We start from the raw sequence: 139383 nt of genomic DNA on the forward strand, positions 1-139383 counted from the left end.
CGTTAATGTGGACGTTGACTGCTGGAGCGGCGACGGTTTAAAACGGTTTAAATTAAACGAGTCATTGTAGAAAACATTTTCTAGTAGTATTTTTATGGAATAACCCATATAGCAGCTTCGGTGAAACGTTGAGATTTAATCCCTCCCGGGGGACTTGCAGCGGAGATGTGGAATCCGTGATAAAAATATTTCCCTCTCGCTGTAATGCTTCGGAAATGGTAATTGAACTTATAATGGAAAATAAACAGACAACAAGTGTTGCTACAGTTTAATTTTTATACGTTTCTAAACAAAATGGAATTAAATTAATAAGATATAAAAGATGCGAGAACCTTGAAGTGGCGTGTGGGCGCCGATAAATTACCATTTAATGCCCAATTTATTCATTATTAGTCTTGGAACTGCTTACTAAGCAAAAGTTTAATTAAACGATGAGACAAAAACGACAACTTTTATAATTGGAAAACACGCAAGAAACGTGCAACTTACCGATCAGACACAAATGCAATGCAACGTTTTATCCACACTCACAACCTAAAGAGCAAAACAACGAAATTTTCAAGTTTGTGAAGTTTTCAAATGTCAAAAAAAAAATAAAAAGTAGGAACTAGTGTGTCATGGATCGTTGCCATGGTGCGCTGTTTTCAAGTTTTCCCCATTGTTTCTTAAAAACGTGAATTTAGTGAAAACGTTTAAAAAATGGAAGAAATGCAGAAAGAAACTCAAGAAGTTACTTTAACTTTGCTATCGGTAAAACCTACAAAGAAGAACTAGCCGAATTGGACCAGTGAGAGGCAAAAAGGTGTCACCGAAGAGGAAACTGCAACATTGTGAAGATAATTCTATTTTTTGTTCTAATTCTTCTTCAGGCGCGAAGAAAGTATTCGAACTGAAAATTAGCATTTATAGTTTTAATTGGGTCCCACGTATATGCAACCAATTATACACCCAAGCATGGAAATCGAGCGATGCAACAAAGGGAGCAACTTCCGTATGTTCAATTCAAATTTATTTCTAGATTTTTAGTTTATTTTATACCTACATCTACTTCCTAATTAACTATAATAATATTCGACCCAATATAAATGCGATAGTCACCACAACAGGGCTTGAAATTCTCAACGCCGAAGACCCCGGCGCTCTCTCCTCTTCCACCACCTTAATCCGCCCCTGTTCTTCAGGATACACAGGCGACTGCTTCCCTAAATACCACACAACAGTATCAACATCCCCCAAATCGTGCACCTTCTTATTAGGAGCATTCTTCAAAACGTAGTGGTCGTCACCACCACCCGAAAGAAAACTAACAGTAACTAGCTTGTACATTTTCTTATCGTCCAGAGGCTCATACTTCGGGACGCTACAGTTTCCACAGCGTACTTTTACAGACACCACACGTGAAAAAGTCGGTTTCTGGAAGTCATAGACCACGTGTAAACCCGAGGATTGCAAGAACTCTCCTCGAGATGTCTCACCGTTGCTTCTGGCTCCGATCTCCAGTGTTTTGCGGAGATCCGAACCGTTTAAACTTAAAGAAATGATTTGGTTTTCGAATGGTAAAGTTCCCATGAGTTCGCCTCTGGTGATGTTGCCACCTCTTTGGCGTGGGTCGATGGTGGTACGGACACTACCACCGTTGATAAGGCCGATTGGGGTGTCCGTCCATCCAGGGCCGGCGTGTTGAGCCGCCACGTAATACACTAAGGAGTCTGCAATCATGTTTCCCAAGTTGCACTCTTTATGTCTGCACTTGTTGTTGGTTGTATCCAAGAGGACTGGGGACTTGCCGACAACTTGTTGGTCGAGGGCGTCAATTTCGGGTCTGTAGATCTCCAATTTATCCAAAATATCAACGTCTTGAGGAACATCGGTATCGAGGAAAATCGGTTGACCTGCAAAGTCCAACAAGTTTCCATTGGTATCAAAAGTGACGTTCAAACTCCCTAGATACTTTGTATAAGCGTAAGCCTGTACAACTGGTACTTTTTTCCCACTAGGTTGCACCACGACTTTAGGATACAAATCTTCCGGTTCTTCATCATCAGGATGTGGACCATTCCATAAGAAAGTGTTAGTATGACCACCGATAACAACGTCAGCCAGAGGCACTTGTTTAGCCAACCTCAAATCCATTTCGTAACCAGAGTGCCCCAAAACAATGATAATCTTCACTCCGCGTCTGTCCAGAGCTTCAGTTTCACTTCGCACCGCCTCGACGACATCCAAGAAGATGACTCCTCCAGGAGACGACATGAGTTGAGTGTCTGGAGTTAGGTGTCCAACGATGCCGATTTTCTGACCTTTCACTTCTATGACTATTGATTTATTTACGCGGTTGAGAGACGGCTCGTTGGAGAAGTTGAGATTGGCAGCCACCAGAGGGAAGTGGACGGCATTGACCAAGGGGGCCAAATTCGAGACGCCGAAGTCGAACTCGTGGTTACCCAGACACTGCAAAGATCCCAGCGTGAGAATGAATAAGTATAAAAACGCGATTGATCTTTGTTTACATTCAAAAATGTTACCAATGTAAAAAATACCTGGACGTTGATAACACTATCAATTTCACGTGTAGATAACTGTTGTGTTTGTACCTATCATTTGTTATGCAAGCAATTTTGATATCAACATTGTTTTGCGATGTCTAGTAAGCCTTGGAATTTTAAAAATTTACACTTTCTGTGTATTACCAAACCTGACATTTTATGTTGTTTTTGCTCATTAAAGTTATTCAAAACAGGAAATGCCATTGTTAATATTTTAATAGCATTTATAAAACAATTTGTAAGTGCTTAAAAAATAATATAGAGCTATTACAGCTTTTTATTACCCAAAGGCAATAATTAACCTACTTGAAAAAGTGCACGATCAATTACAATTATTTGTCTTTTCAACGAATTGTATAATTAATTCGCATTTTTATTGATGATGCCGCTTGTAAATTATTATGTTTTCAAAGTGTGAATTGCTCATAAGTATAGTAAATCTTTTAGCATTTAAAATTCTCTCTTATTATGTATATTGCCATCAACATTTTATTACTTTAGATATTTTTTATCTCCTTTCCAGACAATAAAGATGAATTTAACATAAATGTAACATAAAAACGCAAGAAAAAGAAACAAATAATAAAACTCTAAAAATAGGGCCGCAATTCGTGTTTTATGCGAAAATTTATGTACTCTGTAGTTAATTCGTGGGTTGATATAGAACAAGTCAATAAATTGAAACAGTTTTAACAATATTATGCTAATTATTTATAACTATTAAATGTATTAGATGCAAAATTTCGTGATAAAATTCGAGACACTTATTTTCGTGTGCAATAAAAAAAAATTCCAGTTTCAACGTTTAGCAAGTCATGTCGTAAGCAGGTCTTAATATTAATCTCAGCAATAAAAAAAAAACATAAAATAGAATTGATGCTATCTCGGAGACAAATTTTTGCGACTTCTAGTGCAAAATGTCCCCAACTGAATAAATTTCCCACGAATTAATTTGCAATTTAAAATAATTCCAACACGCAAAATACCGCTCCGAAGGCTGAGTCTATTATTTCCACGGTCCGCTAGCACTCACCGCGGCTTCAGGTGCCAAAGCGTTAAGAAAATCCGCCACAATCCTCCACTTGTGCACCGAAAACCAAGACGTCCCCACATAAGTGTCTCCAGCATTCAAGAACAGCACCGATCTCCCTCCAGCTTCCGCCAGTTGCCTGTACTTCCTAATCACGTGCGCTGTCCTTGCAAAACCACCGACACATCCATTCTTCGGCACATTTCCGGAGCGCGGGGTCTTTTCCTTGCACGTTCCAGAATTCCTCGAAGTCTCTTCGAAACGACCGTGGATGTCATTGTTGTGCAAAATGACGAGGTCTAAATTCTCTTGGGACAACACCTCCACTGCCAACACAATCAAAAAGAAGCAGAGTGGTCGCATTCTGTAGGCCGCATGTGTTGTACTGGCGGTTTCGACCGGAGTGCAGTAGCAACTGGCGGGACGCCACTGGAGTCGGAGACAATTATTAGTTTTAAAATTATTTTGCTACGTGGTGTCGCAAGTTCATTGAGAAGGTGCTGAGCTATATTTAAGAGCGAGAAGTGGGAGAAAATGACACTGCGAATAAGTCGCGATAAGAGCTTCTTGGGTTATCTGACGGAACTTTTCAGAGGAATTACCGAAGACCTTGGCTTATCTCGACGTGACCTTGCAACACTTTTAAGTAATAAAAAAAAAGTGAAACTCTTCCTCCAGTTAAGCCGATTTTATCCTGGCTCCCCAATCCTCGAACGAAAAGTATATTGGGTTGCCTACTTTACAGGCGCTGCATTTCATTCAATTATCAAATTCAACGAATCCAGGTCATTTATTTTGTTTAACAATCAAAAAACTCTCCTTTTGTTGCCAAAAATAGCAAAGCACTGCTTTACAACTTCTTGCATTTGACAAAAACTTTGACACGGCTGCATCTCCTGTAATTCCCCTAGTTTGGTGAGACTTTGTTCCAAAATCTCGCCAGCAGTCTTGACATCGCCTGATGATAACTGCGCCATGACATCTTCCTCAATATCAACAGTACCAATAGAAGGAAGATGATCGTACAAAGGCCACTCGTCCCTGCAAGCCACACAGTCACAATCAAAATAGTACTGACTCTTCAACTGCTTTCGGCGCGTTTTTCTTTCCATGACTGCATGGTGGTACCTGCAAAAACCCATCACTACCATAAAACAAACCGCATCATTTTTACCCGTAGTTATCAAAGATCTGCTCCCCTTTTTTAACATCCTGAATAGCTCGTAGGACTATTGTTTGCCCGTAACAAAACCTCGTGACATTAGGCGAACAAGAGTGATTCAAAAGACTAAGAAAGGCAAACGCACCACTGGCGATCTCTTCAGGTACGTAAACATCATTCGCAGGTGAGAGTTCGGTAATTTCGTGAAAGTTAGACGGCCCTGTTTGCATGTGCTGCAATAAAACCTCCTTGAAAAGTTCTTCGTTTCGTTCCTCGAAAAAACTAGTGTTGAGTTTAACTAACATGACAATAACGGCAGCAGCGGTGGCGCGTTCAAACAAATCCGAAATTGATCGTTTCGAAGTGTTTGTAACTAAATTGTGGATTTCGTGATACCGATCTGAACGGTACGTCTCTGATTGTACCTCTTCCAGCTTCTCAACGAGAAAAGAAATTCGCAGTGGCAACACTTTCAGTTTATCAAGTTCCAGAAGTTTAATCGTGGTGAGAATGGGGCACTCGTATCGATGGTAGCTCTCAAAGGCGCGAGTTCTGCAGTTTTCACTGCAGTATAGAGCATGGGGGCACCTTTCACACGGAATTAGATTGTAACACAAATTAAGACACTCGTGACAGTGGCTAAAATGTTGGTTGACTAAAAGACAAGCAAACGGTTGCTCGACTGCTAAGACTTCCCCAGATTTTATGTCTCGAGCTGCTGTAACAAATCGGCCGAAATTCTGGTCTTCTTGTATTGCCACGCATCTACTGGCGCATGCTATCGTGTCGTGCTTCTCTTCGACGATTGGGATGATCTCGTGCGGTCGTGTTGAATTCCCAGAAGATGAACTCTTCGCCTTCTTCTCTCTGATTACCAGCTTTGGTTTTAAATGATCTGGATAATTATGTTTAAACGCTCTCTCAATGTCCTGTAAAATGTAAATGAGAGCCATTGCGCCACTAAAAAGGACTTACCATTAAACACTCCTTGTGAAAATTCGCTTCGAACAAAACTGCAGATCTATTGGCGTAGGAGAGAGCTAAATTAACACCATTTTCTTCAGAATAGCTTAAACTTTTGGTGTAGAGCTCCCATGCTTCTTTCAATTTTCTTCTTTTAAACATTTCGTTACCTTTTTCTCTCAACTCTGCCGCTTTGGAGTCACTTTTGGTGTCGTTTTGATAAGGGATATCAATTTTACAAGAATTTAACAACTCTATTACAAAATTAACGCGCTCACTGTTTGAATTCAACGCGCCAAAATCTTTAGTAATGTTGGTCACGTTGACCGGTAGATGGCGCAGAAATCGTTTACGAAGTGTGGCAAAATTTTGCGGATTTTCGCACTCCTCGCTCATTTTTGGACTGTTAATAAAGAATTTACCTCCAACTACTTGTTTTCTTTATTCTACATCAGCGATTAATTGGAAGATGAACGAGAACGGAGGAAGAAAACGCACGAGGAGGCCACGATTTTTGACACTTCGTAGCGCCAAGTTTGAAAGCTATTAGAGGAAAAGAATTCTATTTATACAATGATAAAATTGTCGAGTTTTTATTTAAATAGATTGATTTTTACGGGTCGCGTCTTTAAATAAAATCCGCTCTTTGTTTTTCTCGGCGTCTTCAACTTGAAGAATGGTAACTTTCCCCTTGGGGTCGTCTATTTCGGGGGTAACTGACAGCAGCTGAATTTTTGGGCCCTTGAGTCTTCTTTTGTAACAATGATTATCGTCTCGCATAAATGTGAATCCAGGAGGTACACTTTGCTGGGGGGGCCTAAATTCGTGCTTCATTTTTGGTGCTTTCCATGGCATCCCGTTGTTGGAAAATTGATTATTTCTTATCTCTTGTCGTTGCTACAAAAATAAGTATAATAAATTGGCTTTTTGATGAGTCGAGAACACTTACTACCATCACTAAAATTTTGTTGTCAAAGCTCAATGACATTAACACCAGTGATTTTGTCACCCACAACACATTAAAATAATGAAATTAATATTCATCATCCAAAGGAGGCCATTGCTCAGGAACGGGGTAATCTTTTTCCATCCATTTGAACCCTCTCAAATCTTCGCTGATGGGACTTTCTCCACCCCATGTATAATCGTCCGGTCCAAAGCTTCCAGCTCTTGTTGCTTGCTCAACCGCCTCTTCTTCTGCTGGATCCAAACCGCCAAACGCACCGACAGCACCAAGAACGCTTGTTTGTCCAGCTTCTAGTTTTGCTCTTATCGAAAGCTTCTTAGTGGTGATTCCAGTTGTTGGGTCGTAATGTTCTTGTGCTTGTATTTCGCTCCTTGGTTGAGATTCATCAAAGTCGGCAAAATCATCGAATTCGGGTGGTTCCTCATCATCTATTGGTTGATCAGATTCTTTATAGTATTCGTCGACGCGTCTTGCCGGAACTTTTGCCACTTTTTCTGCTTCCAGACGCCATGCAACCTCATCATCTATATCGAGCTCTCCGATGTCTTGAAGTGACAAACCCAAATCTTGCAACGCAGCCAAGTCGTATTCGATGTTCAACTCCTCGGGTAATGGCGATGGAAGTGGTATTTGTTTTCTTGGTGGTGGAGGCGGCGCTGCTGGAGCTACTGGCGCTACTGGCGCCTTTTTCCCTCTGCCTGTGTTAATTTTAGACGGCACATCCCACTTCTTCTTTCTCTTTGGTTTTTCCGGCTGCGGAGGTGGCGGCGGTTTCTTTTGCCCCTTTTTACCTCTAGGTAAGATTCCTTTGTCTGACGTCTTTGCCGCCACGGTCAGCGATCTAACTTTAACCGGTGCTCTACCACCCCTCACTAATCTATTGAGTTTCTCGGCTTTGGCCGCTTTCAACTTTTCTTTTTTCTCGATTTCTGCCTTGACTTTAGCTTCAGCAGCCGCTATGGCAGCTTCTGCAGCAGCTATGGCGGCCGCTTCAGCCTTCGCTCTTTCGGCAGCTTCATACTCCGCTTGCTGGCGCAAGAACTCCGGCGATGGAGGAATAAGTTTGTTCGCTTCGTGAAGTTCGGCGACCGTTTGAAACGGAGGTGCTCGGTGACTACGTTTTCTGGGATCACGTGGAGGCATTGGTAGTTTTGGTGGTGAATATAACAGATCATATTGCGTTCTAGCAGCGTCGTACACTTTGGCCGCTTGGTTATAATCAGGAGGTGCTTCAGCTTCCAAGACGTTTGGACTACCGCCGTAGATTTCTCGTTCCATCTGTTCGAATTCAGCGAGTTCTTGTGTTTCGCGAGCGGTTGTTTGACGGCGAGTTTTTCGTTCATTCTGAAACAGCTGATCGGCCATTTTTGATACGCTATAATCGGGTTGTTGGAAGGGTTTCTTCCACTGAAGTTCAGGCGGAGTCTCGTATTCTAATCCAGGTAATGGTGCTGGTGCTGGTGCTGAGCGTTTGGGTGAAGTTCGTGCCGCCAACTCAGCCTCCACTTCTCGTTCAACTCCTTCATGGATACGAGTCACAGCTTCTTGCAATGGCTGTTCAGGAACAGCTTCTAGTTGCTTCCAAGGGTAGCGTTTGTAGAAATCCTTAGACTTCCGAGTTGGATCTAGTTTTGGATGTTGTTTATACATGGCTCTTGCTTTACGCGGTGGTTTCTTCGGTCCTTCATACTTGAACTTCTTTAGTTCATCGATAGTGTGCTCCAAGACCCCATATTCACTCATTGGACTAATAGGTGACGACGGTGGAAGATTCGCCTCGGGCATGTCCTCATCATCCAGGTACACTGCCTCTGGAGCCATTTCATTCAAATTAGGCGAACGGAATAACGGTTCAACTTTAGAAGTAATATCGACTGGAGGCTTTTCTGGCCCTCTCTGAACACGCGTGACGAGTTGCTCAACTTCCACCTGAAATTCAACTCAAACTACACATTTCTACATAAATTCAACTTACATGAGTCGAGGGTTCCTCAGGCTCATCAAACTCCAACTTCTTCTTACTCAATTGCTTCGTGATGAGCCTCTCTTTGGGCCGCCGCAACGGACTTTCAAATGGAACAACCCTCCGACGACGTCGTCCTGGAGTGTAAAAGAGCTCTTTCGGTTTCTCGAACGATGCACTTGGGGGAGTCTCAGGCAGATCATCTGCAAGATCCATATACCGCTCCAGCAACATTTGTTCTCTTCTAGGACGTGTCGTAACAGGAGTGAACTCATCCTGAACCGGAGTAGTATAATCAGGAGAAGGAAACGCGGGCGTAGCGATAAGTTGCACCGGTTCATCAGGTTCAACCTGTTCGACAGATTCATCCGGTTGATCAAAGTCCAATCTTCGTTTCCTAACAGGCTTCCTCGACGTCCTTCTTCTCGCAACCCCTGCTCGTTGTTCACCAGGAGATGTACCTATATCTAGTCGCGCTCGCGGCGTCCTCTCCGGATACTCCACCGGAGAATCACCGATCGGCGACAATGGAGGTTTATATTTGGTCTTGAATCTCTCAGGAGTCAATGGAATGTTTGGTGCTGTCGCCACGTCGGCCACAAATGTTTGAAACTCTTCGTCTTCCGCCATTTCATCACCTTCTAGGTACGTTGCTAGGTCGGGTGACATTCCGTACGTTCTGATTTCTGCCGGTTCACCTCTTGTTGCCTTCCACATTTCGCCTTCGTTTCGCACGTACGCACCAGGTTGAAAAGCCCTTTTCAAATCGACAGGCATTTTTCTTCGTTTCCAGTGTTCGTCAGGATGGACCGATTTCTTCTGGATGTCTTCATAAAACTGCCTTTCATCGATTGGTGGACTTGCAGGAGGACGCGGTTTTGGAGGAGGAAATGTATAATAATCTGCGTCTTCTTCGTCGGACGTGTCGATCAACTTTTCGATTGGTCGTACCACCGGTGGAGTCGGAAAATACATATAATCCCACAGACCCTCCCAAAAGCTTGGTCCTTCAGGGGAGGGCCATTCTTCTACCTCTTCCATAATTGGCCTCCTCGCCATCTCCGATGGATGAGAAAACCTGTTTACTACTGTTTTACCAACTGATTGTTCATACAAAAAATTTTTTGGAGGTGCTTCGTATTTTTCCATTATATCAGATTTGAGCTTCTTCAAATCAATTGGTGATGGACTTGGAGGTGAACCCATTCGTCGAGGCGGCGATTCCTTATATATCATTTTTTCTGGAGTAGCCTCTGTGGTCGGGAATGGTTTCTCATTAGGAAACAACTTGTCATGCAGTTCCATCATTTCAAAAGGCCAGTTTTTGTTTTCAGGCGAGATCCATGATGGGTCAGGAGGCGGTTGTGGTAGCTCTTTCAATACCGGTGCGTTCATTTCCGGTGATTGCCAGTCGAGACTAAAAGCGGGCAGATATCTAGGCTCGATTATTTGCGACGGCGACGTTGGTACAACTAGAAATTCCTCTTCGGCCATCGCTGGCGAAGGAGGTAACTGCAAGGGTTTTAAACGTGACCCTGGAGGAGGATGAGCGTATTTCATCTTCCACATTTGATTATCAGGTACGAATCTTTTTGGAGATGCACTTAATCTGGGAGTGGTAACAGGAGTTCCATGTGTAGCTGGACAACTCTTCATGAAGTCAGCATACAAGAAGACCATATTATCCCAAAGTTCGCGACCGGTTGGCGAAGCTTCCTCACTTATATTGTCTGGGAGCAAATCCTCAACTGTTACCGATTCGGATTCATCTTCAAACTCCATATCAGGGAAAGCAAACTTGAGTCGCTCAGGGGTCGTCATTTTTTTCACCAATTCTTGTAATTAAATGATAGAAATGTTACAATGTCGAAAAATATTTAAAATACCTTTGTCTTCTTCTTCGAAGAACTCGGGCGCATCGACCCATCCTTCTAAATCTTCCATTTGTTCGTCCGCCCTTTGGTGGACACCCAAAAACCGTTGACGACTCTTTCGGAGTTGTTTTCTGGTCATGGGTTTCTTTTCTGGCTTAGCAAAAGGATCTTCACCTTGAGCTCGCATCTCTGCCTCCACTGCTCGTTCCATGGCTTCGAAGTCGTCGTAATCGTACTTTGGAGAGGCCTTCTTTTCTGGCTTAGCAAAAGGATCTTCACCTTGAGCTCGCATCTCTGCCTCCACCGCTCGTTCCATGGCTTCGAAGTCGTCGTAATCGTATTTTGGAGAGGCCGGTGCCTAACCATCAAAACGTTCAAAGATGTCATTATCACCGCCATTTCTTACCTCAGCTTGCAACTCTTCCATGACAGCATCCAAATTCCCACCGGAAATATTTGCAACATCCACTTCTAAATCTCCCAAGTCTATTCCCCCCAAATCGGCTGCTTTCTCTTCTCCGATGCTTGTGGACGGGTCGAATAAACTGTCATCGTACATACTGTTATAAAGCGAAATCATTGAACGATCTTTGCTCGGAGACCCAGGAGGCGACTTCGGAGACGCATATCCAACAACTTCAGGCTCTTTGCTCGGAGGACTAGGAGCTGGTTTTGTAGTTGCATATCCACCCGGAGAAGTCTTGTCTGGGTGAATTTCACTCGGTGAAAGCCCAAGTCCCTCCAAAAATGCCGACAAGTTTCCTGACGAGTCTTCTGCTACCGCCTCCTCTTCATCTTCCTCTTCTACGGCAAACAGTCTCGGTGAAACGCGTCCAGAAGCAAACTCTGGACCTGCAACAACAGTTGCTTCGTCCGAGATTCCGGCTAAAATCGCCAACGATTCCGGCGAAAAGTGGATGGATTCATCGAGATCCACAGCTTCATCGTGCTCTTTCTGAATTTTTCCTGGCGACTTTTTAGCTAGTGGTGAAAGATGACGCTTGGGAGTACTGGGTTGGACCGCAGTGCTTGTAGGAGGTGTTCGATACTGCGCCAGGTCCTCTTGGTACTGTACTTCCAGTTCATTCAACGTCTTGCTGTACTCATTAATGTATTTATCAACATCTATAACAGACTGTGGTAAAAACTAAGAATTACTCTTAAGAAGTGCACCGTCAACGGGGGCTGCTTCAGAGATGGGAGATTTTTCTTTTTTTTTCGCAAGTTCCCGGTAGCGAGCCAACTTTGTTTGATACCCTAAGTCAAAATCCTCCACTGTACTATGGAAATCTGGAACGTACATCTCGAAATCTACGAGAAGATGATAAAACCCAACACTAATTCACAAGTGCAAGTACCGTCAGCAGAAAACCCTTTGAATCCCGTCGCCACCTTTTCCGCTTCCTTCTTCGCTTTAAGTTTCGCTTTATCTCTGGCCTTCTTCCATGGAGAAGGAGGTTTCGGCGCCAAATCCTTCGCTTTTTTCTCATGCAACAATTGCGCTGCACGAGTCATCTTCTGTGGGAGCCTCGTCTTGGATTTTGGCTTAGGTAAGAATGACGATCTTTTCACTACTTTTGGAGGAGGAGGAGGAGGACGAGTAGGTGAACCTGCAAGTTCTGTCAAGGAACTTTCCAACATACTGGGCATCGAAGTATCCAAATCTACTTCGTCGCCATCATCAAACAAAAACGGAGAACCTCCACCATCACCGGGTGGTGAAGACCACAAAACTTGCATCGGAGCTGCAACGGCTGGTTTAACTTCAGGAGCAAACTCCTCCAAAGTCGTGGATGTCTTCATGATATCTAAAAGTCCACAACGTAGAGAAATAAAAAAAGAATGTGACGGCCACCTTTCGCGTCCTCATCCAAGAATTTCGCTTCGAGGAGGTTGGAACCCCAACTGGGCGGTTCCCGGTCTTCAGGAGGTGGCGAAACGCTACCGATGGGCCGAGATGGGGGCGTAGCACCCAAAGACGATTTCCGTGGTGACCTGTGGACAAATTTAATGAAAAGACCAAGAAAATCTGAAAGATGGACTTTTTCGCTATTGGTGATGGTGTCGCTATTGGTGACGGTGTCGCTTCTGCGTCCGACGGAGGTTCTTCCACTGGTGACGGTGGCTCTTCTGGTGGCTGCTCCAATGGTGGTTCCGCTGGTGGCATTTCCACCGGTGGCTCCGACGACTTCTCTGGGGATTTGGGTTTTTCGCTAACATCAGGAGTTGATCGCGAATCAACCAAATTTGGTGGAGGAATACTAACTTCAAGCATGCTTTTCGCAGCTGCAAACACAATTATAAGAGTTTAACATTTTACAGGAGCATTACACCTTTCGGAAGAAGTTGTTTGTCTACTCGGTACCAAGTACTCAACGGTTCTTTAGACACGGCGTAATAGCCATGAACTCCAAAATCCTCGATCTGTTGCACAGCCACGTACTCCAAGAGATCAGCAGAAAAATCGGAGACATAGGGGCTAACAGCACTTCTCTCCCCCAGCAAACGTCTGATCTCCTTGTCCCGTCTTTCATTCATTTCTGATTCAATTATTTTCTTCGCCACATCGACTAACTGAAAAAAAAATGATAAAAACGAAATTTTCAATAAAACTCACTGTTTGGTCGTTTGGAATCGGCTCCAAGGTCTCCAACGAACTGGGATGCTGCGTAAAAGGCTTCGTCAGCCTCTTCCTCTGAAGCATAAATAGGAGAAGCTTCAGGTAATCAAGTTTGGTCTTTTCGTCAGTCTCGGAACCAGAGAGGCGCTTAACCCATGCTGCCGCCAGTACCCGATCTGCTTCAAGAGTTAGTTGTGGCAGAGGAAGAATTATTGCTCACCATTGATTTGGGACAAGTTCAAAATTAGCGGCTTGGTAAACTTTAAATAAAAATCGAAATCTGTTACATTTTCCATTGCGAATTTGAACGAAACGAAATAGTTCACACCATTGCGCGTTGAGCAAAGTGTTTATTCCACAAAAATTTTGACAGTTTTTGATGACTGACGAACTCTTGATTTTTCTGCTTGGTTTCTTCACTTGAGATGGAATAAAAGACATTAAAAATTCAATCAATTATATTGTTTGCATCGACATTTTTTTCCAAAAAAATACATGAATTAATATAAAATTCAGTTCTACACTTACAACGTATAATTTAAGTAAACAAATCCACAAATAGTCAGAATTAATTCTACAACAGAAACAGAGAAATGAGGTATATGAAGAACTATTCCTAACTAATTTATAATCGTTAAAACTTAATATTAAAGTAAAAATAGCAATCAGTTGCCTATTGTTTCCGATCTGATTGTCTATGATTATTACACAGGAAAAACGGAAGAATCGATCCGAAAATAAAAACAAAAACATTTGAAAAAAGGCACTTGTCTTATGCACCTACTGCATACGAAAAAGTCATTAGATATTTACAAATTAGAACGACTCTGTCAGTAATTTCTGTTAAAAAATTATAGTCCAAAGTTAGGCATCTTATTACTATGTTTAAAGCACTATACAAGTTATGTGCATTTTATTTGCTTTACTTTCCTTGTAAAACAACGAAACATACCGTGGCAGTGTAAAAAATCATAAGAAAAAACCGACAAAAGCAAAATTTATCAAAAATTAATAAAAAATATTATTTTGTAAAATTCGTCGTTTTCGTCAGTTTTTTTAAGATCGAACCAAATTAAAACAATATAACAACAAAAATAAATTACAATTCAGTCGATCGCTTTCATTTGGGCGATTATTTTTCCCTCCCACATCGGAAGAATTTCATTGTCGTTGCTTACTTCTTCGTGAGTGACTTGATTGTAAAGATCTTCGCATACCGTTTTGAAGAAAAATCTAAAAAAAAACAACAAACTCATTGAAACTCACACCAACCGAACCACAGTACCTGTAGTTTCCTTTTTTCGGCAAGTATTCTTTAAACTGTCTCAACGTGATTTGGGTTCCAGGAATTTTACTTCTGTAAGGAAGGTCTTCGTCGTCGAACGAAAACATGACAGTTGTTAGCTCTTCGCTTGCTGGCAAGTTCGGTCTTTGGCCTCTCATAGATCTGCTAGAAGGTCTGACAACAAAATGCGTTAATTTGAGAATTTTGTATAAAAAAAAAGTGAGTACCTCGGTTTACATCTTGTCATTAATTCACCAGCCTCGTTGAGCCTCCTCCTGGTCTCTTCCAACTGCACATCTGTGTTTGGTGACGGCAACGGCGGCATACTCGGATCCGCGATGAACGGTTGCGCCGGTCTCTCCAACGAATTCGATCGCGATCCGTATCTCTTGTGTTTCCTCCCGACTCCTTCTCGGACCGCAATCTCACTATGCGCATGTCCTCCTCCGATCTTCCCACTTCTTTCCGACTCTCTCAACCACGACCTCACGCGAACACCTTTAGCTACCGGCGCGGTAACCACCTCCGACACCATCGAAATGCCACTATCTGGCATTTCCTCTTTTATGGTAGAACGACGACAGGAAACAGCTCGCGAACGCTCCTCTCCATATTCCGAGATGCTCTTTTTCGGCAAAGACCTCCGATCCAAGTCGTCGGCAAAGTCGTGCACGTTCCCCGAATCCCCACTGAAAGTGGAAAAGACGTCGCGGTCACGACGACGCCGTGGAACTCCCCAATGACGCGGTGGCGGAGACGTCGGCTTGGGACTCGCCAAGTCTTGCGACGAGTGATCAGAAAAGACGCGAGAAACGTGCTCGTCGAGGATATCTTGGTCGCTGTCGTCTTGGAATTGCAGTTTTTCCCGCATTGCGGCTTCGAGGTCGCGAGTTGGGGCTATCGAGGGAGGTTTGTCGTCCAGCGAGCTAAGCGAGTCGCCCTAAAGAAAAAAAGCAATTTGAAGGGAGGGAAAGCCACATTTCACCAGTACCTCTTTCAGTCTCACGCGCAACATTTCTTGACTCTCTTGCTCTCGTTTTACTTCTTCGAGTTTTTCGATGATCAGAGCAGCATGGGCGGCACGTTCTTCGTCGTTTACAGGCATTCGTCCTTTTTCTTCCCAGTCTATTCGGAGCGTTCTCGGTATGAAGTACTCCAAGTCGTTTTTGCGGTTCCTGGCGGCCAATTGTCGGATCTGTTTCTCCTGAGAACGACCTGATCTACCATCGCTGAAGAAGAAACGCGCGTGATTGACGTTATGCGCGGAGAGGCAAAGAAAAGTGCGGTCATGCGACGTGTAACATGCAACTGTACCTTAGTTAAGAGATGTTATGACAGACTTCCTCTACTTTGCCGGAAGTTAATGTTAATGACAGTTATAAGTACTTTTAATTGACAATTGTCTTTTAGTTGCATTAACCTGCCGCCACTGCCACCTAACAAGTCACTTTGTGTTAGTAGCTATCAAGTAGTACCCGCCACGTCCTTAGAGACCCTTCTTAAAATACTCACAGACTACTTTCATGTAGGGACAAATTGTCCGACTCCGTCCTCGCATCAGAATGACTACTAAGCGATTGCATTTCGCTGTCCTGCCTGGACACAGGGTTGAAGGAATTGTACGCGATGTGCACTCCATTGCTTCGATATATCACACTACGCATCACACGCAAACCAAAAAAATTTCAAGTTTAAAAAAAAAAAAGAAACACGAAAGCATCAAAAGCGGAACAAATGACTGTCTCTGCTTACTCACCCAGCGTACGTCTCGGATTTCGGACGTATGTCTAGCGCTCGATGTTTCTGTGATCTTAGCAAGACGTCTTTAGTCAAACGAGGATTTGGGGTGTGATAGCCGGTGCTCACGCTGCCTGTACCAGGAGTTAAAAAAACAGGTGCTTGAGAGTTAAAGTTGAGTTCGAAGCCTTCGTGAAGTGTTGGAAGAGGATCTCGACCTGTGGCTAAAGTTCCCATGTCGTCGCTGCCTATCGCTGGACTGTTGGAAGCGCTAGAATCGCAGCTAAAGTCTTCACTACCGGTGTCAAAGTTTTCGACAGACTATAAACACATCGAGTTAGATGTAATTAAAGACACGACAGGTGTAAGTTTACCTGGATATACTGCAGGTACATGTCGCTTTTAAGGAAGTTGGGATAAGTAGTTTTGCTTATTAAGGATTCAATTTGCGCCTGAGCCTCGTCGAATAAAGTGATCGGGGGTTCAAGGCACTGGAGCGTTTTCGACTTTTTCACTATTTGCTTTCTCAGTTCGTCGTCGATCGGAAGAGCATGTTTCAGAAAATATTTCCTATAATAAATAAAACACAATCAGAGTGATTTTGAACGACTTTCTTCACCCACTCACTTATAAATACACTTGACGAATTTCTGTATGCAATCGTGATCGTGGTGGTTCTTCAGGCCCTCGCAGGCAAACCAAAACTGCAAAGGATGCGCATGTTCCGGCCCTTCACTTTCGAGATATTTTTGAAATAGCTTAACCCCATCGGGATCTTGGAGTAAATGGTGGAGTGACTTTGCCCACGTATAATAGGCTGGAGTTGTTGGCAAGGAAGGTTTAGGCCTGACATCGTCGAATTCGTAACCTGCCTCTGTAATGTAAAGAGTTATTTGAGGGTTGTTGGGGGCGGTTTGGTTGCGTACTTGGGACTGGAGAGGAAGACTGCTGGCGATGCCTTGTTCGGTCCATCACCCCCCGCTGCTCGGAAACGCTGAGCGTTCTCTCCTCTCCCAGTGCAGGGGGTCTGGGCAACGTGTAGTCGAAACCTTCATAGGTGCGTCTGTTCATTATGACAGGGGCCTCCGACACGCGCCCTCCTTCCGATTGGTGATTCTTTGTGCTGGGGATGTGGGTTTCTGCTTCATCATGGGAACTTGAAAAGTTGAAAAACTCTTAAAAACTAAATAAGTACAAAGTGCTTATGATAATTCGCTTTTAAAAAGTCAAAAAGTAGTTTTGGAAAATGAAAAAAAAAATAAAATTTTCACAGAATTTTCCACAACCATTTTCCTCTAATTTGTTTTAAAATGTCCTCCAAAAGCATCCCTGTCGAATTAAAATGGCGCTCATATTGTTGGGAGCCCCTTGGGTGTGAACCTTCTTCGATCAATACCAAACCTTTCGAACAAAGACTTGCATGCGCAGCCCCCTCTAACAACCCACTAAAAAATCCACCCTAATTTGAAATTATGAAATCATATTTAATAAAACCCAAACAAAAGGACAAAAATCGCAGGTAGAAAAAAAAATTCAGATCCAATTACACCATAACTATACCATACCATAATTTCATTACATCAACCCAAAAATCCATCAAGCGTATGAAACAACGCTCACGAAAGCACAAGCCATGCTAAAACGTACCCCATATCGATGTAGAGAACAAAAAGGAGCCACTGAAATATTATTATGGTACAACTGTTCGAAAGACCCAAGTACACAATTCTATTATAATGCCTATAATTCTATTATTATGTCTGAAATATTAATTTCAAACTATAAACATTCTTTCAGCTGCCAGTTAAATCAGCCCCGAAGCGTCTGATATGATGGACAGCGGAAAAGAGACTGTTCGAATGCTGCTTCGAACACTGCTTCGAACAACTGTACAAAGTCAAGCTGGATTCTTCGATCAATGAATCAGCAGACAAAGGGGGCTGCAGTGCCTTTTCAAGCATCGTTTCTAGGATTATTTACAATTAATAAAGCAGATATTGGAGAGAAATGGAGGGAGAGGTGATGGGCACAAGCCACCATCGATCGATATATGAATGTGGAGAATAAATTCATAAGCTTTTGTGCTCACTGGGTAACTGAATTAACTACCGCTGCTATTGTAACCCGTTCTAAATAGTTCAAAATTATAGAAAATTGTCACAGAATAAACAAAAAAAGTTAATTATTGTTTTTTTTACATTATTGCAACAGGCTCAAAAATGCCCATTTGTTGGTCCACAAAATTGGCTATAAATGTAATGCAACTACTTAAACGAAAGTGCAGGCGTAAAAAAGGCATCATTGTTGCTTCTAGGAGGCATAAAAAACAAAAGAAAAAACAACGATATTTTTTTTATCGATAATTGTTTCAATAGCGCCTGGTGTAGGCAACCCGTCATACACCGGCGCAAACATTGTTGCATAACCACCGCCGTTGCTGTGGTTACTCAAAAAAAAAAATCGACAAACGTTTCTGTAGTTACCATAATTAAGTGTTAATTAGCTTAATAAAACCCAAAAATTCTAATTTCCGTTGGGCCCGGCGGAATTTCCGTCCGTTATTCTTCGCATAATTCAGTGTGAAGCCGAGGTATTAATTAAAGCCATGACCGCCCCATTACAAGGGTGAAAAAGGGCAACTCGCTGTATAATTTTACGGTGATTTGAGTTATAACCACTTAATTTTCAGCGGCATGAAAACAAAAGACTGATATTCTTGGAATTAACCCTCAAGGGTTCGTTTGTTTTCTTCTCGATAAACGTGAAGCTCGTGACGGTGTTAACATTTAACGGAAACTTTTAAATGTTAAGCCAAGTTGGCGTCACTTCAGTACGAGAAATGTTCATAATTTATTGACGGAAATCGCTAATGAGTCAAGTTTAATATTCTTTGATGCTGATTGATGGAGACAGCGCGTAGAGAAATAAAAATTGGTAGATAACGTAACGTTCATTGCTCGATTCGTGTAATAAAAAAAAAAGAATTCAAACCATTGCACAGCCCATTTTACCTACTCTCCCTCCATAATCCGGCCCTGACCCAACTTCTTGGAAAATCCCTAACTGACCCTTTCAAACGTCCATAAATTATCATTTTAAACCCCAAAATTGCAGATGTCTATTTCACTTTCCCAACAGTTTTGTTAAATTTCTCCCCCCATTGCACAGCAGAACAATTTATTTAAATGTGAATCAAGTCCACAAGAAAAGACGAGTAAACGTACAACATATACGTTCGTAAAAACGTTATAATGGCTTCGTATAAAAGTATGTAAGTAATGCGGGTTTGCTTCGACCAACGTCTCCGAGAAGAAAATGTCCCGAAGCGACCAGGGACGGGTTAAGAACAACTTCACCGTCAGAAGGAAACTCAAACGCGAACTGAGCGAGAAAATAGAAGAATCGCGGGAAAAGTTGATGCGCATGCGAAGGACAAAGATAAGGACGAAACAAAAAAAATCCAAGATTCAAATTAAGCGCCTTTGATTTACAAGTTTGAATTATTTGTATTTCCTGTGCCATTGGCAAGGCAGTACGTAATTTCGTTAGTTAGACTGTTAAATTTTCAGTTCTTGAGTGAACTCTTTCTTTTCCTATGCTTTTCTCCGAAATGAGGTCTATTCCGGTCCTGCCTCACATCTGTCGAACGGTACAGAATGCGTCGAGCGATGAGAGGCAAGAGACGAGGTTGAATGGCGGGCGGCACAACTTCTTTGAAGCCCAGAGGCTGCCAGTGGTACCGCGGTTGCTGACCCTCACCGATGATACCCAGCAGTACTCAAACAAAAAAGGGCGCACCAAACTCATCAATCCCTTCCACGAAAAGTACCACATGACGATTTTTATCCCCTGTTTTTGCAGGTGTATTTGCTAATTTATTGACGTGCGCTGTCACCTAGATTACATTATCTGATTGATTGTGTAAATAATAGACAGCCGCGGTACGACATCAAAAGTCCGTGGCGGAAAGATCAACGAAAAATTGTTACGGTAGGTAATAAGCTAATAAGTTATCGTTCGTTTTTTAGTGCGCGGATGTTTGAGTACTTTCTAAATTAAATATTGATACTCATGAATAAGCGCGAGCCGATCAGGATTATAATAAATCGTGAGGTGACAAGACTGAATCAACGTAAAGATAAAAGGTGTGGAAAAAATCCGGGCTGGGATTCCTCGCATCTAGCGTGGGGTGAAATATGCATTCTTTCACTCATATTAAAATCAGTGGTCAAAATCTCCGCTTGGTGGACAAAATGAAATTCTTCACGCGAAATCGGACGGATTCTTGGTTTTATTAAATAGGTTTCATGTCTAGGAGGCTCTGAAATTTATCATATTGACTGCAATTTAATTTAAGCGATTGTTCTATATAACAACAAATTTACTCGCGTCTCCATATAATTACCAACTGTGGCTGAACTCTCGGTAAAAGACCAACAAACTGAATTCCCTCGAGGGTCAGAAAACGACCAGTACACCTGAATCAAGCAATTCTTCGAAGGAGAGAAAACCTCATCACTCATCAGTGTAGTTACAGGGGTAGTTTGTATTTTTATTATCAGTGAAGACACAAATCCGACAGACAGGGGCGTAAACTGTCCGTAAATAACTCTGTAGAAAATTCCATGTCGAAACAATGACATGTTTATGATCTGAAGAGCTCGATGGAAGAACGTTATCTGTAATTTGATGGTATCAATAGAAATAATTGCTTTTTTCTTTAGTGCACGTCAGCATTTTTTCGTTTTCTTTAAACCGAAAATTCCGATGGATTTAGATTGGACAAAAAACCCAGAAAAAAATCCTCCAGGATGACGCTGCACTTCCTTTTGTTCCCTTTATTACCCTCGATTTCATTGATAAGTGGAAATCGCGAATCCAGTGGCGTACCAAGGGAAAAAAACGATCAAATGTCGCAAACGCAAGCGAGTTTATAATTTTTAAGTCCACACACACACACACCGACAAAGAGAGGGATAAACCTGAAAAGATGCCGCGATTCGCTGTTGTTTGATGACGGCGGCTCCTTTGACGTCGTCGACCGCTTTGCGGAAGGTGTTTATCGAGGGCGGCTATATGCCTCTATTTATTCAATTTTTTCCCCACTAAAAAAAACAAAAAACCACGCCAAGGCCACGTAAAACGATTCTCGTGTTCGTTGAATATTTAATTTGGAAAACAATTACACACTTTGCCGACTCGATCTCGGATTTTCTCGTGCACTTGACAGACGTCGCTTGATCGATGCTCGCTTGTCTTCCTCCAGATGTCAAGACCCGTGACTGATCGTCTAGCTTTTGTTTTTTTTTTCTTCGTTAGAAACGACGGCGATTTGATTCGTTATCGATCGTAGTTTCCACTTGTTCGGTATTTGATTGTCTCGTCTCGTTTTCGGTTTGCGTGCGAAATTAGTATAATAATAATGAGTAAAAATAAAAACGTGGTCAAGGCAGGTCGGTTAATTAACTAATTAAAGGAAGAGCGGGCCGCCATGATGTAGTCGCGGTGTGCCGTGATTAACGGTCTACACATATTCCCAACATAAAAGCCGACACACGGATTATTAAAGTTATTATATGAGTTTTTATTGGCCGTCACGTGACGACAATTTTGAATTTTCTTCACTTGGAGAACTTTCGAATCGCTCGTGAACCTCATCTAAACAAACTTGATTTAGCAAATTAGCAAACAATTCTAGGACATTTGACAATCGAATACGAGTAAAGTGCAATATAATTGACAGATTTTTTTTTGGTTTTTTTTTGCAAATAGCCTTGGTCAACTTTTTTCAGTCATACCGTATAATTGAAAGTTTTCTATAAACTTGACCAAGGCTTCACTTTATTCTAACTTTTTCCCATCGTTACACTTAATTGGAAGTCATTGAACTAAAAATAATTGTAAATGAAACAATCAATTCCTTAAAAATATCTCGTATTATTGCTGATGGATGGCGGTTTCAAAATGTCAACATAAACACTATCAATTACATTGTAAATGAAATAATGTTATCAGCACCATTTGATATAAAAAAAAAGTTTTGTTTGGCGCCACCAGTTTTTTAGATATGCATGGATAATGAATTTTAGGCAAAGAACAAAGCTTCAAAAAAATTCTTTGTTTTAGAATGCGGTAATTATTTATTTATATATTAAATGTTTTGGTCTAAATTTTAATCATTTGGTCGTATCAGGGTAGGCACCATTGTTTGCACCTAGCAATAAAATCAACAAGATAAGCATTGAAATCCGCTACTGTAAACATCAAGCCTTGCCATGATATTCCGAAACCACGTGACCTGGTAGTCTTATACATGGTGTCGTAAACAAACCGGTAATCTCCAATCAATCAATACTGCAAATTAAATATCCTTTGATCATTTTATCGCAAAAAAGTCAAGTATACAATCAAGACGTCATAGCCCAAGTCCGGCCCTGAAGGGCCCAATCACAAATCGAATTATCGATTTCGCCCGCCGTCATTCTAATTGCAAGCAATTAACTCTTTGTTCACTTCTGCCATAAATAACGTACAAACAAGCCATAAAATTACTGTGTAGTGGCGGCTCAACGATCGCATGTCTAATTTCCATACCACTCCACTTTGCATAATAACGACACAATTGTCGCCTTTAGAATAGTTATTTGAGGGCAATTTCCTTAAAGGAAGCCCTCATGCAAATTTTAAAAGGGGCCGAGCCGCCCCTGGCGAGGATAACCTAACATTACTACAGAGAACTGAAGAAATGCTTTTTTTCTCGTCTAGTTGCTGCACACGGGACGACTACGCTATTTATCTAGAAAATGAAAAAATTTCACTAACCTTTTGAGAGTGAAGTGAAAATCCGAATGTTATTTTTGTACGGAAAACATAAACACAACACATTATTTTAACACTGGAACATTTTGTTGGGCTAAAAATTGGGGCAGTGGAAGAACGAAAGCACTTTAATTTGTTAACGAACGCAAAACTTAACAAGAGTTTTTAATAATAACAACTAAAGAAACTTTAAGAAGCACTTTTTATCACGTATATGCTGAGGCCGCCATGCCATGAAATGAATGGAGGATGGCGCCACCAACGTGCCAACTGTTGAACTAATCAAGGAAAAAACACCAATCAGAAGAAAGAACGCGCGCATGCGTAGTTTATCATTAAATTTAATTTTTTTTTTAAACATTTACACTTTTTTATCCAAAATATTAACGTCTACACTTTGTTTTACCAGTGAGTCGAATAGTAAAAAAGAATCAAAAACTTCCTCAGTTTACTCCTATATTACGTAATAGTGTAGTTGTAAGTTAGGCAACCAAATATACATTTTGAATCCTCCTACCTGAAATTATTCAAAAAAATAACATCTAGCACTCGTTTTTCTCAAAAGTCATTTTCAAGATGTTTGAAAAGTTGTATTGAAAACTGTTTTTTCATTTCGGCCAAACTCTTGAAAATGCTAGTGCTGCTTGTTCCCCTAGAAGTATTAATTTTAGTCACTTGGTTTAATATTTTCATCATTTCGCTTTCCCTTTGCATTTCGTAACTCAACGATTTATTAAAATTCGCCGTGATGTCGCGTCGCACCGCCAGCAAAGACATGCTTGGGAGAAAATCTTCAGCACCGGCAAAACCGAGCGTCGTTAAAAAACCATCAACGACCCTAAGACCCGGTAAAAAACCCTCAGTCCCTGAAACCACCGCAAAAAAAGAATTCCAACTACCCGCACTCAGTCGTGGTTTCAAGCCGAAAGTTACAGGTAAAGTAATAAGGTGGTAAAATGTGTTTAGTCAAATTTCTTCTAGAATCGGAGCTGGAGAAGATGAAGAAAAAGACGATTCGAAGGAATGCCCCTCCTGGTGAAGATTTAAAACAAATTAAAGAGATTTTAAAGACGTTGAAGGGCCGTCCTACCACTGTGCATGACTTTGTTTCTTTAATAGCTCCATCGACGGGTGATCGTGGTGAGGTTCTTCGCATGGTCATGCAAGAAGACCTCAACTCCTTCCGAAAACTGGCACGGAAAGTTTACGAGACAGCGACTCAAGATAGTAGTGACGTTCTTCATAACCAGCAGCTCCAACTTGCTGAGTTTTACAAAGAGAGGAAGATCATCCTAAACGATCGAATGATGAAAATGATTGAAGAGATTTACTTGATGGTGCCTAAATTCGACTTTGAGCGGTACGCCGCTGATAAAGAAAAGTACCTTCAAGAGGTTTTACCACTTCCTTCAGAAATAATAATAGAGCCTGAAGAAATGGAGATGATGAAACGCCAAGCTGCTTACCATCGTCTTCAGTGGTTGAGATCGGAAGGTGAACGTCTCAACGACGAAAATAACAGTTTGAAGAAGCGACTCAATGACCTGAAGCGCATGCATAGAGAAGAACAGTCAAAGATGATGCAAATGGAAGAAGCTGCTGAAGCTAAGAAAGAAGCTTTGGAAGCCAAGCAAGCTCAACAGGTAGAAACGCTTGAGAAGTTAAGTGAATCGTTGGAAAAGACCATCATAGACAATGAAAGAATGACCAGAGAGAGTCAAGACAAGCTTTTAACGGCGCCGGGGCCCCGGCGAGCCACTTCGAAGAAAAAAGTTGCCATTAAAAAGAAGAAGCCGTCGTGGATAACCCAATCGGCTAAAGATATCGAGTCTCGTGCTCTCACTGCTAACAAAATTGCAGAAATGACCAAAGTTAAGAAGAGAAGAGGTGGAGTAGGCGGGGGCGGTTTTTCTAATGCTGCTGTTAAAACTCCTCCACCGAGAGTTCAACCCCCTAAACCGCCTTCTCCGTTCCATTATTCACCTCCTCCAGCAATCCCTGTTGTAGAACAGGCTGAGTATGTCACTCCAGTTCGACAAAACACGCCAACATCTTTAGTGGCCACGCCACTGGAAGAAGACGAATCTGTCCCTCGACGTTACGGAAGACGCTCCACCCAAGGCCCTAAAGACACTTGGAGAGGATTTTATTAACACACTTGTTATATCAATAAAATTTATTCAAAAATGTGCGCAAGTTAATCTTCAGGTTTCCTAGCCACCACTGCAAGATAGCAAAAAGCACCGCACCTAGGAATCGGTTGCGCAGCCAAGAACGCTCCTCCATCAGGCGAATTTTCGAAAAGATACGGCTTCTTTGCCTCACCTTTCTCTATTGTTGCCACTTTGGCCTCAACATCTCCCTCCACTCCTCCTGGCTATTTGTTCGATTAGTTGGTGTCTCGTACTTTGAAGGTTACTTACCAAAAGATGCGCAATGGACGGCAAGGGGGTTGATGGAGGATTCTCGTTGAATGGGGGCTGCAGTTCGCCGTTCTGAATGTTGACGATCAGGTAGTACATAAAGTCGTTTCTTAGGCGGATTTCATTGACGCTGCGGTTGCAGATGCTCAATTTCTTCATCCATCGGGTGGCTTTGGACTTGTCTTCATGCTTGGACAAATTGTTGAGAAGAGTTTTGGCGATGAAGAGATTGTAGTTGAAGTCGTAATTTAGATCTTCCACGGTGTCGGACATTTTTTTGGAAATTAGCACAGAAATTTATGACGTCCAATGACGGGACCGAAAAAAGTCAACACATTCATGACTATTATGATTATTAAATCACATTTTCTCACAAAAAGGCATTTCGTAAAAGGTAAAAACTCTTTTATTTATTTATAATAATTGATAACATTAGCGAGTTTCACTTTTGCGCTTTACTTCTCGCTCTGAACACTTCTTTTTTCTTCTGTTTTAACTTGCGCTCTTTCAAACTCTGTTGCGCTGCCACCATCTCTCTGTGTTTTTCCAGCCTTTCCTTCGTTTCCCGTCCAAGTTTTTCTTGTTTATGCTCGTAATTAGCTTTAACCATTTTCATCATGTTTGAAACCTGCAAAAAAAGAATAAAAAAAGACGAAAATTGAGAAAACTACGACCTTTTGTTCATGAGGTTCTCGAATCACAGCGACTCTATTTATGCTCTTCTTCTTCTCCGCCGATTTAACTCCATGTTTAGGCTTATCTTTGTAGGGCAAAGCCTTTTGTAACTTGCTGGGAATAACGAGAGGTTTAAATGGTTTCGGTTTCCGTTCGATTGCCTAAAAAATCACAATAAAAACCAAAATTACAGTGGGTTTCCGTAATACCGTGTATAAACTATCTAGTTGAGGCAGTTTTTGAATTCCTCGTTCCCTCTTGAGTTCTCCGGTTGTTCTAACACCCTTCCATGAATTTTTCAGGTCTTGTGGCAACAGAAGTGTGGTCACCGGATTGTAGAATTGGGGCACATCAACCTTATACCACGTCCGACAAAAAACAATGTCACTCAACATGATTTTATCTTCAAAAGTCGCCCTAAAACATCCTTCGGGTTTATTCACAGCCTTTTTAATTTGCCCCCTTATTCCAGAGACTGTTTTAATGCGAGCCCCTTCGAAGCGCGCCACTTCCAGAGCGCTGTTGAACATTCCTTTAATAAACGCAGTTTTCTTGTAAATTTTCAGAGGATAACCAACCAGTTTAAGCTTCTTCATTATCTGAGTTGATTTGTCGAGTTCTTGGACGACGCCAGTTGCAGCAATCCGGAATCCTTGCTTCCTCAAAACCTCCGGATTCGATTCCACCGATTGCAACGCCAAGAAACCGCTACCTTGGGGAGTTATGGGCCCCCAGAAATGCGCGTTACAAGCTAAATGTTCCGGGGTGTACTTCAAATAGCGAAACTTTAAATCGTCTTCTAGTTTTGAGTACAAAGGAATTGTTTGAAACCTCCTCCATCCCAAAGAAATGACCAAAGGGTCTTTAGTTTTTAGTATTTTAGTGTACCATCGATGCTTCTTGAGCTTAACATTGACATAACCGACGTTTTCTTCGCCCATGTTCAGCACCCCAACCAAAAGAGGGTATGTAGGATCGAAATTAGTCACAAATTCCGCAGGGACACCTTGCATTTCAATTCTAACATACATCCCAGGCCGGAAACCCTCAATCTGCACCCGAACATCATCCGGCATGTTCTCAAAAACAGTTTTATTCAACTGAGCTTGTTGCTCTGCGCTTTGCTTCAAATCGTCGTAATACGTTTTCTCCGTGTTATCGTACTCTTCGTCGAACTTTTCTTTCAATTTCCGCTTCTTCTCCGCTAGTGCTTCTCTGTCGGTTTTTGCATCTTCGTCAATCTTACGTTTCGGGACAGCATGTTTTTCCCCCGTCTCCAAGTCTTCAAAATCTCCAAACACTTCAGAGCCCGAATCACTTAATTCAGCGTCATCTAATTTTAACAGTTCGTTTGCATCTTCTGAGTTTTTCCATTTTCCGGTCACGAAACAGTTACAGATCAAAATTTTGTTCTGTTCATCGAGCCAGTTTTTCGTGGAGCCGTTCCAAGGGAGGATCAACGAGCTTTCAGGGAGGTTCATGGTGTCTTTGTCCAGTTTGAGTTTCTGTTGAGCTTGGGACACTTTTTTGAAGAGACCACCGACGGTTTCTTCGTCTTCTGCTTGGTCATCGAGAGTGTCTTCTTGACTTTTTACGTCAAAGACGCCGTAAACTAGTTTCATCAAGTTTTGGGTGGCGTTCTGGCGTTCTAAGAAGGCCGTTTTTGCTTTTGCGGCTAAATTCTCTTTCCATTTAACAGCGTCGTCGTTTGAATCCTCGTCACTTTTTTCGTCGTCTCCTGATTCAGTTTGCTCATCTTCTGGCAGATTTGATTCTTCGTCCGAAGCATTTTTCTCACTGATAACATCTCTGAGCACAATTTCTTCCTCTTGATCAGAATCATCGGAGTCTGTTTCATAGTCCATTACCTCTATAACCTTTTTCGGCTCACTTTTGTCCAGTTTTTTGAGTATCTCACTGACTTTGGAGTGAGTTGTTTTGGTTCCGTTGGATTTGGTCTCTGGTAAAGTCAAAACTATAATTTCTTCATCTTCATCTTCTTTGTTCTTCGTTGGTTTTATTCGAGGAGTATCGGGTTCAAAATCTGGATCTTTTATACTGTCGTCGTCATCTTCCTCAAACGAATCATAACTCCACTCGTTCTCCTCCTCATCGTCATCATCTTCATTGTTTAAAACCTTTTCCAGTTCATCATCCCCAGTTTCAAAAACCACCTTCCGCCTCACCCTTCCAGAATCCTCAACTTTCTCCTCTTCAAACTGGACGGTTTTTCTTCGCAACTCGTTTAATTCCCCTTCTAAATCTCCCTCTTCCCTTGTTTTTTCATACAACTGCTTCTCATTTGTCTCTTCGCTTTCGCCGCCTTCTTCAAACTCCTCCGCAGTGATTTCTTTCCCTCCTGAGAAAATCTGAATTTTGGAATGAGCCATTTTTACGTCCAAAGTTTTCTTGCTGTCGATCAAATTAGTGACAATGTTATCCTCATTTTCGGCCTTTTTGTTGTGGCTGTGGGAGCCCCCTAAATCTACATACACAGCGTCTTTGTCATAAACGATGCCCCCGACTCCTGAAAAAGGGGCGTAAATAAATTTTTCCTTCTCCATCAAAGCTCTCTTTTTTATTTGCTCAGGTAAAGGGCAAGGATCCGGCAAAAATGAAATGTCGTGTATTTTTACATCACCCAAGCCAGCAACGTGGATGTAACTCTCTTTTTTTATGGGGACCCCACGTACATATCCATATAAAGAGATCTTCCGGTCACATTTCGGGTTCTTGCGGATTAATTCTTGGTTGGTCAAATCTTCATATCTATCCCCTAGTAAATAGCCGTGGGTGGTCCTCCAAGTAAGGGGGCGAAATTTCATGACTGAGATAAAACGCCCCAAGTTTTTGATCTCGTTGCGTAAATACTCGTCGTGAATGATTCCTGATAAGTAAAAAAGCTTCGCCCCTTGATACACCTCTGTCCAGAAGCGATGCTTGAGAATCTTCTTCGTGTTCTTTAAAGTCTTTGCGTTTTTAATCATATCCAAATGGGTTAAAACTCCCATGATTTTGGGCATTCCATGAACCTGACAAATGTTCAAAAACTCGAAAACTTCCATCTCAAAGCCAAAACTCGCGTCGCACAACAAAAGTACCAAATCTGCAATCTTTGCGAGATCAATCATGCTACTGATATCATTGTTGCATTCAATGAATGTGATCCGGCGCTTCTTCCCTGTGACTATTGTGACGGGGCCCTTCATTTCCACAAGAGGCGACTTGGTAAAGAGTTTGATTAAATTATTGATAAGAGTACTCTTGCCCACTTTCGGGGGACCAACAACAGCCACGAGGATAGGGGGTGGTTCAAGGGGGGCCCTGTCAACTAAAGGAATATGCTGTTTCTTAGTATCAATGTCTTGTCTTCGGCGAAATTTGCGCTCTGCTCGCACGGCGGAATTGAAAGCAAAAGCTTTGGGGTTGCGCTGTTTATCGGAGGCTTCTTCGAAAGGGTTTGTCTTGTCTTTTTTCTTCTTGGCTTTACGACCTATTCAAGAGGATTAGAATACAATTAAAATTGAATAAACTGACCTGCATGGCGCTCGCGGTGAGACTTTTTGTCATTTCCTTCGACACTATCCATAGTTAAAAAGGAAAAATCACAGCAAACATCAACACATGCGTTTTTGAGGTTATATAACCTATAACTGTCACAAAAAAATTCCTAGAAAAAACACCAGTTTCTTTTGTTGAAAGTGTTGAAGGCTCTTGATGCGTACAAGTACTTGTTAAAAACTCACCTTTTCTCTGAAAATGTTTAAAAACTCGTTGATTATTTAGTTTTTCCGTGCAAATTTAAGCTTTCTCGTGTTTTGGTGTTTTTAACCTCACATAGTGGTACCACTGTCTGTCAAACGTCAAATTTGATGTGTTGGAAAGTTGACGTGTTGAGAAGGATGTAAACACTTGAAATACTTTTTTGGCTATAAAAATACCGAAAATGTCTCTCCCGGGCAACGGAATCTTCGTCGTAAGGGGCGAAATGTGCACCTTGATGACCGCAATGCGTCGTGGGGCTCGGTGGTCGTCGCATTCCCATCAAGATGACGACGATTCCCTTATGAAAAATTTCCAAGAACTCAAAGAAATCCTCAATAAAATTGATGATTTAAGGTTAGTACAACCGAGCGTGTTCTTGTCGCCCTTTCTGGAAGTGATTCGATCGGAAGAAACCACCGGACCAGTCACAAGCTTGGCTTTATCAGCCGTCAACAAGTTCTTATCTTATGGATTGATAGGTGGGCCCCCTTGGACTCAAGAGTCGTTTTTTAGTGTCTTTTTCTAGATCCCACGCATAGTAGCGTTCCTACCACTGTCCACAGCATAGCAGATGCTGTAACCCACGCGCGGTTTGTAGGCACTGATCAGTCTTCAGATGGAGTTGTGTTGATGAGAATCCTTCAGGTGTTGAGAACACTGACTTTGGCTCCAGAAGGAGCCACTCTCACCAATGAGAGTTTGTGTGAAATCATGTTGTCGTGTTTCAGAATCTGTTTTGAAACGCGTCTAAATGGTTAGTTTTTCCTCTAGTTGTGCCAGAACTAAAAGAGATTTTTAGAGTTATTGCGACGCACTGCCGAATACTACCTGAAAGACATGGTCCAGTTGGTTTTCATGCGTCTTCCTCAATTTTCCGAAGACTCGTACGCCGTCAAACAGTTTAAAATGCGAGCGGGGGCCATCGAGCAAACCAGAACGAAAAGAAAGAAGTCGTTTCGTCTCAACAGTCGCGAAGACACCCACACTCCTCCGACCACATTAAAGCCCCAAAATACCCGCACTAACCATCTATCAACGACTCCTCTAACTCCTGCAGGAAATATAGTCGACATGCAAGGTTCCATATCGCAAAATACACCTGAAGCTGCGACCACAGAGCCATCAGAACCCGCGGAGAACATCCAAATTAACGTAGAACCGGCCACTCCAGAACAAGTCACCTCAGACCCTCAAGAAGAAGTAGAGACTGTACCTGAAGACGAGACTCAAGAGTATGTCAACCAAAGAGGAATTAGATTTACCCAACAGATGCAAGAAGAAACTATTCTGGTGCCGTATGGGTTAGCATGCGTCCGGGAACTGTTCCGGTTTTTAATCAGTCTTTGTAATCCGTTAGATAAACAAAACACGGAAGTTATGATCCATTTGGGACTCACTTTATTGACTGTCGCTTTTGAAGTCGGTGCCGACAGCATAGGGAAATACTCGCACTTGATGACTTTGGTCAAGAACGACTTGTGTCGGAATCTATTTTCGGTTCGTTGGTTTTCAAGACGGTGCACCTTTTTCTAACTGTTTCTTTTTTAGCTGTTGACTTCTGAGAGGTTGTCAGTATTTGCAGCAGATTTGCAAGTCTGTTTCTTGATGTTTGAGTCGTTGCGGGCCCACCTCAAGTTCCAGCTTGAGTTTTATTTGACCAAACTCATCGACATTATCTTGACGGACTCGGGGAAGATCTCTTACGAGCACAAAGAAATCGCTCTTGATAACATACTACAGTTGTGGCGCATCCCGGGGCTCGTTACCGAACTCTACTTGAACTACGATTGTAACATGTATTGTACAAATCTGTATGAAGATTTAACAAAGTTGTTGGCTAAAAACGCATTTTCTGCGACTTCCGGAGTTTACCACACTCACATGTTGTCGCTAGATGCTCTCTTAACAGTGATCGAAAGTATAGAAGAACACTGTCGGGATGTCAAGAGCGAAGAGGAAGAAGTGGCGAAAGTCGAAAACGGAGAAACCATTGAGACCATTAATAGTATCATAGGGAAAAGTACTAGGCAGAAGGTCTCTGAGCACGTTCCCAGTAAAGACGAACTAATGGCAAGGAAAAACATCAAAAAAGTAATTTGTTATTTAATATTTCTCTCTTTGAATTCGAGTTCTTCCAGTGGTTGCCGACAGGCACGGAGCATTTTAATCACAAGCCCAAAAAAGGAATCCAGTTTCTTCAAGAACACGGCGTTTTATCTCAAGAGTTGGACCCGTTTGAAATCGCACTTTTTCTCAAAGAGAACACAGGCTTGGATAAAAAAATGATCGGTGAATTCATCGGAAACAGAAGTAACGTCGCAATATTGGACGCTTTCTTGAAGACTTTTGATTTCGCGGGCACCAGAATAGATGAGGCTCTTAGATACTACTTGGAAACTTTCAGGTTACCGGGGGAAGCCCCCATAATTTCCCATCTCTTGGAGCACTTTGCCGAGCACTGGCATGTACGAACCCTGTTCTAAAACCTCTTAGATTCTTAAAGAAAATGTGTTTTCAGACAAGCAATGGCGAGCCCTTCGCCAACGTGGACGCCGCTTTCACTCTAGCCTACGCCATCATCATCTTGAACGTAGATCAACATAATCAAAACGCCAAGAAACAAACCGTCCCGATGACGCTGTCCGGGTTCAAGAAGAATCTTTCAACAGTTAACGGCGGAAAAGACTTTGAGGAAGACATGTTGGACGAGATCTACAACGCGATCAAGTACGTGATTATTATTATTTAACTCTCGTTGACTTTGTTCTGTTGGCAGGAGTGATGAAATTGTGATGCCAGCGGAACAGACTGGCCTCGTCCGGGAAAACTACCTTTGGAAAGTTCTTCTTCGGAAAGGCTCCTCTAAAGACGGTCTCTACTACCACGTCACAAGTGGCCAGTACGACCCTGAGCTCTTCTCTCTAATTTGGGCTCCGATTGTGGCGGCCCTGTCTTTCGTTTTTGATAAATCTGAAGAACAACAGATTTACAAAAAAGCGTTGACTGGGTTTCAAAAGTGCGCTTTTATATCGTCGCATTTCGGCATGACTAAAAATCTAGACATGCTCGTGCAGACTCTGTCAAAGTTCACCACTCTGCATAACTCACAAAGACCAAATAACGGCACTATTGCGTTCGGGGCGAACATCAAAGCGAGGTTGGCTCTAAAATGCGTCACTGATTTATGCCACCAACATGGAGACAACATCAGAGAGGGTTGGAGGAATTTGTTTGATCTAATCTTGTCTCTGTATAGTCTTGGGCTGCTGCCAAAGAGTTACATTGAAGCTGAAGACTTTATAGACAGTAGCGGCAGAATTGTTTTGGTTTATGAAGAAGTGGAAAATTTGCAGAAACAGGATACTGGCCTCTTTAGTTCTTTGTATTCCTACATGGTTTCTAGCGAGAATTTATCAAAAGTACCGACAGCGGAAGAGCAACAACACATTGACGTTGCAAAAGAAACGATCAAAGAATGTAATCTAGATTTGGTGCTGACCGACACGAAGTTTCTGCACGAAGAAGCGCTGAAAGAAATGGTGAAAGCGTTGGTTGAGTTGTGCAGAGGACCAGACGTGCAGAAAAGTTTGGGATACAATTACAGCGAGAATGTGGCTGTCTTCTATTTAGAACTGCTGATCAAGATCGTCATTCAGAATCGGTGAGGATTGTCTTGATAATTCAATAAAACAATTTCTCGTTTTTAGAGATCGTGTCATGACCATCTGGCAAACCGTCCGCGACCACATCTACACTCTCGTAATGAACGCTTCCGTCTTCGACTATCAATTTCTCCTCGAACGCTCTGTCATTGGTCTCCTTCGCATCGCCATTCGTCTCATGCGGAACGAAGACATGAGTCCCATCGTTCTCAAGTCCCTCCAAATGCTCCTCCTGCTTAAAAGCAGCACTCTTTGTAGAATATCACGGCAGATTTCCTTCGGTCTCTACGAACTCCTCAAAACGTCGGCTCAAAACATTCACACAGAGACTGATTGGACGATAATTTTCACTCTGTTGGAGTGTGTGGGGGCTGGGGCTGCTTCCCCCAAACCCGTCGCTGATGATCAAGGCACCAAGTCTGACGGTGAAGGTCCTCCAGGTTCAGACGAAGAGACGGCCACCGATCGCGGCTATACTTCAGATTCTGAGCTCAGTAAAAGTCCGAGGCATGCTGCTAATCGATCGAGTTCCCAGTTTTCTCCAGGAAGTCCCAATACTGGAGGCTGGATTTTAGTTGGGAATGAAGGGGAGATCCAACCGGTGGTTGGCAGAACTGTTCCTCCTAGTCAGTACAGTTTAGCGTTGGAGAGGAATTTAGGTCCCCATGATCCTAGCAGTCTAATTAAATGTTGTGAAAGTTTAGCGTTTTTGGTGAGGGATGTAGCTCATATTACACCGTATAATTTTGACGACTGCGTTCATTGTATTCGTACGTTCGTGGAAGCGAGCTTACATGGAAGTAAGAGAAATAAGAAACTAAAAGTGGGGAGAGAACGAGGAACGAGGAAAGGCGCTGAGAATTACAGGAAAAGTCCCACGAGTAGTTTGGAGGAGGACAGTGATGAGGAAGAATTGCCCAGTGGGTATCATCAGATTTCTATACAGTTGCTGGATTTAATGCACACATTGCATACGAGAACTGCGCAAATATTCAAATGGTGGGCGGAAGAAGGTGGTGCTTTGGCAAAGGAAACGTCCCTGTGGACGCAGGGATGGTGTCCACTATTGCAGGGGATTGCTAGGTTGTGCTGTGATGTTCGGAGAGAGGTGAGTTATCATTTAGAGAAATTAACAAAATTCGTACTCTTGTTACACAAATAACTGTCGAGAGTCAAGGTTAAAATAAAACGGACCAATGAGAATCGAGAATTCAATATTATATCTCACTAGTATATGATGCGAGTGGTTAAGTACTTATACATGGGGTGAGGAGTTGTAAAACGTGTAGTATGAAAGGAGAGACGGTTAGCACTCCCCTAGACAAGGATGGAAACACAAATACGGTTGAGAATCGCACAACTCAACCACATTTTTTTGAACGTATTTATATGGTTTATATTCTTTTTCAGATTCGGATGAGTGCCATCACATATTTGCAACGCGCCCTCTTGGTTCACGACCTCCAAACTTTGACGGGCCCCGAATGGGAGGCGTGCTTCCATCGTGTTCTCTTCCCCCTTTTAGCCCACTTGCTCACCAACATCGACCCCAAAGACCCCGTCGCAATGGAGGAGACCCGAATGCGTGCCGCCACTGTCCTCTCCAAAGTTTTCCTCCACCACCTCACCCCTTTGCTGTCTCTCCCGACTTTCTCCAATTTGTGGTTGATCATTCTGGACTTTACCGACAAATACATGCACGCCGAGAAAAGCGATCTCTTGTACGAAGCCATTCCAGAGTCTCTAAAGAACATGCTGTTGGTGATGGACTCGGCGAGAGTTTTCGATGGACCAGATGGTAAAGGTCCTCTTTGGGGAGCGACGTGGAACCGAATCAACATTTTTTTACCGCGAATGAAAGACGAACTGTTCAAAGAGATCGAGGAGAAAGAGAAAAAGGGAGCGGTGCCTCCAACGGAACCTCCAGAAGTCGTACAACACAATATAGAGAACGCAACGAGGTCGATTATCCTTCAGCCTCCGCCGAATCAGCAGCAGGTTTCATCCCCCTTGTTCTCGCATTTGGGACAGGTTGGTATCACTTAATCACTAGGGGTGCTACTGTTCTTTTTTTAAGATGGTGTCAACTCCGATTAACCCAACGCCTCAAAACGTACCACCGCCCCCACCTCCATTCTTGCAGCCAACTTTACAACCGGGAATGCCGTATTTGTACTCTAAAAACCAATCTCACACGTTTCCCGTTCTATACAACAGTCCGGTTTCTTTATATTCCGAGTACGTTGGTAATCCTTATAATAATGTGGAGGCCCCCAGTGAAAACTCAATGTTGGATATGAATAAAAATAACGATCTAGTCGAAGGGGACGTTCCTAATAACAACACGAATGTTTTTCAGTCGTCTAATTATTTTAGTAGCGATTCAGGGGGCGAATTTATTCCTCCAGGATCCGAGATTCTTTTCGGGACAGAACAGGCCAATTTCACCATTCCAACATGTACAAACAATGACATTAAATCAAGTGATGTGTAATTGTTAGACTAGCAAATGTGTACATTTTATTCTATTTATGTAAATAATTGTTTTTGTTGTTTAGCGCCCTCTCCGTATTATATCAAAATATATTTTTACTCGGTTGTTAGTTCTATTATTAATAAAACAATAATCTAGCAATGAACGTGTTTAATGACACAAAGTAATAATTGATGAAACAACAAATGAATTAAACATTTCTTTTGATGGCATCTTCTAGCTCTGGTACGACTTCCTTGAACTTTTGCCACTGCTCCATGGTCAACATGATTCCTTTTTTCCCGGGCCGCAGCTCTCCATCGGCGTTATAAAATTCTCTTATATTCACATACCATTTCCCCTTAAACTCTGTTAATTTAACAAAACGGTTTTTCCCCAAATCCCAAGAATTCTCATCGCCATCTCCATTGCCTTTAGGCGGTTGCATCTTTGACTTTTTTGCTGGGCCCCTCTGCAACAAAAAGTGAGGTTAGAGAGCGACACACTTTGAATAAAAACTTACGTCGTCGGGGCCAGAATCAGAATCGGATGATTCTGCTTTTTTTCTAGGCTTACTTTTCGGCATTTTTCAACAAAACGTAAAGAGCAGACACACTTTCAACCTCAACTTTCAACACAAAACGAATTTTAAAATCTGCTACCAACCTTATAAACTTTTCGTAACTAAATGCAACGCAACACATAGTCAAGTTATGACATGCGTCAAGAGACCTGTCCTATCATTAGACAGGGTAATTTTAAATATTAAATAAAGCAATAACCAAGATGAGGATGTCAAATCAGACTTTAGATTCTTTTTCCTGAGGACTAAATTGATAAAAAGAGTATTTTTTTGCTTTAATTTTCATCGAAAAATTCATATCAAATAAAAAATTTAAAAATTAATAAAAAATTAACGGAGCGTCGAATCAAAAAAGCGACACCAGATTCTTGTTCCTGAGGTCCAAATTGATAGAAAAAGTTGGTCTTAAAGAAATTTAATTTTTTGTCGAAATCGCCAAAAATCCATGAATTAACCCCTTTGAACTTTTTTTGGCGAAAAACACAAAAGTTTTCAAATCAACACGAAACTGCGCACAGAGCATCACTTGGTATTTCGGCATCCATTTCTAGTATCAGTTCCTCGCCACCTACAAAATTTTTCGAGAAAATTCAAATGAAAAATTGAACATTTGTATTTCCCGCGTCAAGTGTAAGATGTGAAAACTTTGTCAAGTTACGACATACGTCAAGAGACCTGTCCTATCTTTAGACCGTTTTAGACACAATAACCTCAAATTCTGCAAGAAATATGGAAGACGAAAAACAAGAAATCCAGGAAATCCGAGAAGGTCTAGCAACAATCAAAACCCAAGGAAGCGTTTTTTACAACCCCGTCCAAGAGTTCAATCGCGATTTGAGGTGAAATTTCCAGTCTTAAAATTTAAATATAAACCCCAAATTTTAGTATTACAGTCCTGAGCACTTTTGCTGAAGAGTATTTGCATGGAAATCAACTGGATGAACCTAAAACTACTCAAGCAAGTGGCATTTCAATCCTGGAAGCCCTGTCAGCCACAGGTTTGCGCAGCATTCGCTATGCTAAAGAAGTAAAAGGAGTCAGAGAAATCGTTGCTAATGACATCTCTGTTAAAGCGGTCGAAGACATCAAGCGGAACCTTCGAGATAACGGAGTGGAAAATTTAGTGGTCCCCAGTCACGATGACGCCACGTAGGTGGATAAACAGTCGTTGAAAATACGCAACTCCTTTTTTAGCATGCTCATGTACAAATGCCGGAGAGAGCGCCGGTTTGATGCCATCGATTTGGACCCATATGGTTGTCCTTCTATATTTCTAGACTCGGCAGTTCAGGCTGTTAAGGAAGGGGGGCTCCTTTTAGTTACCGCAACGGATATGGCGGTACTGGCAGGAAATTCTCCCGAGACATGTTATAGTAAATATGGAGCGATCTCATTGAAAATTAAAGCTTGTCATGAAATGGTTTGTTGAAAATTGCGTTATTTCTCATTAATTTGTGTAATTTTCAGGCGTTGCGCCTATTGTTGCAATGTATAGAAGCTCATGCGAATCGTTATAGCCGCTTTATAGTCCCTCTGTTGTCTTTATCGGCGGATTTCTATATCAGAGTGTTTGTAAGAGTTTTTACCAGCGCCAAAAAGTGTAAACACACCTTAAGGTACTCGTGCAACACAATTTTCTTTTAAATTAACTTTTCTTTTAGCAAGTTATCCATGGTTTACCACTGCACGGGATGCGGAAGTTACCTCCTTCAACCTCTGGGAACGACAAAATTCAACGAAAAAAACAATCAGATTAAATACGGGTTACCAACACAAAATGTTAGTGGCAGCTGCCCACACTGCGATCATCCATACCACGTAAAACCCAACATGTAACCCAAAAATTAGTACCAACACACGTGCATGTTTTAGATTGGTGGTCCGATTTGGAACGCCCCCATACACGACCCCGAATTCATAAAAAAATTACAAACTCGAGTTCCAGAGGGACTGACCACATTCAAGCGTATACAGGGTGTTCTTAGTATGATCAATGAAGAGTTACCAGATTCACCGCTGTATTACACGCTGGAGCAACTGTGTGGAACTCTACATGTGGAAACTCCATCGATGGTTGCTGTGAGGTAATAATATGAGTATGCCGGAAAAATTCTCTTCAAAATTCTCCCAGATCCGCTATTTTAAATTCCGGCTACAAAGTGTCCTACACCCACATGAATAAGACGTCTATAAAAACAAACGCCCCAACGAAGCTGCTGTGGGACATAATGAAGACATGGGAGATCCAACATCCCGTCAGTAAAAAGAGGATAAAAGTAAATAGCCCTGGAACTAATATCCTGGAGAAAAAAATTGAGTCGCAATGCTCGTTTGAGTACCATCCTGATGCAAACCCAGAATCCAAAAAAATGGGGTTTTTGAGGTTTCAACAGAATCCTCTGCCGAATTGGGGGCCTGGAACCAGAGCAACGGCAATGTAAAGATTCTTCAAGGGAAAAGAGATGAATTTATGCCAATTTTTTAGGGTCGGTGACGTGAAAATGGAAAAGAGGAAAAAAAATCAAGGCAAAAGGAAGAGAGAGAATTCTAATGAGAATGTAACAGAAAATAACGACCCCTAATATGATGTTATTGATAAAATTGAGACTCGTCAATCTCAATTTCCCCATTTTCATCGCCATAATTGGATATTTGATTAAAAGTCAATAAATAAACCAAATCTGGCGCTTATGCGACTCATTCAAATTTCAAAAGTGACAGTTGCAAATCACGTGACATATATTGATTTGGGGACTTTTCTGTTATAATGTTTGAACTGTGTCCAAGATAAAGAATTTTGTGCAAAAGCCACGATTTACAGATAAAATTAAGTTGTGTAATTGTGCGGTTTTAATTAAAAGTGTTCCTTTATTCTGTGATTATCAAATGAATGTGAGCAAAACGCTATTCAGGTCACACGACATGCGCATTCGGTCACCAAATCAGAAAGTGGGAAAGGGAAATTGACACTGACATTGGCCTAGTTGCGTTATTTTTTTTGAAGTTGTCTGCATTTAAGTGCAGGCTGCAACCAGGAAAACCTCAGTTGGGGTTGAGACGTCGTGCTGGTTGCATGCGTATGAAAGGTGCATTTCATTGTTATGATTTCCGAATGAAGCAACTTTTTAGTTTCAGACCTGATGACTTCCACGAAAGGATTTAAGGTAACAGACGCCGATCGAAAATCACGCTTGGGCATCGCTGCAAAGAGTCTTGACGATTTAAAGAAGAAAACTGTAGAAAAGTTTAAACTCCAGTTGGACGCTGATGAGATTTTTCTGCAGACTCAGGACGGTACTCTGGTGGAGAATGACGAATATTTCCAGACGTTGCCAGCGCAGACTCTTCTAGTTTGGGTGAAGCAGGGCGAGACGGCATTAACTGACGCGGAAATGTTGTACAAGACAATAAGAGAAGTGAACGAGGAGTATTTAACAGCTGGGGAGAAAGTTCAAGAGTTTTTCACCGAGAAAATGAAGAGCAAAGTGTTCAAGTTGGCAGAAATGTTGCGTGGAATCGATGGGGACAAGGCAAAATACAGTCTCAAGTGTGATCACCCCGAATGGTTTGAAGGTAAGTCAAACTCTCACTCATGGTCAAAAGACCCGCCCTCATTAAACCAACCAGAATCGCGTCCTGGGGCGTGATTTTGCATCACCTGACGCAAGAACGCGCTCCTGGTACGTCCCCCTCCACACACACATTACAAATGTTGCGCTCATCCAGGGCTTGACACCAATGCAAAAACCAAAGAGGACTATATGTTTAGGAGGGCGCAGGACCGGATTCGAACCTATTTCTACAAAACCCGAGAAGAATTGTTGAAGGATTCGGATATTCCTCGGGTACGTTTACACAGTCTCGTTTCGGAGCTCCAAGACAAACTGAAATTGGCCAAGTACAACGGATGTTATTTCGATCGAAGAGACCCTGAAAGTTTGTGCGATAAACAAGGGGAATTTACTTGTCAAGGGCGGTGGAATAAGGAAGAGTGCTTATATAGTCCCAAACATAAAATCAACCCTTATGCGAGCAAAGAAGGACGAATCGTTTTCCAGACGTGGAATTTGGACCATGGAGTGGAAAGGAGTCGTTCTGTGATTCCTGCAGTCAGCAAAGCTCTGAAACGAGCAGAGTTTACCATCATCGGGGATGGAAATCTAGTCCTTGACGTTAAAGCTATATACAATGATCTCTTTACTTTAAATAACTTGAAATTTGTACATATTGTATGTCACGATAAAGGTGTACATGGCGAGAAAAAAGCTGGTCCGTATTTACTCTGCTGAGAGAAAAAGCGACGTCTGTGCTTATTTTCCAACAACACTAATCCGGCGCCAAATTACAAATCACTTTATTTTTGTATTCATTATGTTATTGTAGTGACACCAACCCTGTATAAATAAGAAATTTTTAGTCAAATCGACTAATGCGAACCCAAAGGCAAAAATCGTAGAATATAAGATGTTAATTATTAAGGCTTTATTGTAGTATTTCTGTTATTACCGCATCTACAGATACATTGATTATTCAAGACTGATATTTAAAAAAATTGAAGAGCTTATACACTCACTGAACTGAACTCGGGCGTGTCAAAGTCTTTATTTTTCTAAATATATCACACGTAGAGGAAAGTAGCGACATGTAGTCGTGTGGTTATTCATAAATGCTTATCAAGTTGTAATGTGATTAACTACAATAAATAGTGTAGAGCTCCAATAAAATGTAGATTAGAATAATTAGCCTAGTTGTTGGTAGAGTGCTTCATATGCAATAATTAGATATGGGGATTGTGGGTTGGTATTGCTTTTCTGTCAAAAATGGCTGTGTCGGGATGGTAACAAATCCCCAAGTATTATATTAAACTGTTTGTAGATAAATCATATCAGATGTATCTAAAATCACGACTGAGTCATGACTGCCATTAGCTCTCTTGTCGTAATCCTGAAATAAATGTTTACGAAACACTCTGTATCTTATTCAACCTTGAGTTTCGAAAGAATTTTATTGCTATTATTATCATCAAGAGTACAGTACAGAAAGTTCTACGCATCTAACAAGTGAATCTCACACGTATTAAACCAATAATAATGAATGATATAAATTAATATGAATGATTACGAAATGAATCAAATTCACCGGACTCTTAAAATAAAATCTTTGGTTGTTACGTCAATTATTCCAAAACGCCCCAATTCGAGTCAGACCTGGAACAAAAAAAAATCATCAAGCTACCTGTTGGCGATCGATTCACCAGGAATTGGGTCAAGGATGTGCCGCCGCTTCCTTTCGCACTTTTGACCGACTTTGCAGGTAGAATTGGGTCGAATTCCCGGACAACCTCATTTCTGGAAGGGATCAGCTGTTGAGGACGCTGAGTGACCTGACCTGCTTTCAAATGAAGCGACCTCATTCCTGGGGTTTATAGGCCAAAGGGTCACGGGAAGGCCGTGGGAAATAAATGCGCATCGGTTTAACAAATTTACCTTAATTCCCTTTTCAGTTTAGCTTGGAAATAAACTGCGACAGATCATATTCATCGTCGTATTGCTTCTGGTCCCACAACTCGGGCAACGTCTCCAAAATCGTCTTAACGCTCCCACTTCCGGTCCCATCTAAGGAGTGACTATTCGTGGACGGTTTATGGGAGAACAAATCCAACAACTGATCCGTCCCCATCGTCTCCATCTTACTATTATTTCCACTGATGATGGTATTGACAGTTTGCACTTTGAACTTTTGTAACCTAAATACAATACACAATAATTTGCCTTGATCGTTTCAGAACTCACCCCATGATTTTCTCCTCCAGAGTCGCCCTAGTGATCAGCCTGTAGACATTGACCACTTTTCGTTGTCCGATTCGATGCGCCCTATCCATCGCTTGTAGATCTTTCATCGGATTCCAATCGTGTTCGACGAAAATTACAGTATCGGCACCGGTTAAATTAAGACCTAGACCGCCAACTTGAGTGGTTAGGAGTAAAACGTCGATCGATGGATCGTTATTAAAACGGGTGACTACAGAATGTCGTTGACTAGGAGGAATGGAGCCGTCTAATCGGAGGTAAGTCACCCCAGGCATGTGCTTCTTGAACAAGTCTTTTTCTATAATATCTAACATTGCTTTGAGTTGGCAGAAAACAAGGGCGCGGTGCTGGTTTATCACGAGTTCGGTTGACTGTGGCTCTGTCACGCCAATACCACAATCTTGCAACAATTGTCTGTGAAAAAAAAAACAAAACATAACAACTCGCCACACTCTCCATCCTACTTACTTCAAGGCCGGAAGTTTCGCAGAGTGACTTATGTCGTCCAACTTTGAATCTTGCTGCTGTAAATCCGCCAAGACATTCGCAAACTGTGGATGCGAAGAGTTCAGCACCAACTTTGGATGGTTACAAACGTTCTGTAAATACCGCAGAGCTTGAAATATGTGAGTGTTGCCCTGCATGGAACTGGCGGTGGCCCCGGACGAAATCGATTCTTGTAAAGTTTGATGCGCTTGTGACTTGGAGAAATCTTCGTACAACCGTTCTTGCAGCGGACTCAACTCGCAGTAGTAATCCTGCGTGATTTTGGGTGGCAAATCATCAAGCACGTCCTCTTTGACTCGCCGCAACAAAAACGGAAGGACTTGCCTGTGTAAAGCTTCCATTGCCAACGCTCCAGCTTCTTGCTCCTTCGGTAACGACTTTGGATCGCGACTAGCGAGAATCGGTCTGGAATAACGCGCCGTGAATTGTTTTTCGGTGCCCAGGAAGCCGGGCATGAGGAAGTCGAACAGACTCCACAACTCCAAGACGTTGTTTTGGATGGGTGTGCCACTCAAGATCAACCTGTAGTTGGCTACAAGATTTTTTATAGCTATGCTGGTACGAGTTTTGCCGTTCTTGATGACGTGTCCCTCGTCGAGGATGATGTAGTTCCATTTGATGTTGGAGAAGACTGCGATGTCTTTGCGGACAATATCATAGGAAGCCACAATGAGATTGTGACGCTTAAATTTATGTCTTAATTTCTCGCGTTCGGTGGGGGAGCCGTTGTACTGCAGAGGTTTCAAATATTTGTTTGATAAGAACTTCTCGACTTCGTAGACCCAATGACCGGTGAGTGTCGGAGGGCATATCACCAACGACGGCAGCGGAGAACAATCCGCTGATTTAGTCTCTTTGAATTTCTGTTCTCTATAGTAGTGATCTCCCGCCAGCATACAAATGCTTTGAATAGTTTTTCCTAATCCCATATCATCGCACAAGATCCCGTGCAACTTGTACTTGTTTAAAAACGCCAACCAGTTGACTCCCGCTTGTTGGTAACTCCTCAATTCGGCTGCTATCGGAACTGGAATATCATAGTCCGGGATTGTGTTGGGAGACAACAACTGCTGCAAAAACTCGCGTTCACGCTCTCTCCTTTCGCTCAAAATGCTCCCTTGCAAAGCTGGAGGTTCTGGGACTCCTCCATCCAACGGCATCAATTGTACCAACGTCGCAAAACTGTGAGTACCCATCAAGCGAACGCACATATTCTGATCGGACATTCTTCCCAATAATGGCACAACCAACAACACCACGTATGGTATTATATCAAATTGTAGCGTGTCGATGATACAAGCGATGGCTTCCACCGCTCCTTGTCGATCGATATCGCAATCGATGGCCCCCAATTTAGGTAAGACGAACTGAACGATGAGTTCCATGACGGTCACAGAGTCCAACTTTGCGAAAACGGCAAGACAACGTGACGCTAAATGGCGTACAGCTCTGTAAGGATGGGACAAAAGAACGCAAAGACGCTTCAACGACTTGTCCATGATAACAGGACGTAAGCTAGGATGCAAACTCAAAGAAGTAACTTCGAGAACTTGTAAAGCCCAGACGAGTTTCTCGGATTCGTCGTCTTTGTTGTACCACCAATTCGCATCGAAGTTCCCTGGGTCAATGGTCTCGACGAGCTGTCCAACCATCAATTCCCACAATTTCGGGATCTTTTCCGACAATTCCGGACCGAAAAAACTCGTGATTTCGATCAGACCTAACGTCGCCCCCCTTCGTTGCACCCTGTTGAATTTCTGTGCTTCGTCTTCTTCTTTAAAGAGCTCGTCTAAAGGTATATCAGTCGCAGGAGGTCTCCCCGGTCCTCTCCCCGTCGAATTCGATCTTCTAAACGCCGCTTTCTCCGCATTCTTCTGTTGATTGTTCAAAGTCACTATTCCGTTGTAATTTCCGGGTTTACCCCAAATCATTTCCGGTTTACTCGAACTGTTTTCTGCTTGTTGCTTATGGATAACGGGAGTAAACTCTGGATCGCACCGTAGAAACGTGCACAAGTTCACCAGGATCTTGTCGTTGGGACACGGAGTGCGTGTCCTGCACTGGTCCAACAACCGCGCCAAGTGCTTCGCCGTTGTCTTCTGCAAGTTTTCATCGTTTTCCCTCCTCACCGATTCCATGAGTGGTTTCGCTAAAGGGGTGAGTTTCTCGGGGAGAGCCCGGAACATGACGGCAGCCCCAGACAATGCCGCCAACGTGCTCACACACCAGACCAACTGATCGTTGCTCGTCTGTATCACTGAATTCTGGATGCTCCTCCTCCTCTCCTCCAAGCTCTCCTGAACTTTGGATTTGAGCTTGATTTTGACTAGAATATCCTGAGTTTGTTGTCCCGTCAGTTCCTGGATCCTTTCCAACGTGAAAACGCTGTCATTCTCTGAATTGATTGGAACTTTGTAGTGTTTCAGTGTGGCCATAAAATCCCGCGTTTCCTGAGTGAGTCTGGTGAAACTCACCGCAATCTCATCAAAATAAACGCGCTCGTTCAAACAGGCGTGGATTCTTTGTCGGATGCCTTCAGGGCAACGTTCTGTTTCGCGGTCCCTTTCAGCCCACTCTGCTATAACGAGTCCAGCCATCATTCGTTGTAACGCCGATTTCGAATTTAGATGTACTAATAGCACCTTTTCGTAACATTCAATCGGTTTTTCTACATTCCCGCTGTAATCGATTCCAGGTGCTGGTTTGATGATGTAACAAGAAAGAATTCCCAACATTCGCGCAGTCATACATCTGACTTGAACAGAGTTGCTTTCGCGGGTGGCAACTGGTGTGGTTTCCGTGCCCCCAATGTAACACTTGGGTACGACGACAATATTGTCGAAATTATTTAAACCGTCGATCACGTTTTTTTTCCTGTGGGTCTTGGCGTGGATGAGAAAATTCGAGTCGAAAGGAACGCGAGTTGGTTGCATGCTCAGAAACAGCCACACTGTTATAAAAGGACAAGCAGCATGTAGGAGCTCGACCAAACCAGAATTTTGGACTAGTTGCCCCCAGACTTTTTCAGCAACATCGCGCACTTCGAACTGGGGCTCTATTAATACCCTTTGATAGACGTGCCTCATGGCGTCTTGGAGAAGTTGAGCCTCCCATTTAATCGCAGATCCGTCACTGGACCGCTCCGTTAAAGTTCCCAAAGTCTGCAAAGTCGCTCGTCGGACTGAAGACGCGCTGTGACTTAGAAAAGGCCAAAGTCGTGGCACAACGTCATTTAACGGTTGAGGTGGCAGTAATTGTTGAGCTTCGGGAAGATTTAAAATTGCCGCCAAGAGTCCCATGAAACTATTACAGGCGGCTGCTAACTCGTCCTGTTCCGCTAGTAAATCCCAAAGTTTCGTCACAACGACCGGTATGTATTCGGGTACTAACTGAACCAAACGAGAAGTTACAGGGATGAGTGCGGAGGCAGCAACCGCAGCCACGTCATCCACGTTGTCCGATAAACCTTGTAGAATAAAAGGGAAAGCTTCTGGTAATAAAGTGTTTACCATGTCTTCTCGAACAGCGAGCAAATATTTCAATCCTAACAAGCCCCCATGTCGAGCTTCCCATTCCTGGTGGTTCAACAACTGAAGGAGGATATTCAGAGCCCCTTTACAACCATTATTTTCCATGAGTTTCAACACTGCACAAAGAGACTGCGCACATGTTTCTCTAACTGGAGCTACAACGGCGTCTGAAACAAAGTCACCGAAACGGTCTAAAGCCAAGACACAAAGGAGTCTTATCGCCATGTCTTCGAGCCAAATTTGGTGGCTCTCTTCCATTTGTTTGGCTGATAAAAAAGCAGTCTTTCCTGCTCCTCTCCCATAAACTGTTATAATCTCTCGAAGAGCTGTAGCGGCACCATGACGTGTTTCCCAACTCGAACTAAAGAGATCTTGACTTAACTGGTCGCAGAACCACTCAAGAGGCCAATCCCCAGTTTCCAAAAGATCAACATCTGGAGCATCTGAAACGAGATGTTAATTCTTTTCATACCACCTCAAAATTACTACAAACCCATGCTACTGGTGTTCTCCTCTTTCACTTCAATCTTCACTTTCTTCCTCTCTGGTTCCTCCCCGTTACTCGTCGTCTCTTCAGGTTCCCGTGACCTTTGTTTATATACTGCTTGTCTCGCTTTCCTCTTCGCCCTATTCATCTCTCGAGAGCTCAAACCTTCGCTCGCACTAGAAATCAGATCGCGAATCGGTTTCTGTAAATTGATAAAATTAGATGAAAATCTCAGTTTAGTACAATTCCGTACTCTGCTTGGTTCATTTTTTTCCGTTTCTTGCTTAGGGGCGACCATCAGATCTTCGTTGCTGAACAAATTGGAGGTGTCGATTCCTATGCGTGCCGCCACATCAAGTCCTAACCGTGCGTTGAGGATTTGACGCTGTTTAGCCATTTTTTCTCGAATGTCAGTAGTCGAGGAGTCTTCATCCAAGTCGAATTCTTTGCCTTCCGAAGCCATCAAGTGGGTGCTGTTTCGGAGGACTTTTTCCATGTCAAATTGATGGAAGCGGAGTCGGCCGACAGACGACAGAGAGGAATTTTCATCGTCTGAAAAATTGCAACATTTTTCATTAGGCTGTTACATACATTTCGTAACGCATTGATTTAACGCATACCAGTTCGCACTGGTGGTCAGAATCGCAAATGGAATTCCATTGTTTGTGGAAAAACAAGTAATTACCTAGTTTTTTAACATACTAGACGATATGGAATTTACAAATCCATGTTAGATAACAACAAAAAATGATAATACTTTTTGCGAGCTCTTGACCTTATTAAATGCGAGTGTTGTCACTTTTTTGCTCAACACTCATGGACAAAGCTAACTTCACTAACTTGAACTTGTAAATCTTTTAACAAAAACAACGGGCAGTAAATCCTGCAAACAGTCCAATTAAATTTAATATTGAAAATGCGGAACAACTTGAAGAAACCAATATCAACAATTATGTAATTTCATGCAATTTTGTGTTTATAGACAAAAGTCCAGTTACCTTGCAGGAGACAGCAATTTACTGTGATTACACACGTTTGAAAAATAAAACCTTCAAAATTTAAATAGCGGATTTATCTCCATGTGTAAATACTATTTAAAAATGGAACTCACTATCTCATATTCATTTTTACCAGTGTCTGTGATTCAATCTGAAGCAACTATTTATAATAAAAAAAATCAATTTTATGCATGCTTCAAAATAATCAATAAAATATTATGTTATGAAATTCGCGATTAACAGATAACATCCAGACATCGCTCCGGAAACAACAACAAAAACCATCATCAAATACAGTCAAGGTCCTTAAAACCTCATCCACTTACTAGGCCCAACCTCAGAAATTTGAGGCTCCCATTGGGGTACATTGCTCACAATCGCCCTAACAGCTTCAGCAGCAGCAATCCGAGTTTCCCAATTCGTCGATCTGAGATAAGTCGCTGTTCTCGTCAACAGAGTCCCCAATTCGTGGGGGTGCAATTTCTGCACTTCTCCAAGCTGTTTGGCAGCAGCCGAACGTGTCACTGCAGAACTTCCAGTTTCCAAGAGCACAAACAGCCTGTCCAATCTACTAAAACGGGATTTATTTAGTGATTGGATACGTTTGACAGTACTCTCACCTGCTCGACGTCATAATGGATTTCTAACGGGGTTAAAGCAAACATATGGACTTAAAAAATGCTCCAAAATATGCTGGAAAAACTGCAAAATTAGAGAGTTTAATGGATGAGAATTTGTGAGGGTCGTTCACCCACGATCTTAGATAATTGGAGTTAATTCGTGACTTTAAAATGGAGATCAGATAAACAAGGAGATTGGTTAAATTTCATGAATTTTTCGTGATTTGGGTACTTACTTGAGGCTCGAGATTTCCTTCACTTTGTAGGTATTCTCATTTTGCACCTTTTCATGATCCGTAAGCGACGTTTTAATAGAAAAATCGAAAAAAAATGCTTTTTATATATTGATTTAAACGAAGGGAAGTTCATGATTCAACGATCAAATTTATACTGACAGCCATGATGAGATGAGGTCCGACTTTATGCCACGATATGCCTCTGATTGGTCGAAAATTTACCCAAAGGCGTGAAAGGGATGATTAATCAAACGACTAACCATGCACATTCATTATTTTAAACTACTTCTTAAATTACGATATTGTACCACAGGTTTACCCTTGTTTCTCTAAATAACCGCGTAAATTTTGCAACGAATTAGTTAAATTTCCAATTTTTAAGTTTGCGAAATTCAGAGTCATGAACACAGATACTCCATGACTATTTGCATTAAACCGTAAAAAAATAAAAATAATAAAAGTAAAAATGGCGACTGTCAAGAAAAGTCAAAACAAAACCAAGAAAAACCGGGCGACTAAAATTCACTTGGTCTTTGATGAAACCAAAAGGAGGTTAGTACTAAGAAAAACAAACCCGTAGCCCCTTTATTGACACTCCCCACATTTCAGCTCCCTTAACCTCACTTTTCCTCATGGTCTTAACGCAATTTTGTCCAAAGGGAGTTCTTGACGGGTTTTCACAAAAGGAAGCTCCAACGCAAGAAAGAGGCTCAAGAAAAACTAGAACGGGACCTAAAAGAAGAACGGAAACGCTTAAAAAATGAAGCTAAAGAATCTTATAAGAAACTGGTGGTATCTCATAGACCTATTCCCGAATTAGAAACTCTCCTCAAAGAGGAATACGAAGAAGACAATGCTACGGTACGAATTGAGGAACTCTCAACGAATAATATCGCCTTAGAGAACAACTGGATTGGGGCAAATCATCCAAAGATTGTTGATTCATCAGAATCAGAGGAAGTTAAAAAGGAGGAAGTGCCCGGAATGGGGCTGACGGTGGCCACAAAGAAGAAAGAAGAACGAAAATTTGATACAGAACGCGATGTAAAGAGGCTGTTAAAGAAGGAGGCTACAAACAAAGTCAAGAAAAGTAAAGTGTTCCAGATAAAGAGCAAAGTAGAGAAGCAGAAGCAGAAAAAGAAGGCACTTCATGTGAAGAAGCAAAGGATGAAGATCAGGGAGAAGAAAACGAAGAAAAAGCATTGAATTTGTATTTTTTTTATTAATAAAATTTGTAAATTTCGAATTTAGGGATTTTAGTGTTTTATTCGTATGTGTGACTGTGACACCAACCTAAAGACTTGTATGTCACTAAAAAGGAATCTCGTGCTTTGATTTAAAATTATATACCAAGCAATAGCAGTGTTTTAATAAGTTCAAATTGTATATTCAATAATCCCACGACTCCACCACTGTTAATTTAATTAATAATAAAAATTTAATTTCAAATTTCATGATTCGCAGCTAATGTCGCGTCAGTGAGTGACAGTTAACTTTCCGCCAAAAGTTAAAAATGTTTTTAATTTAATATTTGCTTCTCATTATCTGTGTATTTGTTAACATTTTTCGTCGCTTACTATCAGGCCGTAGCACAAAGTAAGTGTCTTTTTAAAACTTGTTCACCTTCTGACTTGTGTTTATTTAAGGTTATATCATGCCCCTTTTGGAAGATATTCCGGCGTTTTCCATTTGGAAAACCTTCCACGAGACAATCCCTGCATTGATGAGCACCAAGTTGTCCGGACGAAGTGCTGAGCATTTAGTCAAGATTATAAAATCCGGAGATTTTTCAAACATTTTTGTTTATAACAGAGATCCATCAATCAGTTTTGATGAGTACCAAAAAGTTGCTAGTAAGTACAAGGCTTTCACTACGTGGTTCCTTGGTCAGTTTTTCTACTTGTTAAGTTGCCAGAGATTAAGTAAAAACTATAATGTGTATGTTGACATTCAGTTGTGTGTCTTGGATCAGCTTTCTCATTCTCTGTTAAATGTTTATGATGATATGGCGAAGAAATATTGTAAGGCTTTTGATGGCTTGGTTAAGTTTGCAAACACTAAAAACGACAACCTTAGGATGCAAGTGTTTGTCCCAGACAAGGATCCAGAGTTGAGTCAGAAACTTCTCCTAGAGCCCCTTTTTATAGAAGTCAATCGAAAAAACCACGAAGAGTTGCTCCTGAATTTCATGAAAATCATAAGCTACATTATTAATCAAACCTTTGACTTCAAACGCTACGATTCACCCACTATTCAAACGCTAGACTCCTTCTTGTTCCTAATTTCTGAAGGCAGCTTTCAAGTGAAACTCGAAATCTTAAGAATCTACCTAGAGATCGTGAAAAAAGTCGACTGGAGCAGAGACTGGGAAGTGGAAATTCAGCGTAAAATGGAACAGTTTGCTCAATTTTTCGAACAAATCACCTACAGTGTGTTCACAAAACAAATCTCGGTGAGCACGAAACTTTTGCAAGATTTCGAATCTGAACTTGTTCGCCTTTTAGACCTCAATTTGGATAATAAGAGGTTCCTCAAAATCACTGATTTTTTATTGACGACGTGTCTCGAAGTACCACCTTCAGCGGAGCTTCTCAAATTTTGTAAACGAAAACGACAACATGCTCCTTGTAGCGAAAATCTTGAAGCTCATTTTAAAAGTGCCTTAGCGGAGTACGACATGTCTATTCTGTGTGGTTTCGACAGACTAATTGTAAAGGACATTGAAACTGTTCGGGCGTCCAAAGAAGGAGCCGTGGAAATCAAATTGTACACATTCGGTCGTGGAAAATGGAAGATACTTTATTTCGCTTTGATAGAAAGTTTAAACACTGGGAAGTGTGATAATTCTTGCATAGTCGGACCGTTTTTGGATTTCATGGTAGAGTTGACCACCATCTTGGTAGGAATCCGATTTGAATTCAAGACTGTGACCGTTAAGTTCCTGGAAGACATCTTCCTCACTCAGTTGCTATCATTCCTCAACAGACACTTCAAGACTTGTGATAGCACCACTGATTTTGAATTGTTGTTCAAGTTGCTGCTTCAGTTGTCATTATGTACCTCGAACCAGACACCATTTATTGATATCTTCACGTACTTTTTCACTTGTTCGCTCAGCCCGAATAGCACGTCCGTGGACCGCGGTCTTTACAACAAAGAACTGCTCGATTTCTGTACGTTTCTGTCAAGACTAACAAAGGAAGATCTCGCTTTAGATTACTTGAATAAATATGTTAGCTGTCTCGCGAGTGGTTTCTTTGAATTATCACAAATTCACGAACTTGAAGTCAAGTATTTTACCATCATCAAGAAGGTGAAGAGCGTTAAACACATCACCAACCTCCCGAGTCTCCTCACGTTTTTCAGCAACACTGACCGCCTCATTTCCGAGATTTTACTCCCCGCTCTCTCCTCAAGTGATGAGTTAACACGAAAAGAAGTAGCTAAAGTCGTGCCACAAATCATCTGTGTGTCTTCGTCCAGCTTCTTGAAGATCCTCCAGAGTGATGAGGGACTCAAAGTTGGTATCTTTTGTCAAAAGTGTCACTTGAACACTCAGAAACCCTCAAATAAGGAGATTGTGGAGTTCACTAGGAAGTTTGAGCGCTCGTTTAGTGCCAGCTTTCCCAAGACCGAAATTGATCTTTCCACATTAACAGGAACGATTCTTAAGAGTGTTCTCAAGTTCTTGACATACAACGATCCCGAATTGAAAACGCTAGCACTGGAAGTCCTCCCATATTTCTCTAATCATATCCCTCAGTTCTATTCGGGAAATGTCGCGAAAATTTGGATGGAAAAATGTGGAGACCGTGACGAATCAGTTCGAAGAAAATGTGGACAAGTTGCGGCGAAGATTGTCCAACACGCTCAAGAAAGTCCAGTGTTGTCCGAAACTAGCAAGAGTGAGATCATCGCTACTTTGTTCGATTTCTTAACAAAACTCACCAAGACGTCTTTGCAAGAAACTGATATTCCACTCCAGGAAACAATCTTGGAGACGATTCAACACTTTGCCATGGTCAAGTGTGAGAAGACAGTGCTGCCCATCATCAGAATTTTCACTTATTTAATCATGGTACCAACATCTAGGTACTCTGTTGTGGCAGTTAACAGGTTCCTCAACTTTGCGAAATGTCGCAGCGTTACTCCCAATCAACTTTACAAGCAGTATAAAAAAGAGATTTGTGAGTTGGTCGCACATTTGTGCGTCATCAATCAAAGTTTGCTCAACCATTCTTTGGACACGTCTTTATGCAAGATCTCGGCAACTTTTGAATTTTACAGTGCCAAAGATTTCATCTCTAAAGAGTGTCCGAATCTCTTACCCTTTTTCGTGGCTAGAATCGTTACGAATCCAGCGATCGCAAAGTTAATGGAAGAGATGGCTCTAATGGTCAACATGGGGCTCCCCGAGTTGTTAACCGGCATCTATGGTAACATCTTCCTTCACACCTTCTTGAACGAACCAAAAGACACATTCAAGCAATGCTCAAAGTACTTGGAATCAACCACTCGACAATCGGCGTCGGTTCTACGAAAACGAAAGCTTTGGGTGATTTTAAACGAGCTCCTGTTGAACTTCCATGACAAAAGAGAGCAAGTTTTGTTAGCTTTAAAGTGGCTAGCTAGTGAAGATAGCGATGGGAATGCCACCAACGTCCAAGAGTACTTACAATCGAAGCTTCTAGGTCTGTTACAACACTTTGACTTTAAACTCATGGCAAAAAACACCAACCGAAAGAGCGCCGTCCTTTTAAGTTTGGCAGACTTCTTGAAATACATGGGGCCGAGTTATGTAGGACCTGTACGTTTCAAAATCATAGCTATGCTTCAAACGGCCGATTGCGGCGAGTTTCCTGAGCTCAACAGCGAAGTTTGGAACGCGTTTATTCGAAGTTGCGATGTGGAATCGTTGGCGCCACAACTAGCAACAATCTTCGTATCAGTGCTGCCACTTTTAAATTCGTGCCCTAAGCAAATCAACGACATTTTCAAGTATCTGATTGTGCAGAATGAAAACCACACCAAAGATTTCATCAAAGACTTGTTCTTCGTCGACGACCAGAAGGTTGATTCGGTTATTTTACAAACCATTCGGAGACACGTGCGCCCTTTCGAAGATTACAGGCTCAAAGAGAAAATCAAGACTTTTTTCAACTATCTCGATCACGAGACTGCGGAAGTTCGCGTCAGGAGCCTCAAACAACTCAAACTGTTGATGGAGAAAAACCGCGAAGAGTTGGATCAGATGATTTTAGGGTACAACGGAATAGACCCCATCATTGTAGATTTGATAGAAATTCTTACTTTGGGGTGTCGAGAAAAAGATTCAGCGCTTAAATTGGCTTGTGGTGAGGTAATCGGGGAATTGGGAGCTGTTGAGCCGTCCCATTTACCTCGAAGATACGCACAGAATAGCAGAAATTTCTCGTTTTTCATCTCGGACGATGCGTTTGTCGCCAACTCTTTAAACGAGCTAACAAAAGCTTTGCAAGGGGAGAAAAACACGGTGGTAAGTTGGAGTAAGTTGAAAGATGCGGCGTATTTTCATGATTTGTGTTCTAGAACATGGACCGCTTGGCTGTTGCAATTCAAGAAATCCTAAAAAACTACGAGATTTCTCCCGACAGCAACAGAAACGATCTGTGGAGGCAGTTTTCAGAAAGTCAGCAAGCACTCATGTTGCCTCTGTTAACCTCACGGTATATTGTGTCACAACCACAAGAAGTGAACCTCGATGTTCCCATCTATGGGAGTTTGAAAGGAGCTTCATTCCAGGACTGGCTTTACAAGTAAGTTGAACACGAGAGTTGGTTTTAATTAACGGAATATTTTAGCTGGACACGGAGTTTGATAGCAACGTTGCCCCAAGAAAACCAGTCGATTTTGCATCCCTGTTTACCAGCAATGAAACAGGACAACAGGATTTTGATGGTGTTTCTGCCCCACATCGTCTTGCATTCTGTCATCACCGATTTGGCCGATAATCGGGAGAAAATGTACGTGGAAATGAAGACTGTGACGAGTTCTTTTGACAAGAAGAAGGAGCTCCTTGACGTAAATTCTCACAACATGATGTTCAAGTTTGTGGTAACTTGTTGTTCTAGGCTGACTCCTTGTCCGTTTCTGGTGCTCCTCGCGGTGAATTAAAGCCTCCTGAGTTTATTGAGCGCACGCAATGTACAAAGGTGGCCTTTGTTATTTTGGATTTTCTGGATCGCTGGACGAGAGAATGGCAATGGACCAACGGATCAACAGGTCGTACCAACCAAAATTTTATGAAAATTAAGAATTTTTTGGAACGTTTCTGCAAACTTGAGCTGGCTAAATGTAACTTCCAGTGTGGCGAGTACCCGCGTGCTCTCATGTACTTGGAGGACTTTATCGCAGAGAACCCCCACGCGGTTGGCGACCAGTTGACGTTTCTAACAAAGGTAAGGACCACTTTTTATCAACTTATCTCAAGTTGAATTTGCAGATTTATGCTCAAATGGACGAACCTGACGGCGTCGCCGGCGTCACGGCTCTTCAGCCCACCGAACCCCCCATCGAACAACGCATTCTCTCCCTCGAAGTCTGCGGGAAACTCTCAGATGCCGCTGCCTGTTACGAACGTCTCGCTCAACCCCTAAAACTGCACCATCTCAAAGGGCTGATTCAATGTTACCTTGACTTGGACAATGTCAATACAGCGTTGAATTTCGCTCAAGGTGCTTTGGACCGCCAACCGGAGTTTAGTAACATGCTTCTTGAAATGCAGGCGGAACCTATGTGGAGGTTGGGGCGATATGAAGACCTGGACACGCTCCTCAAGCGTCCCGAGCTGGAACAAAACAACTCGTGGGGTGTCCAAATCGGAAAATCACTTTTAGCGTTCCAAAATCGTGATCGTCAACTGTTCAAGACTCTAATTCAAGGGCTGAAAAGTCACCAAGCTGATCTTCTGGGTGCCGCTAGCGTTGAAGATGGCGCTTACCAACATGGATACTCGTATATATCGCGTTTGCATGCGCTCAACGAGCTTGAACAGGTGGAAAAGGCGACTTTTGACATCTTGGCTTGTCCCACAAACGACTTTGTTACAACAACAATCAAGAATCTGTCGAAAGAATGGGAATTGAGGATTAAAGTAGTGCAAGGATCTGTGAGGATAGTCGAACCGTTGTTGTGTCTACGAAGGGTCGCTGTGGAAAAGTCGAAGAGGATCGTAGAAGGTGTACTTCCCAATGCAATTCCTCTGTTGAATTCCCTCCTGGGCGAGTCTTGGCTGTATAGCGCTCAAACCGCAAGATCAGCGGGAATTCACCAGCAAAGTTACACCTACACGGTGAAAGCTGAAGAGTATCATCCAAAGAGTTTGTTCGTGGAGAAGAGTAAACTGCACTGGTTGAGGGAAGAGCACGAACAAGCTCTGACGACCTTGAGAAAAGGACTGGAGATTTTGTTATCGGATGGCTCGAAGGAGGCGATTTCTTCATTGTCGTTGGAAAAGCGGAAGATTTGCGCTGAAGCCAAACTTTTGATAGCGACGTACAATGATTCCATGTCGAACGTAGACACCGACATCAACACTTCGAACTATCGGGAAGCTAGCGAGATGTATAAAGAGTGGGAGACTGGCTTGGTATGTGAGAGTTGAGAGAATTAATTTTATTGATGGCAATTTTCAGGTCAGCCTCGCCCAGTTCTACGACAAACGCTTTCAGAATTATTCAGACGAAGATCGCGATTCCAAAGCCAGCGATCTACAGATATACATGATAAACTACTTTTGTAAATCTTTACGGTACGGCACCGCCTTCGTTTACCAATCCATGCCACGCTTGCTCTCGATCTGGTTTGATTACGGGACTCGTTTGTTGACCGTCACTGATTCCAAGACACGCGAAGACAGAAAGAACAACTTGATCAAAATGACAAAACTAATCGACCTTGCTCTCGAAAATCTTCCAGCTTATGTCTTTTTTACTGCCTTCTCGCAGATCATCTCGAGAATTTGTCATCCGCAAAAAGAGGTCTACGTCGAGCTTAAATCAATAATTATAAAATTGCTCTTGCACTTTCCGCAACAAAGTCTCTGGATGATCATTTCTGTGTACAAGTCAGGACACGTGATGAGAGCGAAACGATGTCATGACATATTTATCGATGCCAAACTCAATACGAGCGAAATGGCCAAGTTTGTGAGGGATTTTAAGAACCTAGCGGAGAAATTGATCGAATTGTGTAATAAAGAAGTTCCAGTGGAGGTGGAAACGACGACGGTGAGCGCGTTGCTTAGGACTCTTCCAAGGTGAGAATAATATGGACTTAATTTAACAAGTCATAAGCTCGTTTTTCCACAGGATGTTGAACAAAGGAGATTTTAGCGAAATCATGATTCCCACTCACAAATTCCGAAAGTTGGTGCTTCCTAACCCTGACTTCTCCAACGGCGAGCACAACCCCTTCCCCAATCACTACGTGCATATCGTTGGCATCGACGAAGAAGTTACACTCTTGCGCAGTTTGCAAAGACCTCGCAAGATCACTTTTAGGGGCTCCGACGGGAAGGGCTACATCCAAATGTTGAAGCCGAAAGATGACCTGAGGAAAGATTTCAGGCTCATGGAATTCAACGATATCGTCAACCAGCTGCTGTCGCTTGAGCCGGAATCGAGACAGAGACGGCTCAACATCAGATTGTACTCAGTGTCGCCTTTAAACGAAGAATGCGGTCTCATTGAATGGATACCGAACCTGGTCGGCTTGCGACCGGTCGTCAACAGCATCTATAAACAAAAAGGTGAGCTCGTTTCGTCAAAGATTGCGTTTAAAACTGGCTTTCAGGAATTGTAATGTCAATGAAAGAAATCCGAGACGTGAGCTGCAATATCCGCGACAAGTTGGTGAAAAAACGGGAAGTTTTCACAAAGACGTTGCTTCCCAGGCATCCGCCGGTCTTGGGGGAGTGGTTTAGACGAACATTCCCCGATGCACAGGTACCAAATGGAGTCGTTATTTGATCTTTGTCTCATGGTGTGTTTTTGCACAGAGTTGGTTCTTCGCCCGGACTGCTTATACGAGAACCACCGCTGTGATATCCATGGTCGGTTACGTCCTGGGCTTGGGAGATCGCCATGGCGAAAACATTCTCTTTGATTCGATATGTGGTGACACTGTCCACGTCGACTTTAACTGTCTGTTTAATAAAGGCGAAACGTTCGAATGGCCTGAAAGAGTTCCTTTTAGACTAACGCAAAACATGGTGGCCGCGATGGGTCCTCTTGGTGTTGAAGGTGTGTTCCGGAAATCCTGCGCGTGTACTCTCAGAGTGTTGAGAACCAACGCCAACACTCTCATGTCGATAGTCACACCGTTTGTTTACGACCCGTTGGTGTCGTGGTCACGGAAAGGACCGCCACCGTCCATCAACGCCGCGGAACCGACAAACGAACAGGCTTTAGACCACGTAAAGAACATACAACTACGTTTACAAGGCATCACCACGAAGCCGAGAGACAAATCATTGTCAATTCCATTATCCATAGACGGACAAACAAACAAGCTCATCAATGAAGCTATGAATGTTGATAATTTGTGCCAAATGTACATAGGATGGGGGCCTTATCTCTAATAAAAGTTAAAAATTAAACTTTAATCTTGTTGGTATTTTAGAACAATTTTCAGTCTGACAAAGTTCTGGAAGGTCTCTTGCAGATCGTTTTGTAAGCTTGCGGTGATCTGACGGAGTTTCCCATCTCCTTCGCCTGCGACCAACTTTGCAATACGAGCGCTGGAGCAGTGTACCAAAACCACCGTTGAAATCACACCGTTTTCATTCACGCTGAAAAACTCCATTTCTGGACGCAACGTGTACGGAATTTCTTGCGGTAAAAAGTCAAGTAATTTAGCTTTAACACTTTTGACTATAATCTCTTCAGATGTATCATCTGACCAGATCTCAGGAGGGAATAACCATTGACCAGGTTTGGCGTTTTGAATGAGATAACTTTTGACTTGGGCTAATCCATCTCCTGTTAATGCAGAAATCATGAAAATGTCCCGGAAATGGGGCCAACCTTTGTTTTCGTTGTTGTGGATGGGTTTGCCGCCAGGGATTGGTTTTCCATTAATGGAGTTTTCTGTAAGCAAGCGCGTGAGGTCGAGAAGTTTGCGCTTAGATTTAATAATATCCACCTGAAGACAGAAGAAAATTGTACGCGCTTGATGAATAAATAACCGTTTTCTTACTTTGTTGAACACTAAAAAGCTGGGCTTGTCTTTGTTGTCTTCTAATAGCCTAATCACTTTAATGTCTAGCATGTGACGCGTCCAGACATTACTGACGTCGTGAACAACTCCAATTATATCTGCCTGTTTTAAACTGGATTTGCTATCTTTCAAAAAACTTTTCTCCAAATTAAATCTACAACAAATTGTTTATTTCATGTTTCTCAGTGTATGAAGACGCACTTTTTCCATTCTTTTAAACTGACTAGGCCCGGAGTGTCCAGAAAGACAATCTGGGAGTCTCCTTCTGTGAAAACTGCTTGTGTTTTAGCCCGTGTCGTGTGTACCTTCGATGACGTCGGACAAACCTACAAAATTGTTCCTTTGGTGCCTTTAAAGACTTGGATAATAGGAATAATTACCTTTCGATCCATTAAATTATTGATAAAAGTGCTTTTTCCGACATTAGGGACTCCAACAACGGCGACTTTTAACAACCTCGTTGTCTCACTTTCATCTGGCATGACATCTCGAATTTTATGTACGTTTGTACTAAATTTTAACTCAAACCTCCGAAAAACCAGCTGAAATTTTCGCAACATTACCTTTAAATACTCCTATTCAGTTAGGTTATGTTGAAAAAGTCATGACATTAGTAACAAAATCAGAGACATATCATGCCAATAAGTTGGCAGCTTTGACACCAGTTTCGAAAACAAGAATCTGCCATCAGCAGACAGTTGAAACTAATATCAGAGATAACTGATAACAGTTAAGATAACAATTATCTCTGCTAATATTAAGTAATATTAGTCTCAACTCTCTGGCCATCAGTGATATATATCTCTGCTGCTTTTCAGAACCGACAACAAATAACTGAGTTATGCCCGTTTGAATTTTTGGGTTGTCGCCAGATGGCCAAATTTTTGAAGGTTCCAAACAATTCATGCTCGATATCTCGAAAACTATTTCAGATATTGGAATGCGGTTTGCGGCATCTGTTTTCTCGCGATTTTTTACATAAGAAATCGTTTTTAGATTTTCCAAAAGTCGAAATTTGCAAATTTTCGCAAAAATTCATGACTAAAACTATGGCCTCACTTCTCATATCGATATCTCGCTTGTTTTTTAGAGTAAACTTGAGTTATTATACATCAGTGAACGCAGAATTTTACGCAGATTCCAAATCTGGGATTTAAATTCAGATCCGACAACAAATAACTGAGTTATGGCCGATCAAAGTTTCGGATAGTTGATTTTCATTTTTTCTCATTTTTCCCAATTTTCAAAGTTAAATATCTCGGAAACTATTAGAGATATTGAGATGCGGTTTGCGCCATCGTTTTTTTCAGCTCATTTTACGTCAGAAAAAGTGCTTAAAAGTCGAAAATTCGATAGTCGATTTTTCGCGAAAAAAAATTGCGACTCAAACGATGAAAATTTTACATTTTTTTTAATTTTTGGTCATAACTCGTAAACCGTTTGTTTGATCGATCTCAAATTGGGCCAGTGGATAGATTTTGAGCTCCTCTTTCGACTGATATATAATTCAATGCTATTAAACGTCATTTTCATTTTGAAAACATTGATTGAAAATCACCCCAAAATGACCACTTCCAAACAGTTTTTGGTCAATGCTTTCTTTATTTCGTAGGTAAACTCAATAAATTTTGACTCATTTTACGCAGAATCTCACGCTGAATCCAAATCTGGAATTTAAATTCAGATCCGACAACAAATAACTGAGTTATGGCCGTTTGAATTTTTGGGTTGTCGCCAGATGGCCAAATTTTTGAAGGTTCCAAACAATTCATGCTCGATATCTCGAAAACTATTTCAGATATTGGAATGCGGTTTGCGGCATCGTTTTTCTCGCGATTTTTTACATAAGAAATCGTTTTTAGATTTTCCAAAAGTCGAAATTTGCAAATTTTTGCAAAAATTCATGACTAAAACTATGGCCAAACTTCTCATATCGATATCTCGCTTATTTTTTAGAGTAAACTCGAGTTATTATACATCAGTGAACGCAGAATTTTACGCAGATTGCAAATTTGGGATTTAAATTTAGTGTCTTTATGATGTCATGGCTTTTGTAGTATCAGAGGAAGATTAACACCTAAAACTATTTGGTTTGTTTTAGTCGGAAAAAGAAATGAGCACTGAAATGTCCGACAAGCTGGCTGCGGTTACATCAGCATATAAAAACAACAATGATCTACAAGAATTGAAGAAGTCGTTAAATGAGATATTTTTGAGGAAGCGCCACTTGCGAAGGACTAACCTTGGCTCTTGGCTCTTGGATCAGTTGGAATTAGAGCAATAATCAATTACCATTAATTAAGAATGGATAGTTTCGTCCATTTCAGATTGTTTCCCTCGTCTTTTTTAGGTAAGCCAACAAACATGTTCCTAATGAAACTTTTTCACACTTTTTGCAAGAAGGAGGGAGAGTGTCGAGTTTGTGTTTTTTTATTTTATTAATACTCCTTTAGTTTAATTTGAGGGTATTGTTTTTTATCATTCTTCCTTATTCCTGCAAATGGTTTTGATTCAAAAATTGTAAGTTTTAAAAACAAAAGTTTAGCCCTCTGGTGAGAGGAGGCGTGAACTATCAACTTCGGCGTTATTCCGCTAGGTGGCTTTTATGGAAAAACTTCTCTCACTTTTCGGTGTAAATAAATACAATAAACTACTTAACTTGTTAATTTTAACCTCAGAAAAACGAATCTGAACTTTGATTTAAGATTTACGACTTTGTTAATATTTTATTTAATATTATTTATGGACTAAAGACTGTTGACGCATGTCCTAGCTTCTATGCTTCGTTGACAGATTGCTTGACGCGGGAAATTGAATTTTAAAATTTTTAATTTGCATTTTCTCAAAAAATCTTGCAGATAGCGAGGAACGGAGACCAAAAATGGATGTGGAAATGTCAAATTATGCCATGTGCATAGTTTCGTGTCGATCTGCGAACTTTCGCGTTTTTCGCCAAAAAAAGTTCAAAGACTAAACATCATGGATTTTTGGCGATTTCGACAAAAAATAAAATCTCTTTGAAACCGACTTTTTCCATCAATTTGGACCTCAGGAACAAGAATCCGTCAAAGATTTTTCGATCAGACGCTCCGTTAATGTTTTATTAATTTTTCAAACTTTTATTTGGTTTGCAGTTTTTCGATGAAAATTAAAGCAAGAAAATACTCTTTTTATTAATTTTGTCCTCAGGAGTAAGAATCTAAAGTCTGATTTAACATTCACGACTTGGTTACGATTCTATTAATTATTAAAAATTATTGTGTCTCTATCTTAACGTATGTCTTAACTTGACTATTTTGACAGCACACATTGAGGTTATGTTCATGATTTAACAAGAAACTACCAGAATTCTTTACTGTTTACTTTCTCGTTCTTCTGGGCATGGTAGCAAAGAAATTACACAAGTTAAGAAGTTCATTTGAAGCTATTTAGAGTTGGAGTTGATTTGCAACAAATTGATGGGTCTTTATTGAAATTTTTAAACGCAGGTAAGCTGAAAACTGTTTGAATTCCAGCCTTGAAATGTTTCGTGGTATTTCCAGGTTCCAACTTCATTACCAGAGTTTATTATTAAAGAGACTGAATCGATGGATGATACCCATAGCCTAAGATGTCGAAAAGGCGGTTGTCGTCGCTCAACGCTGAAGGACTCTGCAAGTTATTGCACAGAATTGAAGAAACCACCCATTCAGTGCTCCCAGAGTACAGTGAATTGATCCATCACAAAAAAGGTGCTGCTTTACTGCAATATGGATGAAAAAGGTTAAATTCAAAGTCAAATGTTCTTTTTCCAGTGGTTGAAGATGTCGTTCAGTGACTGGGAGATGTTTCAAGTGTTGCCTTATTGCATTGCGGGAGCACGAAGTTTGCAATGTTGAGTCTACGAGCAGAAAACGAGTATTCTCCTCTAGAGAAGAGCCAAAGGAACTCAACCAACGGAAACAGAGCATCATCGAGATGCAGTTGTCAAGAAAGAAAATATGTACTACAAAGGCTCTGAAGGTCATCTGGTGTCTTGTGAGCTATTTTGTGAAGTCAAGGAAACATCATTTATTGGTTTCTTGAAAACGCGAGATCTGTTTGTTCAGGAAGGATGGAAGGTTTGTTTGTTTTCTTTTCTCTCCATTCATGGTCTCACCTTAATCTCTTAGTTGCAGCTTAACACAACTTTGTTGTCTTTCCTGTTGGTCAAGAAGCAGGCGCAATTAAAAGCTTTGCCGTGAAGAAACAGCAATTGACTGCACAGAGTAAGAAGAGTTTTTCAGGTGAGATAAACAAACATGTTCTTGATGAAACTTTTTTACACTTCTTGCAGGAAGGAAGATGGTGGAAGGCGTGATATTACATCAACACTCAACTCAGGCATAGGAATGATGCCGAAGAGAGGATGCGAAATCTCGAGGTTTTATAGGCTAAACAACTCCGGACTGACCGGACTATCCAGATACTTTGGGTGACAGTGCGGCGCGCGCGCGCGCTGTCGACTGAAGAGTCTGTTGATTTCGCTCAAGGATGGAATCGAAAGCGATCATTTCTGTGTCGAAGCTCTTCGAAATCGGGGAAGACTCAAAACCAAACACAAGTTTAGGTTTGTGGTTTTTCTTAAACTAATTTTGTTGATTTAGGAGAAAACGTTGCCAGAATTCGCCGACGAAATAAGAAAGTTGAAGGCGATGATCGTCAAACACGAAAACAGAATTCGAGCGTTGTTGTCTTATCATTTCTAAACAAGTGCTCAAATCGTTTGCAATTTTCGCTTCTACTTAATTATTATGTCATTTTTTATCACCCCAAAGTGGCTCTTTAATATATATTATCTACGATTGTTAAATGTCTAGTTATAGAAGATTATAATATTTTTATGAAACAAATTTTCGCGAAAATTCATGATTAAAAAAACAATGCCAAACTTCTCATATCGATATCTCGCTTGTTTTTTGGTGTAAACTTGCGTTATTATACATCATTTTACCCATCGGCCACGGTGGATTATTCCCACGGACATTTACCCATTGTTAATCCCATCCTGATCTGAAGGCTTTGGATCACATCCCTTTGGTCCGTCCAGAGGTCGATTCTCCACCCACATCTAGCCCTTAAGATCTTGTACTTGAAGTTGGTATGGTTCCTAGCCTTTTTCTTTTTGGCGAAGTCAGAAACGCAGCTGCTGGTGGTGCTGATGCTAGTGACAAGTTGTCACGTTCCAAATGTTGCAGGTGAAGCGAGAGTTCCACGACTTCCGATGCACGTGACGTTGACTCCGCGGAAGCTTAGCCCTTCTTCGTTTTCACCGGCCTCATCTTCAGTCTCTCTGCCTCTTCGTGGTCCTCACCGCCCAAACACGGTACAAGAAATTCACGGCTTTCATCCAAGTCGTCTTCTCGGTTCTAATCCTCCTGAAATCAACCCAGAAAACTGAAAAACGATATTAAAATCCGCTCGGTTTCGAACAGTTTTCGCACCATCTTCGATCACGCAAGCAGTCCGCGAAGAGTGCAGCTCGTTTTACAGCGCGATCAAATCGACAAGAGGTACAACTTGTACACGTTCGAAATCACCACGAAAGTGCAAGCGGGGATTTTAAGGGGGGACACTTTTCAACAACGAGGTGGGGGGTTCAAGGTACAAGTCGGGCTAGACGAAATCGGCTGTCTCGCTTGTAGTAACAACAATTTAACGACGGTCAAAAGACCGAAAGAAGCGAGATTTAATGTAAGGAGTGTAGTCGAGGCGGTTTTCAACGTCTTTCTAAGTCCTGTTGTAGTTTTTAAGTAGAAACTTTGTACTCATTAATTTATTCATGTTAATGTTTGTGTTATTAATAAATTTCTTTAAATTTGCCGGTTCTTATTTGGGCTGTGTGTGATTGGTTGAAAACTAAACAGGTTTCTTCGCGACTGATATTTGAAATTTAATCGAAACCTTCTTAAAACATTTTTTTTTTATTAATTTAGACTTCAGGAACAAGATTCTGTACTCTAAAGTCAGATTCAAAACGTAATTATAAGTTTACTTAAAATTAAAATTTGCAATGTAGGTAGGCAACCAATTATACACACATTATGCATTCATTTTTCGGTGTAAATAAATACAATAAACTACTTAACTTGTTAATTTTAATCTCAGAAAAACGAATCTAAACTTTGATTTAAGATTTACGACTTTGTTAATATTTTATTTAATATTATTTATGGACTAAAGACTGTTGACGCATGTCCTAGCTTCTATGCTTCGTTGACAGATTGCTTGACGCGGGAAATTGAATTTTGAAATTTTTAATTTGCATTTTCTCAAAAAATCTCACAGATAGCGAGGAACGGAGACCAGAAATGAATGTAGAAATGTCGAATTATGCCATGTGCAAAGTTTCGTGTTGATCTGAAAACTTTCGTGTTTTTCGCCAAAAAAAGTTCAAAGGGGTTAACCCATGGATTTTGGCGATTTTGACAAAAAATAAAATCTCTTTGAAACCGACTTTTTCCATCAATTTGGACCTCAGGAACAAGAATACGTCAAAGATTTTTCGATCCGACGCTCCGTTAATTTTTTATTAATTTTTGAAACTTTTATTTGACTTGCATTTTTTCGATGAAAATTAAAGCAAGAAAATACTCTTTTTATTAATTTGGTCCTCAGGAGTAAGAATCTGAAGTCTGATTTAACATTCACGACTTGATTACGATTCTATTAATTATTTAAAATTATAGTGTCTAAACATAGGACAGGTATCTTAACGTATGTCCGAACTTGATTATTTTGACAGCACACAAACAGGTTATGTTCATAAATTTTAAAGTTAAATATCTCGGAAACTATTAGAGATATTGAGATGCGGTTTGCGCCATCGTTTTTCTCGGCTCATTTTACGTTAGAAAAAGTGCTTAAAAGCCCAAAATTCGATAGTCGATTTTTCGCGAAAAAAAATTGCGACTCCAAACGATGAATATTTTTATTTTTTTTTATTTTTGACCATAACTCGTAAACCGTTTGTTTGATCGATCTCAAATTGGGCCAGTGGATAGATTTTGAGCTCCTCTTTCGACTGATATATAATTCAATGCTATTAAACGTCATTTTCATTTTGAAAACATTGATTGAAAATCACCCCAAAATGACCACTTCCAAACAGTTTTTGGTCAATGCTTTCTTTATTTCTTAGGTAAACTCAATAAATTTTGACTCATTTTACGCAGAATCTCACGCTGAATCCAAATCTGGAATTTAAATTCAGATCCGACAACAAATAACTGAGTTATGGCCGTTTGAATTTTTGGGTTGTCGCCAGATGGCCAAATTTTTGAAGGTTCCAAACAATTCATGCTCGATATCTCGAAAACTATTTCAGATATTGGAATGCGGTTTGCGGCATCGTTTTTCTCGCGATTTTTTACATAAGAAATCGTTTTTAGATTTTCCAAAAGTCGAAATTTGCAAATTTTTGCAAAAATTCATGACTAAAACTATGGCCAAACTTCTCATATCGATATCTCGCTTATTTTTTAGAGTAAACTCGAGTTATTATACATCAGTGAACGCAGAATTTTACGCAGATTCCAAATCTGGGATTTAAATTCAGATCCGACAACAAATAACTGAGTTATGGCCGATCAAAGTTTCGGATAGTTGATTTTCATTTTTTCTCATTTTTCCCAATTTTCAAAGTTAAATATCTCGGAAACTATTAGAGATATTGAGATGCGGTTTGCGCCATCGTTTTTCTCGGCTCATTTTACGTTAGAAAAAGTGCTTAAAAGCCCAAAATTCGATAGTCGATTTTTCGCGAAAAAAAATTGCGACTCAAACGATGAAAATTTTTATTTTTTTTTATTTTTGGGCATAACTCCTAAACCGTTTGTTTGATCGATCTCAAATTGGGCCAGTAGATAGATTTTGAGCTCCTCTTTCGGCTGATATATAATTCAATGCTATTAAACGTCATTTTCATTTTGAAAACATTGATTGAAAATCACCCCAAAATGACCACTTCCAAACAGTTTTTGGTCAATGCTTTCTTTATTTCTTAGGTAAACTCAATAAATTTTGACTCATTTTACGCAGAATCTCACGCTGAATCCAAATCTGGAATTTAAATTCAGATCCGACAACAAATAACTGAGTTATGGCCGTTTGAATTTTTGGGTTGTCGCCAGATGGCCAAATTTTTGAAGGTTCCAAACAATTCATGCTCGATATCTCGAAAACTATTTCAGATATTGGAATGCGGTTTGCGGCATCGTTTTTCTCGCGATTTTTTACATAAGAAATCGTTTTTAGATTTTCCAAAAGTCGAAATTTGCAGATTTTTGCAAAAATTCATGACTAAAACCATGGCCAAACTTCTCATATCGATATCTCGCTTATTTTTTAGAGTAAACTCGAGTTATTATACATCAGTGAACGCAGAATTTTACGCAGATTCCAAATCTGGGATTTAAATTCAGATCCGACAACAAATAACTGAGTTATGGCCGATCAAAGTTTCGGATAGTTGATTTTCATTTTTTCTCATTTTTCCCAATTTTCAAAGTTAAATATCTCGGAAACCATTAGAGATATTGAGATGCGGTTTGCGCCATCGTTTTTCTCGGCTCATTTTACGTTAGAAAAAGTGTTTAAAAGCCCAAAATTCGATAGTCGATTTTTCGCGAAAAAAAATTGCGACTCAAACGATGAAAATTTTTATTTTTTTTTATTTTTGACCATAACTCGTAAACCGTTTGCTTGATCGATCTCAAATTGGGCCAGTGGATAGATTTTGAGCTCCTCTTTCGACTGATATATAATTCAATGCTATTAAACGTCATTTTCATTTTGAAAACATTGATTGAAAATCACCCCAAAATGACCACTTCCAAACAGTTTTTGGTCAATGCTTTCTTTATTTCTTAGGTAAACTCAATAAATTTCGACTCATTTTACGCAGAATCTCACGCTGAATCCAAATCTGGAATTTAAATTCAGATCCGACAACAAATAACTGAGTTATGGCCGTTTGAATTTTTGGGTTGTCGCCAGATGGCCAAATTTTTGAAGGTTCCAAACAATTCATGCTCGATATCTCGAAAACTATTTCAGATATTGGAATGCGGTTTGCGGCATCGTTTTTCTCGCGATTTTTTACATAAGAAATCGTTTTTAGATTTTCCAAAAGTCGAAATTTGCAAATTTTTGCAAAAATTCATGACTAAAACTATGGCCAAACTTCTCATATCGGTATCTCGCTTATTTTTTAGAGTAAACTCGAGTTATTATACATCAGTGAACGCAGAATTTTACGCAGATTCCAAATCTGGGATTTAAATTCAGATCCGACAACAAATAACTGAGTTATGGCCAATCAAAGTTTCGGATAGTTGATTTTCATTTTTTCTCATTTTTCCCAATTTTCAAAGTTAAATATCTCGGAAACTATTAGAGATATTGAGATGCGGTTTGCGCCATCGTTTTTTTCGGCTCATTTTACGTCAGAAAAAGTGCCTAAAAGTCGAAAATTCGATAGTCGATTTTTCGCGAAAAAAAATTGCGACTCAAACGATGAAAATTTTTATTTTTTTTTATTTTTGGGCATAACTCCTAAACCGTTTGTTTGATCGATCTCAAATTGGGCCAGTAGATAGATTTTGAGCTCCTCTTTCGACTGATATATAATTCAATGCTATTAAACGTCATTTTCATTTTGAAAACATTGATTGAAAATCACCCCAAAATGACCACTTCCAAACAGTTTTTGGTCAATGCTTTCTTTATTTCTTAGGTAAACTCAATAAATTTCGACTCATTTTACGCAGAATCTCACGCTGAATCCAAATCTGGAATTTAAATTCAGATCCGACAACAAATAACTGAGTTATGGCCGTTTGAATTTTTGGGTTGTCGCCAGATGGCCAAATTTTTGAAGGTTCCAAACAATTCATGCTCGATATCTCGAAAACTATTTCAGATATTGGAATGCGGTTTGCGGCATCGTTTTTCTCGCGATTTTTTACATAAGAAATCGTTTTTAGATTTTCCAAAAGTCGAAATTTGCAAATTTTTGCAAAAATTCATGACTAAAACTATGGCCAAACTTCTCATATCGATATCTCGCTTATTTTTTAGAGTAAACTCGAGTTATTATACATCAGTGAACGCAGAATTTTACGCAGATTCCAAATCTGGGATTTAAATTCAGATCCGACAACAAATAACTGAGTTATGGCCGATCAAAGTTTCGGATAGTTGATTTTCATTTTTTCTCATTTTTCCCAATTTTCAAAGTTAAATATCTCGGAAACTATTAGAGATATTGAGATGCGGTTTGCGCCATCGTTTTTCTCGGCTCATTTTACGTCAGAAAAAGTGCTTAAAAGCCCAAAATTCGATAGTCGATTTTTCGCGAAAAAAAATTGCGACTCAAACGATGAAAATTTTTATTTTTTTTTATTTTTGGGCATAACTCCTAAACCGTTTGTTTGATCGATCTCAAATTGGGCCAGTAGATAGATTTTGAGCTCCTCTTTCGACTGATATATAATTCAATGCTATTAAACGTCATTTTCATTTTGAAAACATTGATTGAAAATCACCCCAAAATGACCACTTCCAAACAGTTTTTGGTCAATGCTTTCTTTATTTCTTAGGTAAACTCAATAAATTTCGACTCATTTTACGCAGAATCTCACGCTGAATCCAAATCTGGAATTTAAATTCAGATCCGACAACAAATAACTGAGTTATGGCCGTTTGAATTTTTGGGTTGTCGCCAGATGGCCAAATTTTTGAAGGTTCCAAACAATTCATGCTCGATATCTCGAAAACTATTTCAGATATTGGAATGCGGTTTGCGGCATCGTTTTTCTCGGCTCATTTTACGTCAGAAAAAGTGCCTAAAAGTCGAAAATTCGATAGTCGATTTTTCGCGAAAAAAAATTGCGACTCAAACGATGAAAATTTTTATTTTTTTTTATTTTTGGGCATAACTCCTAAACCGTTTGTTTGATTGATCTCAAATTGGGCCAGTAGATAGATTTTGAGCTCCTCTTTCGACTGATATATAATTCAATGCTATTAAACGTCATTTTCATTTTGAAAACATTGATTGAAAATCACCCCAAAATGACCACTTCCAAACAGTTTTTGGTCAATGCTTTCTTTATTTCTTAGGTAAACTCAATAAATTTCGACTCATTTTACGCAGAATCTCACGCTGAATCCAAATCTGGAATTTAAATTCAGATCCGACAACAAATAACTGAGTTATGGCCGTTTGAATTTTTGGGTTGTCGCCAGATGGCCAAATTTTTGAAGGTTCCAAACAATTCATGCTCGATATCTCGAAAACTATTTCAGATATTGGAATGCGGTTTGCGGCATCGTTTTTCTCGCGATTTTTTACATAAGAAATCGTTTTTAGATTTTCCAAAAGTCGAAATTTGCAAATTTTTGCAAAAATTCATGACTAAAACTATGGCCAAACTTCTCATATCGATATCTCGCTTATTTTTTAGAGTAAACTCGAGTTATTATACATCAGTGAACGCAGAATTTTACGCAGATTCCAAATCTGGGATTTAAATTCAGATCCGACAACAAATAACTGAGTTATGGCCGATCAAAGTTTCGGATAGTTGATTTTCATTTTTTCTCATTTTTCCCAATTTTCAAAGTTAAATATCTCGGAAACTATTAGAGATATTGAGATGCGGTTTGCGCCATCGTTTTTCTCGGCTCATTTTACGTCAGAAAAAGTGCTTAAAAGCCCAAAATTCGATAGTCGATTTTTCGCGAAAAAAAATTGCGACTCAAACGATGAAAATTTTTATTTTTTTTTATTTTTGGGCATAACTCCTAAACCGTTTGTTTGATCGATCTCAAATTGGGCCAGTAGATAGATTTTGAGCTCCTCTTTCGACTGATATATAATTCAATGCTATTAAACGTCATTTTCATTTTGAAAACATTGATTGAAAATCACCCCAAAATGACCACTTCCAAACAGTTTTTGGTCAATGCTTTCTTTATTTCTTAGGTAAACTCAATAAGTTTTGACTCATTTTACGCAGAATCTCACGCTGAATCCAAATCTGGAATTTAAATTCAGATCCGACAACAAATAACTGAGTTACGGCCGTTTGAATTTTTGGGTTGTCGCCAGATGGCCAAATTTTTGAAGGTTCCAAACAATTCATGCTCGATATCTCGAAAACTATTTCAGATATTGGAATGCGGTTTGCGGCATCGTTTTTCTCGGCTCATTTTACGTCAGAAAAAGTGCCTAAAAGTCGAAAATTCGATAGTCGATTTTTCGCGAAAAAAAATTGCGACTCAAACGATGAAAATTTTTATTTTTTTTTATTTTTGGGCATAACTCCTAAACCGTTTGTTTGATTGATCTCAAATTGGGCCAGTAGATAGATTTTGAGCTCCTCTTTCGACTGATATATAATTCAATGCTATTAAACGTCATTTTCATTTTGAAAACATTGATTGAAAATCACCCCAAAATGACCACTTCCAAACAGTTTTTGGTCAATGCTTTCTTTATTTCTTAGGTAAACTCAATAAATTTCGACTCATTTTACGCAGAATCTCACGCTGAATCCAAATCTGGAATTTAAATTCAGATCCGACAACAAATAACTGAGTTATGGCCGTTTGAATTTTTGGGTTGTCGCCAGATGGCCAAATTTTTGAAGGTTCCAAACAATTCATGCTCGATATCTCGAAAACTATTTCAGATATTGGAATGCGGTTTGCGGCATCGTTTTTCTCGCGATTTTTTACATAAGAAATCGTTTTTAGATTTTCCAAAAGTCGAAATTTGCAAATTTTTGCAAAAATTCATGACTAAAACTATGGCCAAACTTCTCATATCGATATCTCGCTTATTTTTTAGAGTAAACTCGAGTTATTATACATCAGTGAACGCAGAATTTTACGCAGATTCCAAATCTGGGATTTAAATTCAGATCCGACAACAAATAACTGAGTTATGGCCGATCAAAGTTTCGGATAGTTGATTTTCATTTTTTCTCATTTTTCCCAATTTTCAAAGTTAAATATCTCGGAAACTATTAGAGATATTGAGATGCGGTTTGCGCCATCGTTTTTCTCGGCTCATTTTACGTCAGAAAAAGTGCTTAAAAGCCCAAAATTCGATAGTCGATTTTTCGCGAAAAAAAATTGCGACTCAAACGATGAAAATTTTTATTTTTTTTTATTTTTGGGCATAACTCCTAAACCGTTTGTTTGATCGATCTCAAATTGGGCCAGTAGATAGATTTTGAGCTCCTCTTTCGACTGATATATAATTCAATGCTATTAAACGTCATTTTCATTTTGAAAACATTGATTGAAAATCACCCCAAAATGACCACTTCCAAACAGTTTTTGGTCAATGCTTTCTTTATTTCTTAGGTAAACTCAATAAGTTTTGACTCATTTTACGCAGAATCTCACGCTGAATCCAAATCTGGAATTTAAATTCAGATCCGACAACAAATAACTGAGTTACGGCCGTTTGAATTTTTGGGTTGTCGCCAGATGGCCAAATTTTTGAAGGTTCCAAACAATTCATGCTCGATATCTCGAAAACTATTTCAGATATTGGAATGCGGTTTGCGGCATCGTTTTTCTCTCGATTTTTTACATAAGAAATCGTTTTTAGATTTTCCAAAAGTCGAAATTTGCAAATTTTCGCAAAAATTCATGACTAAAACTATGGCCAAACTTCTCATATCGATATCTCGCTTATTTTTTAGAGTAAACTCGAGTTATTATACATCAGTGAACGCAGAATTTTACGCAGATTCCAAATCTGGGATTTAAATTCAGATCCGACAACAAATAACTGAGTTATGGCCGATCAAAGTTTCGGATAGTTGATTTTCATTTTTTCTCATTTTTCCCAATTTTCAAAGTTAAATATCTCGGAAACTATTAGAGATATTGAGATGCGGTTTGCGCCATCGTTTTTCTCGGCTCATTTTACGTTAGAAAAAGTGCTTAAAAGCCCAAAATTCGATAGTCGATTTTTCGCGAAAAAAAAATGCGACTCAAACGATGAAAATTTTTATTTTTTTTTATTTTTGGCCATAACTCCTAAACCGTTTGTTTGATCGATCTCAAATTGAGCCAGTAGATAGATTTAGAGCTCCTTCTTCGAATGATATATAATACAAAGGTATTAAACGTCGTTTTTACATTAAAAATAGTGATTGAAAATCACCCCAAAATGACCACTTCCAAACAGTTTTTGGTCAATGCTTTCTTTATTTCGTAGGTAAACTCAATAAATTTCGACTCATTTTACGCAGAATCTCACGCTGAATCCAAATCTGGAATTTAAATTCAGATCCGACAACAAATAACTGAGTTATGGCCGTTTGAATTTTTGGGTTGTCGCCAGATGGCCAAATTTTTGAAGGTTCCAAACAATTCATGCTCGATATCTCGAAAACTATTTCAGATATTGGAATGCGGTTTGCGGCATCGTTTTTCTCGCGATTTTTTACATAAGAAATCGTTTTTAGATTTTCCAAAAGTCGAAATTTGCAAATTTTCGCAAAAATTTATGACTAAAACTATGGCCAAACTTCTCATATCGATATCTCGCTTATTTTTTAGAGTAAACTCGAGTTATTATACATCAGTGAACGCAGAATTTTACGCAGATTCCAAATCTGGGATTTAAATTCAGATCCGACAACAAATAACTGAGTTATGGCCGATCAAAGTTTCGGATAGTTGATTTTCATTTTTTCTCATTTTTCCCAATTTTCAAAGTTAAATATCTCGGAAACCATTAGAGATATTGAGATGCGGTTTGCGCCATCGTTTTTCTCGGCTCATTTTACGTTAGAAAAAGTGCTTAAAAGCCCAAAATTCGATAGTCGATTTTTCGCGAAAAAAAATTGCGACTCAAACGATGAAAATTTTTATTTTTTTTTATTTTTGACCATAACTCGTAAACCGTTTGTTTGATCGATCTCAAATTGGGCCAGTAGATAGATTTTGAGCTCCTCTTTCGACTGATATATAATTCAATGCTATTAAACGTCATTTTCATTTTGAAAACATTGATTAAAAATCACTCCAAAATGACCACTTCCAAACAGTTTTTGGTCAATGCTTTCTTTATTTCTTAGGTAAACTCAATAAGTTTTGACTCATTTTACGCAGAATCTCACGCTGAATCCAAATCTGGAATTTAAATTCAGATCCGACAACAAATAACTGAGTTATGGCCGTTTGAATTTTTGGGTTGTCGCCAGATGGCCAAATTTTTGAAGGTTCCAAACAATTCATGCTCGATATCTCGAAAACTATTTCAGATATTGGAATGCGGTTTGCGGCATCGTTTTTCTCTCGATTTTTTACATAAGAAATCGTTTTTAGATTTTCCAAAAGTCGAAATTTGCAAATTTTCGCAAAAATTCATGACTAAAACTATGGCCAAACTTCTCATATCGATATCTCGCTTATTTTTTAGAGTAAACTCGAGTTATTATACATCAGTGAACGCAGAATTTTACGCAGATTCCAAATCTGGGATTTAAATTCAGATCCGACAACAAATAACTGAGTTATGGCCGATCAAAGTTTCGGATAGTTGATTTTCATTTTTTCTCATTTTTCCCAATTTTCAAAGTTAAATATCTCGGAAACTATTAGAGATATTGAGATGCGGTTTGCGCCATCGTTTTTCTCGGCTCATTTTACGTTAGAAAAAGTGCTTAAAAGCCCAAAATTCGATAGTCGATTTTTCGCGAAAAAAAAATGCGACTCAAACGATGAAAATTTTTATTTTTTTTTATTTTTGGCCATAACTCCTAAACCGTTTGTTTGATCGATCTCAAATTGAGCCAGTAGATAGATTTAGAGCTCCTTCTTCGAATGATATATAATACAAAGGTATTAAAAGTCGTTTTTACATTAAAAATAGTGATTGAAAATCACCCCAAAATGACCACTTCCAAACTGTTTTTGGTCAATGCTTTCTTTATTTCTTAGGTAAACTCAATAAATTTTGACTCATTTTACGCAGAATCTCACGCTGAATCCAAATCTGGAATTTAAATTCAGATCCGACAACAAATAACTGAGTTATGGCCGTTTGAATTTTTGGGTTGTCGCCAGATGGCCAAATTTTTGAAGGTTCCAAACAATTCATGCTCGATATCTCGAAAACTATTTCAGATATTGGAATGCGGTTTGCGGCATCGTTTTTCTCGCGATTTTTTACATAAGAAATCGTTTTTAGATTTTCCAAAGTCGAAATTTGCAAATTTTCGCAAAAATTCATGACTAAAACTATGGCCAAACTTCTCATATCGATATCTCGCTTATTTTTTAGAGTAAACTTGAGTTATTATACATCAGTGAACGCAGAATTTTACGCAGATTGCAAATTTGGGATTTAAATTTAGTGTCTTTATGATGTCATGGCTTTTGTAGTATCAGAGGAAGATTAACACCTAAAACTATTTGGTTTGTTTTAGTCGGAAAAAGAAATGAACACTGAAATGTCCGACAAGCTGGCTGCGGTTACATCAGCATATAAAAACAACAATGATCTACAAGAATTGAAGAAGTCGTTAAATGAGATATTTTTGAGGAAGCGCCACTTGCGAAGGACTAACCTTGGCTCTTGGTTCTTGGATCAGTTGGAATTAGAGCAATAATCAATTACCATTAATTAAAAATGGATAGTTTCGTCCATTTCAGATTGTTTCCCTCGTCTTTTTTAGGTAAGCCAACAAACATGTTCCTAATGAAACTTTTTCACACTTTTTGCAAGAAGGAGGGAGAGTGTCGAGTTTGTGTTTTTTTATTTTATTAATACTCCTTTAGTTTAATTTGAGGGTATTGTTTTTTATCATTCTTCCTTATTCCTGCAAATGGTTTTGATTCAAAAATTGTAAGTTTTAAAAACAAAAGTTTAGCCCTCTGGTGAGAGGAGGCGTGAACTATCAACTTCGGCGTTATTCCGCTAGGTGGCTTTTATGGAAAAACTTCTCTCACTTTTCGGTGTAAATAAATACAATAAACTACTTAACTTGTTAATTTTAACCTCAGAAAAACGAATCTGAACTTTGATTTAAGATTTACGACTTTGTTAATATTTTATTTAATATTATTTATGGAATAAAGACTGTTGACGCATGTCCTAGCTTCTATGCTTCGTTGACAGATTGCTTGACGCGGGAAATTGAATTTTAAAATTTTTAATTTGCATTTTCTCAAAAAATCTTGCAGATAGCGAGGAACGGAGACCAAAAATGGATGTGGAAATGTCAAATTATGCCATGTGCATAGTTTCGTGTCGATCTGCGAACTTTCGCGTTTTTCGCCAAAAAAAGTTCAAAGACTAAACATCATGGATTTTTGGCGATTTCGACAAAAAATAAAATCTCTTTGAAACCGACTTTTTCCATCAATTTGGACCTCAGGAACAAGAATCCGTCAAAGATTTTTCGATCAGACGCTCCGTTAATGTTTTATTAATTTTTCAAACTTTTATTTGGTTTGCAGTTTTTCGATGAAAATTAAAGCAAGAAAATACTCTTTTTATTAATTTTGTCCTCAGGAGTAAGAATCTAAAGTCTGATTTAACATTCACGACTTGGTTACGATTCTATTAATTATTAAAAATTATTGTGTCTCTATCTTAACGTATGTCTTAACTTGACTATTTTGACAGCACACATTGAGGTTATGTTCATGATTTCACAAGAAACTACCAGAATTCTTTACTGTTTACTTTCTCGTTCTTCTGGGCATGGTAGCAAAGAAATTACACAAGTTAAGAAGTTCATTTGAAGCTATTTAGAGTTGGAGTTGATTTGCAACAAATTGATGGGTCTTTATTGAAATTTTTAAACGCAGGTAAGCTGAAAACTGTTTGAATTCCAGCCTTGAAATGTTTCGTGGTATTTCCAGGTTCCAACTTCATTACCAGAGTTTATTATTAAAGAGACTGAATCGATGGATGATACCCATAGCCTAAGATGTCGAAAAGGCGGTTGTCGTCGCTCAACGCTGAAGGACTCTGCAAGTTATTGCACAGAATTGAAGAAACCACCCATTCAGTGCTCCCAGAGTACAGTGAATTGATCCATCACAAAAAAGGTGCTGCTTTACTGCAATATGGATGAAAAAGGTTAAATTCAAAGTCAAATGTTCTTTTTCCAGTGGTTGAAGATGTCGTTCAGTGACTGGGAGATGTTTCAAGTGTTGCCTTATTGCATTGCGGGAGCACGAAGTTTGCAATGTTGAGTCTACGAGCAGAAAACGAGTATTCTCCTCTAGAGAAGAGCCAAAGGAACTCAACCAACGGAAACAGAGCATCATCGAGATGCAGTTGTCAAGAAAGAAAATATGTACTACAAAGGCTCTGAAGGTCATCTGGTGTCTTGTGAGCTATTTTGTGAAGTCAAGGAAACATCATTTATTGGTTTCTTGAAAACGCGAGATCTGTTTGTTCAGGAAGGATGGAAGGTTTGTTTGTTTTCTTTTCTCTCCATTCATGGTCTCACCTTAATCTCTTAGTTGCAGCTTAACACAACTTTGTTGTCTTTCCTGTTGGTCAAGAAGCAGGCGCAATTAAAAGCTTTGCCGTGAAGAAACAGCAATTGACTGCACAGAGTAAGAAGAGTTTTTCAGGTGAGATAAACAAACATGTTCTTGATGAAACTTTTTTACACTTCTTGCAGGAAGGAAGATGGTGGAAGGCGTGATATTACATCAACACTCAACTCAGGCATAGGAATGATGCCGAAGAGAGGATGCGAAATCTCGAGGTTTTAGAGGCTAAACAACTCCGGACTGACCGGACTATCCAGATACTTTGGGTGACAGTGCGGCGCGCGCGCGCTGTCGACTGAAGAGTCTGTTGATTTCGCTCAAGGATGGAATCGAAAGCGATCATTTCTGTGTCGAAGCTCTTCGAAATCGGGGAAGACTCAAAACCAAACACAAGTTTAGGTTTGTGGTTTTTCTTAAACTAATTTTGTTGATTTAGGAGAAAACGTTGCCAGAATTCGCCGACGAAATAAGAAAGTTGAAGGCGATGATCGTCAAACACGAAAACAGAATTCGAGCGTTGTTGTCTTATCATTTCTAAACAAGTGCTCAAATCGTTTGCAATTTTCGCTTCTACTTAATTATTATGTCATTTTTTATCACCCCAAAGTGGCTCTTTAATATATATTATCTACGATTGTTAAATGTCTAGTTATAGAAGATTATAATATTTTTATGAAACAAATTTTCGCGAAAATTCATGATTAAAAAAACAATGCCAAACTTCTCATATCGATATCTCGCTTGTTTTTTGGTGTAAACTTGCGTTATTATACATCATTTTACCCATCGGCCACGGTGGATTATTCCCACGGACATTTACCCATTGTTAATCCCATCCTGATCTGAAGGCTTTGGATCACATCCCTTTGGTCCGTCCAGAGGTCGATTCTCCACCCACATCTAGCCCTTAAGATCTTGTACTTGAAGTTGGTATGGTTCCTAGCCTTTTTCTTTTTGGCGAAGTCAGAAACGCAGCTGCTGGTGGTGCTGATGCTAGTGACAAGTTGTCACGTTCCAAATGTTGCAGGTGAAGCGAGAGTTCCACGACTTCCGATGCACGTGACGTTGACTCCGCGGAAGCTTAGCCCTTCTTCGTTTTCACCGGCCTCATCTTCAGTCTCTCTGCCTCTTCGTGGTCCTCACCGCCCAAACACGGTACAAGAAATTCACGGCTTTCATCCAAGTCGTCTTCTCGGTTCTAATCCTCCTGAAATCAACCCAGAAAACTGAAAAACGATATTAAAATCCGCTCGGTTTCGAACAGTTTTCGCACCATCTTCGATCACGCAAGCAGTCCGCGAAGAGTGCAGCTCGTTTTACAGCGCGATCAAATCGACAAGAGGTACAACTTGTACACGTTCGAAATCACCACGAAAGTGCAAGCGGGGATTTTAAGGGGGGACACTTTTCAACAACGAGGTGGGGGGTTCAAGGTACAAGTCGGGTTAGACGAAATCGGCTGTCTCGCTTGTAGTAACAACAATTTAACGACGGTCAAAAGACCGAAAGAAGCGAGATTTAATGTAAGGAGTGTAGTCGAGGCGGTTTTCAACGTCTTTCTAAGTCCTGTTGTAGTTTTTAAGTAGAAACTTTGTACTCATTAATTTATTCATGTTAATGTTTGTGTTATTAATAAATTTCTTTAAATTTGCCGGTTCTTATTTGGGCTGTGTGTGATTGGTTGAAAACTAAACAGGTTTCTTCGCGACTGATATTTGAAATTTAATCGAAACCTTCTTAAAACATTTTTTTTTTATTAATTTAGACTTCAGGAACAAGATTCTGTACTCTAAAGTCAGATTCAAAACGTAATTATAAGTTTACTTAAAATTAAAATTTGCAATGTAGGTAGGCAACCAATTATACACACATTATGCATTCATTTTTCGGTGTAAATAAATACAATAAACTACTTAACTTGTTAATTTTAATCTCAGAAAAACGAATCTAAACTTTGATTTAAGATTTACGACTTTGTTAATATTTTATTTAATATTATTTATGGACTAAAGACTGTTGACGCATGTCCTAGCTTCTATGCTTCGTTGACAGATTGCTTGACGCGGGAAATTGAATTTTGAAATTTTTAATTTGCATTTTCTCAAAAAATCTCACAGATAGCGAGGAACGGAGACCAGAAATGGATGTAGAAATGTCGAATTATGCCATGTGCAAAGTTTCGTGTTGATCTGAAAACTTTCGTGTTTTTCGCCAAAAAAAGTTCAAAGGGGTTAACCCATGGATTTTGGCGATTTTGACAAAAAATAAAATCTCTTTGAAACCGACTTTTTCCATCAATTTGGACCTCAGGAACAAGAATACGTCAAAGATTTTTCGATCCGACGCTCCGTTAATTTTTTATTAATTTTTGAAACTTTTATTTGACTTGCATTTTTTCGATGAAAATTAAAGCAAGAAAATACTCTTTTTATTAATTTGGTCCTCAGGAGTAAGAATCTGAAGTCTGATTTAACATTCACGACTTGATTACGATTCTATTAATTATTTAAAATTATAGTGTCTAAACATAGGACAGGTATCTTAACGTATGTCCGAACTTGATTATTTTGACAGCACACAAACAGGTTATGTTCATAAATTTTAAAGTTAAATATCTCGGAAACTATTAGAGATATTGAGATGCGGTTTGCGCCATCGTTTTTCTCGGCTCATTTTACGTTAGAAAAAGTGCTTAAAAGCCCAAAATTCGATAGTCGATTTTTCGCGAAAAAAAATTGCGACTCCAAACGATGAATATTTTTATTTTTTTTTATTTTTGACCATAACTCGTAAACCGTTTGTTTGATCGATCTCAAATTGGGCCAGTGGATAGATTTTGAGCTCCTCTTTCGACTGATATATAATTCAATGCTATTAAACGTCATTTTCATTTTGAAAACATTGATTGAAAATCACCCCAAAATGACCACTTCCAAACAGTTTTTGGTCAATGCTTTCTTTATTTCGTAGGTAAACTCAATAAATTTTGACTCATTTTACGCAGAATCTCACGCTGAATCCAAATCTGGAATTTAAATTCAGATCCGACAACAAATAACTGAGTTATGGCCGTTTGAATTTTTGGGTTGTCGCCAGATGGCCAAATTTTTGAAGGTTCCAAACAATTCATGCTCGATATCTCGAAAACTATTTCAGATATTGGAATGCGGTTTGCGGCATCGTTTTTCTCGCGATTTTTTACATAAGAAATCGTTTTTAGATTTTCCAAAAGTCGAAATTTCCAAATTTTTGCAAAAATTCATGACTAAAACTATGGCCAAACTTCTCATATCGATATCTCGCTTATTTTTTAGAGTAAACTCGAGTTATTATACATCAGTGAACGCAGAATTTTACGCAGATTCCAAATCTGGGATTTAAATTCAGATCCGACAACAAATAACTGAGTTATGGCCGATCAAAGTTTCGGATAGTTGATTTTCATTTTTTCTCATTTTTCCCAATTTTCAAAGTTAAATATCTCGGAAACTATTAGAGATATTGAGATGCGGTTTGCGCCATCGTTTTTCTCGGCTCATTTTACGTTAGAAAAAGTGCTTAAAAGCCCAAAATTCGATAGTCGATTTTTCGCGAAAAAAAATTGCGACTCAAACGATGAAAATTTTTATTTTTTTTTATTTTTGGGCATAACTCCTAAACCGTTTGTTTGATCGATCTCAAATTGAGCCAGTAGATAGATTTCGAGCTCCTCTTTCGAATGATATACAATACAAAGGTATTAAACGTCGTTTTTACATTAAAAATAGTGATTGAAAATCACCCCAAAATGACCACTTCCAAACAGTTTTTGGTCAATGCTTTCTTTATTTCGTAGGTAAACTCAATAAATTTTGACTCATTTTACGCAGAATCTCACGCTGAATCCAAATCTGGAATTTAAATTCAGATCCGACAACAAATAACTGAGTTATGGCCGTTTGAATTTTTGGGTTGTCGCCAGATGGCCAAATTTTTGAAGGTTCCAAACAATTCATGCTCGATATCTCGAAAACTATTTCAGATATTGGAATGCGGTTTGCGGCATCGTTTTTCTCGCGATTTTTTACATAAGAAATCGTTTTTAGATTTTCCAAAAATCGAAATTTGCAAATTTTCGCAAAAATTCATGACTAAAACTATGGCCAAACTTCTCATATCGATATCTCGCTTATTTTTTAGAGTAAACTCGAGTTATTATACATCAGTGAACGCAGAATTTTACGCAGATTCCAAATCTGGGATTTAAATTCAGATCCGACAACAAATAACTGAGTTATGGCCGATCAAAATTTCGGATAGTTGATTTTCATTTTTTCTCATTTTTCCCAATTTTCAAAGTTAAATATCTCGGAAACTATTAGAAATATTGAGATGCGGTTTGCGCCATCGTTTTTCTCGGCTCATTTTACGTTAGAAAAAGTGCTTAAAAGCCCAAAATTCGATAGTCGATTTTTCGCGAAAAAAAATTGCGACTCAAACGATGAAAATTTTTATTTTTTTTTATTTTTGGCCATAACTCCTAAACCGTTTGTTTGATCGATCTCAAATTGAGCCAGTAGATAGATTTCGAGCTCCTCTTTCGAATGATATATAATACAAAGGTATTAAACGTCGTTTTTACATTAAAAATAGTGATTGAAAATCACCCCAAAATGACCACTTCCAAACAGTTTTTGGTCAATGCTTTCTTTATTTCGTAGGTAAACTCAATAAATTTTGACTCATTTTACGCAGAATCTCACGCTGAATCCAAATCTGGAATTTAAATTCAGATCCGACAACAAATAACTGAGTTATGGCCGTTTGAATTTTTGGGTTGTCGCCAGATGGCCAAATTTTTGAAGGTTCCAAACAATTCATGCTCGATATCTCGAAAACTATTTCAGATATTGGAATGCGGTTTGCGGCATCGTTTTTCTCGCGATTTTTTACATAAGAAATCGTTTTTAGATTTTCCAAAAGTCGAAATTTGCAAATTTTCGCAAAAATTTATGACTAAAACTATGGCCAAACTTCTCATATCGATATCTCGCTTATTTTTTAGAGTAAACTCGAGTTATTATACATCAGTGAACGCAGAATTTTACGCAGATTCCAAATCTGGGATTTAAATTCAGATCCGACAACAAATAACTGAGTTATGGCCGATCAAAGTTTCGGATAGTTGATTTTCATTTTTTCTCATTTTTCCCAATTTTCAAAGTTAAATATCTCGGAAACCATTAGAGATATTGAGATGCGGTTTGCGCCATCGTTTTTCTCGGCTCATTTTACGTTAGAAAAAGTGCTTAAAAGCCCAAAATTCGATAGTCGATTTTTCGCGAAAAAAAATTGCGACTCAAACGATGAAAATTTTTATTTTTTTTTATTTTTGACCATAACTCGTAAACCGTTTGTTTGATCGATCTCAAATTGGGCCAGTAGATAGATTTTGAGCTCCTCTTTCGACTGATATATAATTCAATGCTATTAAACGTCATTTTCATTTTGAAAACATTGATTGAAAATCACCCCAAAATGACCACTTCCAAACAGTTTTTGGTCAATGCTTTCTTTATTTCTTAGGTAAACTCAATAAATTTCGACTCATTTTACGCAGAATCTCACGCTGAATCCAAATCTGGAATTTAAATTCAGATCCGACAACAAATAACTGAGTTATGGCCGTTTGAATTTTTGGGTTGTCGCCAGATGGCCAAATTTTTGAAGGTTCCAAACAATTCATGCTCGATATCTCGAAAACTATTTCAGATATTGGAATGCGGTTTGCGGCATCGTTTTTCTCGCGATTTTTTACATAAGAAATCGTTTTTAGATTTTCCAAAAGTCGAAATTTGCAAATTTTTGCAAAAATTCATGACTAAAACTATGGCCAAACTTCTCATATCGGTATCTCGCTTATTTTTTAGAGTAAACTCGAGTTATTATACATCAGTGAACGCAGAATTTTACGCAGATTCCAAATCTGGGATTTAAATTCAGATCCGACAACAAATAACTGAGTTATGGCCAATCAAAGTTTCGGATAGTTGATTTTCATTTTTTCTCATTTTTCCCAATTTTCAAAGTTAAATATCTCGGAAACTATTAGAGATATTGAGATGCGGTTTGCGCCATCGTTTTTTTCGGCTCATTTTACGTCAGAAAAAGTGCCTAAAAGTCGAAAATTCGATAGTCGATTTTTCGCGAAAAAAAATTGCGACTCAAACGATGAAAATTTTTATTTTTTTTTATTTTTGGGCATAACTCCTAAACCGTTTGTTTGATCGATCTCAAATTGGGCCAGTAGATAGATTTTGAGCTCCTCTTTCGACTGATATATAATTCAATGCTATTAAACGTCATTTTCATTTTGAAAACATTGATTGAAAATCACCCCAAAATGACCACTTCCAAACAGTTTTTGGTCAATGCTTTCTTTATTTCTTAGGTAAACTCAATAAATTTCGACTCATTTTACGCAGAATCTCACGCTGAATCCAAATCTGGAATTTAAATTCAGATCCGACAACAAATAACTGAGTTATGGCCGTTTGAATTTTTGGGTTGTCGCCAGATGGCCAAATTTTTGAAGGTTCCAAACAATTCATGCTCGATATCTCGAAAACTATTTCAGATATTGGAATGCGGTTTGCGGCATCGTTTTTCTCGCGATTTTTTACATAAGAAATCGTTTTTAGATTTTCCAAAAGTCGAAATTTGCAAATTTTTGCAAAAATTCATGACTAAAACTATGGCCAAACTTCTCATATCGATATCTCGCTTATTTTTTAGAGTAAACTCGAGTTATTATACATCAGTGAACGCAGAATTTTACGCAGATTCCAAATCTGGGATTTAAATTCAGATCCGACAACAAATAACTGAGTTATGGCCGATCAAAGTTTCGGATAGTTGATTTTCATTTTTTCTCATTTTTCCCAATTTTCAAAGTTAAATATCTCGGAAACTATTAGAGATATTGAGATGCGGTTTGCGCCATCGTTTTTCTCGGCTCATTTTACGTTAGAAAAAGTGCTTAAAAGCCCAAAATTCGATAGTCGATTTTTCGCGAAAAAAAATTGCGACTCAAACGATGAAAATTTTTATTTTTTTTTATTTTTGGGCATAACTCCTAAACCGTTTGTTTGATCGATCTCAAATTGGGCCAGTAGATAGATTTTGAGCTCCTCTTTCGGCTGATATATAATTCAATGCTATTAAACGTCATTTTCATTTTGAAAACATTGATTGAAAATCACCCCAAAATGACCACTTCCAAACAGTTTTTGGTCAATGCTTTCTTTATTTCTTAGGTAAACTCAATAAATTTTGACTCATTTTACGCAGAATCTCACGCTGAATCCAAATCTGGAATTTAAATTCAGATCCGACAACAAATAACTGAGTTATGGCCGTTTGAATTTTTGGGTTGTCGCCAGATGGCCAAATTTTTGAAGGTTCCAAACAATTCATGCTCGATATCTCGAAAACTATTTCAGATATTGGAATGCGGTTTGCGGCATCGTTTTTCTCGCGATTTTTTACATAAGAAATCGTTTTTAGATTTTCCAAAAGTCGAAATTTGCAAATTTTTGCAAAAATTCATGACTAAAACTATGGCCAAACTTCTCATATCGATATCTCGCTTATTTTTTAGAGTAAACTCGAGTTATTATACATCAGTGAACGCAGAATTTTACGCAGATTCCAAATCTGGGATTTAAATTCAGATCCGACAACAAATAACTGAGTTATGGCCGATCAAAGTTTCGGATAGTTGATTTTCATTTTTTCTCATTTTTCCCAATTTTCAAAGTTAAATATCTCGGAAACTATTAGAGATATTGAGATGCGGTTTGCGCCATCGTTTTTCTCGGCTCATTTTACGTTAGAAAAAGTGCTTAAAAGCCCAAAATTCGATAGTCGATTTTTCGCGAAAAAAAATTGCGACTCAAACGATGAAAATTTTTATTTTTTTTTATTTTTGGGCATAACTCCTAAACCGTTTGTTTGATCGATCTCAAATTGGGCCAGTAGATAGATTTTGAGCTCCTCTTTCGGCTGATATATAATTCAATGCTATTAAACGTCATTTTCATTTTGAAAACATTGATTGAAAATCACCCCAAAATGACCACTTCCAAACAGTTTTTGGTCAATGCTTTCTTTATTTCTTAGGTAAACTCAATAAATTTTGACTCATTTTACGCAGAATCTCACGCTGAATCCAAATCTGGAATTTAAATTCAGATCCGACAACAAATAACTGAGTTATGGCCGTTTGAATTTTTGGGTTGTCGCCAGATGGCCAAATTTTTGAAGGTTCCAAACAATTCATGCTCGATATCTCGAAAACTATTTCAGATATTGGAATGCGGTTTGCGGCATCGTTTTTCTCGCGATTTTTTACATAAGAAATCGTTTTTAGATTTTCCAAAAGTCGAAATTTGCAAATTTTTGCAAAAATTCATGACTAAAACTATGGCCAAACTTCTCATATCGATATCTCGCTTATTTTTTAGAGTAAACTCGAGTTATTATACATCAGTGAACGCAGAATTTTACGCAGATTCCAAATCTGGGATTTAAATTCAGATCCGACAACAAATAACTGAGTTATGGCCGATCAAAGTTTCGGATAGTTGATTTTCATTTTTTCTCATTTTTCCCAATTTTCAAAGTTAAATATCTCGGAAACTATTAGAGATATTGAGATGCGGTTTGCGCCATCGTTTTTCTCGGCTCATTTTACGTTAGAAAAAGTGCTTAAAAGCCCAAAATTCGATAGTCGATTTTTCGCGAAAAAAAATTGCGACTCAAACGATGAAAATTTTTATTTTTTTTTATTTTTGGGCATAACTCCTAAACCGTTTGTTTGATCGATCTCAAATTGGGCCAGTAGATAGATTTTGAGCTCCTCTTTCGGCTGATATATAATTCAATGCTATTAAACGTCATTTTCATTTTGAAAACATTGATTGAAAATCACCCCAAAATGACCACTTCCAAACAGTTTTTGGTCAATGCTTTCTTTATTTCTTAGGTAAACTCAATAAATTTTGACTCATTTTACGCAGAATCTCACGCTGAATCCAAATCTGGAATTTAAATTCAGATCCGACAACAAATAACTGAGTTATGGCCGTTTGAATTTTTGGGTTGTCGCCAGATGGCCAAATTTTTGAAGGTTCCAAACAATTCATGCTCGATATCTCGAAAACTATTTCAGATATTGGAATGCGGTTTGCGGCATCGTTTTTCTCGCGATTTTTTACATAAGAAATCGTTTTTAGATTTTCCAAAAGTCGAAATTTGCAGATTTTTGCAAAAATTCATGACTAAAACCATGGCCAAACTTCTCATATCGATATCTCGCTTATTTTTTAGAGTAAACTCGAGTTATTATACATCAGTGAACGCAGAATTTCACGCAGATTCCAAATCTGGGATTTAAATTCAGATCCGACAACAAATAACTGAGTTATGGCCGATCAAAGTTTCGGATAGTTGATTTTCATTTTTTCTCATTTTTCCCAATTTTCAAAGTTAAATATCTCGGAAACCATTAGAGATATTGAGATGCGGTTTGCGCCATCGTTTTTCTCGGCTCATTTTACGTTAGAAAAAGTGTTTAAAAGCCCAAAATTCGATAGTCGATTTTTCGCGAAAAAAAATTGCGACTCAAACGATGAAAATTTTTATTTTTTTTTATTTTTGACCATAACTCGTAAACCGTTTGCTTGATCGATCTCAAATTGGGCCAGTGGATAGATTTTGAGCTCCTCTTTCGACTGATATATAATTCAATGCTATTAAACGTCATTTTCATTTTGAAAACATTGATTGAAAATCACCCCAAAATGACCACTTCCAAACAGTTTTTGGTCAATGCTTTCTTTATTTCGTAGGTAAACTCAATAAATTTCGACTCATTTTACGCAGAATCTCACGCTGAATCCAAATCTGGAATTTAAATTCAGATCCGACAACAAATAACTGAGTTATGGCCGTTTGAATTTTTGGGTTGTCGCCAGATGGCCAAATTTTTGAAGGTTCCAAACAATTTATGCTCGATATCTCGAAAACTATTTCAGGTATTGGAATGCGGTTTGCGGCATCGTTTTTCTCGCGATTTTTTACATAAGAAATCGTTTTTAGATTTTCCAAAAGTCGAAATTTGCAAATTTTCGCAAAAATTCATGACTAAAACTATGGCCAAATTTCTCATATCGATATCTCGCTTATTTTTTAGAGTAAACTCGAGTTATTATACATCAGTGAACGCAGAATTTTACGCAGATTCCAAATCTGGGATTTAAATTCAGATCCGACAACAAATAACTGAGTTATGGCCGATCAAAATTTCGGATAGTTGATTTTCATTTTTTCTCATTTTTCCCAATTTTCAAAGTTAAATATCTCGGAAACTATTAGAGATATTGAGATGCGGTTTGCGCCATCGTTTTTCTCGGCTCATTTTACGTTAGAAAAAGTGCTTAAAAGCCCAAAATTCGATAGTCGATTTTTCGCGAAAAAAAATTGCGACTCAAACGATGAAAATTTTTATTTTTTTTTATTTTTGGGCATAACTCCTAAACCGTTTGTTTGATCGATCTCAAATTGGGCCAGTAGATAGATTTTGAGCTCCTCTTTCGACTGATATATAATTCAATGCTATTAAACGTCATTTTCATTTTGAAAACATTGATTGAAAATCACCCCAAAATGACCACTTCCAAACAGTTTTTGGTCAATGCTTTCTTTATTTCTTAGGTAAACTCAATAAATTTCGACTCATTTTACGCAGAATCTCACGCTGAATCCAAATCTGGAATTTAAATTCAGATCCGACAACAAATAACTGAGTTATGGCCGTTTGAATTTTTGGGTTGTCGCCAGATGGCCAAATTTTTGAAGGTTCCAAACAATTCATGCTCGATATCTCGAAAACTATTTCAGATATTGGAATGCGGTTTGCGGCATCGTTTTTCTCGCGATTTTTTACATAAGAAATCGTTTTTAGATTTTCCAAAAGTCGAAATTTGCAAATTTTTGCAAAAATTCATGACTAAAACTATGGCCAAACTTCTCATATCGGTATCTCGCTTATTTTTTAGAGTAAACTCGAGTTATTATACATCAGTGAACGCAGAATTTTACGCAGATTCCAAATCTGGGATTTAAATTCAGATCCGACAACAAATAACTGAGTTATGGCCAATCAAAGTTTCGGATAGTTGATTTTCATTTTTTCTCATTTTTCCCAATTTTCAAAGTTAAATATCTCGGAAACTATTAGAGATATTGAGATGCGGTTTGCGCCATCGTTTTTTTCGGCTCATTTTACGTCAGAAAAAGTGCCTAAAAGTCGAAAATTCGATAGTCGATTTTTCGCGAAAAAAAATTGCGACTCAAACGATGAAAATTTTTATTTTTTTTTATTTTTGGGCATAACTCCTAAACCGTTTGTTTGATCGATCTCAAATTGGGCCAGTAGATAGATTTTGAGCTCCTCTTTCGACTGATATATAATTCAATGCTATTAAACGTCATTTTCATTTTGAAAACATTGATTGAAAATCACCCCAAAATGACCACTTCCAAACAGTTTTTGGTCAATGCTTTCTTTATTTCTTAGGTAAACTCAATAAATTTCGACTCATTTTACGCAGAATCTCACGCTGAATCCAAATCTGGAATTTAAATTCAGATCCGACAACAAATAACTGAGTTATGGCCGTTTGAATTTTTGGGTTGTCGCCAGATGGCCAAATTTTTGAAGGTTCCAAACAATTCATGCTCGATATCTCGAAAACTATTTCAGATATTGGAATGCGGTTTGCGGCATCGTTTTTCTCGCGATTTTTTACATAAGAAATCGTTTTTAGATTTTCCAAAAGTCGAAATTTGCAAATTTTTGCAAAAATTCATGACTAAAACTATGGCCAAACTTCTCATATCGATATCTCGCTTATTTTTTAGAGTAAACTCGAGTTATTATACATCAGTGAACGCAGAATTTTACGCAGATTCCAAATCTGGGATTTAAATTCAGATCCGACAACAAATAACTGAGTTATGGCCGATCAAAGTTTCGGATAGTTGATTTTCATTTTTTCTCATTTTTCCCAATTTTCAAAGTTAAATATCTCGGAAACTATTAGAGATATTGAGATGCGGTTTGCGCCATCGTTTTTCTCGGCTCATTTTACGTCAGAAAAAGTGCTTAAAAGCCCAAAATTCGATAGTCGATTTTTCGCGAAAAAAAATTGCGACTCAAACGATGAAAATTTTTATTTTTTTTTATTTTTGGGCATAACTCCTAAACCGTTTGTTTGATCGATCTCAAATTGGGCCAGTAGATAGATTTTGAGCTCCTCTTTCGACTGATATATAATTCAATGCTATTAAACGTCATTTTCATTTTGAAAACATTGATTGAAAATCACCCCAAAATGACCACTTCCAAACAGTTTTTTGTCAATGCTTTCTTTATTTCTTAGGTAAACTCAATAAATTTTGACTCATTTTACGCAGAATCTCACGCTGAATCCAAATCTGGAATTTAAATTCAGATCCGACAACAAATAACTGAGTTATGGCCGTTTGAATTTTTGGGTTGTCGCCAGATGGCCAAATTTTTGAAGGTTCCAAACAATTCATGCTCGATATCTCGAAAACTATTTCAGATATTGGAATGCGGTTTGCGGCATCGTTTTTCTCGCGATTTTTTACATAAGAAATCGTTTTTAGATTTTCCAAAAGTCGAAATTTGCAAATTTTTGCAAAAATTCATGACTAAAACTATGGCCAAACTTCTCATATCGGTATCTCGCTTATTTTTTAGAGTAAACTCGAGTTATTATACATCAGTGAACGCAGAATTTTACGCAGATTCCAAATCTGGGATTTAAATTCAGATCCGACAACAAATAACTGAGTTATGGCCAATCAAAATTTCGGATAGTTGATTTTCATTTTTTCTCATTTTTCCCAATTTTCAAAGTTAAATATCTCGGAAACTATTAGAGATATTGAGATGCGGTTTGCGCCATCGTTTTTTTCGGCTCATTTTACGTCAGAAAAAGTGCCTAAAAGTCGAAAATTCGATAGTCGATTTTTCGCGAAAAAAAATTGCGACTCAAACGATGAAAATTTTTATTTTTTTTTATTTTTGGTCATAACTCCTAAACCGTTTGTTTGATCGATCTCAAATTGGGCCAGTAGATAGATTTTGAGCTCCTCTTTCGACTGATATATAATTCAATGCTATTAAACGTCATTTTCATTTTGAAAACATTGATTGAAAATCACTCCAAAATGACCACTTCCAAACAGTTTTTGGTCAATGCTTTCTTTATTTCTTAGGTAAACTCAATAAGTTTTGACTCATTTTACGCAGAATCTCACGCTGAATCCAAATCTGGAATTTAAATTCAGATCCGACAACAAATAACTGAGTTATGGCCGTTTGAATTTTTGGGTTGTCGCCAGATGGCCAAATTTTTGAAGGTTCCAAACAATTCATGCTCGATATCTCGAAAACTATTTCAGATATTGGAATGCGGTTTGCGGCATCGTTTTTCTCTCGATTTTTTACATAAGAAATCGTTTTTAGATTTTCCAAAAGTCGAAATTTGCAAATTTTCGCAAAAATTCATGACTAAAACTATGGCCAAACTTCTCATATCGATATCTCGCTTATTTTTTAGAGTAAACTCGAGTTATTATACATCAGTGAACGCAGAATTTTACGCAGATTCCAAATCTGGGATTTAAATTTAGTGTCTTTATGATGTCATGGCTTTTGTAGTATCAGAGGAAGATTAACACCTAAAACTATTTGGTTTGTTTTAGTCGGAAAAAGAAATGAACACTGAAATGTCCGACAAGCTGGCTGCGGTTACATCAGCATATAAAAACAACAATGATCTACAAGAATTGAAGAAGTCGTTAAATGAGATATTTTTGAGGAAGCGCCACTTGCGAAGGACTAACCTTGGCTCTTGGTTCTTGGATCAGTTGGAATTAGAGCAATAATCAATTACCATTAATTAAAAATGGATAGTTTCGTCCATTTCAGATTGTTTCCCTCGTCTTTTTTAGGTAAGCCAACAAACATGTTCCTAATGAAACTTTTTCACACTTTTTGCAAGAAGGAGGGAGAGTGTCGAGTTTGTGTTTTTTTATTTTATTAATACTCCTTTAGTTTAATTTGAGGGTATTGTTTTTTATCATTCTTCCTTATTCCTGCAAATGGTTTTGATTCAAAAATTGTAAGTTTTAAAAACAAAAGTTTAGCCCTCTGGTGAGAGGAGGCGTGAACTATCAACTTCGGCGTTATTCCGCTAGGTGGCTTTTATGGAAAAACTTCTCTCACTTTTCGGTGTAAATAAATACAATAAACTACTTAACTTGTTAATTTTAACCTCAGAAAAACGAATCTAAACTTTGATTTAAGATTTACGACTTTGTTAATATTTTATTTAATATTATTTATGGACTAAAGACTGTTGACGCATGTCCTAGCTTCTATGCTTCGTTGACAGATTGCTTGACGCGGGAAATTGAATTTTGAAATTTTTAATTTGCATTTTCTCAAAAAATCTCACAGATAGCGAGGAACGGAGACCAGAAATGGATGTAGAAATGTCGAATTATGCCATGTGCAAAGTTTCGTGTTGATCTGAAAACTTTCGTGTTTTTCGCCAAAAAAAGTTCAAAGGGGTTAACCCATGGATTTTGGCGATTTTGACAAAAAATAAAATCTCTTTGAAACCGACTTTTTCCATCAATTTGGACCTCAGGAACAAGAATACGTCAAAGATTTTTCGATCCGACGCTCCGTTAATTTTTTATTAATTTTTGAAACTTTTATTTGACTTGCATTTTTTCGATGAAAATTAAAGCAAGAAAATACTCTTTTTATTAATTTGGTCCTCAGGAGTAAGAATCTGAAGTCTGATTTAACATTCACGACTTGATTACGATTCTATTAATTATTTAAAATTATAGTGTCTAAACATAGGACAGGTATCTTAACGTATGTCCGAACTTGATTATTTTGACAGCACACAAACAGGTTATGTTCATAAATTTTAAAGTTAAATATCTCGGAAACTATTAGAGATATTGAGATGCGGTTTGCGCCATCGTTTTTCTCGGCTCATTTTACGTTAGAAAAAGTGCTTAAAAGCCCAAAATTCGATAGTCGATTTTTCGCGAAAAAAAATTGCGACTCCAAACGATGAATATTTTTATTTTTTTTTATTTTTGACCATAACTCGTAAACCGTTTGTTTGATCGATCTCAAATTGGGCCAGTGGATAGATTTTGAGCTCCTCTTTCGACTGATATATAATTCAATGCTATTAAACGTCATTTTCATTTTGAAAACATTGATTGAAAATCACCCCAAAATGACCACTTCCAAACAGTTTTTGGTCAATGCTTTCTTTATTTCGTAGGTAAACTCAATAAATTTTGACTCATTTTACGCAGAATCTCACGCTGAATCCAAATCTGGAATTTAAATTCAGATCCGACAACAAATAACTGAGTTATGGCCGTTTGAATTTTTGGGTTGTCGCCAGATGGCCAAATTTTTGAAGGTTCCAAACAATTCATGCTCGATATCTCGAAAACTATTTCAGATATTGGAATGCGGTTTGCGGCATCGTTTTTCTCGCGATTTTTTACATAAGAAATCGTTTTTAGATTTTCCAAAAGTCGAAATTTCCAAATTTTTGCAAAAATTCATGACTAAAACTATGGCCAAACTTCTCATATCGATATCTCGCTTATTTTTTAGAGTAAACTCGAGTTATTATACATCAGTGAACGCAGAATTTTACGCAGATTCCAAATCTGGGATTTAAATTCAGATCCGACAACAAATAACTGAGTTATGGCCGATCAAAGTTTCGGATAGTTGATTTTCATTTTTTCTCATTTTTCCCAATTTTCAAAGTTAAATATCTCGGAAACTATTAGAGATATTGAGATGCGGTTTGCGCCATCGTTTTTCTCGGCTCATTTTACGTTAGAAAAAGTGCTTAAAAGCCCAAAATTCGATAGTCGATTTTTCGCGAAAAAAAATTGCGACTCAAACGATGAAAATTTTTATTTTTTTTTATTTTTGGGCATAACTCCTAAACCGTTTGTTTGATCGATCTCAAATTGAGCCAGTAGATAGATTTCGAGCTCCTCTTTCGAATGATATACAATACAAAGGTATTAAACGTCGTTTTTACATTAAAAATAGTGATTGAAAATCACCCCAAAATGACCACTTCCAAACAGTTTTTGGTCAATGCTTTCTTTATTTCGTAGGTAAACTCAATAAATTTTGACTCATTTTACGCAGAATCTCACGCTGAATCCAAATCTGGAATTTAAATTCAGATCCGACAACAAATAACTGAGTTATGGCCGTTTGAATTTTTGGGTTGTCGCCAGATGGCCAAATTTTTGAAGGTTCCAAACAATTCATGCTCGATATCTCGAAAACTATTTCAGATATTGGAATGCGGTTTGCGGCATCGTTTTTCTCGCGATTTTTTACATAAGAAATCGTTTTTAGATTTTCCAAAAATCGAAATTTGCAAATTTTCGCAAAAATTCATGACTAAAACTATGGCCAAACTTCTCATATCGATATCTCGCTTATTTTTTAGAGTAAACTCGAGTTATTATACATCAGTGAACGCAGAATTTTACGCAGATTCCAAATCTGGGATTTAAATTCAGATCCGACAACAAATAACTGAGTTATGGCCGATCAAAATTTCGGATAGTTGATTTTCATTTTTTCTCATTTTTCCCAATTTTCAAAGTTAAATATCTCGGAAACTATTAGAAATATTGAGATGCGGTTTGCGCCATCGTTTTTCTCGGCTCATTTTACGTTAGAAAAAGTGCTTAAAAGCCCAAAATTCGATAGTCGATTTTTCGCGAAAAAAAATTGCGACTCAAACGATGAAAATTTTTATTTTTTTTTATTTTTGGCCATAACTCCTAAACCGTTTGTTTGATCGATCTCAAATTGAGCCAGTAGATAGATTTCGAGCTCCTCTTTCGAATGATATATAATACAAAGGTATTAAACGTCGTTTTTACATTAAAAATAGTGATTGAAAATCACCCCAAAATGACCACTTCCAAACAGTTTTTGGTCAATGCTTTCTTTATTTCGTAGGTAAACTCAATAAATTTTGACTCATTTTACGCAGAATCTCACGCTGAATCCAAATCTGGAATTTAAATTCAGATCCGACAACAAATAACTGAGTTATGGCCGTTTGAATTTTTGGGTTGTCGCCAGATGGCCAAATTTTTGAAGGTTCCAAACAATTCATGCTCGATATCTCGAAAACTATTTCAGATATTGGAATGCGGTTTGCGGCATCGTTTTTCTCGCGATTTTTTACATAAGAAATCGTTTTTAGATTTTCCAAAAGTCGAAATTTGCAAATTTTCGCAAAAATTTATGACTAAAACTATGGCCAAACTTCTCATATCGATATCTCGCTTATTTTTTAGAGTAAACTCGAGTTATTATACATCAGTGAACGCAGAATTTTACGCAGATTCCAAATCTGGGATTTAAATTCAGATCCGACAACAAATAACTGAGTTATGGCCGATCAAAGTTTCGGATAGTTGATTTTCATTTTTTCTCATTTTTCCCAATTTTCAAAGTTAAATATCTCGGAAACCATTAGAGATATTGAGATGCGGTTTGCGCCATCGTTTTTCTCGGCTCATTTTACGTTAGAAAAAGTGCTTAAAAGCCCAAAATTCGATAGTCGATTTTTCGCGAAAAAAAATTGCGACTCAAACGATGAAAATTTTTATTTTTTTTTATTTTTGACCATAACTCGTAAACCGTTTGTTTGATCGATCTCAAATTGGGCCAGTAGATAGATTTTGAGCTCCTCTTTCGACTGATATATAATTCAATGCTATTAAACGTCATTTTCATTTTGAAAACATTGATTGAAAATCACTCCAAAATGACCACTTCCAAACAGTTTTTGGTCAATGCTTTCTTTATTTCTTAGGTAAACTCAATAAGTTTTGACTCATTTTACGCAGAATCTCACGCTGAATCCAAATCTGGAATTTAAATTCAGATCCGACAACAAATAACTGAGTTATGGCCGTTTGAATTTTTGGGTTGTCGCCAGATGGCCAAATTTTTGAAGGTTCCAAACAATTCATGCTCGATATCTCGAAAACTATTTCAGATATTGGAATGCGGTTTGCGGCATCGTTTTTCTCTCGATTTTTTACATAAGAAATCGTTTTTAGATTTTCCAAAAGTCGAAATTTGCAAATTTTCGCAAAAATTCATGACTAAAACTATGGCCAAACTTCTCATATCGATATCTCGCTTATTTTTTAGAGTAAACTCGAGTTATTATACATCAGTGAACGCAGAATTTTACGCAGATTCCAAATCTGGGATTTAAATTCAGATCCGACAACAAATAACTGAGTTATGGCCGATCAAAGTTTCGGATAGTTGATTTTCATTTTTTCTCATTTTTCCCAATTTTCAAAGTTAAATATCTCGGAAACTATTAGAGATATTGAGATGCGGTTTGCGCCATCGTTTTTCTCGGCTCATTTTACGTTAGAAAAAGTGCTTAAAAGCCCAAAATTCGATAGTCGATTTTTCGCGAAAAAAAAATGCGACTCAAACGATGAAAATTTTTATTTTTTTTTATTTTTGGCCATAACTCCTAAACCGTTTGTTTGATCGATCTCAAATTGAGCCAGTAGATAGATTTAGAGCTCCTTCTTCGAATGATATATAATACAAAGGTATTAAAAGTCGTTTTTACATTAAAAATAGTGATTGAAAATCACCCCAAAATGACCACTTCCAAACTGTTTTTGGTCAATGCTTTCTTTATTTCTTAGGTAAACTCAATAAATTTTGACTCATTTTACGCAGAATCTCACGCTGAATCCAAATCTGGAATTTAAATTCAGATCCGACAACAAATAACTGAGTTATGGCCGTTTGAATTTTTGGGTTGTCGCCAGATGGCCAAATTTTTGAAGGTTCCAAACAATTCATGCTCGATATCTCGAAAACTATTTCAGATATTGGAATGCGGTTTGCGGCATCGTTTTTCTCGCGATTTTTTACATAAGAAATCGTTTTTAGATTTTCCAAAAGTCGAAATTTGCAAATTTTCGCAAAAATTCATGACTAAAACTATGGCCAAACTTCTCATATCGATATCTCGCTTATTTTTTAGAGTAAACTTGAGTTATTATACATCAGTGAACGCAGAATTTTACGCAGATTGCAAATTTGGGATTTAAATTTAGTGTCTTTATGATGTCATGGCTTTTGTAGTATCAGAGGAAGATTAACACCTAAAACTATTTGGTTTGTTTTAGTCGGAAAAAGAAATGAACACTGAAATGTCCGACAAGCTGGCTGCGGTTACATCAGCATATAAAAACAACAATGATCTACAAGAATTGAAGAAGTCGTTAAATGAGATATTTTTGAGGAAGCGCCACTTGCGAAGGACTAACCTTGGCTCTTGGTTCTTGGATCAGTTGGAATTAGAGCAATAATCAATTACCATTAATTAAAAATGGATAGTTTCGTCCATTTCAGATTGTTTCCCTCGTCTTTTTTAGGTAAGCCAACAAACATGTTCCTAATGAAACTTTTTCACACTTTTTGCAAGAAGGAGGGAGAGTGTCGAGTTTGTGTTTTTTTATTTTATTAATACTCCTTTAGTTTAATTGTAGGGTATTGTTTTTTATCATTCTTCCTTATTCCTGCAAATGGTTTTGATTCAAAAATTGTAAGTTTTAAAAACAAAAGTTTAGCCCTCTGGTGAGAGGAGGCGTGAACTATCAACTTCGGCGTTATTCCGCTAGGTGGCTTTTATGGAAAAACTTCTCTCACTTTTCGGTGTAAATAAATACAATAAACTACTTAACTTGTTAATTTTAACCTCAGAAAAACGAATCTGAACTTTGATTTAAGATTTACGACTTTGTTAATATTTTATTTAATATTATTTATGGACTAAAGACTGTTGACGCATGTCCTAGCTTCTATGCTTCGTTGACAGATTGCTTGACGCGGGAAATTGAATTTTAAAATTTTTAATTTGCATTTTCTCAAAAAATCTTGCAGATAGCGAGGAACGGAGACCAAAAATGGATGTGGAAATGTCAAATTATGCCATGTGCATAGTTTCGTGTTGATCTGCGAACTTTCGCGTTTTTCGCCAAAAAAAGTTCAAAGACTAAACATCATGGATTTTTGGCGATTTCGACAAAAAATAAAATCTCTTTGAAACCGACTTTTTCCATCAATTTGGACCTCAGGAACAAGAATCCGTCAAAGATTTTTCGATCAGACGCTCCGTTAATGTTTTATTAATTTTTCAAACTTTTATTTGGTTTGCAGTTTTTCGATGAAAATTAAAGCAAGAAAATACTCTTTTTATTAATTTTGTCCTCAGGAGTAAGAATCTAAAGTCTGATTTAACATTCACGACTTGGTTACGATTCTATTAATTATTAAAAATTATTGTGTCTCTATCTTAACGTATGTCTTAACTTGACTATTTTGACAGCACACATTGAGGTTATGTTCATGATTTCACAAGAAACTACCAGAATTCTTTACTGTTTACTTTCTCGTTCTTCTGGGCATGGTAGCAAAGAAATTACACAAGTTAAGAAGTTCATTTGAAGCTATTTAGAGTTGGAGTTGATTTGCAACAAATTGATGGGTCTTTATTGAAATTTTTAAACGCAGGTAAGCTGAAAACTGTTTGAATTCCAGCCTTGAAATGTTTCGTGGTATTTCCAGGTTCCAACTTCATTACCAGAGTTTATTATTAAAGAGACTGAATCGATGGATGATACCCATAGCCTAAGATGTCGAAAAGGCGGTTGTCGTCGCTCAACGCTGAAGGACTCTGCAAGTTATTGCACAGAATTGAAGAAACCACCCATTCAGTGCTCCCAGAGTACAGTGAATTGATCCATCACAAAAAAGGTGCTGCTTTACTGCAATATGGATGAAAAAGGTTAAATTCAAAGTCAAATGTTCTTTTTCCAGTGGTTGAAGATGTCGTTCAGTGACTGGGAGATGTTTCAAGTGTTGCCTTATTGCATTGTGGGAGCACGAAGTTTGCAATGTTGAGTCTACGAGCAGAAAACGAGTATTCTCCTCTAGAGAAGAGCCAAAGGAACTCAACCAACGGAAACAGAGCATCATCGAGATGCAGTTGTCAAGAAAGAAAATATGTACTACAAAGGCTCTGAAGGTCATCTGGTGTCTTGTGAGCTATTTTGTGAAGTCAAGGAAACATCATTTATTGGTTTCTTGAAAACGCGAGATCTGTTTGTTCAGGAAGGATGGAAGGTTTGTTTGTTTTCTTTTCTCTCCATTCATGGTCTCACCTTAATCTCTTAGTTGCAGCTTAACACAACTTTGTTGTCTTTCCTGTTGGTCAAGAAGCAGGCGCAATTAAAAGCTTTGCCGTGAAGAAACAGCAATTGACTGCACAGAGTAAGAAGAGTTTTTCAGGTGAGATAAACAAACATGTTCTTGATGAAACTTTTTTACACTTCTTGCAGGAAGGAAGATGGTGGAAGGCGTGATATTACATCAACACTCAACTCAGGCATAGGAATGATGCCGAAGAGAGGATGCGAAATCTCGAGGTTTTATAGGCTAAACAACTCCGGACTGACCGGACTATCCAGATACTTTGGGTGACAGTGCGGCGCGCGCGCGCGCTGTCGACTGAAGAGTCTGTTGATTTCGCTCAAGGATGGAATCGAAAGCGATCATTTCTGTGTCGAAGCTCTTCGAAATCGGGGAAGACTCAAAACCAAACACAAGTTTAGGTTTGTGGTTTTTCTTAAACTAATTTTGTTGATTTAGGAGAAAACGTTGCCAGAATTCGCCGACGAAATAAGAAAGTTGAAGGCGATGATCGTCAAACACGAAAACAGAATTCGAGCGTTGTTGTCTTATCATTTCTAAACAAGTGCTCAAATCGTTTGCAATTTTCGCTTCTACTTAATTATTATGTCATTTTTTATCACCCCAAAGTGGCTCTTTAATATATATTATCTACGATTGTTAAATGTCTAGTTATAGAAGATTATAATATTTTTATGAAACAAATTTTCGCGAAAATTCATGATTAAAAAAACAATGCCAAACTTCTCATATCGATATCTCGCTTGTTTTTTGGTGTAAACTTGCGTTATTATACATCATTTTACCCATCGGCCACGGTGGATTATTCCCACGGACATTTACCCATTGTTAATCCCATCCTGATCTGAAGGCTTTGGATCACATCCCTTTGGTCCGTCCAGAGGTCGATTCTCCACCCACATCTAGCCCTTAAGATCTTGTACTTGAAGTTGGTATGGTTCCTAGCCTTTTTCTTTTTGGCGAAGTCAGAAACGCAGCTGCTGGTGGTGCTGATGCTAGTGACAAGTTGTCACGTTCCAAATGTTGCAGGTGAAGCGAGAGTTCCACGACTTCCGATGCACGTGACGTTGACTCCGCGGAAGCTTAGCCCTTCTTCGTTTTCACCGGCCTCATCTTCAGTCTCTCTGCCTCTTCGTGGTCCTCACCGCCCAAACACGGTACAAGAAATTCACGGCTTTCATCCAAGTCGTCTTCTCGGTTCTAATCCTCCTGAAATCAACCCAGAAAACTGAAAAACGATATTAAAATCCGCTCGGTTTCGAACAGTTTTCGCACCATCTTCGATCACGCAAGCAGTCCGCGAAGAGTGCAGCTCGTTTTACAGCGCGATCAAATCGACAAGAGGTACAACTTGTACACGTTCGAAATCACCACGAAAGTGCAAGCGGGGATTTTAAGGGGGGACACTTTTCAACAACGAGGTGGGGGGTTCAAGGTACAAGTCGGGTTAGACGAAATCGGCTGTCTCGCTTGTAGTAACAACAATTTAACGACGGTCAAAAGACCGAAAGAAGCGAGATTTAATGTAAGGAGTGTAGTCGAGGCGGTTTTCAACGTCTTTCTAAGTCCTGTTGTAGTTTTTAAGTAGAAACTTTGTACTCATTAATTTATTCATGTTAATGTTTGTGTTATTAATAAATTTCTTTAAATTTGCCGGTTCTTATTTGGGCTGTGTGTGATTGGTTGAAAACTAAACAGGTTTCTTCGCGACTGATATTTGAAATTTAATCGAAACCTTCTTAAAACATTTTTTTTTTATTAATTTAGACTTCAGGAACAAGATTCTGTACTCTAAAGTCAGATTCAAAACGTAATTATAAGTTTACTTAAAATTAAAATTTGCAATGTAGGTAGGCAACCAATTATACACACATTATGCATTCATTTTTCGGTGTAAATAAATACAATAAACTACTTAACTTGTTAATTTTAATCTCAGAAAAACGAATCTAAACTTTGATTTAAGATTTACGACTTTGTTAATATTTTATTTAATATTATTTATGGACTAAAGACTGTTGACGCATGTCCTAGCTTCTATGCTTCGTTGACAGATTGCTTGACGCGGGAAATTGAATTTTGAAATTTTTAATTTGCATTTTCTCAAAAAATCTCACAGATAGCGAGGAACGGAGACCAGAAATGAATGTAGAAATGTCGAATTATGCCATGTGCAAAGTTTCGTGTTGATCTGAAAACTTTCGTGTTTTTCGCCAAAAAAAGTTCAAAGGGGTTAACCCATGGATTTTGGCGATTTTGACAAAAAATAAAATCTCTTTGAAACCGACTTTTTCCATCAATTTGGACCTCAGGAACAAGAATACGTCAAAGATTTTTCGATCCGACGCTCCGTTAATTTTTTATTAATTTTTGAAACTTTTATTTGACTTGCATTTTTTCGATGAAAATTAAAGCAAGAAAATACTCTTTTTATTAATTTGGTCCTCAGGAGTAAGAATCTGAAGTCTGATTTAACATTCACGACTTGATTACGATTCTATTAATTATTTAAAATTATAGTGTCTAAACATAGGACAGGTATCTTAACGTATGTCCGAACTTGATTATTTTGACAGCACACAAACAGGTTATGTTCATAAATTTTAAAGTTAAATATCTCGGAAACTATTAGAGATATTGAGATGCGGTTTGCGCCATCGTTTTTCTCGGCTCATTTTACGTTAGAAAAAGTGCTTAAAAGCCCAAAATTCGATAGTCGATTTTTCGCGAAAAAAAATTGCGACTCCAAACGATGAATATTTTTATTTTTTTTTATTTTTGACCATAACTCGTAAACCGTTTGTTTGATCGATCTCAAATTGGGCCAGTGGATAGATTTTGAGCTCCTCTTTCGACTGATATATAATTCAATGCTATTAAACGTCATTTTCATTTTGAAAACATTGATTGAAAATCACCCCAAAATGACCACTTCCAAACAGTTTTTGGTCAATGCTTTCTTTATTTCGTAGGTAAACTTAATAAATTTTGACTCATTTTACGCAGAATCTCACGCTGAATCCAAATCTGGAATTTAAATTCAGATCCGACAACAAATAACTGAGTTATGGCCGTTTGAATTTTTGGGTTGTCGCCAGATGGCCAAATTTTTGAAGGTTCCAAACAATTCATGCTCGATATCTCGAAAACTATTTCAGATATTGGAATGCGGTTTGCGGCATCGTTTTTCTCGCGATTTTTTACATAAGAAATCGTTTTTAGATTTTCCAAAAGTCGAAATTTGCAAATTTTCGCAAAAATTCATGACTAAAACTATGGCCAAACTTCTCATATCGATATCTCGCTTATTTTTTAGAGTAAACTCGAGTTATTATACATCAGTGAACGCAGAATTTTACGCAGATTCCAAATCTGGGATTTAAATTCAGATCCGACAACAAATAACTGAGTTATGGCCGATCAAAGTTTCGGATAGTTGATTTTCATTTTTTCTCATTTTTCCCAATTTTCAAAGTTAAATATCTCGGAAACTATTAGAGATATTGAGATGCGGTTTGCGCCATCGTTTTTCTCGGCTCATTTTACGTTAGAAAAAGTGCTTAAAAGCCCAAAATTCGATAGTCGATTTTTCGCGAAAAAAAATTGCGACTCAAACGATGAAAATTTTTATTTTTTTTTATTTTTGGGCATAACTCCTAAACCGTTTGTTTGATCGATCTCAAATTGAGCCAGTAGATAGATTTCGAGCTCCTCTTTCGAATGATATACAATACAAAGGTATTAAACGTCGTTTTTACATTAAAAATAGTGATTGAAAATCACCCCAAAATGACCACTTCCAAACAGTTTTTGGTCAATGCTTTCTTTATTTCGTAGGTAAACTCAATAAATTTTGACTCATTTTACGCAGAATCTCACGCTGAATCCAAATCTGGAATTTAAATTCAGATCCGACAACAAATAACTGAGTTATGGCCGTTTGAATTTTTGGGTTGTCGCCAGATGGCCAAATTTTTGAAGGTTCCAAACAATTCATGCTCGATATCTCGAAAACTATTTCAGATATTGGAATGCGGTTTGCGGCATCGTTTTTCTCGCGATTTTTTACATAAGAAATCGTTTTTAGATTTTCCAAAAGTCGAAATTTGCAAATTTTCGCAAAAATTTATGACTAAAACTATGGCCAAATTTCTCATATCGATATCTCGCTTATTTTTTAGAGTAAACTCGAGTTATTATACATCAGTGAACGCAGAATTTTACGCAGATTCCAAATCTGGGATTTAAATTCAGATCCGACAACAAATAACTGAGTTATGGCCGATCAAAGTTTCGGATAGTTGATTTTCATTTTTTCTCATTTTTCCCAATTTTCAAAGTTAAATATCTCGGAAACCATTAGAGATATTGAGATGCGGTTTGCGCCATCGTTTTTCTCGGCTCATTTTACGTTAGAAAAAGTGTTTAAAAGCGCAAAATTCGATAGTCGATTTTTCGCGAAAAAAAATTGCGACTCAAACGATGAAAATTTTTATTTTTTTTTATTTTTGACCATAACTCGTAAACCGTTTGCTTGATCGATCTCAAATTGGGCCAGTGGATAGATTTTGAGCTCCTCTTTCGACTGATATATAATTCAATGCTATTAAACGTCATTTTCATTTTGAAAACATTGATTGAAAATCACCCCAAAATGACCACTTCCAAACAGTTTTTGGTCAATGCTTTCTTTATTTCGTAGGTAAACTCAATAAATTTCGACTCATTTTACGCAGAATCTCACGCTGAATCCAAATCTGGAATTTAAATTCAGATCCGACAACAAATAACTGAGTTATGGCCGTTTGAATTTTTGGGTTGTCGCCAGATGGCCAAATTTTTGAAGGTTCCAAACAATTCATGCTCGATATCTCGAAAACTATTTCAGATATTGGAATGCGGTTTGCGGCATCGTTTTTCTCGCGATTTTTTACATAAGAAATCGTTTTTAGATTTTCCAAAAGTCGAAATTTGCAAATTTTTGCAAAAATTCATGACTAAAACTATGGCCAAACCTCTCATATCGATATCTCGCTTATTTTTTAGAGTAAACTCGAGTTATTATACATCAGTGAACGCAGAATTTTACGCAGATTCCAAATCTGGGATTTAAATTCAGATCCGACAACAAATAACTGAGTTATGGCCGATCAAAGTTTCGGATAGTTGATTTTCATTTTTTCTCATTTTTCCCAATTTTCAAAGTTAAATATCTCGGAAACTATTAGAGATATTGAGATGCGGTTTGCGCCATCGTTTTTCTCGGCTCATTTTACGTTAGAAAAAGTGCTTAAAAGCCCAAAATTCGATAGTCGATTTTTCGCGAAAAAAAATTGCGACTCAAACGATGAAAATTTTTATTTTTTTTTATTTTTGGGCATAACTCCTAAACCGTTTGTTTGATCGATCTCAAATTGGGCCAGTAGATAGATTTTGAGCTCCTCTTTCGGCTGATATATAATTCAATGCTATTAAACGTCATTTTCATTTTGAAAACATTGATTGAAAATCACCCCAAAATGACCACTTCCAAACAGTTTTTGGTCAATGCTTTCTTTATTTCTTAGGTAAACTCAATAAATTTTGACTCATTTTACGCAGAATCTCACGCTGAATCCAAATCTGGAATTTAAATTCAGATCCGACAACAAATAACTGAGTTATGGCCGTTTGAATTTTTGGGTTGTCGCCAGATGGCCAAATTTTTGAAGGTTCCAAACAATTCATGCTCGATATCTCGAAAACTATTTCAGATATTGGAATGCGGTTTGCGGCATCGTTTTTCTCGCGATTTTTTACATAAGAAATCGTTTTTAGATTTTCCAAAAGTCGAAATTTGCAAATTTTTGCAAAAATTCATGACTAAAACTATGGCCAAACTTCTCATATCGATATCTCGCTTATTTTTTAGAGTAAACTCGAGTTATTATACATCAGTGAACGCAGAATTTTACGCAGATTCCAAATCTGGGATTTAAATTCAGATCCGACAACAAATAACTGAGTTATGGCCGATCAAAGTTTCGGATAGTTGATTTTCATTTTTTCTCATTTTTCCCAATTTTCAAAGTTAAATATCTCGGAAACTATTAGAGATATTGAGATGCGGTTTGCGCCATCGTTTTTCTCGGCTCATTTTACGTTAGAAAAAGTGCTTAAAAGCCCAAAATTCGATAGTCGATTTTTCGCGAAAAAAAATTGCGACTCAAACGATGAAAATTTTTATTTTTTTTTATTTTTGGGCATAACTCCTAAACCGTTTGTTTGATCGATCTCAAATTGGGCCAGTAGATAGATTTTGAGCTCCTCTTTCGGCTGATATATAATTCAATGCTATTAAACGTCATTTTCATTTTGAAAACATTGATTGAAAATCACCCCAAAATGACCACTTCCAAACAGTTTTTGGTCAATGCTTTCTTTATTTCTTAGGTAAACTCAATAAATTTTGACTCATTTTACGCAGAATCTCACGCTGAATCCAAATCTGGAATTTAAATTCAGATCCGACAACAAATAACTGAGTTATGGCCGTTTGAATTTTTGGGTTGTCGCCAGATGGCCAAATTTTTGAAGGTTCCAAACAATTCATGCTCGATATCTCGAAAACTATTTCAGATATTGGAATGCGGTTTGCGGCATCGTTTTTCTCGCGATTTTTTACATAAGAAATCGTTTTTAGATTTTCCAAAAGTCGAAATTTGCAGATTTTTGCAAAAATTCATGACTAAAACCATGGCCAAACTTCTCATATCGATATCTCGCTTATTTTTTAGAGTAAACTCGAGTTATTATACATCAGTGAACGCAGAATTTTACGCAGATTCCAAATCTGGGATTTAAATTCAGATCCGACAACAAATAACTGAGTTATGGCCGATCAAAGTTTCGGATAGTTGATTTTCATTTTTTCTCATTTTTCCCAATTTTCAAAGTTAAATATCTCGGAAACCATTAGAGATATTGAGATGCGGTTTGCGCCATCGTTTTTCTCGGCTCATTTTACGTTAGAAAAAGTGTTTAAAAGCCCAAAATTCGATAGTCGATTTTTCGCGAAAAAAAATTGCGACTCAAACGATGAAAATTTTTATTTTTTTTTATTTTTGACCATAACTCGTAAACCGTTTGCTTGATCGATCTCAAATTGGGCCAGTGGATAGATTTTGAGCTCCTCTTTCGACTGATATATAATTCAATGCTATTAAACGTCATTTTCATTTTGAAAACATTGATTGAAAATCACCCCAAAATGACCACTTCCAAACAGTTTTTGGTCAATGCTTTCTTTATTTCTTAGGTAAACTCAATAAATTTCGACTCATTTTACGCAGAATCTCACGCTGAATCCAAATCTGGAATTTAAATTCAGATCCGACAACAAATAACTGAGTTATGGCCGTTTGAATTTTTGGGTTGTCGCCAGATGGCCAAATTTTTGAAGGTTCCAAACAATTCATGCTCGATATCTCGAAAACTATTTCAGATATTGGAATGCGGTTTGCGGCATCGTTTTTCTCGCGATTTTTTACATAAGAAATCGTTTTTAGATTTTCCAAAAGTCGAAATTTGCAAATTTTTGCAAAAATTCATGACTAAAACTATGGCCAAACTTCTCATATCGGTATCTCGCTTATTTTTTAGAGTAAACTCGAGTTATTATACATCAGTGAACGCAGAATTTTACGCAGATTCCAAATCTGGGATTTAAATTCAGATCCGACAACAAATAACTGAGTTATGGCCAATCAAAGTTTCGGATAGTTGATTTTCATTTTTTCTCATTTTTCCCAATTTTCAAAGTTAAATATCTCGGAAACTATTAGAGATATTGAGATGCGGTTTGCGCCATCATTTTTTTCGGCTCATTTTACGTCAGAAAAAGTGCCTAAAAGTCGAAAATTCGATAGTCGATTTTTCGCGAAAAAAAATTGCGACTCAAACGATGAAAATTTTTATTTTTTTTTATTTTTGGGCATAACTCCTAAACCGTTTGTTTGATCGATCTCAAATTGGGCCAGTAGATAGATTTTGAGCTCCTCTTTCGACTGATATATAATTCAATGCTATTAAACGTCATTTTCATTTTGAAAACATTGATTGAAAATCACCCCAAAATGACCACTTCCAAACAGTTTTTGGTCAATGCTTTCTTTATTTCTTAGGTAAACTCAATAAATTTCGACTCATTTTACGCAGAATCTCACGCTGAATCCAAATCTGGAATTTAAATTCAGATCCGACAACAAATAACTGAGTTATGGCCGTTTGAATTTTTGGGTTGTCGCCAGATGGCCAAATTTTTGAAGGTTCCAAACAATTCATGCTCGATATCTCGAAAACTATTTCAGATATTGGAATGCGGTTTGCGGCATCGTTTTTCTCGCGATTTTTTACATAAGAAATCGTTTTTAGATTTTCCAAAAGTCGAAATTTGCAAATTTTTGCAAAAATTCATGACTAAAACTATGGCCAAACTTCTCATATCGATATCTCGCTTATTTTTTAGAGTAAACTCGAGTTATTATACATCAGTGAACGCAGAATTTTACGCAGATTCCAAATCTGGGATTTAAATTCAGATCCGACAACAAATAACTGAGTTATGGCCGATCAAAGTTTCGGATAGTTGATTTTCATTTTTTCTCATTTTTCCCAATTTTCAAAGTTAAATATCTCGGAAACTATTAGAGATATTGAGATGCGGTTTGCGCCATCGTTTTTCTCGGCTCATTTTACGTCAGAAAAAGTGCTTAAAAGCCCAAAATTCGATAGTCGATTTTTCGCGAAAAAAAATTGCGACTCAAACGATGAAAATTTTTATTTTTTTTTATTTTTGGGCATAACTCCTAAACCGTTTGTTTGATCGATCTCAAATTGGGCCAGTAGATAGATTTTGAGCTCCTCTTTCGACTGATATATAATTCAATGCTATTAAACGTCATTTTCATTTTGAAAACATTGATTGAAAATCACCCCAAAATGACCACTTCCAAACAGTTTTTGGTCAATGCTTTCTTTATTTCTTAGGTAAACTCAATAAATTTCGACTCATTTTACGCAGAATCTCACGCTGAATCCAAATCTGGAATTTAAATTCAGATCCGACAACAAATAACTGAGTTATGGCCGTTTGAATTTTTGGGTTGTCGCCAGATGGCCAAATTTTTGAAGGTTCCAAACAATTCATGCTCGATATCTCGAAAACTATTTCAGATATTGGAATGCGGTTTGCGGCATCGTTTTTCTCGGCTCATTTTACGTCAGAAAAAGTGCCTAAAAGTCGAAAATTCGATAGTCGATTTTTCGCGAAAAAAAATTGCGACTCAAACGATGAAAATTTTTATTTTTTTTTATTTTTGGGCATAACTCCTAAACCGTTTGTTTGATTGATCTCAAATTGGGCCAGTAGATAGATTTTGAGCTCCTCTTTCGACTGATATATAATTCAATGCTATTAAACGTCATTTTCATTTTGAAAACATTGATTGAAAATCACCCCAAAATGACCACTTCCAAACAGTTTTTGGTCAATGCTTTCTTTATTTCTTAGGTAAACTCAATAAATTTCGACTCATTTTACGCAGAATCTCACGCTGAATCCAAATCTGGAATTTAAATTCAGATCCGACAACAAATAACTGAGTTATGGCCGTTTGAATTTTTGGGTTGTCGCCAGATGGCCAAATTTTTGAAGGTTCCAAACAATTCATGCTCGATATCTCGAAAACTATTTCAGATATTGGAATGCGGTTTGCGGCATCGTTTTTCTCGCGATTTTTTACATAAGAAATCGTTTTTAGATTTTCCAAAAGTCGAAATTTGCAAATTTTTGCAAAAATTCATGACTAAAACTATGGCCAAACTTCTCATATCGATATCTCGCTTATTTTTTAGAGTAAACTCGAGTTATTATACATCAGTGAACGCAGAATTTTACGCAGATTCCAAATCTGGGATTTAAATTCAGATCCGACAACAAATAACTGAGTTATGGCCGATCAAAGTTTCGGATAGTTGATTTTCATTTTTTCTCATTTTTCCCAATTTTCAAAGTTAAATATCTCGGAAACTATTAGAGATATTGAGATGCGGTTTGCGCCATCGTTTTTCTCGGCTCATTTTACGTCAGAAAAAGTGCTTAAAAGCCCAAAATTCGATAGTCGATTTTTCGCGAAAAAAAATTGCGACTCAAACGATGAAAATTTTTATTTTTTTTTATTTTTGGGCATAACTCCTAAACCGTTTGTTTGATCGATCTCAAATTGGGCCAGTAGATAGATTTTGAGCTCCTCTTTCGACTGATATATAATTCAATGCTATTAAACGTCATTTTCATTTTGAAAACATTGATTGAAAATCACCCCAAAATGACCACTTCCAAACAGTTTTTTGTCAATGCTTTCTTTATTTCTTAGGTAAACTCAATAAATTTTGACTCATTTTACGCAGAATCTCACGCTGAATCCAAATCTGGAATTTAAATTCAGATCCGACAACAAATAACTGAGTTATGGCCGTTTGAATTTTTGGGTTGTCGCCAGATGGCCAAATTTTTGAAGGTTCCAAACAATTCATGCTCGATATCTCGAAAACTATTTCAGATATTGGAATGCGGTTTGCGGCATCGTTTTTCTCGCGATTTTTTACATAAGAAATCGTTTTTAGATTTTCCAAAAGTCGAAATTTGCAAATTTTTGCAAAAATTCATGACTAAAACTATGGCCAAACTTCTCATATCGGTATCTCGCTTATTTTTTAGAGTAAACTCGAGTTATTATACATCAGTGAACGCAGAATTTTACGCAGATTCCAAATCTGGGATTTAAATTCAGATCCGACAACAAATAACTGAGTTATGGCCAATCAAAGTTTCGGATAGTTGATTTTCATTTTTTCTCATTTTTCCCAATTTTCAAAGTTAAATATCTCGGAAACTATTAGAGATATTGAGATGCGGTTTGCGCCATCGTTTTTTTCGGCTCATTTTACGTCAGAAAAAGTGCCTAAAAGTCGAAAATTCGATAGTCGATTTTTCGCGAAAAAAAATTGCGACTCAAACGATGAAAATTTTTATTTTTTTTTATTTTTGGTCATAACTCCTAAACCGTTTGTTTGATCGATCTCAAATTGGGCCAGTAGATAGATTTTGAGCTCCTCTTTCGACTGATATATAATTCAATGCTATTAAACGTCATTTTCATTTTGAAAACATTGATTGAAAATCACTCCAAAATGACCACTTCCAAACAGTTTTTGGTCAATGCTTTCTTTATTTCTTAGGTAAACTCAATAAGTTTTGACTCATTTTACGCAGAATCTCACGCTGAATCCAAATCTGGAATTTAAATTCAGATCCGACAACAAATAACTGAGTTATGGCCGTTTGAATTTTTGGGTTGTCGCCAGATGGCCAAATTTTTGAAGGTTCCAAACAATTCATGCTCGATATCTCGAAAACTATTTCAGATATTGGAATGCGGTTTGCGGCATCGTTTTTCTCTCGATTTTTTACATAAGAAATCGTTTTTAGATTTTCCAAAAGTCGAAATTTGCAAATTTTCGCAAAAATTCATGACTAAAACTATGGCCAAACTTCTCATATCGATATCTCGCTTATTTTTTAGAGTAAACTCGAGTTATTATACATCAGTGAACGCAGAATTTTACGCAGATTCCAAATCTGGGATTTAAATTCAGATCCGACAACAAATAACTGAGTTATGGCCGATCAAAGTTTCGGATAGTTGATTTTCATTTTTTCTCATTTTTCCCAATTTTCAAAGTTAAATATCTCGGAAACTATTAGAGATATTGAGATGCGGTTTGCGCCATCGTTTTTCTCGGCTCATTTTACGTTAGAAAAAGTGCTTAAAAGCCCAAAATTCGATAGTCGATTTTTCGCGAAAAAAAAATGCGACTCAAACGATGAAAATTTTTATTTTTTTTTATTTTTGGCCATAACTCCTAAACCGTTTGTTTGATCGATCTCAAATTGAGCCAGTAGATAGATTTAGAGCTCCTTCTTCGAATGATATATAATACAAAGGTATTAAACGTCGTTTTTACATTAAAAATAGTGATTGAAAATCACCCCAAAATGACCACTTCCAAACAGTTTTTGGTCAATGCTTTCTTTATTTCGTAGGTAAACTCAATAAATTTCGACTCATTTTACGCAGAATCTCACGCTGAATCCAAATCTGGAATTTAAATTCAGATCCGACAACAAATAACTGAGTTATGGCCGTTTGAATTTTTGGGTTGTCGCCAGATGGCCAAATTTTTGAAGGTTCCAAACAATTCATGCTCGATATCTCGAAAACTATTTCAGATATTGGAATGCGGTTTGCGGCATCGTTTTTCTCGCGATTTTTTACATAAGAAATCGTTTTTAGATTTTCCAAAAGTCGAAATTTGCAAATTTTCGCAAAAATTTATGACTAAAACTATGGCCAAACTTCTCATATCGATATCTCGCTTATTTTTTAGAGTAAACTCGAGTTATTATACATCAGTGAACGCAGAATTTTACGCAGATTCCAAATCTGGGATTTAAATTCAGATCCGACAACAAATAACTGAGTTATGGCCGATCAAAGTTTCGGATAGTTGATTTTCATTTTTTCTCATTTTTCCCAATTTTCAAAGTTAAATATCTCGGAAACCATTAGAGATATTGAGATGCGGTTTGCGCCATCGTTTTTCTCGGCTCATTTTACGTTAGAAAAAGTGCTTAAAAGCCCAAAATTCGATAGTCGATTTTTCGCGAAAAAAAATTGCGACTCAAACGATGAAAATTTTTATTTTTTTTTATTTTTGACCATAACTCGTAAACCGTTTGTTTGATCGATCTCAAATTGGGCCAGTAGATAGATTTTGAGCTCCTCTTTCGACTGATATATAATTCAATGCTATTAAACGTCATTTTCATTTTGAAAACATTGATTGAAAATCACTCCAAAATGACCACTTCCAAACAGTTTTTGGTCAATGCTTTCTTTATTTCTTAGGTAAACTCAATAAGTTTTGACTCATTTTACGCAGAATCTCACGCTGAATCCAAATCTGGAATTTAAATTCAGATCCGACAACAAATAACTGAGTTATGGCCGTTTGAATTTTTGGGTTGTCGCCAGATGGCCAAATTTTTGAAGGTTCCAAACAATTCATGCTCGATATCTCGAAAACTATTTCAGATATTGGAATGCGGTTTGCGGCATCGTTTTTCTCTCGATTTTTTACATAAGAAATCGTTTTTAGATTTTCCAAAAGTCGAAATTTGCAAATTTTCGCAAAAATTCATGACTAAAACTATGGCCAAACTTCTCATATCGATATCTCGCTTATTTTTTAGAGTAAACTCGAGTTATTATACATCAGTGAACGCAGAATTTTACGCAGATTCCAAATCTGGGATTTAAATTCAGATCCGACAACAAATAACTGAGTTATGGCCGATCAAAGTTTCGGATAGTTGATTTTCATTTTTTCTCATTTTTCCCAATTTTCAAAGTTAAATATCTCGGAAACTATTAGAGATATTGAGATGCGGTTTGCGCCATCGTTTTTCTCGGCTCATTTTACGTTAGAAAAAGTGCTTAAAAGCCCAAAATTCGATAGTCGATTTTTCGCGAAAAAAAAATGCGACTCAAACGATGAAAATTTTTATTTTTTTTTATTTTTGGCCATAACTCCTAAACCGTTTGTTTGATCGATCTCAAATTGAGCCAGTAGATAGATTTAGAGCTCCTTCTTCGAATGATATATAATACAAAGGTATTAAACGTCGTTTTTACATTAAAAATAGTGATTGAAAATCACCCCAAAATGACCACTTCCAAACAGTTTTTGGTCAATGCTTTCTTTATTTCGTAGGTAAACTCAATAAATTTCGACTCATTTTACGCAGAATCTCACGCTGAATCCAAATCTGGAATTTAAATTCAGATCCGACAACAAATAACTGAGTTATGGCCGTTTGAATTTTTGGGTTGTCGCCAGATGGCCAAATTTTTGAAGGTTCCAAACAATTCATGCTCGATATCTCGAAAACTATTTCAGATATTGGAATGCGGTTTGCGGCATCGTTTTTCTCGCGATTTTTTACATAAGAAATCGTTTTTAGATTTTCCAAAAGTCGAAATTTGCAAATTTTCGCAAAAATTTATGACTAAAACTATGGCCAAACTTCTCATATCGATATCTCGCTTATTTTTTAGAGTAAACTCGAGTTATTATACATCAGTGAACGCAGAATTTTACGCAGATTCCAAATCTGGGATTTAAATTCAGATCCGACAACAAATAACTGAGTTATGGCCGATCAAAGTTTCGGATAGTTGATTTTCATTTTTTCTCATTTTTCCCAATTTTCAAAGTTAAATATCTCGGAAACTATTAGAGATATTGAGATGCGGTTTGCGCCATCGTTTTTCTCGGCTCATTTTACGTTAGAAAAAGTGCTTAAAAGCCCAAAATTCGATAGTCGATTTTTCGCGAAAAAAAAATGCGACTCAAACGATGAAAATTTTTATTTTTTTTTATTTTTGGCCATAACTCCTAAACCGTTTGTTTGATCGATCTCAAATTGAGCCAGTAGATAGATTTAGAGCTCCTTCTTCGAATGATATATAATACAAAGGTATTAAACGTCGTTTTTACATTAAAAATAGTGATTGAAAATCACCCCAAAATGACCACTTCCAAACAGTTTTTGGTCAATGCTTTCTTTATTTCGTAGGTAAACTCAATAAATTTCGACTCATTTTACGCAGAATCTCACGCTGAATCCAAATCTGGAATTTAAATTCAGATCCGACAACAAATAACTGAGTTATGGCCGTTTGAATTTTTGGGTTGTCGCCAGATGGCCAAATTTTTGAAGGTTCCAAACAATTCATGCTCGATATCTCGAAAACTATTTCAGATATTGGAATGCGGTTTGCGGCATCGTTTTTCTCGCGATTTTTTACATAAGAAATCGTTTTTAGATTTTCCAAAAGTCGAAATTTGCAAATTTTCGCAAAAATTTATGACTAAAACTATGGCCAAACTTCTCATATCGATATCTCGCTTATTTTTTAGAGTAAACTCGAGTTATTATACATCAGTGAACGCAGAATTTTACGCAGATTCCAAATCTGGGATTTAAATTCAGATCCGACAACAAATAACTGAGTTATGGCCGATCAAAGTTTCGGATAGTTGATTTTCATTTTTTCTCATTTTTCCCAATTTTCAAAGTTAAATATCTCGGAAACTATTAGAGATATTGAGATGCGGTTTGCGCCATCGTTTTTCTCGGCTCATTTTACGTTAGAAAAAGTGCTTAAAAGCCCAAAATTCGATAGTCGATTTTTCGCGAAAAAAAAATGCGACTCAAACGATGAAAATTTTTATTTTTTTTTATTTTTGGCCATAACTCCTAAACCGTTTGTTTGATCGATCTCAAATTGAGCCAGTAGATAGATTTAGAGCTCCTTCTTCGAATGATATATAATACAAAGGTATTAAAAGTCGTTTTTACATTAAAAATAGTGATTGAAAATCACCCCAAAATGACCACTTCCAAACTGTTTTTGGTCAATGCTTTCTTTATTTCTTAGGTAAACTCAATAAATTTTGACTCATTTTACGCAGAATCTCACGCTGAATCCAAATCTGGAATTTAAATTCAGATCCGACAACAAATAACTGAGTTATGGCCGTTTGAATTTTTGGGTTGTCGCCAGATGGCCAAATTTTTGAAGGTTCCAAACAATTCATGCTCGATATCTCGAAAACTATTTCAGATATTGGAATGCGGTTTGCGGCATCGTTTTTCTCGCGATTTTTTACATAAGAAATCGTTTTTAGATTTTCCAAAGTCGAAATTTGCAAATTTTCGCAAAAATTCATGACTAAAACTATGGCCAAACTTCTCATATCGATATCTCGCTTATTTTTTAGAGTAAACTTGAGTTATTATACATCAGTGAACGCAGAATTTTACGCAGATTGCAAATTTGGGATTTAAATTTAGTGTCTTTATGATGTCATGGCTTTTGTAGTATCAGAGGAAGATTAACACCTAAAACTATTTGGTTTGTTTTAGTCGGAAAAAGAAATGAACACTGAAATGTCCGACAAGCTGGCTGCGGTTACATCAGCATATAAAAACAACAATGATCTACAAGAATTGAAGAAGTCGTTAAATGAGATATTTTTGAGGAAGCGCCACTTGCGAAGGACTAACCTTGGCTCTTGGTTCTTGGATCAGTTGGAATTAGAGCAATAATCAATTACCATTAATTAAAAATGGATAGTTTCGTCCATTTCAGATTGTTTCCCTCGTCTTTTTTAGGTAAGCCAACAAACATGTTCCTAATGAAACTTTTTCACACTTTTTGCAAGAAGGAGGGAGAGTGTCGAGTTTGTGTTTTTTTATTTTATTAATACTCCTTTAGTTTAATTTGAGGGTATTGTTTTTTATCATTCTTCCTTATTCCTGCAAATGGTTTTGATTCAAAAATTGTAAGTTTTAAAAACAAAAGTTTAGCCCTCTGGTGAGAGGAGGCGTGAACTATCAACTTCGGCGTTATTCCGCTAGGTGGCTTTTATGGAAAAACTTCTCTCACTTTTCGGTGTAAATAAATACAATAAACTACTTAACTTGTTAATTTTAACCTCAGAAAAACGAATCTGAACTTTGATTTAAGATTTACGACTTTGTTAATATTTTATTTAATATTATTTATGGAATAAAGACTGTTGACGCATGTCCTAGCTTCTATGCTTCGTTGACAGATTGCTTGACGCGGGAAATTGAATTTTAAAATTTTTAATTTGCATTTTCTCAAAAAATCTTGCAGATAGCGAGGAACGGAGACCAAAAATGGATGTGGAAATGTCAAATTATGCCATGTGCATAGTTTCGTGTCGATCTGCGAACTTTCGCGTTTTTCGCCAAAAAAAGTTCAAAGACTAAACATCATGGATTTTTGGCGATTTCGACAAAAAATAAAATCTCTTTGAAACCGACTTTTTCCATCAATTTGGACCTCAGGAACAAGAATCCGTCAAAGATTTTTCGATCAGACGCTCCGTTAATGTTTTATTAATTTTTCAAACTTTTATTTGGTTTGCAGTTTTTCGATGAAAATTAAAGCAAGAAAATACTCTTTTTATTAATTTTGTCCTCAGGAGTAAGAATCTAAAGTCTGATTTAACATTCACGACTTGGTTACGATTCTATTAATTATTAAAAATTATTGTGTCTCTATCTTAACGTATGTCTTAACTTGACTATTTTGACAGCACACATTGAGGTTATGTTCATGATTTCACAAGAAACTACCAGAATTCTTTACTGTTTACTTTCTCGTTCTTCTGGGCATGGTAGCAAAGAAATTACACAAGTTAAGAAGTTCATTTGAAGCTATTTAGAGTTGGAGTTGATTTGCAACAAATTGATGGGTCTTTATTGAAATTTTTAAACGCAGGTAAGCTGAAAACTGTTTGAATTCCAGCCTTGAAATGTTTCGTGGTATTTCCAGGTTCCAACTTCATTACCAGAGTTTATTATTAAAGAGACTGAATCGATGGATGATACCCATAGCCTAAGATGTCGAAAAGGCGGTTGTCGTCGCTCAACGCTGAAGGACTCTGCAAGTTATTGCACAGAATTGAAGAAACCACCCATTCAGTGCTCCCAGAGTACAGTGAATTGATCCATCACAAAAAAGGTGCTGCTTTACTGCAATATGGATGAAAAAGGTTAAATTCAAAGTCAAATGTTCTTTTTCCAGTGGTTGAAGATGTCGTTCAGTGACTGGGAGATGTTTCAAGTGTTGCCTTATTGCATTGCGGGAGCACGAAGTTTGCAATGTTGAGTCTACGAGCAGAAAACGAGTATTCTCCTCTAGAGAAGAGCCAAAGGAACTCAACCAACGGAAACAGAGCATCATCGAGATGCAGTTGTCAAGAAAGAAAATATGTACTACAAAGGCTCTGAAGGTCATCTGGTGTCTTGTGAGCTATTTTGTGAAGTCAAGGAAACATCATTTATTGGTTTCTTGAAAACGCGAGATCTGTTTGTTCAGGAAGGATGGAAGGTTTGTTTGTTTTCTTTTCTCTCCATTCATGGTCTCACCTTAATCTCTTAGTTGCAGCTTAACACAACTTTGTTGTCTTTCCTGTTGGTCAAGAAGCAGGCGCAATTAAAAGCTTTGCCGTGAAGAAACAGCAATTGACTGCACAGAGTAAGAAGAGTTTTTCAGGTGAGATAAACAAACATGTTCTTGATGAAACTTTTTTACACTTCTTGCAGGAAGGAAGATGGTGGAAGGCGTGATATTACATCAACACTCAACTCAGGCATAGGAATGATGCCGAAGAGAGGATGCGAAATCTCGAGGTTTTAGAGGCTAAACAACTCCGGACTGACCGGACTATCCAGATACTTTGGGTGACAGTGCGGCGCGCGCGCGCTGTCGACTGAAGAGTCTGTTGATTTCGCTCAAGGATGGAATCGAAAGCGATCATTTCTGTGTCGAAGCTCTTCGAAATCGGGGAAGACTCAAAACCAAACACAAGTTTAGGTTTGTGGTTTTTCTTAAACTAATTTTGTTGATTTAGGAGAAAACGTTGCCAGAATTCGCCGACGAAATAAGAAAGTTGAAGGCGATGATCGTCAAACACGAAAACAGAATTCGAGCGTTGTTGTCTTATCATTTCTAAACAAGTGCTCAAATCGTTTGCAATTTTCGCTTCTACTTAATTATTATGTCATTTTTTATCACCCCAAAGTGGCTCTTTAATATATATTATCTACGATTGTTAAATGTCTAGTTATAGAAGATTATAATATTTTTATGAAACAAATTTTCGCGAAAATTCATGATTAAAAAAACAATGCCAAACTTCTCATATCGATATCTCGCTTGTTTTTTGGTGTAAACTTGCGTTATTATACATCATTTTACCCATCGGCCACGGTGGATTATTCCCACGGACATTTACCCATTGTTAATCCCATCCTGATCTGAAGGCTTTGGATCACATCCCTTTGGTCCGTCCAGAGGTCGATTCTCCACCCACATCTAGCCCTTAAGATCTTGTACTTGAAGTTGGTATGGTTCCTAGCCTGCGAATTTACGTTCTTTTTCTTTTTGGCGAAGTCAGAAACGCAGCTGCTGGTGGTGCTGATGCTAGTGACAAGTTGTCACGTTCCAAATGTTGCAGGTGAAGCGAGAGTTCCACGACTTCCGATGCACGTGACGTTGACTCCGCGGAAGCTTAGCCCTTCTTCGTTTTCACCGGCCTCATCTTCAGTCTCTCTGCCTCTTCGTGGTCCTCACCGCCCAAACACGGTACAAGAAATTCACGGCTTTCATCCAAGTCGTCTTCTCGGTTCTAATCCTCCTGAAATCAACCCAGAAAACTGAAAAACGATATTAAAATCCGCTCGGTTTCGAACAGTTTTCGCACCATCTTCGTTCACGCAAGCAGTCCGCGAAGAGTGCAGCTCGTTTTACAGCGCGATCAAATCGACAAGAGGTACAACTTGTACACGTTCGAAATCACCACGAAAGTGCAAGCGGGGATTTTAAGGGGGGACACTTTTCAACAACGAGGTGGGGGGTTCAAGGTACAAGTCGGGTTAGACGAAATCGGCTGTCTCGCTTGTAGTAACAACAATTTAACGACGGTCAAAAGACCGAAAGAAGCGAGATTTAATGTAAGGAGTGTAGTCGAGGCGGTTTTCAACGTCTTTCTATGTCCTGTTGTAGTTTTTAAGTAGAAACTTTGTACTCATTAATTTATTCATGTTAATGTTCGTGTTATTAATAAATTTCTTTAAATTTGCCGGTTCTTATTTGGGCTGTGTGTGATTGGTTGAAAACTAAACAGGTTTCTTCGCGACTGATATTTGAAATTTAATCGAAACCTTCTTAAAACATTTTTTTTTTATTAATTTAGACTTCAGGAACAAGATTCTGTACTCTAAAGTCAGATTCAAAACGTAATTATAAGTTTACTTAAAATTAAAATTTGCAATGTAGGTAGGCAACCAATTATACACACATTATGCATTCATTTTTCGGTGTAAATAAATACAATAAACTACTTAGCTTGTTAATTTTAATCTCAGAAAAACGAATCTAAACTTTGATTTAAGATTTACGACTTTGTTAATATTTTATTTAATATTATTTATGGACTAAAGACTGTTGACGCATGTCCTAGCTTCTATGCTTCGTTGACAGATTGCTTGACGCGGGAAATTGAATTTTGAAATTTTTAATTTGCATTTTCTCAAAAAATCTCACAGATAGCGAGGAACGGAGACCAGAAATGGATGTAGAAATGTCGAATTATGCCATGTGCAAAGTTTCGTGTCGATCTGAAAACTTTCGTGTTTTTCGCCAAAAAAAGTTCAAAGGGGTTAACCCATGGATTTTGGCGATTTTGACAAAAAATAAAATCTCTTTGAAACCGACTTTTTCCATCAATTTGGACCTCAGGAACAAGAATCCGTCAAAGATTTTTCGATCCGACGCTCCGTTAATTTTTTATTAATTTTTGAAACTTTTATTTGACTTGCATTTTTTCGATGAAAATTAAAGCAAGAAAATACTCTTTTTATTAATTTGGTCCTCAGGAGTAAGAATCTGAAGTCTGATTTAACATTCACGACTTGATTACGATTCTATTAATTATTTAAAATTATAGTGTCTAAACATAGGACAGGTATCTTAACGTATGTCCGAACTTGATTATTTTGACAGCACACAAACAGGTTATGTTCATGAATTTTAAAGTTAAATATCTCGGAAACTATTAGAGATATTGAGATGCGGTTTGCGCCATCGTTTTTCTCGGCTCATTTTACGTTAGAAAAAGTGCTTAAAAGCCCAAAATTCGATAGTCGATTTTTCGCGAAAAAAAATTGCGACTCCAAACGATGAAAATTTTTATTTTTTTTTATTTTTGACCATAACTCGTAAACCGTTTGTTTGATCGATCTCAAATTGGGCCAGTGGATAGATTTTGAGCTCCTCTTTCGACTGATATATAATTCAATGCTATTAAACGTCATTTTCATTTTGAAAACATTGATTGAAAATCACCCCAAAATGACCACTTCCAAACAGTTTTTGGTCAATGCTTTCTTTATTTCGTAGGTAAACTCAATAAATTTTGACTCATTTTACGCAGAATCTCACGCTGAATCCAAATCTGGAATTTAAATTCAGATCCGACAACAAATAACTGAGTTATGGCCGTTTGAATTTTTGGGTTGTCGCCAGATGGCCAAATTTTTGAAGGTTCCAAACAATTCATGCTCGATATCTCGAAAACTATTTCAGATATTGGAATGCGGTTTGCGGCATCGTTTTTCTCGCGATTTTTTACATAAGAAATCGTTTTTAGATTTTCCAAAAGTCGAAATTTGCAAATTTTCGCAAAAATTCATGACTAAAACTATGGCCAAACTTCTCATATCGATATCTCGCTTATTTTTTAGAGTAAACTCGAGTTATTATACATCAGTGAACGCAGAATTTTACGCAGATTCCAAATCTGGGATTTAAATTCAGATCCGACAACAAATAACTGAGTTATGGCCGATCAAAGTTTCGGATAGTTGATTTTCATTTTTTCTCATTTTTCCCAATTTTCAAAGTTAAATATCTCGGAAACTATTAGAGATATTGAGTTGCGGTTTGCGCCATCGTTTTTCTCGGCTCATTTTACGTTAGAAAAAGTGTTTAAAAGCCCAAAATTCGATAGTCGATTTTTCGCGAAAAAAAATTGCGACTCAAACGATGAAAATTTTTATTTTTTTTTATTTTTGACCATAACTCGTAAACCGTTTGTTTGATCGATCTCAAATTGGGCCAGTGGATAGATTTTGAGCTCCTCTTTCGACTGATATATAATTCAATGCTATTAAACGTCATTTTCATTTTGAAAACATTGATTGAAAATCACCCCAAAATGACCACTTCCAAACAGTTTTTGGTCAATGCTTTCTTTATTTCGTAGGTAAACCCAATAAATTTTGACTCATTTTACGCAGAATCTCACGCTGAATCCAAATCTGGAATTTAAATTCAGATCCGACAACAAATAACTGAGTTATGGCCGTTTGAATTTTTGGGTTGTCGCCAGATGGCCAAATTTTTGAAGGTTCCAAACAATTCATGCTCGATATCTCGAAAACTATTTCAGATATTGGAATGCGGTTTGCGGCATCGTTTTTCTCGCGATTTTTTTACATAAGAAATCGTTTTTAGATTTTCCAAAAGTCGAAATTTGCAAATTTTCGCAAAAATTCATGACTAAAACTATGGCCAAACTTCTCATATCGATATCTCGCTTATTTTTTAGAGTAAACTCGAGTTATTATACATCAGTGAACGCAGAATTTTACGCAGATTCCAAATCTGGGATTTAAATTCAGATCCGACAACAAATAACTGAGTTATGGCCGATCAAAGTTTCGGATAGTTGATTTTCATTTTTTCTCATTTTTCCCAATTTTCAAAGTTAAATATCTCGGAAACTATTAGAGATATTGAGATGCGGTTTGCGCCACCGTTTTTCTCGGCTCATTTTACGTTAGAAAAAGTGCTTAAAAGCCCAAAATTCGATAGTCGATTTTTCGCGAAAAAAAATTGCGACTCAAACGATGAAAATTTTTATTTTTTTTTATTTTTGGCCATAACTCCTAAACCGTTTGTTTGATCGATCTCAAATTGGGCCAGTGGATAGATTTTGAGCTCCTCTTTCGACTGATATATAATTCAATGCTATTAAACGTCATTTTCATTTTGAAAACATTGATTGAAAATCACCCCAAAATGACCACTTCCAAACAGTTTTTGGTCAATGCTTTCTTTATTTCGTAGGTAAACTCAATAAATTTTGACTCATTTTACGCAGAATCTCACGCTGAATCCTAATCTGGAATTTAAATTCAGATCCGACAACAAATAACTGAGTTATGGCCGTTTGAATTTTTGGGTTGTCGCCAGATGGCCAAATTTTTGAAGGTTCCAAACAATTCATGCTCGATATCTCGAAAACTATTTCAGATATTGGAATGCGGTTTGAGGCATCGTCTTTCTCGCGATTTTTTACATAAGAAATCGTTTTTAGATTTTCCAAAAGTCGAAATTTGCAAATTTTCGCAAAAATTCATGACTAAAACTATGGCCAAACTTCTCATATCGATATCTCGCTTATTTTTTAGAGTAAACTCGAGTTATTATACATCAGTGAACGCAGAATTTTACGCAGATTCCAAATCTGGGATTTAAATTCAGATCCGACAACAAATAACTGAGTTATGGCCGATCAAAGTTTCGGATAGTTGATTTTCATTTTTTCTCATTTTTCCCAATTTTCAAAGTTAAATATCTCGGAAACTATTAGAGATATTGTGATGCGGTTTGCGCCATCGTTTTTCTCGGCTCATTTTACGTTAGAAAAAGTGCTTAAAAGCCCAAAATTCGATAGTCGATTTTTCGCGAAAAAAAATTGCGACTCAAACGATGAAAATTTTTATTTTTTTTTATTTTTGGCCATAACTCCTAAACCGTTTGTTTGATCGATCTCAAATTGGGCCAGTGGATAGATTTTGAGCTCCTCTTTCGACTGATATATAATTCAATGCTATTAAACGTCATTTTCATTTTGAAAACATTGATTGAAAATCACCCCAAAATGACCACTTCCAAACAGTTTTTGGTCAATGCTTTCTTTATTTCGTAGGTAAACTCAATAAATTTTGACTCATTTTACGCAGAATCTCACGCTGAATCCTAATCTGGAATTTAAATTCAGATCCGACAACAAATAACTGAGTTATGGCCGTTTGAATTTTTGGGTTGTCGCCAGATGGCCAAATTTTTGAAGGTTCCAAACAATTCATGCTCGATATCTCGAAAACTATTTCAGATATTGGAATGCGGTTTGCGGCATCGTTTTTCTCGCGATTTTTTACATAAGAAATCGTTTTTAGATTTTCCAAAAGTCGAAATTTGCAAATTTTCGCAAAAATTCATGACTAAAACTATGGCCAAACTTCTCATATCGATATCTCGCTTATTTTTTAGAGTAAACTTGAGTTATTATACATCAGTGAACGCAGAATTTTACGCAGATTGCAAATTTGGGATTTAAATTTAGTGTCTTTATGATGTCATGGCTTTTGTAGTATCAGAGGAAGATTAACACCTAAAACTATTTGGTTTGTTTTAGTCGGAAAAAGAAATGAACACTGAAATGTCCGACAAGCTGGCTGCGGTTACATCAGCATATAAAAACAACAATGATCTACAAGAATTGAAGAAGTCGTTAAATGAGATATTTTTGAGGAAGCGCCACTTGCGAAGGACTAACCTTGGCTCTTGGTTCTTGGATCAGTTGGAATTAGAGCAATAATCAATTACCATTAATTAAAAATGGATAGTTTCGTCCATTTCAGATTGTTTCCCTCGTCTTTTTTAGGTAAGCCAACAAACATGTTCCTAATGAAACTTTTTCACACTTTTTGCAAGAAGGAGGGAGAGTGTCGAGTTTGTGTTTTTTTATTTTATTAATACTCCTTTAGTTTAATTTGAGGGTATTGTTTTTTATCATTCTTCCTTATTCCTGCAAATGGTTTTGATTCAAAAATTGTAAGTTTTAAAAACAAAAGTTTAGCCCTCTGGTGAGAGGAGGCGTGAACTATCAACTTCGGCGTTATTCCGCTAGGTGGCTTTTATGAAAAAACTTCTCTCACTTTTCGGTGTAAATAAATACAATAAACTACTTAACTTGTTAATTTTAACCTCAGAAAAACGAATCTGAACTTTGATTTAAGATTTACGACTTTGTTAATATTTTATTTAATATTATTTATGGACTAAAGACTGTTGACGCATGTCCTAGCTTCTATGCTTCGTTGACAGATTGCTTGACGCGGGAAATTGAATTTTAAAATTTTTAATTTGCATTTTCTCAAAAAATCTTGCAGATAGCGAGGAACGGAGACCAAAAATGGATGTGGAAATGTCAAATTATGCCATGTGCATAGTTTCGTGTCGATCTGCGAACTTTCGCGTTTTTCGCCAAAAAAAGTTCAAAGACTAAATAAACATCATGGATTTTTGGCGATTTCGACAAAAAATAAAATCTCTTTGAAACCGACTTTTTCCATCAATTTGGACCTCAGGAACAAGAATCCGTCAAAGATTTTTCGATCAGACGCTCCGTTAATGTTTTATTAATTTTTCAAACTTTTATTTGGTTTGCAGTTTTTCGATGAAAATTAAAGCAAGAAAATACTCTTTTTATTAATTTTGTCCTCAGGAGTAAGAATCTAAAGTCTGATTTAACATTCACGACTTGGTTACGATTCTATTAATTATTAAAAATTATTGTGTCTCTATCTTAACGTATGTCTTAACTTGACTATTTTGACAGCACACATTGAGGTTATGTTCATGATTTAACAAGAAACTACCAGAATTCTTTACTGTTTACTTTCTCGTTCTTCTGGGCATGGTAGCAAAGAAATTACACAAGTTAAGAAGTTCATTTGAAGCTATTTAGAGTTGGAGTTGATTTGCAACAAATTGATGGGTCTTTATTGAAATTTTTAAACGCAGGTAAGCTGAAAACTGTTTGAATTCCAGCCTTGAAATGTTTCGTGGTATTTCCAGGTTCCAACTTCATTACCAGAGTTTATTATTAAAGAGACTGAATCGATGGATGATACCCATAGCCTAAGATGTCGAAAAGGCGGTTGTCGTCGCTCAACGCTGAAGGACTCTGCAAGTTATTGCACAGAATTGAAGAAACCACCCATTCAGTGCTCCCAGAGTACAGTGAATTGATCCATCACAAAAAAGGTGCTGCTTTACTGCAATATGGATGAAAAAGGTTAAATTCAAAGTCAAATGTTCTTTTTCCAGTGGTTGAAGATGTCGTTCAGTGACTGGGAGATGTTTCAAGTGTTGCCTTATTGCATTGCGGGAGCACGAAGTTTGCAATGTTGAGTCTACGAGCAGAAAACGAGTATTCTCCTCTAGAGAAGAGCCAAAGGAACTCAACCAACGGAAACAGAGCATCATCGAGATGCAGTTGTCAAGAAAGAAAATATGTACTACAAAGGCTCTGAAGGTCATCTGGTGTCTTGTGAGCTATTTTGTGAAGTCAAGGAAACATCATTTATTGGTTTCTTGAAAACGCGAGATCTGTTTGTTCAGGAAGGATGGAAGGTTTGTTTGTTTTCTTTTCTCTCCATTCATGGTCTCACCTTAATCTCTTAGTTGCAGCTTAACACAACTTTGTTGTCTTTCCTGTTGGTCAAGAAGCAGGCGCAATTAAAAGCTTTGCCGTGAAGAAACAGCAATTGACTGCACAGAGTAAGAAGAGTTTTTCAGGTGAGATAAACAAACATGTTCTTGATGAAACTTTTTTACACTTCTTGCAGGAAGGAAGATGGTGGAAGGCGTGATATTACATCAACACTCAACTCAGGCATAGGAATGATGCCGAAGAGAGGATGCGAAATCTCGAGGTTTTATAGGCTAAACAACTCCGGACTGACCGGACTATCCAGATACTTTGGGTGACAGTGCGGCGCGCGCGCGCGCTGTCGACTGAAGAGTCTGTTGATTTCGCTCAAGGATGGAATCGAAAGCGATCATTTCTGTGTCGAAGCTCTTCGAAATCGGGGAAGACTCAAAACCAAACACAAGTTTAGGTTTGTGGTTTTTCTTAAACTAATTTTGTTGATTTAGGAGAAAACGTTGCCAGAATTCGCCGACGAAATAAGAAAGTTGAAGGCGATGATCGTCAAACACGAAAACAGAATTCGAGCGTTGTTGTCTTATCATTTCTAAACAAGTGCTCAAATCGTTTGCAATTTTCGCTTCTACTTAATTATTATGTCATTTTTTATCACCCCAAAGTGGCTCTTTAATATATATTATCTACGATTGTTAAATGTCTAGTTATAGAAGATTATAATATTTTTATGAAACAAATTTTCGCGAAAATTCATGATTAAAAAAACAATGCCAAACTTCTCATATCGATATCTCGCTTGTTTTTTGGTGTAAACTTGCGTTATTATACATCATTTTACCCATCGGCCACGGTGGATTATTCCCACGGACATTTACCCATTGTTAATCCCATCCTGATCTGAAGGCTTTGGATCACATCCCTTTGGTCCGTCCAGAGGTCGATTCTCCACCCACATCTAGCCCTTAAGATCTTGTACTTGAAGTTGGTATGGTTCCTAGCCTGCGAATTTACGTTCTTTTTCTTTTTGGCGAAGTCAGAAACGCAGCTGCTGGTGGTGCTGATGCTAGTGACAAGTTGTCACGTTCCAAATGTTGCAGGTGAAGCGAGAGTTCCACGACTTCCGATGCACGTGACGTTGACTCCGCGGAAGCTTAGCCCTTCTTCGTTTTCACCGGCCTCATCTTCAGTCTCTCTGCCTCTTCGTGGTCCTCACCGCCCAAACACGGTACAAGAAATTCACGGCTTTCATCCAAGTCGTCTTCTCGGTTCTAATCCTCCTGAAATCAACCCAGAAAACTGAAAAACGATATTAAAATCCGCTCGGTTTCGAACAGTTTTCGCACCATCTTCGTTCACGCAAGCAGTCCGCGAAGAGTGCAGCTCGTTTTACAGCGCGATCAAATCGACAAGAGGTACAACTTGTACACGTTCGAAATCACCACGAAAGTGCAAGCGGGGATTTTAAGGGGGGACACTTTTCAACAACGAGGTGGGGGGTTCAAGGTACAAGTCGGGTTAGACGAAATCGGCTGTCTCGCTTGTAGTAACAACAATTTAACGACGGTCAAAAGACCGAAAGAAGCGAGATTTAATGTAAGGAGTGTAGTCGAGGCGGTTTTCAACGTCTTTCTATGTCCTGTTGTAGTTTTTAAGTAGAAACTTTGTACTCATTAATTTATTCATGTTAATGTTCGTGTTATTAATAAATTTCTTTAAATTTGCCGGTTCTTATTTGGGCTGTGTGTGATTGGTTGAAAACTAAACAGGTTTCTTCGCGACTGATATTTGAAATTTAATCGAAACCTTCTTAAAACATTTTTTTTTTATTAATTTAGACTTCAGGAACAAGATTCTGTACTCTAAAGTCAGATTCAAAACGTAATTATAAGTTTACTTAAAATTAAAATTTGCAATGTAGGTAGGCAACCAATTATACACACATTATGCATTCATTTTTCGGTGTAAATAAATACAATAAACTACTTAGCTTGTTAATTTTAATCTCAGAAAAACGAATCTAAACTTTGATTTAAGATTTACGACTTTGTTAATATTTTATTTAATATTATTTATGGACTAAAGACTGTTGACGCATGTCCTAGCTTCTATGCTTCGTTGACAGATTGCTTGACGCGGGAAATTGAATTTTGAAATTTTTAATTTGCATTTTCTCAAAAAATCTCACAGATAGCGAGGAACGGAGACCAGAAATGGATGTAGAAATGTCGAATTATGCCATGTGCAAAGTTTCGTGTCGATCTGAAAACTTTCGTGTTTTTCGCCAAAAAAAGTTCAAAGGGGTTAACCCATGGATTTTGGCGATTTTGACAAAAAATAAAATCTCTTTGAAACCGACTTTTTCCATCAATTTGGACCTCAGGAACAAGAATCCGTCAAAGATTTTTCGATCCGACGCTCCGTTAATTTTTTATTAATTTTTGAAACTTTTATTTGACTTGCATTTTTTCGATGAAAATTAAAGCAAGAAAATACTCTTTTTATTAATTTGGTCCTCAGGAGTAAGAATCTGAAGTCTGATTTAACATTCACGACTTGATTACGATTCTATTAATTATTTAAAATTATAGTGTCTAAACATAGGACAGGTATCTTAACGTATGTCCGAACTTGATTATTTTGACAGCACACAAACAGGTTATGTTCATGAATTTTAAAGTTAAATATCTCGGAAACTATTAGAGATATTGAGATGCGGTTTGCGCCATCGTTTTTCTCGGCTCATTTTACGTTAGAAAAAGTGCTTAAAAGCCCAAAATTCGATAGTCGATTTTTCGCGAAAAAAAATTGCGACTCCAAACGATGAAAATTTTTATTTTTTTTTATTTTTGACCATAACTCGTAAACCGTTTGTTTGATCGATCTCAAATTGGGCCAGTGGATAGATTTTGAGCTCCTCTTTCGACTGATATATAATTCAATGCTATTAAACGTCATTTTCATTTTGAAAACATTGATTGAAAATCACCCCAAAATGACCACTTCCAAACAGTTTTTGGTCAATGCTTTCTTTATTTCGTAGGTAAACTCAATAAATTTTGACTCATTTTACGCAGAATCTCACGCTGAATCCAAATCTGGAATTTAAATTCAGATCCGACAACAAATAACTGAGTTATGGCCGTTTGAATTTTTGGGTTGTCGCCAGATGGCCAAATTTTTGAAGGTTCCAAACAATTCATGCTCGATATCTCGAAAACTATTTCAGATATTGGAATGCGGTTTGCGGCATCGTTTTTCTCGCGATTTTTTACATAAGAAATCGTTTTTAGATTTTCCAAAAGTCGAAATTTGCAAATTTTCGCAAAAATTCATGACTAAAACTATGGCCAAACTTCTCATATCGATATCTCGCTTATTTTTTAGAGTAAACTCGAGTTATTATACATCAGTGAACGCAGAATTTTACGCAGATTCCAAATCTGGGATTTAAATTCAGATCCGACAACAAATAACTGAGTTATGGCCGATCAAAGTTTCGGATAGTTGATTTTCATTTTTTCTCATTTTTCCCAATTTTCAAAGTTAAATATCTCGGAAACTATTAGAGATATTGAGTTGCGGTTTGCGCCATCGTTTTTCTCGGCTCATTTTACGTTAGAAAAAGTGTTTAAAAGCCCAAAATTCGATAGTCGATTTTTCGCGAAAAAAAATTGCGACTCAAACGATGAAAATTTTTATTTTTTTTTATTTTTGACCATAACTCGTAAACCGTTTGTTTGATCGATCTCAAATTGGGCCAGTGGATAGATTTTGAGCTCCTCTTTCGACTGATATATAATTCAATGCTATTAAACGCCATTTTCATTTTGAAAACATTGATTGAAAATCACCCCAAAATGACCACTTCCAAACAGTTTTTGGTCAATGCTTTCTTTATTTCGTAGGTAAACCCAATAAATTTTGACTCATTTTACGCAGAATCTCACGCTGAATCCAAATCTGGAATTTAAATTCAGATCCGACAACAAATAACTGAGTTATGGCCGTTTGAATTTTTGGGTTGTCGCCAGATGGCCAAATTTTTGAAGGTTCCAAACAATTCATGCTCGATATCTCGAAAACTATTTCAGATATTGGAATGCGGTTTGCGGCATCGTTTTTCTCGCGATTTTTTTACATAAGAAATCGTTTTTAGATTTTCCAAAAGTCGAAATTTGCAAATTTTCGCAAAAATTCATGACTAAAACTATGGCCAAACTTCTCATATCGATATCTCGCTTATTTTTTAGAGTAAACTCGAGTTATTATACATCAGTGAACGCAGAATTTTACGCAGATTCCAAATCTGGGATTTAAATTCAGATCCGACAACAAATAACTGAGTTATGGCCGATCAAAGTTTCGGATAGTTGATTTTCATTTTTTCTCATTTTTCCCAATTTTCAAAGTTAAATATCTCGGAAACTATTAGAGATATTGAGATGCGGTTTGCGCCATCGTTTTTCTCGGCTCATTTTACGTTAGAAAAAGTGCTTAAAAGCCCAAAATTCGATAGTCGATTTTTCGCGAAAAAAAATTGCGACTCAAACGATGAAAATTTTTATTTTTTTTTATTTTTGGCCATAACTCCTAAACCGTTTGTTTGATCGATCTCAAATTGGGCCAGTGGATAGATTTTGAGCTCCTCTTTCGACTGATATATAATTCAATGCTATTAAACGTCATTTTCATTTTGAAAACATTGATTGAAAATCACCCCAAAATGACCACTTCCAAACAGTTTTTGGTCAATGCTTTCTTTATTTCGTAGGTAAACTCAATAAATTTTGACTCATTTTACGCAGAATCTCACGCTGAATCCTAATCTGGAATTTAAATTCAGATCCGACAACAAATAACTGAGTTATGGCCGTTTGAATTTTTGGGTTGTCGCCAGATGGCCAAATTTTTGAAGGTTCCAAACAATTCATGCTCGATATCTCGAAAACTATTTCAGATATTGGAATGCGGTTTGAGGCATCGTCTTTCTCGCGATTTTTTACATAAGAAATCGTGTTTAGATTTTCCAAAAGTCGAAATTTGCAAATTTTCGCAAAAATTCATGACTAAAACTATGGCCAAACTTCTCATATCGATATCTCGCTTATTTTTTAGAGTAAACTCGAGTTATTATACATCAGTGAACGCAGAATTTTACGCAGATTCCAAATCTGGGATTTAAATTCAGATCCGACAACAAATAACTGAGTTATGGCCGATCAAAGTTTCGGATAGTTGATTTTCATTTTTTCTCATTTTTCCCAATTTTCAAAGTTAAATATCTCGGAAACTATTAGAGATATTGAGATGCGGTTTGCGCCATCGTTTTTCTCGGCTCATTTTACGTTAGAAAAAGTGCTTAAAAGCCCAAAATTCGATAGTCGATTTTTCGCGAAAAAAAATTGCGACTCAAACGATGAAAATTTTTATTTTTTTTTATTTTTGGCCATAACTCCTAAACCGTTTGTTTGATCGATCTCAAATTGGGCCAGTGGATAGATTTTGAGCTCCTCTTTCGACTGATATATAATTCAATGCTATTAAACGTCATTTTCATTTTGAAAACATTGATTGAAAATCACCCCAAAATGACCACTTCCAAACAGTTTTTGGTCAATGCTTTCTTTATTTCGTAGGTAAACTCAATAAATTTTGACTCATTTTACGCAGAATCTCACGCTGAATCCAAATCTGGAATTTAAATTCAGATCCGACAACAAATAACTGAGTTATGGCCGTTTGAAGTTTTGGGTTGTCGCCAGATGGCCAAATTTTTGAAGGTTCCAAACAATTCATGCTCGATATCTCGAAAACTATTTCAGATATTGGAATGCGGTTTGCGGCATCGTTTTTCTCGCGATTTTTTACATAAGAAATCGTTTTTAGATTTTCCAAAAGTCGAAATTTGCAAATTTTCGCAAAAATTCATGACTAAAACTATGGCCAAACTTCTCATATCGATATCTCGCTTATTTTTTAGAGTAAACTTGAGTTATTATACATCAGTGAACGCAGAATTTTACGCAGATTGCAAATTTGGGATTTAAATTTAGTGTCTTTATGATGTCATGGCTTTTGTAGTATCAGAGGAAGATTAACACCTAAAACTATTTGGTTTGTTTTAGTCGGAAAAAGAAATGAACACTGAAATGTCCGACAAGCTGGCTGCGGTTACATCAGCATATAAAAACAACAATGATCTACAAGAATTGAAGAAGTCGTTAAATGAGATATTTTTGAGGAAGCGCCACTTGCGAAGGACTAACCTTGGCTCTTGGCTCTTGGATCAGTTGGAATTAGAGCAATAATCAATTACCATTAATTAAGAATGGATAGTTTCGTCCATTTCAGATTGTTTCCCTCGTCTTTTTTAGGTAAGCCAACAAACATGTTCCTAATGAAACTTTTTCACACTTTTTGCAAGAAGGAGGGAGAGTGTCGAGTTTGTGTTTTTTTATTTTATTAATACTCCTTTAGTTTAATTTGAGGGTATTGTTTTTTATCATTCTTCCTTATTCCTGCAAATGGTTTTGATTCAAAAATTGTAAGTTTTAAAAACAAAAGTTTAGCCCTCTGGTGAGAGGAGGCGTGAACTATCAACTTCGGCGTTATTCCGCTAGGTGGCTTTTATGGAAAAACTTCTCTCACTTTTCGGTGTAAATAAATACAATAAACTACTTAACTTGTTAATTTTAACCTCAGAAAAACGAATCTGAACTTTGATTTAAGATTTACGACTTTGTTAATATTTTATTTAATATTATTTATGGACTAAAGACTGTTGACGCATGTCCTAGCTTCTATGCTTCGTTGACAGATTGCTTGACGCGGGAAATTGAATTTTAAAATTTTTAATTTGCATTTTCTCAAAAAATCTTGCAGATAGCGAGGAACGGAGACCAAAAATGGATGTGGAAATGTCAAATTATGCCATGTGCATAGTTTCGTGTCGATCTGCGAACTTTCGCGTTTTTCGCCAAAAAAAGTTCAAAGACTAAACATCATGGATTTTTGGCGATTTCGACAAAAAATAAAATCTCTTTGAAACCGACTTTTTCCATCAATTTGGACCTCAGGAACAAGAATCCGTCAAAGATTTTTCGATCAGACGCTCCGTTAATGTTTTATTAATTTTTCAAACATTTATTTGGTTTGCAGTTTTTCGATGAAAATTAAAGCAAGAAAATACTCTTTTTATTAATTTTGTCCTCAGGAGTAAGAATCTAAAGTCTGATTTAACATTCACGACTTGGTTACGATTCTATTAATTATTAAAAATTATTGTGTCTCTATCTTAACGTATGTCTTAACTTGACTATTTTGACAGCACACATTGAGGTTATGTTCATGATTTAACAAGAAACTACCAGAATTCTTTACTGTTTACTTTCTCGTTCTTCTGGGCATGGTAGCAAAGAAATTACACAAGTTAAGAAGTTCATTTGAAGCTATTTAGAGTTGGAGTTGATTTGCAACAAATTGATGGGTCTTTATTGAAATTTTTAAACGCAGGTAAGCTGAAAACTGTTTGAATTCCAGCCTTGAAATGTTTCGTGGTATTTCCAGGTTCCAACTTCATTACCAGAGTTTATTATTAAAGAATCGATGGATCGATGGATGATACCCATAGCCTAAGATGTCGAAAAGGCGGTTGTCGTCGCTCAACGCTGAAGGACTCTGCAAGTTATTGCACAGAATTGAAGAAACCACCCATTCAGTGCTCCCAGAGTACAGTGAATTGATCCATCACGAAAAAGGTGCTGCTTTACTGCAATATGGATGAAAAAGGTTAAATTCAAAGTCAAATGTTCTTTTTCCAGTGGTTGAAGATGTCGTTCAGTGACTGGGAGATGTTTCAAGTGTTGCCTTATTGCATTGCGGGAGCACGAAGTTTGCAATGTTGAGTCTACGAGCAGAAAACGAGTATTCTCCTCTAGAGAAGAGCCAAAGGAACTCAACCAACGGAAACAGAGCATCATCGAGATGCAGTTGTCAAGAAAGAAAATATGTACTACAAAGGCTCTGAAGGTCATCTGGTGTCTTGTGAGCTATTTTGTGAAGTCAAGGAAACATCATTTATTGGTTTCTTGAAAACGCGAGATCTGTTTGTTCAGGAAGGATGGAAGGTTTGTTTGTTTTCTTTTCTCTCCATTCATGGTCTCACCTTAATCTCTTAGTTGCAGCTTAACACAACTTTGTTGTCTTTCCTGTTGGTCAAGAAGCAGGCGCAATTAAAAGCTTTGCCGTGAAGAAACAGCAATTGACTGCACAGAGTAAGAAGAGTTTTTCAGGTGAGATAAACAAACATGTTCTTGATGAAACTTTTTTACACTTCTTGCAGGAAGGAAGATGGTGGAAGGCGTGATATTACATCAACACTCAACTCAGGCATAGGAATGATGCCGAAGAGAGGATGCGAAATCTCGAGGTTTTAGAGGCTAAACAACTCCGGACTGACCGGACTATCCAGATACTTTGGGTGACAGTGCGGCGCGCGCGCGCTGTCGACTGAAGAGTCTGTTGATTTCGCTCAAGGATGGAATCGAAAGCGATCATTTCTGTGTCGAAGCTCTTCGAAATCGGGGAAGACTCAAAACCAAACACAAGTTTAGGTTTGTGGTTTTTCTTAAACTAATTTTGTTGATTTAGGAGAAAACGTTGCCAGAATTCGCCGACGAAATAAGAAAGTTGAAGGCGATGATCGTCAAACACGAAAACAGAATTCGAGCGTTGTTGTCTTATCATTTCTAAACAAGTGCTCAAATCGTTTGCAATTTTCGCTTCTACTTAATTATTATGTCATTTTTTATCACCCCAAAGTGGCTCTTTAATATATATTATCTACGATTGTTAAATGTCTAGTTATAGAAGATTATAATATTTTTATGAAACAAATTTTCGCGAAAATTCATGATTAAAAAAACAATGCCAAACTTCTCATATCGATATCTCGCTTGTTTTTTGGTGTAAACTTGCGTTATTATACATCATTTTACCCATCGGCCACGGTGGATTATTCCCACGGACATTTACCCATTGTTAATCCCATCCTGATCTGAAGGCTTTGGATCACATCCCTTTGGTCCGTCCAGAGGTCGATTCTCCACCCACATCTAGCCCTTAAGATCTTGTACTTGAAGTTGGTATGGTTCCTAGCCTGCGAATTTACGTTCTTTTTCTTTTTGGCGAAGTCAGAAACGCAGCTGCTGGTGGTGCTGATGCTAGTGACAAGTTGTCACGTTCCAAATGTTGCAGGTGAAGCGAGAGTTCCACGACTTCCGATGCACGTGACGTTGACTCCGCGGAAGCTTAGCCCTTCTTCGTTTTCACCGGCCTCATCTTCAGTCTCTCTGCCTCTTCGTGGTCCTCACCGCCCAAACACGGTACAAGAAATTCACGGCTTTCATCCAAGTCGTCTTCTCGGTTCTAATCCTCCTGAAATCAACCCAGAAAACTGAAAAACGATATTAAAATCCGCTCGGTTTCGAACAGTTTTCGCACCATCTTCGTTCACGCAAGCAGTCCGCGAAGAGTGCAGCTCGTTTTACAGCGCGATCAAATCGACAAGAGGTACAACTTGTACACGTTCGAAATCACCACGAAAGTGCAAGCGGGGATTTTAAGGGGGGACACTTTTCAACAACGAGGTGGGGGGTTCAAGGTACAAGTCGGGTTAGACGAAATCGGCTGTCTCGCTTGTAGTAACAACAATTTAACGACGGTCAAAAGACCGAAAGAAGCGAGATTTAATGTAAGGAGTGTAGTCGAGGCGGTTTTCAACGTCTTTCTATGTCCTGTTGTAGTTTTTAAGTAGAAACTTTGTACTCATTAATTTATTCATGTTAATGTTCGTGTTATTAATAAATTTCTTTAAATTTGCCGGTTCTTATTTGGGCTGTGTGTGATTGGTTGAAAACTAAACAGGTTTCTTCGCGACTGATATTTGAAATTTAATCGAAACCTTCTTAAAACATTTTTTTTTTATTAATTTAGACTTCAGGAACAAGATTCTGTACTCTAAAGTCAGATTCAAAACGTAATTATAAGTTTACTTAAAATTAAAATTTGCAATGTAGGTAGGCAACCAATTATACACACATTATGCATTCATTTTTCGGTGTAAATAAATACAATAAACTACTTAGCTTGTTAATTTTAATCTCAGAAAAACGAATCTAAACTTTGATTTAAGATTTACGACTTTGTTAATATTTTATTTAATATTATTTATGGACTAAAGACTGTTGACGCATGTCCTAGCTTCTATGCTTCGTTGACAGATTGCTTGACGCGGGAAATTGAATTTTGAAATTTTTAATTTGCATTTTCTCAAAAAATCTCACAGATAGCGAGGAACGGAGACCAGAAATGGATGTAGAAATGTCGAATTATGCCATGTGCAAAGTTTCGTGTCGATCTGAAAACTTTCGTGTTTTTCGCCAAAAAAAGTTCAAAGGGGTTAACCCATGGATTTTGGCGATTTTGACAAAAAATAAAATCTCTTTGAAACCGACTTTTTCCATCAATTTGGACCTCAGGAACAAGAATCCGTCAAAGATTTTTCGATCCGACGCTCCGTTAATTTTTTATTAATTTTTGAAACTTTTATTTGACTTGCATTTTTTCGATGAAAATTAAAGCAAGAAAATACTCTTTTTATTAATTTGGTCCTCAGGAGTAAGAATCTGAAGTCTGATTTAACATTCACGACTTGATTACGATTCTATTAATTATTTAAAATTATAGTGTCTAAACATAGGACAGGTATCTTAACGTATGTCCGAACTTGATTATTTTGACAGCACACAAACAGGTTATGTTCATGAATTTTAAAGTTAAATATCTCGGAAACTATTAGAGATATTGAGATGCGGTTTGCGCCATCGTTTTTCTCGGCTCATTTTACGTTAGAAAAAGTGCTTAAAAGCCCAAAATTCGATAGTCGATTTTTCGCGAAAAAAAATTGCGACTCAAACGATGAAAATTTTTATTTTTTTTTTTTTTGGCCATAACTCCTAAACCGTTTGTTTGATCGATCTCAAATTGGGCCAGTGGATAGATTTTGAGCTCCTCTTTCGACTGATATATAATTCAATGCTATTAAACGTCATTTTCATTTTGAAAACATTGATTGAAAATCACCCCAAAATGACCACTTCCAAACAGTTTTTGGTCAATGCTTTCTTTATTTCGTAGGTAAACTCAATAAATTTTGACTCATTTTACGCAGAATCTCACGCTGAATCCTAATCTGGAATTTAAATTCAGATCCGACAACAAATAACTGAGTTATGGCCGTTTGAATTTTTGGGTTGTCGCCAGATGGCCAAATTTTTGAAGGTTCCAAACAATTCATGCTCGATATCTCGAAAACTATTTCAGATATTGGAATGCGGTTTGAGGCATCGTCTTTCTCGCGATTTTTTACATAAGAAATCGTTTTTAGATTTTCCAAAAGTCGAAATTTGCAAATTTTCGCAAAAATTCATGACTAAAACTATGGCCAAACTTCTCATATCGATATCTCGCTTATTTTTTAGAGTAAACTCGAGTTATTATACATCAGTGAACGCAGAATTTTACGCAGATTCCAAATCTGGGATTTAAATTCAGATCCGACAACAAATAACTGAGTTATGGCCGATCAAAGTTTCGGATAGTTGATTTTCATTTTTTCTCATTTTTCCCAATTTTCAAAGTTAAATATCTCGGAAACTATTAGAGATATTGAGATGCGGTTTGCGCCATCGTTTTTCTCGGCTCATTTTACGTTAGAAAAAGTGCTTAAAAGCCCAAAATTCGATAGTCGATTTTTCGCGAAAAAAAATTGCGACTCAAACGATGAAAATTTTTATTTTTTTTTATTTTTGACCATAACTCGTAAACCGTTTGTTTGATCGATCTCAAATTGGGCCAGTGGATAGATTTTGAGCTCCTCTTTCGACTGATATATAATTCAATGCTATTAAACGTCATTTTCATTTTGAAAACATTGATTGAAAATCACCCCAAAATGACCACTTCCAAACAGTTTTTGGTCAATGCTTTCTTTATTTCGTAGGTAAACTCAATAAATTTTGACTCATTTTACGCAGAATCTCACGCTGAATCCTAATCTGGAATTTAAATTCAGATCCGACAACAAATAACTGAGTTATGGCCGTTTGAATTTTTGGGTTGTCGCCAGATGGCCAAATTTTTGAAGGTTCCAAACAATTCATGCTCGATATCTCGAAAACTATTTCAGATATTGGAATGCGGTTTGCGGCATCGTTTTTCTCGCGATTTTTTACATAAGAAATCGTTTTTAGATTTTCCAAAAGTCGAAATTTGCAAATTTTCGCAAAAATTCATGACTAAAACTATGGCCAAACTTCTCATATCGATATCTCGCTTATTTTTTAGAGTAAACTCGAGTTATTATACATCAGTGAACGCAGAATTTTACGCAGATTCCAAATCTGGGATTTAAATTCAGATCCGACAACAAATAACTGAGTTATGGCCGATCAAAGTTTCGGATAGTTGATTTTCATTTTTTCTCATTTTTCCCAATTTTCAAAGTTAAATATCTCGGAAACTATTAGAGATATTGAGATGCGGTTTGCGCCATCGTTTTTCTCGGCTCATTTTACGTTAGAAAAAGTGCTTAAAAGCCCAAAATTCGATAGTCGATTTTTCGCGAAAAAAAATTGCGACTCAAACGATGAAAATTTTTATTTTTTTTTATTTTTGGCCATAACTCCTAAACCGTTTGTTTGATCGATCTCAAATTGGGCCAGTGGATAGATTTTGAGCTCCTCTTTCGACTGATATATAATTCAATGCTATTAAACGTCATTTTCATTTTGAAAACATTGATTGAAAATCACCCCAAAATGACCACTTCCAAACAGTTTTTGGTCAATGCTTTCTTTATTTCGTAGGTAAACTCAATAAATTTTGACTCATTTTACGCAGAATCTCACGCTGAATCCAAATCTGGAATTTAAATTCAGATCCGACAACAAATAACTGAGTTATGGCCGTTTGAAGTTTTGGGTTGTCGCCAGATGGCCAAATTTTTGAAGGTTCCAAACAATTCATGCTCGATATCTCGAAAACTATTTCAGATATTGGAATGCGGTTTGCGGCATCGTTTTTCTCGCGATTTTTTACATAAGAAATCGTTTTTAGATTTTCCAAAAGTCGAAATTTGCAAATTTTCGCAAAAATTCATGACTAAAACTATGGCCAAACTTCTCATATCGATATCTCGCTTATTTTTTAGAGTAAACTTGAGTTATTATACATCAGTGAACGCAGAATTTTACGCAGATTGCAAATTTGGGATTTAAATTTAGTGTCTTTATGATGTCATGGCTTTTGTAGTATCAGAGGAAGATTAACACCTAAAACTATTTGGTTTGTTTTAGTCGGAAAAAGAAATGAACACTGAAATGTCCGACAAGCTGGCTGCGGTTACATCAGCATATAAAAACAACAATGATCTACAAGAATTGAAGAAGTCGTTAAATGAGATATTTTTGAGGAAGCGCCACTTGCGAAGGACTAACCTTGGCTCTTGGCTCTTGGATCAGTTGGAATTAGAGCAATAATCAATTACCATTAATTAAGAATGGATAGTTTCGTCCATTTCAGATTGTTTCCCTCGTCTTTTTTAGGTAAGCCAACAAACATGTTCCTAATGAAACTTTTTCACACTTTTTGCAAGAAGGAGGGAGAGTGTCGAGTTTGTGTTTTTTTATTTTATTAATACTCCTTTAGTTTAATTTGAGGGTATTGTTTTTTATCATTCTTCCTTATTCCTGCAAATGGTTTTGATTCAAAAATTGTAAGTTTTAAAAACAAAAGTTTAGCCCTCTGGTGAGAGGAGGCGTGAACTATCAACTTCGGCGTTATTCCGCTAGGTGGCTTTTATGGAAAAACTTCTCTCACTTTTCGGTGTAAATAAATACAATAAACTACTTAACTTGTTAATTTTAACCTCAGAAAAACGAATCTGAACTTTGATTTAAGATTTACGACTTTGTTAATATTTTATTTAATATTATTTA

At 37.9% G+C, this 139383-nt stretch overlaps 14 protein-coding genes, 1 long non-coding RNA gene, 1 other non-coding gene and 1 pseudogene across 19 annotated transcripts; 8 read left to right on the forward strand and 9 right to left on the reverse strand.

Annotated features, from left to right (window-relative positions):
• Positions 1 to 1007: 1007 nt before the first annotated feature.
• Positions 1008 to 4066, reverse strand: LOC148172167 (protein 5NUC pseudogene; annotated as a pseudogene). The gene is made up of 3 exons (XR_015770516.1): positions 4049 to 4066; positions 3580 to 4005; positions 1008 to 2451 (listed from the first exon to the last, which is right to left on the reverse strand). The product of XR_015770516.1 is annotated as a protein 5NUC pseudogene (transcript).
• Positions 4067 to 4347: 281 nt separating this feature from the next.
• LOC148172168 (protein-lysine N-methyltransferase SMYD4-like) lies at positions 4348 to 6243 on the reverse strand. The gene is made up of 3 exons (XM_088041130.1): positions 5714 to 6243; positions 4751 to 5667; positions 4348 to 4704 (listed from the first exon to the last, which is right to left on the reverse strand). The coding sequence occupies exons 1-3, from the start codon at positions 6095 to 6097 to the stop codon at positions 4383 to 4385; spliced, it is 1623 nt and encodes a 540-aa protein (XP_087897256.1). The 5' UTR covers positions 6098 to 6243; the 3' UTR covers positions 4348 to 4382.
• Positions 6244 to 6510: 267 nt separating this feature from the next.
• Positions 6511 to 13421, reverse strand: LOC148172169 (uncharacterized). The gene is made up of 12 exons (XM_088042412.1): positions 13346 to 13421; positions 13123 to 13301; positions 12839 to 13079; positions 12548 to 12791; positions 12355 to 12500; positions 11864 to 12268; positions 11664 to 11816; positions 10912 to 11630; positions 10518 to 10863; positions 8644 to 10466; positions 6651 to 8597; positions 6511 to 6598 (listed from the first exon to the last, which is right to left on the reverse strand). The coding sequence occupies exons 1-11, from the start codon at positions 13419 to 13421 to the stop codon at positions 6735 to 6737; spliced, it is 6195 nt and encodes a 2064-aa protein (XP_087898538.1). The 3' UTR covers positions 6511 to 6598; positions 6651 to 6734.
• An 809-nt stretch (positions 13422 to 14230) lies between these two features.
• Positions 14231 to 23233, reverse strand: LOC148172170 (axin-like). Of its 2 annotated transcripts, XM_088041176.1 has the most exons (10): positions 22970 to 23233; positions 17074 to 17303; positions 16775 to 17021; positions 16522 to 16717; positions 16167 to 16468; positions 15923 to 16066; positions 15402 to 15639; positions 14638 to 15350; positions 14411 to 14584; positions 14231 to 14358 (listed from the first exon to the last, which is right to left on the reverse strand). In XM_088041176.1, the coding sequence occupies exons 2-10, from the start codon at positions 17216 to 17218 to the stop codon at positions 14232 to 14234; spliced, it is 2286 nt and encodes a 761-aa protein (XP_087897302.1). In that variant the 5' UTR covers positions 17219 to 17303; positions 22970 to 23233; the 3' UTR covers position 14231. The 2 variants fall into 2 exon arrangements, with proteins under 2 accessions (XP_087897302.1, XP_087897303.1); XM_088041177.1 differs by lacking the exon at positions 15923 to 16066.
• Positions 23234 to 23741: 508 nt separating this feature from the next.
• LOC148172171 (uncharacterized) lies at positions 23742 to 25119 on the forward strand. The gene is made up of 2 exons (XM_088042413.1): positions 23742 to 23901; positions 23948 to 25119. Exons 1-2 carry the CDS (start codon positions 23742 to 23744, stop codon positions 25117 to 25119), a joined length of 1332 nt encoding a protein of 443 aa, XP_087898539.1.
• Positions 25120 to 25162: 43 nt separating this feature from the next.
• On the reverse strand, positions 25163 to 25665 carry LOC148172172 (uncharacterized). The gene is made up of 2 exons (XM_088040389.1): positions 25390 to 25665; positions 25163 to 25343 (listed from the first exon to the last, which is right to left on the reverse strand). Exons 1-2 carry the CDS (start codon positions 25660 to 25662, stop codon positions 25164 to 25166), a joined length of 453 nt encoding a protein of 150 aa, XP_087896515.1. The 5' UTR covers positions 25663 to 25665; the 3' UTR covers position 25163.
• A 96-nt stretch (positions 25666 to 25761) lies between these two features.
• Positions 25762 to 29928, reverse strand: LOC148172173 (ribosome biogenesis protein BMS1 homolog). The gene is made up of 5 exons (XM_088040388.1): positions 29811 to 29928; positions 29602 to 29734; positions 26274 to 29557; positions 26064 to 26225; positions 25762 to 26017 (listed from the first exon to the last, which is right to left on the reverse strand). The coding sequence occupies exons 2-5, from the start codon at positions 29651 to 29653 to the stop codon at positions 25832 to 25834; spliced, it is 3684 nt and encodes a 1227-aa protein (XP_087896514.1). The 5' UTR covers positions 29654 to 29734; positions 29811 to 29928; the 3' UTR covers positions 25762 to 25831.
• A 4-nt stretch (positions 29929 to 29932) lies between these two features.
• LOC148172174 (Golgi-specific brefeldin A-resistance guanine nucleotide exchange factor 1-like) lies at positions 29933 to 36089 on the forward strand. The gene is made up of 10 exons (XM_088040387.1): positions 29933 to 30308; positions 30356 to 30583; positions 30629 to 31326; positions 31378 to 31920; positions 31968 to 32294; positions 32348 to 32556; positions 32606 to 33490; positions 33537 to 34599; positions 34902 to 35522; positions 35569 to 36089. Exons 1-10 carry the CDS (start codon positions 30011 to 30013, stop codon positions 35983 to 35985), a joined length of 5289 nt encoding a protein of 1762 aa, XP_087896513.1. The 5' UTR covers positions 29933 to 30010; the 3' UTR covers positions 35986 to 36089.
• On the forward strand, positions 34775 to 34868 carry LOC148172175 (U6atac minor spliceosomal RNA). Its single transcript, XR_015770531.1, has one exon. It is a non-coding gene; the product is annotated as a U6atac minor spliceosomal RNA (small nuclear RNA).
• A 31-nt stretch (positions 36090 to 36120) lies between the features above and the next one.
• Positions 36121 to 36662, reverse strand: LOC148172176 (RNA polymerase II transcriptional coactivator-like). Its single transcript, XM_088040390.1, has 2 exons — positions 36488 to 36662; positions 36121 to 36436 (listed from the first exon to the last, which is right to left on the reverse strand). Exons 1-2 carry the CDS (start codon positions 36548 to 36550, stop codon positions 36176 to 36178), a joined length of 324 nt encoding a protein of 107 aa, XP_087896516.1. The 5' UTR covers positions 36551 to 36662; the 3' UTR covers positions 36121 to 36175.
• Positions 36663 to 37227: 565 nt separating this feature from the next.
• On the forward strand, positions 37228 to 39129 carry LOC148172177 (tRNA (guanine(26)-N(2))-dimethyltransferase-like). Its single transcript, XM_088040529.1, has 8 exons — positions 37228 to 37386; positions 37433 to 37696; positions 37742 to 37967; positions 38015 to 38163; positions 38209 to 38365; positions 38420 to 38631; positions 38679 to 38984; positions 39033 to 39129. Exons 1-8 carry the CDS (start codon positions 37277 to 37279, stop codon positions 39127 to 39129), a joined length of 1521 nt encoding a protein of 506 aa, XP_087896655.1. The 5' UTR covers positions 37228 to 37276.
• A 420-nt stretch (positions 39130 to 39549) lies between these two features.
• LOC148172178 (DNA fragmentation factor subunit beta-like) lies at positions 39550 to 41514 on the forward strand. The gene is made up of 3 exons (XM_088040530.1): positions 39550 to 39633; positions 39683 to 40120; positions 40274 to 41514. Exons 1-3 carry the CDS (start codon positions 39621 to 39623, stop codon positions 40834 to 40836), a joined length of 1014 nt encoding a protein of 337 aa, XP_087896656.1. The 5' UTR covers positions 39550 to 39620; the 3' UTR covers positions 40837 to 41514.
• Positions 41515 to 41533: 19 nt separating this feature from the next.
• Positions 41534 to 48910, reverse strand: LOC148172179 (TATA-binding protein-associated factor 172-like). Its single transcript, XM_088040531.1, has 9 exons — positions 48736 to 48910; positions 48500 to 48581; positions 48206 to 48447; positions 47135 to 47433; positions 46888 to 47083; positions 42826 to 46837; positions 42340 to 42771; positions 42034 to 42293; positions 41534 to 41754 (listed from the first exon to the last, which is right to left on the reverse strand). The coding sequence occupies exons 2-8, from the start codon at positions 48511 to 48513 to the stop codon at positions 42047 to 42049; spliced, it is 5442 nt and encodes a 1813-aa protein (XP_087896657.1). The 5' UTR covers positions 48514 to 48581; positions 48736 to 48910; the 3' UTR covers positions 41534 to 41754; positions 42034 to 42046.
• A 239-nt stretch (positions 48911 to 49149) lies between these two features.
• Positions 49150 to 49989, forward strand: LOC148172180 (nucleolar protein 12-like). The gene is made up of 2 exons (XM_088041469.1): positions 49150 to 49287; positions 49395 to 49989. The coding sequence occupies exons 1-2, from the start codon at positions 49202 to 49204 to the stop codon at positions 49939 to 49941; spliced, it is 633 nt and encodes a 210-aa protein (XP_087897595.1). The 5' UTR covers positions 49150 to 49201; the 3' UTR covers positions 49942 to 49989.
• Positions 49990 to 50197: 208 nt separating this feature from the next.
• LOC148172181 (serine/threonine-protein kinase ATR-like) lies at positions 50198 to 58372 on the forward strand. Of its 2 annotated transcripts, XM_088040993.1 has the most exons (11): positions 50198 to 50331; positions 50382 to 54250; positions 54304 to 54530; positions 54576 to 54795; positions 54846 to 55172; positions 55217 to 56362; positions 56409 to 57031; positions 57084 to 57523; positions 57568 to 57719; positions 57773 to 57917; positions 57970 to 58035. In XM_088040993.1, exons 2-11 carry the CDS (start codon positions 50390 to 50392, stop codon positions 57972 to 57974), a joined length of 7146 nt encoding a protein of 2381 aa, XP_087897119.1. In that variant the 5' UTR covers positions 50198 to 50331; positions 50382 to 50389; the 3' UTR covers positions 57975 to 58035. The 2 variants fall into 2 exon arrangements, with proteins under 2 accessions (XP_087897119.1, XP_087897118.1); XM_088040992.1 differs by having other exon boundaries at positions 57773 to 58372.
• On the reverse strand, positions 58357 to 59663 carry LOC148172182 (GTPase Era, mitochondrial-like). The gene is made up of 4 exons (XM_088040994.1): positions 59373 to 59663; positions 59194 to 59318; positions 58972 to 59146; positions 58357 to 58917 (listed from the first exon to the last, which is right to left on the reverse strand). Exons 1-4 carry the CDS (start codon positions 59550 to 59552, stop codon positions 58375 to 58377), a joined length of 1023 nt encoding a protein of 340 aa, XP_087897120.1. The 5' UTR covers positions 59553 to 59663; the 3' UTR covers positions 58357 to 58374.
• A 39057-nt stretch (positions 59664 to 98720) lies between these two features.
• On the forward strand, positions 98721 to 99255 carry LOC148172183 (uncharacterized). The gene is made up of 3 exons (XR_015770378.1): positions 98721 to 98953; positions 99005 to 99118; positions 99169 to 99255. It is a non-coding gene; the product is annotated as an uncharacterized LOC148172183 (long non-coding RNA).
• Positions 99256 to 139383: the final 40128 nt, after the last annotated feature.

The sequence above is a fragment of the Gnatocerus cornutus genome, chromosome 7, assembly GCF_029298725.1.
Source record: "Gnatocerus cornutus isolate USDA-ARS CGAHR chromosome 7, icGnaCorn1.1, whole genome shotgun sequence".
Classification (NCBI taxonomy): domain Eukaryota; kingdom Metazoa; phylum Arthropoda; class Insecta; order Coleoptera; family Tenebrionidae; genus Gnatocerus; species Gnatocerus cornutus.

What these genes read in the sequence shown, in the direction of transcription:
- LOC148172168 (XM_088041130.1), bottom strand. Translation starts at nt 6,097, where the DNA reads ATGAGCGAGGAGTGCGAAAATCCGCAAAATTTTGCCACACTTCGTAAA. An exon ending in TTCACAAGGAGTGTTTAATG is followed by an intron (nt 5,668 to 5,713) that starts GTAAGTCCTTTT and finishes TACATTTTACAG; the next exon opens with GACATTGAGAGAGCGTTTAA. An exon ending in CAGATCTTTGATAACTACGG is followed by an intron (nt 4,705 to 4,750) that starts GTAAAAATGATG and finishes GGGTTTTTGCAG; the next exon opens with GTACCACCATGCAGTCATGG.
- LOC148172169 (XM_088042412.1), bottom strand. Translation starts at nt 13,421, where the DNA reads ATGGAAAATGTAACAGATTTCGATTTTTATTTAAAGTTTACCAAGCCG. An exon ending in TGACGGTGCACTTCTTAAGA is followed by an intron (nt 11,631 to 11,663) that starts GTAATTCTTAGT and finishes AGTCTGTTATAG; the next exon opens with ATGTTGATAAATACATTAAT. An exon ending in TGGAAGAGTTGCAAGCTGAG is followed by an intron (nt 10,864 to 10,911) that starts GTAAGAAATGGC and finishes TTTGATGGTTAG; the next exon opens with GCACCGGCCTCTCCAAAATA.
- LOC148172170 (XM_088041176.1), bottom strand. Translation starts at nt 17,218, where the DNA reads ATGAACAGACGCACCTATGAAGGTTTCGACTACACGTTGCCCAGACCC. An exon ending in TTCGTCAAGTGTATTTATAA is followed by an intron (nt 16,718 to 16,774) that starts GTGAGTGGGTGA and finishes TATTTATTATAG; the next exon opens with GAAATATTTTCTGAAACATG. An exon ending in TGCGCGTGAGACTGAAAGAG is followed by an intron (nt 15,351 to 15,401) that starts GTACTGGTGAAA and finishes TTTTTTCTTTAG; the next exon opens with GGCGACTCGCTTAGCTCGCT.
- LOC148172171 (XM_088042413.1), top strand. Translation starts at nt 23,742, where the DNA reads ATGCTTGGGAGAAAATCTTCAGCACCGGCAAAACCGAGCGTCGTTAAA. An exon ending in TTTCAAGCCGAAAGTTACAG is followed by an intron (nt 23,902 to 23,947) that starts GTAAAGTAATAA and finishes AATTTCTTCTAG; the next exon opens with AATCGGAGCTGGAGAAGATG.
- LOC148172172 (XM_088040389.1), bottom strand. Translation starts at nt 25,662, where the DNA reads ATGTCCGACACCGTGGAAGATCTAAATTACGACTTCAACTACAATCTC. An exon ending in CGTCCATTGCGCATCTTTTG is followed by an intron (nt 25,344 to 25,389) that starts GTAAGTAACCTT and finishes TCGAACAAATAG; the next exon opens with CCAGGAGGAGTGGAGGGAGA.
- LOC148172173 (XM_088040388.1), bottom strand. Translation starts at nt 29,653, where the DNA reads ATGGATAGTGTCGAAGGAAATGACAAAAAGTCTCACCGCGAGCGCCAT. An exon ending in AACTAGATAGTTTATACACG is followed by an intron (nt 26,226 to 26,273) that starts GTATTACGGAAA and finishes GTGATTTTTTAG; the next exon opens with GCAATCGAACGGAAACCGAA. An exon ending in GAGAACCTCATGAACAAAAG is followed by an intron (nt 26,018 to 26,063) that starts GTCGTAGTTTTC and finishes CTTTTTTTGCAG; the next exon opens with GTTTCAAACATGATGAAAAT.
- LOC148172174 (XM_088040387.1), top strand. Translation starts at nt 30,011, where the DNA reads ATGTCTCTCCCGGGCAACGGAATCTTCGTCGTAAGGGGCGAAATGTGC. An exon ending in TTTTGAAACGCGTCTAAATG is followed by an intron (nt 30,584 to 30,628) that starts GTTAGTTTTTCC and finishes AGAGATTTTTAG; the next exon opens with AGTTATTGCGACGCACTGCC. An exon ending in ACTTTGCCGAGCACTGGCAT is followed by an intron (nt 32,295 to 32,347) that starts GTACGAACCCTG and finishes ATGTGTTTTCAG; the next exon opens with ACAAGCAATGGCGAGCCCTT.
- LOC148172176 (XM_088040390.1), bottom strand. Translation starts at nt 36,550, where the DNA reads ATGCCGAAAAGTAAGCCTAGAAAAAAAGCAGAATCATCCGATTCTGAT. An exon ending in CTGATTCTGGCCCCGACGAC is followed by an intron (nt 36,437 to 36,487) that starts GTAAGTTTTTAT and finishes TTTTTGTTGCAG; the next exon opens with AGGGGCCCAGCAAAAAAGTC.
- LOC148172177 (XM_088040529.1), top strand. Translation starts at nt 37,277, where the DNA reads ATGGAAGACGAAAAACAAGAAATCCAGGAAATCCGAGAAGGTCTAGCA. An exon ending in GAGTTCAATCGCGATTTGAG is followed by an intron (nt 37,387 to 37,432) that starts GTGAAATTTCCA and finishes CCCAAATTTTAG; the next exon opens with TATTACAGTCCTGAGCACTT. An exon ending in ACTGCGATCATCCATACCAC is followed by an intron (nt 38,366 to 38,419) that starts GTAAAACCCAAC and finishes TGCATGTTTTAG; the next exon opens with ATTGGTGGTCCGATTTGGAA.
- LOC148172178 (XM_088040530.1), top strand. An exon ending in TCACCCCGAATGGTTTGAAG is followed by an intron (nt 40,121 to 40,273) that starts GTAAGTCAAACT and finishes GCGCTCATCCAG; the next exon opens with GGCTTGACACCAATGCAAAA.
- LOC148172179 (XM_088040531.1), bottom strand. An exon ending in GCGAAACTTCCGGCCTTGAA is followed by an intron (nt 42,772 to 42,825) that starts GTAAGTAGGATG and finishes TTTTTTTCACAG; the next exon opens with ACAATTGTTGCAAGATTGTG. An exon ending in CTGGAGGAGAAAATCATGGG is followed by an intron (nt 42,294 to 42,339) that starts GTGAGTTCTGAA and finishes TATTGTATTTAG; the next exon opens with GTTACAAAAGTTCAAAGTGC.
- LOC148172180 (XM_088041469.1), top strand. Translation starts at nt 49,202, where the DNA reads ATGGCGACTGTCAAGAAAAGTCAAAACAAAACCAAGAAAAACCGGGCG. An exon ending in TTTGATGAAACCAAAAGGAG is followed by an intron (nt 49,288 to 49,394) that starts GTTAGTACTAAG and finishes TTTTGTCCAAAG; the next exon opens with GGAGTTCTTGACGGGTTTTC.
- LOC148172181 (XM_088040992.1), top strand. Translation starts at nt 50,390, where the DNA reads ATGCCCCTTTTGGAAGATATTCCGGCGTTTTCCATTTGGAAAACCTTC. An exon ending in AGAAGAAGGAGCTCCTTGAC is followed by an intron (nt 54,796 to 54,845) that starts GTAAATTCTCAC and finishes TTGTTGTTCTAG; the next exon opens with GCTGACTCCTTGTCCGTTTC. An exon ending in GAACATTCCCCGATGCACAG is followed by an intron (nt 57,720 to 57,772) that starts GTACCAAATGGA and finishes GTTTTTGCACAG; the next exon opens with AGTTGGTTCTTCGCCCGGAC.
- LOC148172182 (XM_088040994.1), bottom strand. Translation starts at nt 59,552, where the DNA reads ATGTTGCGAAAATTTCAGCTGGTTTTTCGGAGGTTTGAGTTAAAATTT. An exon ending in ATAATTTAATGGATCGAAAG is followed by an intron (nt 59,319 to 59,372) that starts GTAATTATTCCT and finishes ACAATTTTGTAG; the next exon opens with GTTTGTCCGACGTCATCGAA. An exon ending in AGTTTAAAAGAATGGAAAAA is followed by an intron (nt 59,147 to 59,193) that starts GTGCGTCTTCAT and finishes AATTTGTTGTAG; the next exon opens with ATTTAATTTGGAGAAAAGTT.